The sequence below is a fragment of the Phycomyces blakesleeanus genome (assembly GCF_001638985.1).
Source record: "Phycomyces blakesleeanus NRRL 1555(-) unplaced genomic scaffold PHYBLscaffold_18, whole genome shotgun sequence".
In the NCBI taxonomy this organism is placed as follows: domain Eukaryota; kingdom Fungi; phylum Mucoromycota; class Mucoromycetes; order Mucorales; family Phycomycetaceae; genus Phycomyces; species Phycomyces blakesleeanus.
Window position 1 is genome coordinate 52,155 of NW_017265151.1, and position 137,387 is coordinate 189,541.

Here is a 137,387-nt window from a genome sequence, read left to right on the forward strand (position 1 = left end):
ATTTTTTAAGCTGTTATATATAATATATATTTATATAGTGAGAGCTAATTATTATACTAAGAATTTCAATAGTAATATATAAAAAATTATTATTTTATTTTTTTAATATTAGTATACTTGTGGTGGTTCAAACACTGAGTGTAAAGAACATCCAATTGGTCTCAGTTATTGGGCCAATCAGAATCCCTTCCAATCATATTGTTATTAGATCAATCAAATCATTGCATCCATTTTCTTAGAGAGAATACTCATAGCACCAATCACATAATTATCTCTTGCAATTAGCAGACATAAATATTTGTATAAATTCTTGTAGAGCTTGATCATAGAAAGATCAAGTGAACAACTTCTTTAATAAAACAATCTATTTATATTTCTTTTTCTGTTTTCTCTATTCTTATCTCTGTCTAGATTGGTTTCTGATACTCAGATGTTGGATTTATCACATATAAAAACATATTCATATTGAGATAGCATAGTAGCTATTATCTTGTCAGTATATAAAATATATATAACCTATTATATAATTGGGCCAATAATTATTATAGTTAGTACTGTAAATAATATCTTAAAGATTGTTAAGATAATTATATTATACTGCTAGGTAAACTGTATCAGAGCAATATAAAGCTAATTTAGTAGGAAGTCCTAAAGCTCTAGTATAAAAGAGAAAAGAATAGCTAAGAGCTAAAGAAGTACGATTTATGACTTGAGGTTATAAGTGTAACACTAAAACTAGTTAAGCAGTAAATATACTCTAATAACCAAATATAGTAAAGGAAGAAATTCTTAAGAAACTAAGATGTAATGACAAGAGCAGATTATGTTTTCTTATAAAAAAGAACACTTGTTATTTATGAATAAAGGACAACTTAAATATAGTCTCTGTTGTGGTGGTTGAAGTTGAAGAAGTTTTTAAGAGGAAGAATTGAAGATTTGAGATTAGGAATGAAGATTTGTGAGAACTTGTGTAGGTTTTGTTTATTGAGAAAGGATTTTATATCAAAGTTTGACCAGGTTCCTACATTGAACTACTACTGCTATTTATATTGTTTTGGATTGAGAAAATTATATGACTGGGGTCAGGTAATCGATCCTATCTGAGTCTTAATCAGAGCAACATAATCTTGGGATAATTAATGTATGATTAATTATATAAATGTGTATAGTCCCAATGAAGTATTAACATCGAAAGTAAATGTGTTTATGAGTTATAATTATGCTTATAATAATCCACTGCTGTATCTCATATTATGATGATATCATCATATGAAATATAATCACTATCATGCATGCTAAACCTGTGTGTTAAATAATAAAGTAATCGGTAGACACCTTTGACTGGAATAGCTGAGACCTTATATTATTTCCTTCAGACTTATTCTCAATTACAGCAGTAGTCAATACTCATTTACAACAGTCTCAAAGTATTTCTATACATCTCTATTATCAAATTTATTATTTTTCTATTGTTTTATATCTGAAATACTACAATACTAAATCAATATTAATTTTATATATCTTACTAATTTTATTATAAAATACAACTAGTTTTGGTTTCTAAAACTTTTAAAAACATTACTAAAAAAAATTCTTTATATTCTTTTTAATTTTTATTTATTTTTTATTATGATTTCATATTCTTTTTTTCTGTTATAAAATTATAATATTTTTTCTTTATATTTTATATCTCTTTAATATAATTATAAATTATATTAAGAAAAACAATTATATCAAAGTTAATATATTAGGAGTTTTTAATAGTTTTTTAAGTCTTTAATCTCAAGCTTTAAGTTTTAAAATAGTAGTAATAGTATATAAAAATTACTTAGTATTTTTGATTACTTTAAATGTTTCTTTCAGTTTAATTATATATAATAATATTATTATAAAGTTTAAAGTAATAGTTAAAAAGATAAAAATATATATATCAAAGTTTTTTTAGCTATAATTAATTTTTATCAATTAAATTTTACAATTTGAGCTCAAAGCTAAGATTCGAAAGCTTAAAAAACTGCTGTAACCCCCTATTATATTTAAAATTAAGATTCTAAAATCTGGTCTTTTGTAATATCTAAGTATAAAGCGTACTTTTATGTATTTTACATTGGTATGTAATTTTTAAATTGTTAACCAATCAAAGTAAATGCGTTAATAGTTCAATGGTAGAATTTCAGCCTTCCAAGCTGAAGGTCGGGGTTCGATTCCCCGTTGACGCATACATTTTTAGTTCTATAGACCTTTTTTAAGGAAATGTCGTGGCCGAAATATTGTCAATTAATCAGGGCGACGACTATATATAATTCTCTTTTAAGAACGTGGACCAAAGTGGTTTCTTTTTGCTCACAAGAAAATACTATGTAATATTTATTCTGATTAATTGACAATATTTCAAAGACAAAAATTTCTGCTCTTGGTTAGTCTTATTTTTACTGCCAAAGTTTAGCATCCAAATTGTTATTCCTTTAAGATAAGCTTTCAATGATACATATGTGTATATATTGAGCTTAATCTTCGTTAAGCAATACATATTACATTAATTTCTATTAAATATAAACCCTTTAGTATTTGTATTTGTATGTATTAAAATTTAATGTATAAATAAAAGTTATTAATTTTAAACTACATGTATTTGTAGATATTGGTTGGCAAAGGTAAAAAGTAATGAAGGTGATATAAAAAAAAGTTTAAAGAACATTTCTAATTGGACATTTAGTTTCATAAGCTCTCAATATATATGCTTTTTGTTACATATATGAAACTAATTTAGCTTTATTAAAGCGTGCTTAGAGCATCCACAGCAGTATGTGGGAATTAAAAAAATAAGGGAATTTGACAAATTATTTAGATTTTTTCATCCACAGTGGTTTTGCTATATGATGTGTGAAACTAAAATTTTTGTGAGAAATGTTTAGCGAATGTGGATGTTTCGAACTTTACTAAAACCTTTGGCAATAAAAATTGAAGTCATATTTTAATAAAAATTGGAGACATTCTTTGATAAAAATTGAAGGCAGATTTTGATACGAATTTTGAGTATTATTTTCTTTATACCTAGCTTTACTCTTTGAAATGAACAGCAATATTTTCCAATCCTCTACTGACAATGTCTCTTCGAGTGAATCTGTTTCCACATCTACCAGTAGCCGTAATGCCAATTGGAACTACTTGGAGGACATTCAGCTTTGTAAGTCGTGACTGGCTATTTCTCAAGACCCAATAACAGGAAAAGATCAAAGAGGTACTACCATGTGAGAAAGAATTGGATTGAACTATCTTGAAAACATCTATCTGAGCTGTATGTTCTGCTCTACTAGTTCTTTGACATCCTGCTGGAATCATATACAAAGTAAAGTAGTAAAGTTTTGTGGCTGTGTGACTCAAGTTGAGCGACGTAATCAAAGTGGGGCCAATGTTCTAGATATGGTAATATCCTAGTTAAAAATTTGGTTAATTTATTATTGATGTCTAATCTTTATATATATAAAAACTAGATTTCTGAAGCAAGAATTCTGTTCAAGATCCAAAACAACAACAAGACATTTAACTTGAATCATTGCTACTCCGTTCTTTCTCTTGCTCCCAAGTGGATGAACCGCTTAAAAGGTTCAACAAGAGGACAAGGAAACAGAAATCAGATTGTTGTGTCAATCACTCCGTCCGGTGGGAATGTTCAGGGGAACAATGAGATGTCTTCTCAACAAGGGGTTGTCCGTCAAATAGGTTGCAAACAAAGCAAGGCCAGATCCCAGGGAAAGAGAAAGGTCCAGGAGGCTCTTTTTGATCTGGTGAATGATCAAAGAAAAGTTCAGCGTTCTGGTAGCGGAAAGGACAAAAATTTCAGAGAGATGCTGGACATAAAGTATATCATGATGGATGCAGACACTATCAGCAATCCAGTAAGACGCTGCTGTGTTCTCTTGAAGCAAAAGCAAGCTCTGCGCCGAGCAGAAGAAGTAGAAAGGGGTTTTGAGGATGAGGATGAGAGTAGTGATGATGAAGAAGAAGAAGAAGTTGAAGAGCTTCAAAGTGGTGAAGAATATAATTTCTCTGATGAATAAAATGTTTTTTTTTTTGCACTTTTTTAATGTAAAACTTTATTACACTATTTATTCATTCATTATTTCCTGCCATACTCCTCAAGTTATTCACAAGGCTTTTTACTAACTTGGCATGGTTGATTCGGCTTGTAACTTCACCATATCTTGTGACAAATTCAGAAAAGCTTCCTCTGGTAACGTCTTTACTAGTCGCTCTTCTACTAGCTCTGTCTGATAATGTCATTGCTGCCAAGCTTTGTTCATAGACCATGTCCAGGCCATCTACGCCACGTTCGTATTCTACTATCATGTTATATAATATGATACATTCTTTCATTATCATATTTAAGTCTATAATTCTCCACAACTTTGCAGGAAGCTTTACAATGTTGAATCTAGCCTGCAGTACTCCAAAAGCCCGTTCAACATCTTTTCTTGTGGCCTCTTGTTTTTAAGCAAACAGCTAGATTATAAAATTTGAAGTAGCAAATTTTAGTAAAGATAAGAATAAATATAAGAATACACAAGTATATGTTACCTTTTCCTTTGCTAGTACGGGATTTGATATGGTTTTTATCAATCTTGTATAGCTTGGGTAAATTCCATCGGCGAGATAGTACCCCATGTCATATGTTTTGCTTCCAATGTTGTAATGCACAACAGAAGCTGTCCCTTCAGTGATTTCTTGAAAGACGTCAGATCGATCAAGAACGTTAATATCATTAAGGCTGCCAGGGAGCCCAAAGTACGAATGCCACAGCCAGAGGTCTTGAGAAGCAATGGCCTCAAGAATCAAAGTTGGCTCATGTTTACAGCCAGTGTACTGGCCATGCCAAGCCGCCGGACAGTTTTTCCAGGCCCAATGCATGCAGTCTATGGATCCTAGCATCCCTGGGAACCCTCTTTCGGCACCAGCTGCCAGTAGCCGATCCGTATCTGCTTGATTAGGCCTTCTAAGATACTCATCTCCAAATACAGCTGTCAATGTCTTGCAAAAGAGTTTCATACTTTTTAAGACAACAGTCTCGCTCATTCTCAGATATTCGTCAAGTGAATCGGTAGACGCTCCATAGCAGAGCATACGCAGTGCAGCGGTAACCTTTTGGAACGTTGCGTATCCAAGTACCCCAGAAGCATCTCTTTTCTGGACAAAATAGGAGTCTTGGTTCTTTACTCTTTCACAGACCCAAAAGAAAAGACCATGTCTCATTCTAAACCTTCTTCGAAAGATTTTCTCGTTGTAGACAGGATCTGCAGCAAAATAGTTGGAATACAATCTTTCATTGCCTTCAATGCGTCTTCTGTTTATACTCGTCCGAGTTGAAGGCATAATGGCATCCAAATTGTTCAACAAAAATACGTTGCTTGCTGCCCGTCTTGCGTCCCCTTCTTTATCATCATACAAGTAATCAAATAATCCAAAATCTACATCTGGATTGTTGAGAAAGTACTTGTATTCTTCGACATCAGAGTCTTCGTTCAGGTTGATTGTATTTCGATAAGCACTCATGGTGTATAAGATTTTATTGTATTTTGATAATATTAAGAAAGAAACATTTGATTTAAGATTGATATTTGAAATGTTTATATGTTGCTGATAGAAATATTTCAATCCTAACGTTAAAAAAGTCATGAAATATTTAGTTTGGCAAAACCGATGTGGTTGAATTGAAATTTCTATATTAAATTTGTTTTTTTATTCCAAAATACACATTTATTTTCCACATACCACTGTGGATGCTCTTACAACAATTAATAAAACAGTAAATTTAATATTACCATATTTAATTTTTTAGCGGTTTGTCATAGAATAGCTAGGTGTACCAATAAAAAGAAAAATATACTAAAAGGTTTTGGAATATCTAAAAACCTCTAACGATTTTATATGTCAAAGACACAACTGAGCTTATCATTCTGGTATATTTAGAGCTAATTTCTAAATGAGTAAATCCAAAGTTTGCCTTTATGGACTAAAATATCGTGGGGTTTGATAAATGGGGTTTTCTTTTAGGAAATTTCACAAAGGGAAGCACATTGTTACAATAGAAGGTAATTGTAGTATGTCTAAATTTGGTGAATTAGATTAAAAAGAAAGGATGAATATGATTATCTTGGATTCTTAGGCGATCTGGTCAATGCCAGATCTAAACCAAATAAGAATCATACAAGAAATACTATGAGGGTGGGTTTTGAAACAATAATAAGAAAATACAACAGTGGACAAATAAATATAGAATATATATATAAAAAATAGATTACGGTTTATGGGAGATAGAGCATTGTTTATGTGACACACCAGATCTCAATCTTTTCAACGCCAAAGTCACCATGCTTCTGCCGGCTTGTTTGCCGTACCAAGTGCAAATCATCGTCATCAATCATCAAAACCATCTCCTCTTCCTCATCCTTGTATTGGAGACGTGTTGATGGGGGTGCTCCAAATTTCTCTCGTACACGGCCCAAAAGTTCATTAAACGTGATTGTGTGCGGAACGAGTAAAATGCGGGTGTCTGTGTAGTGTACCTTGACTCTAATCTTAGTATTAATTGATCCCTCTTTCAATGTAGGCGTTGATACTGATGCAGTGGGTTGAGGAGGGTGAGCACGTATATTCGAATAATCGTTGTTATTGATTTGGTCATTTCCGCGCCTATCATCTTCTAACGGTGCTGTATTATTACTGTTAAGCCGAGGTCTAACACGATCTTGTTTGTTGTCCTGTGTGTCTATTGTCGGTAGAGATCCATACATCTCGTCCAAATCAAAATTGCCATAATTTGCAGAAGTGTCGCCATATTCGTAGCTTGCATTATGTGGAATTGGTGGTACAGGAGGGGGTGAATATCGATTAGCTTTGTGACTTTTTGTTGAACTGCGCCCAGAAGATGAGGAGTATCTTTCTTCGTGTGTAGATTCAAATCCACTGTCTACCCTACGGCCATCTGCACGCTGACGAAGACTGGAACTAAAAGACGAAGTAGATGATATAGATGGATGAGGAGAGTCAGCCCATTCTTCAGTTGAGAATGATCCAGCGTTCGAGTCGTTTCGCTGTCTCTCAATGGGACTATACTGTCGTGTGTTTTGTTTTCTGGGATAATGGGAGGATACTGAAGAGACTGGAGTAGGTGGTGGTAATTGATCAGTGTAGATATGTGTTGCCATCTTAGGCCGGCTGCTTTCTCGAGCTATTGCTCTCATTCCATGTTCTGCAAGAGATGATATCACTGGAGGTTGCTGAACTTGTCTTGGCGCAGCCTGGGCACCAGGAACTCGTTTCTGGAAACGTGCGTCTGGTAAGAGGATGGAGTTGTTGCGTTGTATGGAGGTGAGAGCTGTTTTAAAATTTTTGTTGGGAAGAGATAGTTTGTCCACAGCCGCAAACATATTAGCATTTTGAAGCTGGCGCATTCGCGCTTCTGATGGTCTATAGAGTACACCCGGAGGAATTGAGAAAACTGAGTATCCACGGCCACGGTCACGAACTGCTTGATCGATAACATCGTGTTCCTCCGTCATTTTTGCTTTTTGTGCGTGATACAAGTCGGTCAATCCAGCGTCGATCTTTCCGAGGTAGAGCTGACAGACACCACGATTAAAGAGAACTTCACAGGCGTAGAGACGAAAAGCTAAGCCGAGCTGAGTATAATTGATCATCTCATTACCGCGCAATCTCTGAAATATTTATGAGAATCTACAGTGGTGAAAGCAGATATTGTACTCTATACAGCTAGAAATACCACACACACACACACACACATATATATATATATACATACCTGGTAAGCATTGTCGAAATCATGCATTGCAGCCTCCATATTATTCATAACAAACTGAGATACACCCTTTTGGAAATAAGCTACTGCAAAGTATGCATCCATACTGATTGCTCTACTATATGCTGCCAGCTAAATTCATTATTCGTAATAAAGGAGTGAGGACTTGAGCCATTGTGAGAGTGAACGGGTAATATAGTGTACAACACTGTACTCCAAATTGGTGGACGTATCACATTGTTATGTACCCAAACACAACTTACCGCACGTTGATGATCATCCTCAATAGCAAAAATTAATCCTATATTAAAATGCATTTTCGCATTATCGGCCATACTCTAATATATTGGGTATGATTATATATAAGTACTCGTAGGCCCTGTATGGTTTATATCCTTTGTATTTATGAATGTTTGTTTCAGAAAGTATACTCACGAGAAAACTTTGTACAGCAGTCTCATAATCCTTGCTATCAAATGCAGCACATGCATTCAGCCATTGATCGAGTTCGAGCTGATGAGTGTAGGGTTGGCAATTAGTACTTTCATTCGCATGATTAGAAACTATAGAACTTGCCTTGAACTCCATTTCGAGAGGCTGGACAAAGTTGAGAGGCTGAACAAAGGGGAAGGGGTAAAGAGAGGGGAAAAAAGGCGAGTCCTTTCTATTTACTTTTTAAGGAGTTATACATGTGACTGACGAAGAATCCATCGCAACCCTCTGTCTTTTTAGCATATATTTTTCTCTAGTTTTACACTGTAGCTTTACCTCAATTTTTTCTTGGCAGATATAAACCCAATAAAAATATAAGATAAATCCAAGATAAAATATATTTATTATTATTAAAATATCCTCATTATCATTATCTGTAGTGTATCTCTGATATAATATGGAAGTATAATATGTTTCTATAGATTTATTGTTTTTTTTTGAAATGTTTGGATTTAAATCTTCGTAATGAACATCAAAATAACATGTCATTTATTTTTTTAGCCGCTGTTATTATATCCTATGAACAGTAATGGTTGCCTACGTGAAAATAGAGCAGACAGCACTAGAACTCTATATGTATGACTGACTTGGCTGAAGTTATATTGATCCTAAGAATGAGTATCACTTTCATAGCGTATAATACAATTGCAGGTGTGGCGCAAATTGCAAATCACCGAAAACAATTGCGTATAAGGCGTATGTCATTAGAGAGGCCATGCTTGAGATAAAACCTTATCGGACGCATTCTGAGGGTCTCTTTCCTTTTTAGTCGGAGACTATGAAGTAGGAATCAAACATCAATTAAGTTTAAGAGTTCAATTGCTTATCTTTACTGTTTATTTGATCAACTCTATTAAATCAATGATATTTTTCAGAAAGCCAGTCAATAAAGATATCGTTGAATTTTTCAAAAACATAAATTTTGAGTGCAGATACTGTATAGAACATTAGGAAATTGTATTTTTTTGCATTGATATAAACATTTGGAAACCCAGCACTGGCCAAGTGGAGGAAATTACTGCCAAGAATTACCACATGTTAGGGAATTAGGGTAATATATTGACTACTATGTGTAAGAGCACAACCACTGTCAAAACACAATATAGATCCAATGAAGTTTCTTTGACTATTTGTTCCTTTTGAAATGCTTATTTAAGCAGTCTGTACGATATTTAATCTTATAGTTCTAATATGTTCCCAGAGACGGAATTGGTTTATTTAATACTTTACAATATGTGATTTCAGTGTTCTCCGAGCTACTCGAATCAATATTCAAAACTCTTCACAGAAAGTAGCACATGTTTAAGCAAGGGACTCACAGGATTTATTAAGCCCTACGTAGAACAATTCACTGTATTAAGTAGCTACTTGCTGATCATTGACAGCTCATCCCAGGTAATCAATTCAATAATACTTGGTAAACGGACTGCTTACAAGTTGACTATTATAGAATATATGTAGCTAAAATATATTTAAGGTGTGATATTGAAATTCGAGTTGACATTTACCAACCATTAAGAATTAGTGCAAAAACTACACTAGTATAAGCTACAAAGACAATTATCCTGCGTTGACAGACGTAAAAAAGAAGATAATTAAATACTAATATCTTACCTGCCTTATCTGACCCATTTATAAAGACTGATTTTGGCGAAGTCGAAACCGCATTTAATGCAAGTGAGATCATATTATATACCAATGCTTTATCAATATTAAATGACAAAGGCTCAGATAATGGAATTAAAACAGCCTTTAGGCAAAGATCCTTTTGTTTGCTTACCAAATTTTGTAGTTTATATATACACTTTGGTTTAACACGTTAGGTACTTGTGGCAGAATAGGCCCATTGAAAGATGCTAAAGACAAGTAGTTGGTATTTAGGTCTCTTTAAACACCCAACAAACATCTGTCATATGTTTCCTTTCCAAGCTCCAAGGAAGGGTTGTTATCTTGAAGTATCTCAGTATTTAAACAATCCTTTACTACATTTCTTTTATAAGCAATACAAAGAGTAAATTTATTATAGTCCATAAAAAAACAAAATAATTCCAAAAATTTAACCTAATTCGGATGGGAGAGGATAAAATTCTGTTTCTTCCGAGTAAATGCCTACACGCTATTTCACAGCGGGTACTGCCCATAGACAAAGGTATCAATATTGCGTATCGCCTGTTTTTGATAGTATTACTGGCTGGCAGGGTTTCGGAAATAAGTTTATAGGCAGTTTTCAAGATGCATTTTCAGACATTGATATATTTAATGGCCTTGGTGTAGTATAAATAAGAGTATTCTCCGGTAAGTCTCTGGAGGACGAAGTCCGTAACATTACAACTTCTGATCTTGGTAAATAAGCTTCTTAAAACTGGCGTCTTAATATTCCAGATGGTATTAATCTGAATTTACGAAAAATACAGCTCTTTATTACATTATATATTGAAGCTCTATTATATAGGCAAGATTAATTTCTTAACATATGAGCTAACTATGTGAAGTATTAAATATACTTGCTACTTACAGTTTATTCCTAATTAACTGTCACCACAGAAACATTAGAAGCTAAATAAATTTTTGCTTCTGTATGTATTATTGATTATTGGCCAGTCTAACTTGTTTTCTCAAATCGGAAGCAACTTAAAAATATATTAGAACAAGCAAAGTTACTCCTTTTACTGGTAATTCATATGTTACTGTGCTTCCATTCTCAATTTACCAGATGTTTGAAAATACTAACCATCTTTTTGAATGGTGTTGGACATTTGTGTGAGGTTAAATTACCCAAAGAAATCAGACCGAGTTGACCAAATTCTTGAAAACAACTTGCCCAGCTTTTTCAGAATAAATTGTCCACTTTTAAGAAAATAGTTTGGCCAATTATTAAAACGACTACAAAGGTTCTTTATTCAAGAATCTAGTAAATACATCGAGTGAGTGCTGGATGGAATTTTGTATGCGTTCAACAGAAAAATTTATCCTCTCTGCCTTAAATAACTTGCGAGTGTTTCTGCATCTGTCAATTCACCTCTTCTGATGCGGTCCTTCAACACTTTCCAAAAACAACTCGATAGGAATGGATTCAGACGAATAAGGAGGAACGTATAAGGCTATAGCTCTTCTTTAAGATGGCGTGGTAAAAAACATCAAAGAAATGGATCGGGACATTATCCACAGACGTAGCGATCTCTTATTAAGAACCAAAATATCAGAGTCTATGAATCACAGTTGCACTCTCGACATTCAGTTTACTGTCATGAAGATGGCAGGTTAACACCAAGAGACCATCAACATCAGAGACATTTATGCCTGATCCATATCGGCAAGAAATTACAAATCAGTAAATATATTTATGCGAGACAATAAAAGAAATAGCCACAGCAGTATCACTATTTTATTTGAAATAATCACCTCCACCACATTTTTACCTTTCACACATAAATGTCTTAAATTTGTATTATATTGAAATTTATGATTTGCGTTTGAAGATAGGTTGTATAAGCAGTTATTTAGATTATGTCTAGAGTAAAATACACAGCTGTAACTGACCAAAAAGAATAGATGTACACTTGGTAAACAAGTGTTAATAACTAAAAAAATTAGTGGACGCCGTATCAGTCAAATACCATGAGTTTTGATGCACTGTTTGTGTGTTTTATATCTGAGATCTGTTCGTATAGCAAGTCAATACTACCCGTCACACATAGCAAGTAAGTAGAGCACTTTTACTCCACGAAGTCTAAATAGGGAACAGTCCCCTTAACGAGCAACTATCAAAAAATAAAAGCGGCAAGGAAGCCATTGTTTACTCGTCCAACCAACACTAACCACATAGAGACCATATAACTTTGCAGTACCTCCACAACACATGGAACGCTGTTACAGGGATAGAGTTCATAAAGCAAAAATAAACTCTGATTAGCTAGGATATTTAAAACAAGCTTTGATTAGTTCACGCAGTGTCACCTCTAACAGCGCTTGAGGAATAACGGGGGGTAGTATCCCCACCTATCTAAACAAGCAACCACTTCACCCATTAGTCGCTGTTTCCCACTTTCTTACCGAGTAAAAGCTATCACTAATAGCAATGCAACACAGACAAGACCCGGTAATACAGCTACTATTTGGTTTTGCAAAAGATATTTTTGGTACTGATATCCAAGAATACGAAAATTTCTTTGTGGTATTAAAACAAATCTGTAATCAAGCAAACTCTCAGTTTTCCAAGGTAAGCAAGAGATTGTTAGAAGATGTTAAGGACCCTGGATCAAGTTAAAGGACGGTCATATGCTTGGATGATGGTATCCTTTATGTGAATGAAATATGTCGTAAGCACCATATTATAGCTGAACCTTTGACCACTTCATTGGACTCATCGTCAGTAGGCTCCTCATCGTCTTCCACATCTTGTCACTACTTTATCTCTGCTCCCGAACACAAAAATCTCAATTGAGTCTTTATTGATTCGGTTAGAAAGCATCTTCAGGATAAAATGAAGTGGGATTTTTCTTACAAATTAGAAAAGATATTGGTCTCTTTAGCAGTTACAGCAGTTCAAAAAGTGCAAAGTATGTATACTTTTGTGAAAAGTCCAGCGAGGAATAAATCATATTTTTTTATTACCAAAATATTCTATATAATATATCTCATATGAATAAAACAATTTATCACATTCATCGTACAGTATCAAAGTTTATTTTACCAGATAAGTCAAGTGGGGCAGTTTGTTTAGGTGAATCAATGTTAATCCTAAGCAGCAACACTTGAGGGGTGAAGATTGATGTTGTATACACTTATAAGCTTACATAATAATAGAGATAAGTTAATTATATATCAACGATCTGACAGCCTGAGGGTATACTTTAAAAAAATGATACCCATACTTTTACTTTAGCGGTATTAAATAAAATAAAGATGTTACCTCTCAAGCGCTGTTAGAGGTGACACTGCGTGAACTAATCAAAGCTTGTTTTAAATATCCTAGCTAATCAGAGTTTATTTTTGCTTTATAAACTCTATCCCTGTAACAGCGTTCCATGTGTTGTGGAGGTACTGCAAAGTTATATGGTCTCTATGTGGTTAGTGTTGGTTGAAAGAGTAAAAAATGGCTTCCTTACCGCTTTTACGCTTTTTTTCTTGTATGAGACAAAGTTTTATTATTAAATTGCCCAAAAACAGGTCGTACTTCCTAAAGAAGGAGAGGTAGATGCCTGGGGAGAGATTTATGAACACACAAAATGTGGGGACTATGTAGTAGTAAACGATAAAATTACAGAGAAGAGGGAAACAAAATTAACAGAAGAAAAAGAATGAAGAGAAGAAATAATACAGGAGAAAGTAGAAAGTAGATGGAGCACAAGAGTGAGAGACCTAGTCTAGGAGATGGGAAGACTGAAAGAAAAATTAAAGCGATTTGTTTACAGAAACAACTACATTGGCAGGAACAAAAGGCACATCGTCAAAAATTGTGCGCCAGTACACTTTCCACACTGCGGCAAGAACACCATCCAAAACATGATATGAGTCAATATGAGGAGGGGAGGGAGGGAGGGCGAAAGCATAAAAGGCACGAAGGATTGTGGACGGTCGGGCTTGCCAGTGTGGTATCCACCTATTCATAGTCATATTCCAAACTTGCCAAACGAAAGGACACTCAACAAGGAAATGTTCAGGAGTCTGGTTAGAGTGACCACATAGACGGCACTTTCCAGGACACATCATTTTGCCCTGAAGGATTAGAGAAAGACACCGTGAACCGGACAGGGAGTCACAATTGATTAGTCCGGTTAGATAGAAACGTCGTGCCCCATCAAGGAACGTCGTGCCCGTAAGATTCCAGACTTGAGTTTTTGGATACTTTGTTCGGCTAGTTAGGTCAAAATAATCATTCCGGTACATTTTTTCTTTCAAAACACTAAGGCTTACCAAAACCACTTGTCGTTGATGCCTATACTATTTAGACGCCTCTTTAACCAAGTTGAAGACTAAAGAAGCATATTTCTCTTTCGAAATATTGTATTTCGTATCACCATGGGTGATTATGTTGAAGATACTGAACATAAGTAATACCGTTGGTACCGAATATACTTTTATACTATTCACATAGAACAGTAAGAACCCATTATCAAGATATATTAAAGAATTCTTAAGAACACACTCGTTTTTATTAATTATATATAACGTGACTTGATATTTAACACGTCCAAAAGTCACCTTTCAAGGCGAAAAAAAAAGTGCTGATAGATTACTTACTCATCACATTACAACCAATCCTAATGTCTACAAGCAAACCTTCTCCTACAGAAACCCCAGCATCCACAAATGGAAAAAAACAACCCCCGGTCATTCTTTGCATCGGAATGGCAGGTTCAGGCAAAACAACGTTTATGCAGGTGCGTAGCTTGATAATCATTGCTTGAATGGATCGCATTATCTAAAACCATTACACTTATGTTTTTTAGCGTATAAATGCTCATTTGCATGCCAAGAAGACCCCGCCTTACGTGGTGAACCTTGATCCTGCAGTTGGTAACCTACCATTCACAGCGAACATTGACGTCCGCGATACCGTAAACTATAAGGAAGTTATGAAGCAGTAAGTATATTATTACTTTAATTTGTTGTGTATTGACATTTCCCCCAAAAAAAGGTACAACCTCGGACCAAACGGTGGAATTCTTACAAGTTTAAACTTGTTCACCACCAAATTTGATCAAGTATTGGATTTAATCGCCAAGAGAGCTGACAGCGTTAGGTAAACATAAACATAAACGTAAAGAAAATGAAAAAAGCTCTTACTGACTAATCTACGATCTTAGCCATATCCTGGTAGATACACCTGGACAGATTGAAATCTTTACCTGGTCAGCATCTGGCTCTATTATCACTGATACTCTTGCTTCAACCTATCCTACTGTTATTGCTTATATTATTGATACACCCCGTACTACTGCGCCTGCAACATTTATGAGCAACATGCTGTATGCATGTAGTATTCTTTATAAGACCAAACTGCCATTTATTCTAGTATTCAACAAGACTGATGTAGTCTCCCATGAATTTGCTGTCGAATGGATGACTGACTTTGAAAAATTCCAAGAGGCCTTGAGTCATGATACTACATACATGAGTAGCTTGATGAATTCAATGAGTTTGGTCCTCGACGAGTTTTACAGTCACCTGAAGGTGGTAGGTGTATCTGCAGTGACCGGTAATGGCGTAGAAGATTTCTTTGCTGCTGTAGACGAGGCAGCAGTTGAATATGAAAGGTAAACTGGTTTGAATGATAAATATATCCTTGCTATACAAACAGACACAAATATACCTAAAATTTATCTTTTTGATATATACACGTATATTCAGGGATTATAAGCCTGAAATTGAAAGAATGATCAAAGAAAAGGTATATAACAGTTAAAAATAACAATAATCTTTCACTTGTGTATTGTTATTTAACGCTTTCATTTATTTGTGTAGTTGGAAAAAGAAGAAAAGGAAAGACAAAAACAATTGGATAAGTTGATGGGAGATATGAAGATGACCTCTGGAACTGAAGTTCCTCTGGAAAAAACAGGTACATGATACAAAAGAGGGGGCACACAAAAATAATGAGGAGAATCTAACGTATATCATTGGTATAGATGAAAAATGGGAAGAGGACATGGAGGACGAGGACGAGGACGATTATGACGAGGAAGAAGATGGTAAGTTGAAAGAACAAATAGGACAACTTGGAAAAAAGGCTTACTAACATGTCCTAACCTTTAAACAGAAAATCCCTTGCCTGCTGCATCAAAGTATCCCCCCTCAATTTCGCAACAAAATGAGCAGAAATTCAAGTCTTGGTTATCTCAAGCAAACAATACCGACGCATAATAAAAAAAACAAACAAACAAACACTGGGTTAGATGAAGAACAAATATATAAAACCTTATAAACACCAGTCTTGTACAACCAGCAATTGTAATTAGGGGAGAATATAATGACAAAATAAAAGCCATAGAAGCTTTTATAATAAGTAAAAAATAAAGCATAAAGAATAATAGTAAAGAAGGGGGAGAACCCTATTATAACGATTAAAGGCAAAGGTAACACTATACTTCACATATATTCCTGGCTTAATAATATAATTTATTAGATCTCTCTATTCTGGAGACAATTGACATAACGTGTTTATATAGTGCAGATTGCATAGTCGATTAGCAGGAAGTATCTTGTAACTATTAGTTACAGTAACCTTTTGGTATCTTTTGCTTGTTTGTTTGTTTGTTTGTTTGTTTGTTTTAAAGGGAATGTTAAGTACAGGAAATGCGTACGGATATATATATATAAATGATAATGATAATGAGTGAGTGGGCGAGTGAGTGAGTTTGAAAGCAAGTATGCCGATTATGTGGATTTCAAGTATAGTTGGATTATAGCTTAGGAGATGTCGGAACTGAAGGAACTGCGCGTGGTGGAAACGAATGTTGACGATTCAAGAACCGTGCTTGGGCCAGCGACTGATATATCAGGACGTATCTGGCCTGGTACTGGACAATGAGGACGTGTATAAGGTGATGCAGAATGAATTCTAGTGGACAGCCGGTCGAGGAATCTAGTTCCTTTACCAAGACTGTATTCGCTTGAATCACGTACTAAATTATTGATTGGATTAGATGGTCTTGAAGAAACCAAGTTCATTGATGATTTTGAATAAATAGAAGCCAGATCCCGGATAGAACTTTCGGGTGATCGAGTATAGGTGGCAGGATTAATATTGTAAGAAGGATTACTAGAATTAGGACCGAACGATTCAATAGTACTTGATGTGGTTTGTCGTTTCTTGATTGTTCTGACTCTCTCCTGATCTTCATAGTTACTGGATTGATCGTACGAAGGTCCACTGGTATAATGTGTATCTATTGGATTAGGTGGAGCGACAGAAAGAGCTGCACTATGTCGCTTGCGCATGTAGGAGTTGGAAGAAGTGTGTTTCAGAAGCTTCTGCTTCCGAGGAATTATCTCTGAATTAGACAAGAGAGAGGGTATTGTGTCGGTGTGCCTGATAATGTCACCCGCAGAAAATGAGAGGAAGGAGGAGGATGAGGAGAGTCTCTCCCTTCCAAGACGTTGATTTTGATTATTCAACCGCAAAGATCGGAGAAGGGTTCGAGAAGGCTGCTGGCTTATCCAAGAATCATTTCTTTCGGGTAAATCTTGGTCAGTATCTGTATAATTCGACAGACCGGAAGGGGAGTGTGGAATAGAGTCAAATAAAGGGTCGTAGCCGAAGCTTTCAAACGGATCTCCAGCTGGGTTTTCTTCTGAGCCACCAAACGATGCTTCTGACACAATGCTAATACGAGGTGACATACTGACAAACATATCATCAAAATTGGCCAAATCAGTCTCGGACTTGAGAGCAGGGACATAGTCTGGTTGAAGTTTCTGCTGGATTACATCTTCCCAATCCAACGGATCGAAATAAGAGTGTTCCTTAATCCGGTCAGCACCATCAATACCCCACCCGAGACGCTTGTGAACATCGCGTGTTAGGAGCTAAGGAACACAAGTCTGGTTATTCATCGTTTCTCATCAACATTCCAAGGAAGCTTACCCCAGAAATAAAATCGCGTGTGACTGAATCAAAGTGAGATGGAAACTCGAGCGAGTCCTTTATTACACGATCATACATCTCCGCATGTGTCTCTGCCCAAAACGGAGTCTGTTGGGGGGTTTGAGTATGTCATTAGCCTTTCGTATATCCCCTTGGTACTTGTATTCCAATAGACTTACAATACCGGCAAGCATTTCATAAAGTAGGGTGCCAAGACTCCAGAAGTCAGCAGCATAGGAGTATGGCTCTCCAACAAGAACCTCTGGAGCAATATACTCAGCTGTACCGCAGAATGTTTGAGTAGATGGTACTCCACTCTCTTCATCAACTGGATCATCTGAACTGAATATTTTTGATAAACCAAAGTCTGCCAGGACAATGTGACCATCCAATGCAATCAATATATTTTCAGGCTTAAGATCTCTAATATATTAAAGTACATTATTTTCATTCATTCATTCGTTCATTCATTCATTCATTAATTTATTCATTCATTTGATACTGTGGTCATTATTTGATACATTACCTGTAAACTATCCCATGACCATGGAGAATAGAAAGTCCATGCAGAATTTCTGCAACATATAGTCTAGCACGCTCTTTGGAAAAAATAGTGCACAGAGACATTTGGGTCGCAATGTCGCCACCTCCATAATAATCTAATACAAGATACAGCTGGGATGGCGTCTGGAAGGCATGGTGAAGAGTAGCTAGAAAAGGCTGACCCCGTAAACGAACCAAGATATCACGCTCTGCCAGAGTGTGAGTTACTTCCTTCTGTTGAACAACCCGTTCTTTCTGAATTGCTTTCAGTGCATAGAGCCGAGAATTACGATAGGAGCGCACGAGAAGAACCTATATATATGGAAAGTTAGCTCAAGCGCTTTAGGGAAAGGAGGAGAGGGGAGATATAATAATAATATTTTTTGAATTCATTTCAGTACCTTGCCCATGCAACCCTTTCCTAGAACCTTAAGAAGGTCAAAATCATCAAGAGAAACTCTTGTTGGCGATAAAGGAGATTGAATCGAATCGGACCGAATCGAAGGTGCGTATGCGTCAGTGGACTGACTGGTGTAACTTTGAGAGTGATCGGTGTACTGAGTAGACGGGCTAATCTCACCTGAAGGTGCCGTTTGTAGCACAACCATACTATCTTCCTCCCTTTGAACACTAATAAAATCACGCAGGATAGATGAAATAGAAACAATAGAATGTTGAAAGCAACAATTAAGATAATTCTCTATTTTATCTGCGTTGGATTTCTTGTTAAACGAAAGTAAATTTCGAATTGATCGACGTTTGACAAAGCAAAGTGTTGTACTAGGGTTACTTAAGGCAGGAAAGGGAATTTTGGATTTTGGGTAATGGAGTCTTATCTATGTATCCTATTGTTAAATGAAAGTAATTTTATTTTTCTCAAATACAAACAAACAGTATAAGTTACCTTTTTGTGGAACTCTATAAAATCAAATTGATACCGAATAAGAGACACAGTATAAGTAGGCATTCGAATAACGATATTAAAGACCTATTTAAAATAAAAGCACAGTAAGTAATAATGTATTAGCCAGTGATAATATAGACCCCTAACCGATAAAAGATCATTTTCGACTTGTAGTGTCGTCTCGAACGCAAAGACTGATGGCTTCGCTAACGAGCTCGGCATAACAAAGGTGTAAAAGATATATATAGAGAAAAAGAAAAGAAAAAGAAAAGAAAAAGAAAAAAAGGTAAAAAAAGAAAAGAAAAAGGAGAGGAAAGAGAGGTTGAAATAGTTTATTGTCAAAGGTAAAATAAATTATATTCAGTAAATATAATCAAATCGGTTGCTGTACTTTAACCAGACGCTTCCTCCTGGTGCTCCTTCCATGTCAGCTCCTTGCAATAGCCTCCTCATGAATGCCTGTTCTGTTCGAGACCTGAGAGTAAAATCCCACGTCTTGACTACGCCATCGCACGTTGTTGCCATCATTATTTCCTCCGAACGACTCACTTGAACCTCATGAAGATTACCTTCCACGTTTAATGACCCCAAAAGACTGCCTTTCCAATCCCAGATATTGAGTTTATTATTCAGTCGAGAGCTTGTAATGATTGTCTCGGAAAGAAGAATAATTGTACTCGAGTGACTCTGATGAAGTTCTTGCTCGTATGTCTTGTGCTCTGTACTGGTAAGCCTTTCTTCGAGTAAGATCATTTTTTGAGTTTCGATATTCATAACATAAAATGGCCCAAACACAGATCCAATGCCAATCGAACCATGACGGAGAGATACAGTTAAGACCCCCAGGTTGCGATCCTGCTTAATGGGTTATGAAAAGGCAAAACAAAGATACACAAGAAATAAACAAAATAGTACAAGTTATGCATTACATGTGGGGTAAGTGTTCGAAAAGATATTTTTTTCTGTGCCTCCTGAGCAATCTCACAGAGAAAGCATCATAGAGGATCTGCATTCCCCTCTACCTTTCTATCTGCTTTTAACAAGCCAATTACCTCATAGAAATGTCTAAATATCCCCTCTTGTTCCCCTGTTCTTAGATTCCATTTTCGTACAGTGTCATCAGAGCCGCCACTCACTAGAAAATAATCTTCGATAGTAATGGCTAAGCACACACAAATGAATTAGAGGATGCACATAGATATTAATGAAAATTAAGTAAGATAAGACTTACAATTTACCCAGCCAGCATGACCTCGTAATGTATGTTTAAGCACAAGAGGACTATCGGTGTCTTCATATACATCCCAAACCTTGATTGTCGAATCGAGTGAAGCAGTTACAACGACTTTATCGTCAGTAGCAATGATACATGATATCATGTTTTGATGACCAGCAAATGTTTTGATAAGCATATATCCGTTCAACATACGCTCCATAACCCATATTTGGCCTTTAACTCGATCCAGTCGATGACACCCAACAAGAAGTCTCGTCCCTGAGACTGCTACAGAATGCGTATATGGTACAGTTCCACAGCTCATAGCATCAGGTCCAAAAGGAGCCACGCATTTCTGCATGCAAGCTGTTGATGTATTTAACGTGGTAGAAACATACTGCATATATTCGCTCATGTGGCTATCAAGAAGTCGAGTGTGGGCTAGGTCGTGCTTTTGTAGAATTGGTGCTTTTTGGTCTGCTGTAAGTTGCGGATGATGAGAGTGAGACTGGTGTGTATGTTGAGCATCTTCAGAAAGAGACCTTGGAGATAAAGAGTACTCATTGGCACATAGATGTCTCCAATGCCTTTTGGTCCAGTAGGTTGCACGCGGATCTTGAGCTGATGGCTCAGTTCTGTAGCACTTATATGCAGTATCAAGTGCTGTACGCCACAACATTTTAGAGTTGGATTGGTCTAGAGTGATGTATATTTGTTTGTTGAGCTGTCCAAATACGCCCAGGGACTGTGGTGAAATGAGGGCTATCCAATGGCCAATACAAAGGATGAGTTCTGCAGGAAGGGTCTGGTAATACGGATTTAAAATAATAAGTGGCTCATGTATGCATACAAATAGATGCTATTGTACCTTACCGTTAATCTATCTTTCTTTGATCGCATTATCGCTTGATATCTTCCAAGAATGGTTTGATATATCGAATTGTTCTGTATATAGCCACCACGGTATTCTGCCAGCTGAACCAACATCTTATTAAGAAATACAGCCTCCTCTTCATGGTTAATTATGGTCATTGTAAATTGTATGCTTTAAAGATAAGAAAATAATTAAAACATATGAAAGCAAAAATAATAAAAAAAATAAAGGTCTTATTTAAGTGTTATACACTTGTAAAGTAACACCCCCAAAAATTTCTGTTTTTAATTCCGAATGAGGTTATTCCTTAGCTTTTCTTTTTAAAAGTAAATTTACCGCAGAAATTTTTCCATTTATTTAATTTCGGCTAAAACACACTCCAACTTCTTTATACTGTAGATTCCAAGAAAGACTACTAATTATTTAAGCTTAAAAATGATTAAATACATATGTACAGGATATATATATATTAAAAGGCCCTATTCTATATTTACTTGAAATCGAAATCAACGTTAACAACTAATATGTAATTTATCTTCCCGAGGCTTAATTATAACATTACTTTAAGCACACTTGTCACATTACTATATATAATGTCTGGACCAAATAATTCGCAATCCTAAAGAATAAACACTTTCTCAAAAAGAGAATTAGCCTCAAGAACACCATAATCGTATTAGATCCGGACGAGATCAAGACTAAACAATGGTCCCTAGTTAAAGCGATTGTTATTTAATGTTATTTTCGCACCATCGCATATAATCCAGTACGGTGGTTAGCATTATACTCTTTCAATACAAACGCGGTGTGCTTGCCCCGGGTTAGAAAGTATATAAGTATCTGTAAATGGCCAGATCTGTAGCCCACGAAAATCCCCGTTAAGTGTACAACATTTTCTTCGTGCTTCTCTAATTCTATCAAATAGCATTATGCTTGCCATCGTCGTTCACTACAAATATTGGTTTATTTTATCGCACAGACCTAATCCAATCTACAATAATAACTAAGTGCTTACTTAACTCTAGCTAAAATCAAACTTTTATTCATATATTTATATACCAGTTTTGAGTTATTAGACAAGATGTAAAAAAAAAATTACCTGAACTATCGATCACTTTTTACAGGTAATTCCGGTCAATAACATTCAATTATTTCTTGACCGCCCCCAAAAAGCCTTTTGAAAGGATTGCATCTAATATTCCAATATAGAGTTTCTAGCAGTACTAAATCTAATTGACTTTCCAAGCCTTGTCTTCTAAATATTTTCAATTGTCTTTTTTTTTCGACAGTACTGCTTTTCTCCAATGATGTTCATGTAGTTTATAATATCAGATGTAGTATGTTTGGAATTAAAGAGCCAAGACATACTTAATCAAAATCTAAGAATCTGGTGGCTAAAATATCAACTTTTAGCTGTTTTATTAATTAATGGCAAAAAAAAAGAATCCTGGGAGGCAAAACAAAAAGGTCTATTTTTGGCTGTAGCAATAGCCAATTCTCTCGCTATCTATTTTATTATAGTGTGTGGTTCCTGTATAACCTGCAGGGTACTCAAAATTAAAGTAGCAGAAATTATTGTGGCGAATCAAGATTGAGACTGTGAGACTGCTAACGACAGGAGTTCAACCAAACATCAAGGAAAATCAAGAAATATCGGACATGTGAGCCTATCACTTTGAAGTTCTTCAACATGCCTAAACCTAACACTCTTTATACATTCCTGGCTCTATGTGGCGGTATGGCTGCTGGAAGTACAGTCGTCCACAAGGTAATAGACACAATTATATAATTCTCATCCTCTAACTGTAATTTAATTGCTAGATCATGAAGCCTGATTTGGTAATGCCTCATGTTGATTGATTGTTTTGTGCTGTTACTTATCCTTGTTATTGTTTATTTTCTCTCTCTCTCTCTCTCTCTCTTCGTCTTCTTCTTGTCTTAACAAACAGTCTATTCCAGTACCTCAGCGACCTAAAAAAATCTAACAGAGCGCGTTGATTTGGATAAAAGAAAACGAATTGACTAGTTTAAGGAGATTGATATACATCAGATATTTGATATATTAGATTTATTCAACTCGATTAAAGAAAAAGTAAAATATCATGGTTTAAACGCGAACCCCTTATATTATTTTATATTTTTTTTATATTTGTCCCAGTTAAGGGCCATTGTAAGTTTGCCAATCATACCCCTCGAAAAAGGCACATCTTTTAAAGATATATATCTCTCTCTCATGCAAACAAAATAAGTACTCTAAGCAAAATAGCAACAATTTTCTTGGATTTCCACAGCCCCCATTTCATTTCGCCTACAATTAAAGTGCTTTCTCAAAATAATAGTAATAATACGCATAAAGTATTTCGCATGATATTGTATTTCTTCATCTTGCTCTTCGATCAAAGCCACGAAAGCGACTGACATTTCATTTATTAAACACAGGGATGAATTGTCATCTTTACTTTTTTTTAATAGCCAGAAAGGCAAGTTTACTCGTCGTCAACAACAGTGGTCTCGAGACCTATCATAAAAATAATAAATATAAATAAAATAAGTTCAAATTTAACCATATTTCCTTCCTTTGACGATTTCACAATTTCTCCAACTTACCCTTGAAGCTGGCAACGGGAACGTAGGTGACGTAGGAGTAAAGCTTATCCTTGGCATCCTCCTCATCGTTACGCTTGCGGGCAATTCTGAGGCGGATACGGTGCTCGATGTGCTTAACACCACGAGCCCAGAGAGCCTTGTTGAGTGCGGGGTCGATGCGGACATCCTTGGTGCCCATAGCCTTCTCGGCGAAAGCCTTGATGGCCTTGACAGCATGAGGAGTGCGCTTTCTCAAGGATCTGCCAAAGACATGCTTGTGCATGTGGATGGTGTACTCGCGGGTAACAACGTCAGCGAGGGTGGAACGCTTGGTGGTCTTCTGGTCCTTGGCCATCTGAATAACGTCGAATGAGCATCGGTTGGTTCATCCATCCATGTACTGCTATTTGTCGCTTTTAATCCCAATCCAATTACTTACGGCTCTGGATAGATAAGATGAAAGAAGGAGCTTCTTTGGGCGAGTGTCTCCAGGCTTCTTTGCTTCGAGCAGCTGGCAAGTCCCGGCTTATTCGGACTATTTTACATACAGACACCGGGGGATAATTCGATGTTACAACCGGACAGAGTTTTGTAAGAAGCCGGACTGTGTTTAATCCGCGGACCGAAACAAACCCAATCCGGAAGTCAAACCACAATTGCCTTCTTCACCAATTCTCAAATTACCTTGATCTCACCAATTCTTGATATAATTTCAATACAGTCTCTCTCTCTATATATATATTAATGGGTGCATAAAAAGAATATTCATAATCTGCGGCCTTTTTTTTCAATTAAAAAAATCAAGCTATTTTGAAATCTTTATTAATATTGATATAAGGAGATCTTTGATAGCATTACTTTACTAGTCTTATGTAAAGTTTTTTTCTTTAGTGGAGTTAGAGGGATACATATGGTTTCAACTGTATATATACATTATTTTAAAGTTCAATATTAAAACAACCCTTAAATCTCCAAAAAGCTCGCCAAAATATCCTATGAAGCCTCTCTCTTTTTCATCAGTGTGATCAACTATTTTAGAATGTAGCTTTAAATATTATATCTAGAAAGCTCTCTTATCAATACTGTAACGTATGATTCGATTTAATCTCTATATTCGGTTAATTAAGTTGTGTTTCCAATGTTTAATGGCCTTATAAATGTGTGCTGTATAATAATAATAATAATAATAATATTTGATAAAAAAAATACCAACAACTGTAAAGTAAAGCCTGTTTGCCTGACATTTAGATTACAATCTTCTACAGTACTTTAAGCTTAGATTAATACTTTTCTTAATTTAAGATATAGGGCGTTACTTAGCTATACGGCGATCCCAATTTTTTTTTGTTGAATGTTCAACCCACGCTTTACAGTCTTCCATTGAGGATGCTGCTTTTTATATGACTTGATTTTAAACCATCCTTCTTCTAGTGTGATCAAGAAGGGTGACTATGGTGGAATTAACAGCGGCTTAGAGCCTCTGCTACTGCTGGTTAACCAACTTTTGACCATCCACAGCTTCTTGTTTGATAGCTGTTAAAATTACGTATTCTTATGCTCTTTTTTTCTCTTCATAAAAAATCGTGATTTTCATCAGTCGCAACCACATATTTTGTACCTACCACCAAAGTTCAACTAAAAAATTGCAAAGCTCTAGAAAAATTTCATCCATTAAGCGATGAACATGAAGTGTGCTACTTAAATGTCCCCACAATTCCTGTAGTTGCATCTAAAGTTCAAATTTCATAATACACTGTACTTTCCGACATGATATTTTTGCTACCTCTTTTTGCTCTCAATTTAGATTTTATCACATACTCGTCAAATCTACGATCAAAATAATTCCCTTCTTGTATTTACTATGGGCTCTCATCTTTAATTATATCCCCTTTGCCGCTAACCAAATTGCAGCTATTGCCATCTTAAACATTCGACAACTCGAGCTAGAAGGCTTTAAACAGAGCACACCTTAATATCTTAAATACTTAGCCTTTGGACATATAATTTCCTCAATAAGCAATACAAAAAAAAACTATGGGCTCTCTCTCTCTCAGATTTTTACTCTAATAAACGAGAACAAGAGACTGACTTCTATGTTTGTTTTATTTACTTATCTATTGTATAGTTAAATCTCACGGCAAGAAGAAAAAATATAGTTTATGATATCATAAAAAAGAGGCCAAAGACTCAAGGTGTTTATCAAATATTTACAAAAACCTTTGTACTAGTCTCCTTCTACAATCGAATTTGTTTATAGCGTCTTGGTCAAGAAGTGGCGGTTCTCTCTCAAAAACCTCCATTTCAGCTTTGATAAGAAACCTATAAACTATAATTTTCTTGGCATTTTTGTGGTTTGTAAAATGTATATTGATAATATATCGCCTAGTTTAATACTTATTTACTGTTTACCTTAAAAAATCCTTTAGATCCTCAACACTTGTTGAGAGATCAGCTTAATGCAAAGCAACTAGAATTACTTAAATTTCAGAAAAGTTTAGAAGCCCCAGAAGATCTAAAAAACAGGACATCATATTTATTCAAATTCGTCTTTAACATTCATGGTGTATTACCTCTTGTGGAGCCATCTGGCTTCTCAAAGTCATCGTCATTGATATCTCGTTTATCAAAAGTCTTATTAGTCAAGGACAATCGTGAGGCGAAAACATTGCCTATTAAGGATCGACTCCTCAACTTGTTAATCATCCTTCTTAACAACCTCGCTCTCTCTTTTTTTTTATCTTTAATATGCGATAATTTTCGAACGTATCTTACAATATTGACGACATTATTCTTTTGTCTTTTAATGAATTCTTTAAACTTGTCACCGTACTGAACAATACTTTGTACAAAATTGTCTACAAATTAACTGTCAATAAGGATGTCGCTTTTTTTGGGGGGAGGGATCATACTTTGATATTTGTTGAATGTTTCAAAAAAAAGCTAATCCTAGGCAGACACCGTCTCCTGGTGGGGAACGCAATTTTCTGCTAGCAAACAACATTTTTATTCTCTCGGACCACAAGTTATACTCATCGTGATACGATCTTTGCCTGAGACGGCATGGTATGAGTCAATACCTTTGGAGGAAAGGGTAAACATTTTTACTTCTAATTTTTCAATGCCAAACCTTGGGCCACTTTCTGGTAATATATAGGTAAAAGAAAGAGAAAGGAACGATACGCATAAGGTGGTCAATGAGTAGTAAAATATCCAACAATATTGCGTCACACTCTAATGACAACAACTCCTTATAGCCTTCTGCATAACTGGCTATTGATATAATGCATCTGTGACTAATTATTATTCATTTATTGTCAAGTCTAAACGTAGGGCGCAAAAAGCTATTAATTGAATATATTTGGTGTGGACAGATTAAGAGTTGAAAAAAAAGTCCAATATAAATTCAATTCAATGCATACAAAATTTTACTAAAGCTTTTTTTTTGGGTAAATCAAGAGAAACAAATCATTCTATGAAAATCAAACCATGAGGTAGATCAAATTTTATATAATAGAACTTTCAAGTTATTCATTTACACTTGACTGTAAAACTTCTATTGATGTTAATTGTGCCACTTGATATAAAGCTTGAGATACTAAAGATCAACCAACTTAATATATGATTTATATTCAACAACAAGTTTATGGATAAAATAATTTTTATTTCAATGGTGATATGTATTTTTTTGTAATTATTTATATATTATTTACAAAAGGGAAAGATATATTAATTAAATGGAAGGATTAAATGATATGAACTAGATGAAAGAGGTAGATAAACGACTCATTAGGCTCGCAAAACGCTGAGCAAGATATAAGAAAAGTGTCGTTTTTTTTAAAAAAGGGTGGGATGAAGGATAAGGTTAGCAAAAGAAATATTCTTAAGCCTTGGAAGTAGGGGTGGCTTCGTTTTGGATAGAAGTTTGATCAGAGACAGCTACCAAACCAGGTGAGACATAGTCTTCTTCAAACTCATCAAGATCCTTGCCCATGGACTCAGGAACCCAAAGGACTGTGACGACAAGACCCAAGAACATGACAGCAGCAAAGATACCAAGAGTCTCGGGCAAGAAAGCATGCTCTCCAGGAGCACCGTTGACATCGACCAAGACGTTGAAAGCAAAGGCAGCAATAATGGCACCGGCCTTACCAGAAGCAGCAGAGATACCATGAGCAGATGAGCGGACCTTTGTAGGGAAGACTTCACCGGGGATAATGAAAGTAGTACTGTTGGCACCAAAGTTCTGGAAAAGCTGAGCAAGAGTGAAAAGGAAAATGAATGCGGGAGTGGAGTTGTCACGGAGAGGATAATAAGCAGCAGCAAGAATGGTAAACAGAACGGTTGTAACAGCAAAGCCCATCATCTGGATAGTACGCCGACCCCAACGTTCGATGAAAATGACAGTAAGATAGTAACCAGGGACGGAGCCAAGACAGGTAATGATGATTTGACCAACAGTGTTTGCCCAGAGAGTCTCAAAAGCAGTGGGTTTTCTTGAGTAGCCAATTGCAGCGAGAACATAAGAGTTGTTGAGACCAAGACCGTAGAAAGCAATATCGAGCAAGAACCAGGAGAGAGATGTACCAAGGAGGACCTTGAAGTGGCGCCACTGACCAAAGTAAGCAGTGAACTCGGCCCAATGGTTGCGCTTTTCTTCAACCTTGGTGTATTGCTTAGCAAGTTCTGCTGAAACCTGTTGACCCTTGGCCATGGCAGCAGCTTCGACATCGTGGTTTACATTGAGAGAGTATCTAGGAGACTCGGGCATGGTGAAACGAAGGTAGATGGTGGCAACAGCAGGAACGGCACCAAGACCAATACAAAGGCGCCAGACGTAATCGAGATTGTCGACATCGGCGTTAATGGCATTCTTGAAAATAGCGAGGAGGATAAGAGTGACGATTGCGGCGGCAAGATTGCCAATACCCTGCATGGAGAAAATCAGGGCCATCATCATACCACGACGACCTGCGGAAGACCACTCAGAAGTAATAGTAGCAGACATAGGGTAATCACCGCCAACACCGATACCAAGAAGCAAACGCCAGCAGCCAAGGAAACCAATAGCAGAAACACCACGAACGGCAGATCCAGAAGTAGCACAATTGATAGTTCCGAGAATAATAATCATGAGCTCGAGACCGTAGATCTTGCGGCCAAAGATATCACTCAAGAAACCAAAGGTAAGTTGGCCGATTAAGGTACCGACGGAAGCCATGCCCTTGATAATGCCTTCGATATCTGTGGGCATTTTGCTGTTGTTGTCTTTGTAGTATACGTAGCCAAGCATAGGAGTGACCAAGTTAATGATGAATACATCGTAAGAATCAGTAAAGAAACCGGCACCGGAAGTCAGGATTGTGCGCATGGTGAACCAGTTGAAGCCACCGGCACCTCCATCATCGAGTTTTTCGAGACTCTTGAGCTTCTGTTCAGCAGTAGCAAAGTTCTGCTGCTCGTGGATTGAGGAGACAGAAGACATGATGATAAAGTAAAGAAGTTGTTTATGGATCTGTCAAGGTTGCTGATCGTTTGCTTTTATAGTCTTTTTGGTTGAGCGAAAGTTGTCTCACCTCAAGTGAGGTCGTGTGTGTTTTGTGATTGGTCAGGCGTGATTTGCTTTTTCCTGAATGGGTGTGTTCCATTGTTTCTTACTCTCGGTAAAGCCAATCATCGACGGCCCTTCACACGCGTGGTCTCAGATTGTTTCTTTTGCTGTCTTATACTGGCGGCACATGGTGTCTATACGTTGGCTGTTCAAAATGGTCCGTCCCTCCTTCCTTCCTTGAACATTTTACTAAAATCTAACACCCGCCGGTTTTGGATCTTCTTGACCAACCAACCCGACAAGGTTTACAGGCACAAACCCGAGCAAACGTGGATTGCTCCACAATTCCTATTGGCCATACATCTCACATCTCTTGCTTCCTTCACTTCTACTCTCTCTCAAGTTCAGAAACCTTTTCTGATCTACTTTTCATTCGTCCTTGTTGGTTTGAGCTTTGTTTTTTTTACTACTTTGATTACTTTGACTAGTCAGCTATTCAGATTGCTAAGCAAAAGGCCTGAATGTTAAACTGAACTAATGAATTTTTTTTTAATTATGGCCTCATAATTTAACACCGGTTAGAATCACTAATGGCCAATGCTATTAAACATGCTCCATCTCTTTAAAACCGTATTCTCGGATTGACCCTTTTCTCCCCCTTAGCAACAAAGATCAAGGTCTGATATTTTTTTTTAAAACACAGAAATACTTTAGACAACCAATCAAATTCTTTTAATTGACAACGCTTAGCCAACGGTAGGTTCACTGTGTTTTATTACTGTCCCATGTGCCCTCTCGTGATCCAACATGTCTCTAAAGTAATATGTTCCACTACAGACAAGGTGTATAAGTCTGACACCGAAATAAAGCTTATTATACGTACAAGAGCTTCAAAAGCAACCTAAGGCTATATCAAAAACATAAAATAAAAACGAATTAAGTCGTACGATGCTGATCCAAATGTAAATACTGCTCTTTCAATCAATTCAAAGGAAATCCTTGCAGATATCACTTAAGTATCAAACTCTGATGAAACGAATTGATGTGAATATACAAAGCGTATTCTTTATCTGTTTCAAAGATCATTTTTTTTTCTGTTCTTCTTCTTCTTTCGCTTCTATCGACTGACTTGTGCGTTACGTGAAAATTCTTTTTTTTTATCTAATTATTCACTTATTGATAATAATAAAGCTTAATACACACACACACATAAAAACCAGCCAACTAACAATAAAATGACTTTAAACAAAATCGTATATACAAACCATCTTATTTATATTGTTTATTTTATCTTTATAAAGAAAAGAAAAGTCGTACTTATAGTAGTTATTAAATACCACACAAAAAATATATTAAGACATAAAAGTACACTATTAACTTTGATCTAGATAATAATTCTAACATAACTAAACATTAAACCTCTTGGTCCAAGAAATACACAGATTTTCTTTCATTAATATCACTTAACTTATCATAGCAACGTGGGCAAAAAAAAAGAGTAACAAGATTATGTCCAGAAAAGGAAATATTTCGTTGTCCTTGTCTCTATCTTTGACTTGATCTTTCAAAGCCAACAGCACCAACCCCTCCCTCATCCAACTTAATTTGACCTTGCAGGCTTTTATCAAACAAGCAGATTCAATGACTATTGTCGTGGCTACCCCAGTTCAAACATTTGCTAGTCCCAAAAAAGTGCTTATCTCAGCACCAGGAAAGGTCATCTTGTTTGGTGAACATGCTGTTGTCTACCAAAAGGTATTTTATCTTTCTTTCTTTCTCTTGTTTAATTAACTCATTCATTTAATACATTGTAACATGCGCTTAAAATTATAGACAGCCGTAGCTGCTTCATTGGGACTTAGATCATATCTTTACCTTGAGCAGCGTCAAGATGGACAATGCCATTTGTTGTTACCTGATGTTGGTATTAACAAAACTTGGGCAATCAAAGACATTCCCATGGGTCAGGCTCACATTGACATTGGTTTGTTTTGTTTTGTTTTGTTTTGTTTTGTTTTGTTTTATTGTTGTGTATAATATTTATATATTTATTCCTTTATTCGTTAGATGAGACACATCCAATGTCAATGCCTGAGGAACTTAAATCTCGTTTAGTTACCCTGATGGGATCCGTAACTAATGCATCACAAGAGAGTGCTATAATGGCATTCCTGTACCTCTTGGTCATCCTCGGCCCTACCCAAACTACTGGATTCACCTTGTGCATGCGCTCGTTTGTGCCTGTAGGAGCAGGACTCGGAAGCTCAGCCAGTTACTCGGTTGTACTTGCAACTTCGCTTTTGATTTTATTTGGTCACCTACCATATGATTTTGCAACTTCGACAAACAAAGAAGTTTATTTAAATAAGATTAACGAGTATGCATTTAAAGCCGAACAAGTTATTCACGGTAATCCAAGTGGTGTGGATAATGCAGTAGCTACATTTGGTAAGTAAATGCCACACGAGAAATATCTTTGTGCTTATGGCACTTGTGCCTTTTTTGTTGTTGCAATTATTAAGTGTATCATATCGTATCATATTGTACCAAAACTAGGTGGAGCAAAATCTTTTATAAAGGGGAAAGGATTCTCCACACTTGAAGGTTTTACCTCCCTCCGTCTTTTGCTCACCAACACCCGAGTCCCTCGTTCTACCAGTGCATTAGTAGCCGGTGTAGGTGCCAAGAGAGCACGTTATCCTGAAGTGATTGATCCGATCCTGGACTCTATTGACAAAGTGTCATTACGCTGCAGAGATGCACTGAAAAAATGTGAAAATCAAGAATTGACACGGGGTCAATTAGTCGAAGAATTGGAGGTATTTTATTATATATATATATATATTGCTCCTATTTTCTTGTATAATATTAATCCAAAGGTCTACTTTTTTTTAAATTTTTTTTATCTAGGATCTTATGGATATTAACCATTGCTTATTACATGCTCTTGGCGTGAGCCACACTAGTCTTGAGACAGTTAGAAGCATAACCGCTAAACATGGACTCAAGACAAAACTGACAGGTGCCGGAGGAGGAGGATGTGCAGTAACAGTACTCAGAGAGGGTAAATAAGCAACAATGGCAATATTTCTTTGGTTACCGAATACTAAATTCATGTAATTATAAAATAGATACCCAGCAAAGTACTATTGACACTGTAGTGAAGAGTTTGGGAACCCAGGGATATGACTGTTACCAAACATTGGTTGGTGGTGTAGGCGCCGTGGCAATCGAGCTGAAGACTGAGGACCATTCATGGCTGTTGAATGCTTCTAGAGATACCCTAGAGAGTTACGTTTAATTGGTTCTATTGTTATATTCATTTATTTTTAATAACAATAACAGTAACGATAATAATAATAATAATAAAAATAAAGCTGGTGTGGACAGACTAAAAGTTCAAAAGAGGGCAAAAAAAGGGCAAAATTCTTAATCGACTCTAATTAGCTAGTTTTCTTCCATTGTCACTAGGATTGAGAAGAGAAATATTTTTTTATGGAGAAAATGTGCCATATAATGAGAGGTCTAGAAAAACACGCAATAAAAGGGTTTCACTTAAGGACAGAGAGGGGATTATAAGCACAACTTTATCTAATATGCATTTTTGAACTAATTTTGAACTTTTTTTAAAAAAAGGTGTGGACAGTCATATTTTAAGATGGTTGGCTAAGTTCAAGATGGACTTGTTTTACCCTTTTTTGCCCCCTTTTTTGAACTTTTAGTCTGTCCACACCAATTGTATGATGATAATAGACAAGGCGGTGGTTGTAAAATAAGCATGTAAACTATTCCTCCCCCAAGATAAATGTGAACCCGAAAATTTTTCTGATACAGTCGCATCACTTATACAATTTAAGGTTAATTAGATAAAACCTACTAATATTTTATCATGTTCCTGGAGTAGATATGGTTGCTTTAATATTTAATAGTTTAGGCTCATTATGTTGACATGACTAAGAAATTAAAGGTCAAGATTTTCAAACATAAATCTTTTCAGTGATGAGCATTATGCTTTGTAAATGGCTATTAAGTTGCGACTTTGATATAGTAAAATCTTCAAATCGCTCAGTCAAGCTATTTATTATGTCATCTGAATATAACTGGGGGTAATTATCAAGCAGCTCTTTTATATACTCGATATGCTCGGTTGTAAATGAACTTTTCGGACCACTGTTTTCTTCAAACTTTTTTTATATACAACCTCTTCTGTCCCTTTGTAATACTTCCACCATATTAACGCAGTGCGATAATTAATATTTAAGTATCTTGCAACCTTGGCCACTAGTCTACGCTCTTGAGGACTTTCGAAGATACGTTCTATAAATGCGCCTCTGGTGAATTTTCTGTAATTTTTGTATAACTTCACTGATGGCTTCGAATTATTAGGCTTCGACTACTTTCTAACTGAGGATTCTTCAAACAATTTCTTTTCGGGGGTGCTTAACGCTCAAGTAGGTTTGTCGACTAATTATTGTTTCAAGAACTATGTCGGGACCATCGACATATGTTAAAACATCTTTCATGAGATCGTAAACTTTTTCTCCATCTTCATAAAAATAAAGTATTCAGCATTATGCTAGATTTCTATTAGGAAGAGAGGGACAAAAACAGGAGATATGCGACAATTCGCAATCTTCCCGCCACTTTTAGTTCGCTAATTAAAACAATTTAAACTATAGACATTCCTTTTGTACTTCCGACATTTCTTCTTTACTCCCGACATTTTCCTTTCTAATCCCGACATTTATTTTTGAGAAAGCGCCAAATTCCATAGGTTTGACTGTACACAATGGATACGACTTTCTTGTCTTGCAGGTACGACCGAGTTAGTCTGTGGTACTCATTTGATTGGCCCACAAAACTACGACTTGTAGCTGATTCGCTAACCGCACATTGACTTCTGCTATTCTCTTTTCACTTTCATTCACCATGGCAGACACGTTAAAAGACATTCCTGAATTCTTCGAGTCTGAACTTGGAGAGTCCATTATCGCTAGAACTGACGCCTTGGGTAAGAAATACACGAGCAGCCTCACCAAAAAATATCGAGCTGTTCCTGGGTGACATGCCAAGAAATAAAGAGGGGAAAAGCATGACTACATAGATGCCAGTAGCCATGAAAGTCTTCCAACCTACATTACTATTTCCAAGGCCCTCTTCTGAACACACTGTACTTTTAGGCGCATTTCGTGAACTAGGCCCTCCCGACCTGTGCCACATCATCAAAGCTAATGCTAAACCTGGTGTTAGAGAAGTATGCTTAGAGGGAGAGAGAGAGAACTTTTTTAAAAAAAACAATATTTAGATAAAACTTTATACGTTTATATATTTATATTTTTCTGCTTGTTTTAACGCGTCTCGGGTTATACATAAATTCTTATTGATAATTTAATTAGATTGGAAGCTATCATTATGTATCTGGTGTTGATGCATCATCGTCTGCTACTTTAGCAGCTTACTTGAATTCTTTGACGTACTCCATGGTAAATAATTGCTGCCAAGAAATTTCTAGTTATATTTTCGAGTGAGACGGGAAAAAAGAACATCATAAGAGTAATATAGATATTTTATAATACATAGGATGAATCTCAATCATGGTTTACAAAATCCAATGCATGGAGAATTAGATCTGGGATCTACTGGTAAAGTATAAATATATCAATATATATATATATACAGAGAAAGAGAAAGAGAGATAGAGATAGAGAAGAAAGCAAGCTAAGAAAAATACAATAGCTCATTTATAATGGGATTTTAGCTGTTTTAACGCATTCTCTCGTGTGGATGTCCGTGTTGAAGTGAAGATTCCAGGAGGTGTTGAAAGTTACTATGTAGATGTGCGTGGCGAGAGGTATGCATAATATGTTATTTATGCATATGTCAATATTTGTTGACTGTCTGTGTGTGCTTTTGTAGACACGAGGCCACTGCTTCAATCTGGCAAGAGACATACCTGTCGGCGATACTCAGAGCTGTCTTATATTCGGATGACAGTTATTATCGCCTGGCTGGTTATCGTAAAATAGATCCAATCACCAGTCTTTCCGCCGAGGCACGCTTTTTGGAAGCTGTAGAAAATTTGTTCTGGAGAGGTATGGGAAGGGTTCTACATAATGATAATATAGTAGAATAACAATAATGAATACTTTACTTAGGATGGCAATTGGGAAGCAAGCCTGAAATTCAGGTGGCCACTTCAGTACATAATCATCTGACAGCCGGTGTGATGAAGTACTTTGGGGATAGTTTCCGCTATGGACCGGCAGTGCCTTTATTTGAGAGACATATCCTTTTTATATAATTTTATTAATATGGCAGCGATTGTTATGTGTAATGAACAAGACCCATTGAGAGTCGTTATTCAGACTTTGCTATTGACAACAATGTTTTTCCTTAACCTGTTCTTTTTTTTTCTCTACTGCAAAAAAAGGATCCTGAAGTTGGCGCACTTTTAGCTCAGGCTTATATAGGCCAGAACGAGGAAATAAAGGCTGTCAAGGTTCTTCATGATGACCTCAAGCAGACTCCTATGAGTTATCCTCTCTTGCATGTTCAGGTTGATTTTCTGAGAAGCAAGGTAACGATTTCCCAGAGAACAAATGAATCGATCAAGAGCTCATTTCTTATTATTATTATTATTATTTTATTCTTAACGGAAAATGATGTGTAGGGTCAATATGATATGGCCTTGAAATTGGCCAAGTTTGCCGTTAATACCACTCCCTCCGAATTTCTTACATGGGCAAAGTTGACAGAAGGTATTGTTACTTGATCGGGATGGCCACTGTTTGAATAAGACTAAAAATAATATGATTGCAATTTTAGTGTATATTGATATTGAGGATTACAAGAACGTAAGTCGAGAGCTATATATATATATAAACCAATAAAATACAGTAGTGACCTGCACGTACTAATCTACATCTGTCTATACAGGCTCTCTTGACCTTGAATTCTTGCCCCATGTTCACCTACAGTGAGCGTGATATGCACCGTATGCCTGCTCCATCAAAGACGCATTTGCCCATTAAGCCTGATATTGTTAGCTCAGGTGTTATGGAGGAGGATTCTGCTGGAAGAGAAACCGAGGTAAATAGCGTACAATCATACACATATACTTGTAATCTTAATCGGAGATCTTATGTTAACTATTTCATAATAGGCAGATCCTAATCTCTTGCGTTTGCCGGCCCCAGCACTCCACGGAACTTTTGCCAAGGCATACACTCTCTTGACTCGCCTGGCAGCTAAGATTGGATGGGATGATTTGTTGAAGTGCAGATCGGTTGTATTCGTAATGGAAGAGGAATACAGAATTCAAAAGGCAAAGGAAGAGGAAAAAAAGACAACCCACAGCCCTACCACAGAGTATTCTCCCGTAGAAAAGCCTATCAGTGAAAAGAAGCCTATTGAAGAAGAGGCCTCTTCTGAGGATGATGAACCTCTTAAATCCAACGAGGCTGAAACAAAGTCAGATGAGTTGGTCGATAATATGGAAAATGTGAACTTGGAAGATGAGGATAAGTCTAGTTCCCCCAAGGTGGATGGACCCAATATCACTGCTCCTTCTCTTGAGCGCCCACAACAGGCTGCTGAAGATAATAAAGAGAAGGACTTGGAGAGCAAGGCACCAGATGTCAGCTTCTCATTTGGCAACAAGCGTCTTTGTGAGCGCTGGCTCGATAACCTATTTATGGTTCTTTATGAAGATCTTCGTGTGTACACCTTCTGGAGAACCGAGGCTGCTCATTACCGTGCGCAACAGATGTCTTACCGCAAGACTGGTACTGAGTGGGAGTTGATGGGTGATTTGGCCTTGAGATTGTGGCATGAGGTAAGTAAGATACAATAGTCAAAAGATATGTGTATGGACATATTATTAATGCCTGGTTTGGTTTTAGAATGAGGCAAAAGAAGCATATGAGCAATGCCTTGATCACAAATTCTCTGCAAAAGCATGGATGAAACTTCTTGAAATTTATGCCAAGGAAGGAAATGTTCAAAAGGCTCTTTTAGCTGCAGTAAAGCTGACTGTTTATCATGAGCGTTGGTACCACGAAATTGTGGTAAGTAGTCTTTTTCTTTTCTTTCTCGATCAATTTTGAATGGGCTGGCTAATTTGTTGTGTTTCAAAGTACCCCACTGAGATTGCATGCAACCTCAACAAGCTTATCAGAAAGGAAGGCTTGTCAAAGATGCAGAACATCTTGACATCGATGAACTTGCCTCGTCCTGTTGAAAAGTTGATGACACGGTACTTTGATTACGGAGAGCTATTCAAGGTGGAAGGATATGAACTTTAGAGAAAACAGAAGGATAGTTATAATTCAGTCAGCAGAAACAATAATAAATGATTTCCTAATAATAATATTTTTTCAACCATCTTATTAAATCTTTGTAAAATCAATTTGGCTTTTGTTTGCTTGTTTGTTTTGAACTAAAATTCATATTTCTTGTTTCAATTTTTGTTGTTGCTATGTAGGAAAATAGATGTAATTATCAAAGCTTAAAGTTTTTTTATTATTATATTTTCATTCAAAAAATAATGATTTTGTGGTAAAAATATGTAAATGAATTTTGCAAAGAATAGAAATATATATATATATATATATATATTATTGGTATCAGACTATTGATTATAATAAATTCCCTTTTTTTTTTCACTTTTCACTTGTTTTAAGGGTGGAAGTAGAAAGCCAAAGCAATGATAGCATATGAAGCCTATAAATATATATATGTATATATTGTAAGTATGGAGATTTATACATAAGCTAGTCATTTTCTTAATATTGATATTAGACTTACCAACAACATGATGCCTTCGAACCAGTTGGAACGACCATCCTGGATAAGGTAGTTGACGATCATGACACTGGCAAAGAGGATGATGGTCTCAAAGTTCTCAAAGAAAAGGGTCATGGGCTGACCAATGACCCATCCAATAATAACCAATACAGGGGTGACCAAAAGTCCGATCTGGAGGGAAGAAGAGATGGCGATACCGATACTGAGGTTCATCTTGTCCTTCATGGCAAAGGTAACTGAGCTAAGATGCTCGGCAGCACTATTGATATGATCGTTTGTTATTAGACTTTGTTCTTTTTTATTATTCTTATTAAAGTAAGCAACCTACTTTCCGACCAAAGGCAAAAGGATGATACCGACAAAGGTCTCGTTGATTCCCCACTGAGTGACAACTCCCTCAATTCTATGTAGCGTGTGTTAGCGAGATACAAAACGAATTCTTAAAAAGAAATAATCGTGTTTAACTTACGCCCCCACCAAGAATTCTGCGTGGAGAGAGACAAATGCAGCAATTGTGATCAAGCTACGGATATATTTATAGAATGTGTTATTTTACATGTTAGATCGAAAGAATTCTGCTGTAGCTGTAGAGCTGTAGCCGGAGCCTTTAAATTTAGAGGCAAGAAAATGATTTTATAAAACGAAAGCTTACGAAATAACGGAAAAGCTAAGGGTGGTGGTGGGAACTTCGGCCTCATCAACTTCATCTTCATACTACAAACAATTAAATGTGTAAATAAGGCTAAACAGAATTGGGTTTTAAACTCAAAGTCTAATCAATGTTTACCAGGTGGGTGTGGGTCTTGAGCTAATAAATAAATAAAGAAAAGTATACACAGAATATTGTTCATAGATTAGCTTTTAATGAGCTCATCAATTGTTAATTTATCACACTATTATTACTATACTATTCTTTACCTGGAAGATCAAAAACAAAACGTAGACAATCAACAAGATAATGGCAGTTCCGTGACTGATGTTGAGAATACCAGCCTCTCCTCCATCACTATCGTTGATGGCACTGGCGCTAAAGGCAGCAGGGACCAACAAAGAGAGGGTAGTCAAAGCAAGGAGAGAGGAAGATGTCTGGGCAGCTTTTTTTTAAATAATAATAACAGTAGTAATTAAAGTACCATGAATAAAATGTTAGTTTAAAGTGTGTGAGAATAATTTTTATATATAATCTTACCAGTAATGTTAAAAGTCTGCTCGGAACGGGGAGCTCCACCCATCAAGAAGCAGAAACCCAAGACCTAAATATAACAGTAATAATAATCTCAGATAAATACACACGTATGTTGTTATATTCATTAGCCGGAATATTTCCACTAACCAAGAGGATGTTGGACAAGATTGAACCGAGGACGGAGGCTGGTGTACAGAGTTTGAGAATGAATGCCTAAAGAGTAGTCTATCCACTCACCTTGTACGACGCGAATCAATCCTTCTTTCAATGCAATGATGCCAAGAATAAGTTCCACGGCGTTTCCAAAGGTGGCGTTGAGAAGTGCGCCCCATGTGGAACCACAGCGCAAGGCCAATTCTTCAGTGGCTGTTATATATATTAAGAAAGCAAACAAACGCGTAAATTAAGAGCCTTGATTATTTATTATAGAGAGGTTATATATTTTATTTTATATATCTATTCTTTCATTACCAAAACCAAGTAACTTGGCAAGAGGGATAATGGCAATGAAGTTAAGCGAGAAAACAACAGTATCAGCCACATCCATGGTGGATACAACGATTGCAATGGGTACAAAGATCAACAGCCAGTTGAATTTCGAGGACTTGGCTGTGGCCTTGAATGAAGACCAGAATGTCACGGGCTTATAGTCGCTTTGACTAGCTCCAAGAAGAGGTTCGTTCTCTTGGCTCATCTTTTAGATATCAATACAGAAAAGCCGAGGGAAAGAAAGAAAGGAAAAAGAAACAAATTGGATTATTAGTTAAAACTTGCCCACATTTATATATGATTATCTGCTTTTGAATGTTTATTGGAAGGTTCTTAACAGAAGGCACTTTTTTTTTATATAGTGCTAAATACAAGAGTCTGTTTTTTTTTGTTTTACTGGTGTAACAAAGGAATCGTTGCACTGTTTGGGCTGTCTTGAAATAGTTTTCGACGATGTCAAAAGATAGCTGCCAATTTCAAAGATTCATATATTCTCTACAAAGACTATTACTAAAACAGACCTCATCACCGAAATATGCATATCCCACTTTAATAGACAGCATAATGTATTATTCTTTAGAAAAATAATATGCAAAATTAATTAATTAAATAAATAAATAAATAAAAATTAAAGCAAATAGCATAAAATATTACTGTACGATTGTATAACTGTGCTTCCAAGGCATTCATATTCTTGTAATGCCAAACCCAGGCCAAGAACTTTTTGTTTGTATGGAGCGGAGCTCTGGTTTATTGGTGGGACTCTTGTCCAAAAGGCTTAAGAGGCGTCACAACTTGTTTTTGGGTTTTCTATTATCTGTATGTTTTTGAATTTTTTGTGTTTTGTAAGGTGTAGAGAAAAAGGAAAAAAAAAAGGCGAGTTGGCGAGATATCTAGATAGGATACGGGCTTTGGTCAAGGTTTTCTTCAGCGTGCAAGCGAGAGAGCAAGGAGTTGGCTGTGGTTATAGCGTCGGTAGCAATAAAAGGTGCTTGGTCAAAGACAAAGGCCCAATGGTGGCGCCATACGGCCAAGAGAGCAGATCCAAAGATGGAAGCAGGTTCTAGGGTGGGGTCAAGAGGAGGTGGGAAGGTAAACTTGTATAGTGCATTGTGAATGTCAGAGGTCTGAGGGGAAAAACCAAAATGAGTGTGCCAAAAGGTTTCCCAGAGGGGGAGCTTGAGTGGGCAGGTAAAGAGAAAATGGTCCTGAGACTCATCAGTTGTACCGCAGAGAGAGCAAGTGGCAGATGGAAACGCGGTAGGGACACGATGATGTAAGGCTGATCTACAAGAAATCTTGCGATGAAGCAACCGAAACCAGATGTTGCGAGAGGCATAAGGAAGGACAAAAGACCAGAACTGACGCCATTCGATGGCACGTATATCCTGTTGCATATCCTCGGTAGAGAAAATGGCAACTTGACAAGAGGAGCGATATCGGCGTGTGGACAGACGATTCCAAGGAAAGTTAGGAGATAGAGTAGACAAAAGTGGAGAGGGGTCAACTTCAGAGCCACTCCGAATCATCATGTCCGGGAATTGAGCCGTCAAGATACTCTGGGGAAGGCAAGCACGAATTACAAAAGTATGAAGAAAGAGGGAGTGGTCATCTAGACGAAGGAAAAAATTGCGAAGGATTCTTGGAGACCGAGGGAAGGAAGACGAGAAACGCCGAGAAAGAACTTCCAAGTTTGGGTCAATCTCATAGGCATCTCTGATCCGGAGGTGACGCCAAGAAGAAGGAAAAACAGGGAGGCCGTGTGGGACAATAGTGGCAGAAGCCAAAGGAATATCCAGACAAGTTTCCAGATTTACCACAGTAGAATCAAAGTCATGAGGTAGGAGATCGCACGCGGCAAAGAGGTTAAAGAAAGGACTGGTATACGAGCGAAGGCGACTGTGTCGGAGGTCAGGGAAGACAAAAGGGAGGAGAGGGTGAACATCAGGCAGGTGATGTCGAAGAAGGTGTATCAACCAAGGCAATACCAGACCCGAAGGAGAGGAAGGGGAGCGGAACAGAGGTCGAAGCCAACGAAGCTGAAGAGCACCTTGCTGTAACTTTGGGTTCAAAACCCCTAATCCGCCAAGTTTCGTTGGGAGACATAAGGTGTCAAGTTTAACAGGTGGGAAGGTGCGGTGCTGAAGAAAACGGCCCATGAGAGATCGAACCTTTGTAAAAAAAGTTCCAGGAACGGAGACAACACGAAGGACGTGCCAAAGCTTTGACAAGATGAAAGAGTTTAAGACAGTAGAGCGACCACGGAAGGACAAGGCCCGGGAGAGGTGGACATGTGAAGCACGTTCTATCTTAGCCAGGACTTGTGAGCAGAAGAAATTTCTTTGAGGAATAGAGGAGATAATTGGAAAGCCAAGATAGCGAAGAGGTTCAGGGGAGCGACTGTCATGCCAATCAACAATCTGCAAACTATGAAGGGTATCCATCCAGTGAGGGTGGGGTTTGCCCGACAAAGAAAATGCTTGAGTTTTGTGAAGATTGATGCGTGCATTGGAAGCAGAGGCATATGTGGCGAGGTGGTGCTGTAATCGGGACATATCTTGGATCTGTGGGAGGAAGACAAGAAGATCATCTGCGTAGGCCAGTAGCTTAATGGGCGGAGGGGAGGGTTGGTCGGGAGTACCTTGTATGTCGAATCCAGGGAAGTGTGGATCGTGTATGAGTCGGCGCAAGAGAGGCTCGAAAGCCAGGTTGAACAGAACAGGAGACAAGGGGTCACCCTGCCGGAGTCCGCGTGCTTGACTCAGAGGGCGAGAAAGGAAGCCATTGACGTTAATCTTAAGGTCGGACGAGAAGAAAAGATTAGAAACACAGGTTATAATGGAAGAAGGAAAACCGAATTTGACAAGAACTTGTTCAAGGTAGTCAGGGTGAACCCGATCGTAAGCCTTTTCCTGGTCTAAGAGAAGACCAATTCCAGAGTGACCAGTAAAATTGGCATGATCCATAACCAGCTTCGTAAGTATACCATTGTCAGCAATGAAGCGACCGCGGACAAATCCTGTTTGGTACGGGGATACGAGATCTCCAGCAGCTTCGACCATGCGCGCATTGAGAAGCCGAGTAAAAACCTTGGCATCAGCGTTGATCAGAGCGATCGGTCGCCAATTTTTCAGAGACGAAAGATCGCCTTTCTTTGGTAACAGAGAGATACACGTGGTTTGCCAAGATGAAGGGAATTTGGCACCATTGAGAGCATCATTGTACACTTGGAGCAGTAACGGGGAGCAGGAAGGGTGATTGAATACAAGTTGAAGAATCTCATAAGGAAGGCCGTCTGGTCCTGGGCTGCTTGTTCTTGGAGAGCGGGACACTCCTTCTCGTATGTCATCGATGCAAAATTTGGCAGTCAATGAGGAACACGTATCATCAGAGAGGCAGAGGTCGTGGGGAAGGTGGTTGAGTAAAGCGTCTATGGCTAATTGATCTATTGGTTCAGGTGTATACAGAACTTTGTAGAAAGCAGCGGCAGCGTCAGTCATGCCATCAGGCTCAGTGTGCAAGTGGTCAGTGATGGGATGGCGTAGATTGGTGATGTTCTTTCGGGTTTGACGTTCTGCAACTGTACGCTTGAGGTAGCCTGCAGAGATCTCTCCATTCTCCCGCCAGTGTTTTCCTGCGCGCAGAGCAAGGATTTCCACTCTCTCCAGTTGTACTAGTTGTAGTTGTCTTTCAATGATGGGCAATTGAAAGTTTTGAGCGGGTTGTAGTCTAAACTTGAAGATCAGTCTGTCACGTTTACTTTGAAGGCGAGCCTCTAAAGTAGTGAGTGTCTGGGTGCGGCGTCTAGTGAAAGACTTGATGAAGATAGTTAGATCCAGGCCAAGAACTTCCAATTTGGTCCTGCAGCACTAGCGTGACTGCTAAAACACACTTCCGAAAACTCCGAGACCTCAGGGCCATATTTCATTTTTTTATATAGATATAGATATAGATGTTTTTTATATACGATTTAAAGATATAAACAATCCATTTGCTGTCATAATGGTCAAAGATTTACCCAGCGATCCCCCAAATAATGTGAAGAGCAAAAAAGCACGAACAAAACAACTGATGAATGACATACTCCTGGGTGATTTGGAAGAATCAATGAAGTTTGGCGAACTTCAAGAAGACGAAGAAGAAGGAGACGAAGAAGACGGAGACGAAGAAGACGGAGACGAAGGGGACGAAGAATACGACGACGACGACGACGAAGAAGACTTTTTGGAAAATATTGATGCTTCAATGATGGAAGATATTGAATATGAAGACGAGGAATACTTTGATGATAATGAACTTACGCAAGTATACTTATTGATTGATTGATCTTTTATTGTTATTAAACAAGTTAACAATAAGGAAGGAAAGAAAGAAAAAATGTAACTAACTTGATATTTAAATACACAGAGAGATGATGGAGTCTACTCGAGAGGCACGTAAAAATCTCAAGACTGGTGCAGCGGACGAAATGTTAACAGAAGATATGGAAGATTTCACAGACAATCTGGTGGCAACATCCGGTGTAGGAAAGTTGAGAGGAAAGACCAGACGGCGAGTCACAGCTGGTGAAGTGCGCCTATCAGACGAAGTCAAGACATTGCTGGGAAATGCAAACGGGCTCTATATTGCTAAAGACTACGGTGCAGCTATTGCACTACTACAAGAACTGATTACAAAACACTCAAATGTCCATCAGGCATGGAATACACTTGGTCTAGTGCACGAAGAAATGGGCAATAAGGACAAATCACTTCAATTGCGTATGGTAGCTGCTCATATGTGTGGTACAGATGCAGGATTGTGGAAAGAGCTGGCTGTGAAATCAATGTAAGTATTAAATGTAATGAGTATTGATATCATGATTGAATTAACTATCAGTTAGTGAGAACGACGCAACTCAGCAAGGTCTTTACTGTCTGACAAAAGCACTTCAAATCGACCCAATGGACGTTGACGCTCTTTGGGATCGCGCATATTTACACAAACAATTGAAACAATATGATGAATCACTTGATGGCTTCAATCAGATCCTTGTTATCTTGCCTAACCATTTCAAAGTCATCAACGAACTGGCTCAGATATATCGTATCAAGGGAGAAACAAAGCAGGCCATCAAGCTTTACGAAGAAGCTATTGAAAATGTGACAAGTAATGGAAACTACTACGCTGATTATGACGAGGACGAGGATGAAGATGGTGAAGACGGATTTAGTGACCGCCTTGGGTTTGCTGAGATCAACATGCTCAGTGAGTTATATTTGATTCTAAATGACTACCGACGTGCCTTGGATTGTATTAAAACTGGTATCCGACATGTCCAACATCGTCAGGACGAAGTCTGGTGGATTGATCGTACAAAGGATGACGATGAATACTTTGGAGGAGATGAGGAAGAGAGTACGGATGATCGTTTGGATCTGCCAATTGAACTACGTGTTCGTATGGGTATTTGTCGTGTTTATTTAGGACAGCCCAAGATTGCCGGGGTAAGAGATATCTTTAGCAATAAATGGGATTATAAATGCAATATAATAAAATATATTGACATAAACATACGGATCACAATAGAAACATTTTGAGTACCTACTCAAATATCCTGCCAACACTTACCCAGATCTTCATCAAGACATTGCCTATGCTTACTTTGATAGACGTTACTATGAACAAGCTTTGAATATATTTCAGCGTTTGATCGATTCTTCTGATGCAAGTACTTTTTATATATAGATTTAGAAAACTCGCATTTCATTTACACTTATTTTCGATCTATAGCAAGTTGAGGTGGATCTCTTGATCCATACAGCAGATTGTTATCGTGAAGTAGGCGAGCTTGAAACTGCGGTTGTATTTTATACAAGTGGTAAGTTCATCTCAACCTCTACTGGGACCCCTCAATCAAATTCGCTAACCAAAACAAAACACGTAAATCAAATAGTTTTGGACGAACAACCAGACAATTACGAAGTTGTACTGTCATTAGCACAAGTGTATGAAGAACAAGGGAAAGAAGCAGAAGCTTTGGATCTTGTTCAGTTTGGTAATTATCATCAACATTATTATATGAGATATCGTGGTTTGGGGATTAAAGAAGGATATTGATTATAATTCTATAATTTTATTAATGCACTCTTTTCTCTCTATCTCTCTCTATTTCCTTTGTTATACAGTGATTACTAAAAAGAGAGAAGCCCGCGGCTTGAAAAAGATTGAAGAAGCAAAACAAAAAGGAGAACCCGTTGTGACAATGGAAGAAAACGAAGATTCAAAGGAAACTCTGGCAGATGTAATGAGTCGTTCAGCAGCTGAAGCTGAAGCCAAAATCAATGACAGAGCCAGAAAGCTTGAATTGGATAATACAAAGAAAGCTTCTATTTTCGATGAAGTTCATAAGACTACGATGGCTGATGCTGCACGACAGCGGCGCAATAGGCTTCTGAAAGAAGAAGAAGAGCGTATAAACCATGTAGCAGCTTTATTCAAGAAAATTGAGGAACTTGATAAAATTATTGGCTCCGAGGTTGTTAAAGCCAAGAAAAATTTACACAGAGATTATGTTCGAGCTGCCCAAGATCTCTGGAGAGAGTTCTCATCATCAAGAGCTTTCTATCTTTCTAATAAGGCTACGGTAAGTATATTTAACTAGCAACATGTACAAATCGACCCTAAAGAAAAAAACTAACATTGGTATTAAATAGGGAAAACTAATCCAAGGTTTCTATGTAATTCGTAAATCGGGTATTCCTGAGCCTGGGCCTAATCTGGAAGCCCACAACATGGCCAAGCGTCTATTCAACAGTATTACGAACAAGAAAAAAAATTCATCGGCCACCATTGACTCGTATCAAGAATACCAGCTGGACGAAGAAGAACAAGAGCTAAAAGATAAAGAGGACCGAGATGCAGAAATGACTGCTGCCGACAAGTTCCGCGGGTATTCATTCGATAGATGGCTCGAGATGATTATCAGAGTAAGTAAAGAAGAAGAAGAAGAAGCCTTTGTTATAGAAAAAAAAGAAAAAGCTAAATATGTTTCTGTTTAGTATGCTTATTCACTGACTTGTACCCAACGTGCTGAAACTGCATATGAGGTGTTAAAGAGAGCTTGTGAAGCTATTGTGTTTTATTCACAACCCAAAAGAAAAACAGCTCTTAAGCTAGCTTTACTGGGTAGGTGTACACACACACAGATACATAAATTGTTGCATTGGAAGCCAAAACAATATAATAATAATAATAATAATAATAATTAAAACTTATACTTAATTAATAGGGTGTGCTCTCATCAATAATGATGACTTTGAATCCAATCAAGCCATACGTTGGTTCTGCAACTTTTATCAATTCAAACATGATCCTTACAGATTGTTTACTGTATCAGCCGGTACTGACGCACATGGAGTCGCACAGTTTGTTGCAAATATCACACAGCGTTACTTTGCACGTATTATCCGGTTGATGGATGCAGTTATATCCAGTTACATGTATAGTGCCGGACAGGATCCCAAGGAAGCCAATATTGAGCACATCAAACTTTTACATTCTGCCATCTTGTCTATGGATATTGATCCAAGTTTTGCTACTGAACAAAACTATGGTAGATTTTACCATATACCTGAGAACATGCGATTACAGCTTACAAATGATGGAGGAAACCTTAAGATGGCACAAGTGGACCCTATTCTTCTCACAATGTTTGGTTCCATAATGAGTATCGGAAGAAATTATCTTTCAGCAATCAGTAAGTTTAATAATGCATTTGTATATTGCTTTGATATACTGAAAATAATTGTGCCTATGTGTGTGTCTATAGTGTTCTTATTACGTGCTTATGCACTTGCACCAAATGATACATTGATTACTTTGTTATTGAGTATCAACTTTATACAGCGCGCCATGCAAAGTAGAACGGATAACAGACATATGCAGATTCTCCAAGTAAGTGTATAAATATATTACATCTATGCTTTGGATATATTCTAATACGCCATGAAAAGGGAATGGTCTTTATGAACCAATATAGCAACGAAAGAAAATATTTACAAGAGAAAGCCTACAATATGGGACGCATCTTCCATTTCCTGGGTAAGAAATTGGTTTCTTTTACAAATATTTTACACACCTTAATATTTCTTTTCTCTCTTTAGGACTTACTCATCTGGCCATTCCTCATTATGAAGAAGCGCTTTGCCAACCTTCAGCCAAATACCAGGGTATTCGCAAAGCTCGTCCAATAGAAGATGTATATATGTGGCCTGTGGATAATATGTATAAAGATGAAGATGACGAAGATGATGAGACCGACCTCAAAAGAGAAAGCGCACACAACTTACAAAACATTTATTTAACAAGTGGAAACTTTGCTTTGGCTCAAATTCTTTTAGTGAAGTATTGTTCTGTGTAGCTTGGCTTATAGCTTATCTTAGCTTAGCTATATATATATATAAATATAAAATATAAATGTATTCAAATATAAATAATTAGCCTTTTTCTTTTTATATATATATCTTAATACATTTACTTGTATAGAAACGTTCATTTTTCCTTAATAATAATAACAGTATTTTTTTTTATTTGCTCATTTTGAATGAATGGTCTCTGCAAGAAACATCAATGAAATGAACACTCTTTGCCTCTTGTAAGCAAAAAGAAAAAAGAAAAAATGAAGGAGATGAAAATGAAAGAGAAATGCTTATATTATCATAACAGGATGTATGTATATGTAAATTGTAAAAGGTGCAAATGAAAGAGTAAAGAAATAAATTGAATAAAACAAGCCTGTTTACTGTCTATAGTTATATATATATATATATATATATATATATATATATATATAACAAACACATACACGTCTAAACCAGCCCAAATCCCTTTGCATTCTCAATAGCTGTTACTAGCCGCTCTTCTAGTTTCTCTTCAGAGCTGTATTCCGGTAAAAGAAGGCGGGAAAAGCATGTCAAGGCTGTAGGTAGACGATCACTATCTGGTCCATTTCGTTGAATAATAAATGAGAGTTCCTTAAGTCCGCCAATAGGTACTCGATCACTTGCTGTTACAAACAGTAGTAATTCTCTCTTTTGATCAGGACTCAGAGAATTATGTACTACTGACCAGAATTGTCTGCAAGAAGTTATAGAGAGAATTACATTAGCTTCAATTATTTCAAAATGAAAAATAAAAACTAATAATAATAAAGCCAATTAATAGATTTTTCTTTTTACCTAATTGTAGGATGGTCTGCATGGTATCCGTCGTCATAGTCTGTAACACTTTCAAGATCTTCCATGCAGAGATCTTGACTTCCTGGTCCTTGTCTTAATCCGCATGCAACAACTTGTATTTCTGCCGCAGTAAAAAGATCAAGAGCACGACTACCGATAACGCTCCGGACACCACGTCGTAGGGCAAGAATAGCATCCCGCTGAGCGCGATACATAAAATATGTACAATAATCTTGAACAAACGCTTCTCGATTGTTATTTGTGACTGGTATTGATTCTCCTCCAGGAATCAAGGGAACTGTAATAATGCCTTGACCAAACACCTGGATCGAGATCTCATAGTTGCGATCAAACACATCCTGAACTTCATCTGGCCATTGTAAGAGCTGTTCAAGTCCAGACGCCAGACTTGGCCAATCAGTATTAAGATCAGAAAGTGTAAAAAGCGAATGATTATCGGCTTGTGCATCGACCTCCTGTTCGGTAGGTGCTACCAACACTTTCCAAAAGATATCTGGAAAGGGTAGGTTGATCATAATACCGTTGTAAATAGCCAGTCCAATCATGACTCCTGTCATCTCGTAGTGTCGGACAGTGTCGGTATCCAGATAGGGGCGGATCCAATACAGACGACTTTCGGGATCCATCTCGAATAGCCCCAGTTCAGCAGATAAAAGTTTCTCAAAAAGGACGCCAAAGAACTCTTTCTGTACTCCGCCCTGGTCCATACCCTCTTCACCACCTTCAACAAAGCGTACCTTGAGAGGTTTCTTGATATCTGTCCATTTACGCGAAACTTGATCCCAAGCATCCTCTACAAATGAAATACGTTTGATTTCAAGTAATAAATACGGATATGTCGCAGTCCGTAGATTGGTTTCTAAGTTCCGGACCATTCGTGGCGCATCTGATAGTAGTCGCTGAGCGTGCACAACCAGAGTGTGATTCACGCAAGCATCTTCATATTCAAGCGACATTTGAGCCATGGCATCCATGTGTAATATCTTGCGTTTGACATTTGGTGGAAATAGGAAAGAGTAGTTGAACCAAGAAAAGCAGTATCCACCCCCATTGAGCGGTGAGACAGTGGTGGGTCCACTAAGAAAGAGTCGGGTGCGTCTGTGTGGGTCGGGTAGACAAAGTATATCGGTAGACAAACGTCCTTCTCCATGTAAGATAACACGCTTCCAGGTGCGATATTCTTCTTTGATATTAAGTTTTCGACAGATGGACTCATTATAGAACACATCTGGAGATAGCGGCGAAGATAGGTGCTGGCTAGCCTGATCTACAACAACAATTGTCAATAGGTGGATGAATATAGAGATTTTTTTTTACATACATAGCAGCTCAAGACATTTGACAGTTAGAATAGCAACATCACTATCCCCATGCTTGTACGGTCCAGTATGAAAGTGATTAAGAAGATAGTTCTGGAGATGGTCAACCAGGTGTTCAAGCGTAGTTGCATGCATCCTGTGATATACATATATATCAGTACACAATACATAAATATATATATATATATATATATATATATATAAACAGCATAAACAGGGATAATACCTTGAAATCATCTGTAATAATAAATGTCTAATGAGGCTTTGCTTACGAGAAGCAATAGTACCAAGAATATGAATATACTTTTGAGTGAGGACAGTGGACCATCCTCTTTGGGAAAGAATATCGTATGTTTGAGAGTAAGCTATCCAAGCGGATAGACTGGTAAGTGAGCGCGCCCATTCAAACATGACAGTGCGATGTTGAATAGTGCTCTCGTTTAATCGTCGTACTTCTGTCATTCGGTCAAGATTCATGTTCATACGATCTAGGAGTGTCTCGAATCCTTCGGCCATGTACCCCATTGTTTGTTGTTGTTGTGAATGTGGCAAATGATTGAGTTGATCAAAGAAGGTTTGGAGTTGACAAAAGTCAATTTTCTGTACAGTTTGCTCTTGCCAATCTATCCCATCTCTTGCCAGGAAGCTGTTTCCAAACCCTTCCCAGTTTTGAAACACTCCTCTACACCAACGACCCATTTCTAGTGTATCACCCAAACTCAGAAAAACTCTCAATTGATGGTCTGCACTCTTTTGATTGATAGCAATTGGACGTATAGCCAGTAACATCCCGTCTTCTGTGTCTCCATTGACTTGATCACTAAAATGATCAGTCGATCCATCACTGTCAAGAAGATAATAGCTCTCTCCTTCTTTCTCATCGTCTGTTTCTCTCTTTGCTTTATCGTCGTCATCGTCGTCATCTTCATCTTCCTCTTCAGAACGATCGTGGCGACTTTCCATGGTGTGCCAAATACCCCAAAATTCTGACAGCCAATCAGTCTGGTGTTCTGAACGTCGAGAACGTTGGGATAATCGAGCGGAGCCTTTTGTGTATTTTCCAGCATCTATAGAGAGTCTTTGACGTGGTCGAAAGCCGAAGAAGGAGATAAATGGAGATACGATGAGGGACGGAAGGCGTGATGGTGACGATATTCTAGTATCAGTAGGAATATTAGTAGCAGTAGATTGAGACGGAGAAGGAGGAGTGCAGAAGTGATGATCAGGGCGAGAAGCAAGTTGAATGGCCATCATAAGTGCTGCTTGATGGTGAAGATTCAATATACTACCTATAAGTTAACGTATATTACAATTAGATACATGTTGTATATTTTATCATTTTTATATATCCCAACAAGCGAAAATAAATAAGAAAAGCAAGAAAATATGTGTACTTATGCTTATGCCTACGTCTATGCCTATTTCTGTGATTCTGATTGTGATTATGCTTATGCTTGTATATACGTATATAATACATGTAAATATATGGATCTAGCTATCTTACCTCGGCCCGTGGAACAAAACCGATTTTGGCAGGTGGTTTGGCCACACCCTTGGGTGAGTTGTCTAAAATACTTTTCAATTCTAATTTCATATTCCTGCTTAGCTTCCTTGAGCCTCTTTATTTTCTGTGATTTTGGTCTCGGGTCAACGGGGGGTGTTGGTCGAGTCTTAGTGTGGGATGGAGTGGGTGCGAAGGGCAATGAAGAGTATTTTGGCTTGGGAGGACAGGGAAAGTGCTGACATACACTATTAGGATTACGTGTGCCATGGATAATTGTACATGGTTCTTTGGGTTGCATGAGAGCATCGGGCATCTTGACTGCGGGTTTCATTGTAGGTGGTCGTCGCTTGGTTTGGTCTGATTCTCCATGTCGCAAATCGTCTTCATGGCGGTTGGTCTGGCGTGTGTTATAGTCGAGATTCTCTTCATGAGAACCAAAAGACTCGCTTGTTTTGCTTTCCTCGTCTCGTGGATAGTGTGTGTTGGTTGGTGGCATTATTGGTGAAGGTGGTGGTGAGTAGAGAAAGGCTGAAGGCTGGGTGGGTGAGTCTCTGGCGTCAATGAAGGTCGACATGGAGTTAGTAAAAGAAGAGGCAAAAATAAAATAAAAAATAAATAAAATAAAGAGGCTTTGTTCGGGCGTTTTGCTTAAAAGTACAACAACAGACTATCAAAAATGGAATAGGTAAGTTGAGAGTACAAAAAGAAAAAGAAAAGCGGAAAACGGGGATGGAAATCGTGGGTTTCTCCTATGGTGCACGTGATCTGAGACCACCTGAGTACAAAGTTTCGAATTTTCTTGTGGTGCAATGAAAATGTGATAGTTTATTAATAGGGGAATAACCTCTGACTTTGTTAGATCTGGTAAATACTGATATAGTATGATGTGATACTATTGAATCGACGTAGATGAGATATAAAAGTAGTATTTGCATAATGTCACATCTTTGTATCATAGTACAAAATAGGGATATGCCAGTCACAAAAGACGAATTGCCAATGTATTCGTTTTAATTGGTGACTGAGATGGAATATTGAACTATCTAATTTCCAAAAATAGAGTTTGTGAATTTCTGGAAAACTTGCATGAAGTTTGAAAATACTATCCTTTATTTTACAAGACATATATATATTATGCAAAATAAGAAGAAAAAAATGAAACTTTGCCTTGGATAGTATAAAGATTAATATATTATACACGGCTGACTTATGGTAAAGTAGTGTAAGCTCGGGATAGAGAATGATCAACAAACCATTCAACATAATTGTGAATTATAAAATTACAAGCATTTTTGATTCCCAATGAAAGGTTTTTATCCCAGCAATATAATTCATATTCATTTTAGATTTTGTTACCAAAGTAATGATATTAATAACAACAATGGCTGTTCAACAAAAGACAATACGATGTAATATTAAAGAGAAAAGAGAGTTTCTCTTTGTATGTAGGTTTAATATTTGCAATTTTTAATGTACCTTTTCTTTCATTGAAGAAAATGTAATACTAATTAGTGTATTATCACAAGATACAAGCCTTTAAGAACTTATTATTGTTTCATTATATTCATCGTATCAAATAATTAGCGATAATAACGTATTGCTTCTTTTGCGAGTTTTTTTCACTAGTTTTGTGAAACTAACAACAACTGCATCAACAGAGCAGATTTCACCCAATATAGCATGATATTTGTTTCTTGTCATAGGCACATTTGTCAAAATTACTTTGGCTCAGCTACGCTCGTACTAAGAAATATCTCTTCTTTTCTTTTATTATTAGTCAAGCTCACCATGAAGTACTATATTATATTACAAGAAACCCATATCCTTCATAATACATAAGTTATTTTGAGATAATATGATTGTGTACACAAATTTTGAATACATGTCAATATTTCTCATGTATTTTTTTTTAAAAAAAAATATTCGGAAGACGAGTGCCAATTATTCCTATAAAAAAGTCGTGTCGCCTGCTTTGAAGACCATATCGCATGTTTAGAAATCAAATGTAGTACGCTCAACAAGAAAATAATAAAAATCTTTCATCCTTAAGATATATATGTATTGGTATTGTGACATTATTTCTATGTAATTTCTAGAAGCAAAAATACAGCTAGCAAGAAAATAGCTGCTTAGACCAATCATAGATCATAATATTATTCGTATTTAGGGTCCTTTTTTTGGAGGTATTTCGCTTAAAAAAAACTGTCTTAGGAATATCGAGCTCCACTAAATAATAAGCGATTGGTGAAAATATAGTCAAGTCAACCCGAAAGAGGAAGATATTTCCTCAAAAAGGTATTGGTCCGATCACAGATATTGTGTTTCTTGAAATACTTCCTTAACCTCAACCTCATTTTTTTTAATTAAAAAAAAAGATCGATGTTTTTAGCTATTTTCTTTCACAATGTAATGATCCGTTGTCTCGGGTTAGCTTTTTAAGGGTTCCTTCTATTGTGTAAAAAGGTTAGCTGAGTATTTATGTATATATAATTAGTTTGTTTCAAGATAAAAACAGAAGCCATTGCGTTTGAGGAGTTATAAAACAGTAATGAGGTAAATCCCATGAATTTATCTAAATATTTAGAGAATATAATAGTTATGGTTATAAATCTGCTTGAACAATTGAGCAGTCTTATAAAAGTAATATTGTTTTTGAAGTACTGATATGATAATAACACTAATACTAAGGCTAAAACTAATAGCTAGCAAGATATTGAAACGAAAGATTTAACAGAAAAGGTCGGATAAGTTGTAATAAAGGTTGTCGTACATTATAAATATAATTTAAAACATACTGTGTGCCATCGTGTCAAATATTTACCGTGAGTCGCTTCAAAGTATGCTTATTTTTCTATGTAGTTAAATATTTGGATATTACGTTCAATAATATTTTCTAGTTTATAAGATTTGTTCAAATGATACCCATTAATTTTACTGTCTATATACGTACCTGAAACAGACTATATGAAAAGGAGATGCTACTTAAATAGATTAATCATTAGAATCAGATCACTTGTTGTTGTTTTTGCTGTAGTCTTTCTAGGATTGTTGGACAAAATAATTATTAACGTCACTCTCTATACAAGGATTTTAAAGTTCCTTTTTTTGTCTGTGTCAATAACTCTATTAGGGATTGCTCAAAATGACTGTGCTTTTACTTTAAATAAAGAAATACCAGGTAGCTATCTGTCTGATCCCTTGTGCTCCTATTGAAATAAATCAGAAGATGAGATTATTTAACAGAGTATTGAATATAAAAAAGGGAGACTCATAGGTTGTGTAATTGTCAATATTAAATATTGCCTTTAGCGTATAACTAGTTTTTGTTTTTTTATAAAATAAATAAAATGAAAACACTTTCAACATTTTTGCTTATTTATAATAGCCCATTAAAGTGTTTACTCCCTATTGCATATCACTCAAATAGACAAAAAAGAGAGGGGATTCTTAAGAAGAAATAATCAAAGATTTTAATTTACAAAAAATCTTATTGTAAACAGCCTTGTTTAGAATAGTGTCTTGGATGTGTATTACGGACAAAGAGAAAAAAGAAAGAAAGACAAACTCCTTTTGATAGTAAACATAAATATAAAATTAAGAACAAAAATCTACGTTTCTTGGCATTTTATCATAGTTCCATAATGTTTTACTAGAGACAAGTAATTTCAAAATACTAGGGCATGTTCGGGCAAAAAAGGTCTTTTAAATAATTCTTGTTTTATTATTACTATTTTCTTTTTAAAAAAAGAGCCTGAACAAAAAAAAATAGCGACCTCAAAGCCAAGAGGTATTAGCAAGTAAACAGCAGAGTACCAGACTTTTTATTAATATTTAAAGAAAAAAGATTCTCACTATGGCAAGGGACACATTTTGATATTCTCAAAAAAAATATCTGTGCCATATACCACTGCTTTTTGAGTTTTTCTCTTTGGGTGCCTTTATTTCTCCACAAAAATTGGGCATCACTTTTTCTAAAGAAATAATTATAATAATTAATGTGAAAATTTCATACTGGAATTAGTAAAAAGGAAGGTACTTTTGTTTGATTTTGTAGCTTCCTTCTTTCTTCCCAAGAATCCTTGGGCCGGTTAAAGGCGAAACACAGAATATACACATTTGTGATGCAGACAATGGCTGCCTCTCCGTATGTATTCTGCTTCCACTTCCCATAATACCTTCTAAAGCCTTTAATTTGAGGACCTACACCGGACCCCCGATCACCAATGCAGAGTATTAAAGACTTTTTGAGGAGGGATTATCTAAAGTGATATCTATAATAATATGGAGCTTTGATTTGAAACGAATTGTCATCTGTTGGAAAAAGAGCTATTGTATTTTTTTTGCGAGTAAGTCTCTGATCTTGTTAGCCTTCATATAAGACTTATATCTAGATTCTTTATGTTATTCAATCGTCCGGTATAACTTATCCTTGTCATCTATTGTCCCCCAATTTGATTTGCATTCCTTGATTTTCTTTTGGAAGTTACTGTCTTCCAGCAGCTCTAACTCTCTTTCACGGGTATATTCAAGTGTCTTGAATTTCTTCTGTTAAGCTTTAAAGTTCAGAAAAAGGAACATCCTTTGTTTTTCATCCTTCTTGTATAATGCGTGGACTTCTTAAAATCTGTGCTTCATACGACTGTTTTTTCTCCTCCTTTACGGTGCCATCGGCTCTTATTTTTGATCCCGATAATTGTACATCTTTAATTCCTGGTAGACATACTATCCGATGTGCAAAAGGTAGACCATACGATCTACATGCTTTCTGAATTTCACCCATATCAAATACTGTTGCCAAAATGCTCTTTTGTCGGCGTATGAAACGAATATTATACTTTTTTATATTCGGGGCTTCGTCTGTCACACAAAGTCAGCCTGTTTCTCGTTATTTTCCCTTTCAATTGTTTGACAGTCCTTTTCTATCTTTCTTCTCACCCCCCTTTCTTTCTCACTTTTCAAATTCAACGCATGACGACTCCTGTTCAACGAAAGACCACCCTACCGTTTCCACCATTGCCACAAAAGGCAGATGCGCCACTCAAACCCACAAAATCACGCAAACCTGCGATGACAACTGGAGATCTTGCTAGAATGGTATTGACAGGATTAGGATGGGCCATTGTCCTATTCTTTGTAGGATCTTACCTCATCACAGAGTCATGGACTTGGGGATACAGGGGAAAGTGGACAAACATCAATAATTACCTTCCTGTAAGTCGCAATAAATCTTTAAACAATATCGCTAAAAGAAAACATTATTAGCGTAAGGAACTTGTGTTTTCAGAGGAACAGTTGTATCGTTATGATGGCAGTAATCCCAATCTACCAATCTATGTAGCCATTGAGTAAGTTTATCTATATTTTCTTTCTTTCATCAATGCACTTTTATCTTATGTATATTTGTATCAGTGGTGATGTGTATGATGTTACAACTGGCGCTGGATGGTATTCTGTGGTAAGTACCTTTGCCCAATTGCTATATATTATAGTTGGCAAAAAAGTAGACTTATGTGTTGAATAGGGCGGAAGTTATCACCATTTTGCCGGTAAAGATGCAGCCCGTGCTTATGTTACTGGCTGCTTTAAAGAACATATCACACACGATCTTCGTGGTCTCACCACCGACCAACTCAAGGTATAATTTACGCACAAAATTTATGTAATGAATCGGAGGACTTAGTATTGAATTCTTCTTTTTTTATCTTTGTTTCTTTCTCAAAAACAGGGAGTGGAGCATTGGAAGAAATTCTATCAAAACCATCGATCATATTTCCGTGTGGGGCGTGTCTTACATCCTCCCATTGACGACAGCACACCTATCCCAGAACCTTGTGAATCTGCGGTAGGACAGAAGCCAAAGGGAAAGGATAATTAAGAATTCGATATATACATACATACATACACACACATATACATATACATATATATCTTGTTTTCATTCATTTAAAGCATCTCTCAAATGAGACTAGAAAGAGACATATACACGCAGGTGTACACACACACACATACATATATATACATATATAAAAGAGAAAGTGTACTGTATTTCTTTTTCTTTTTTTTGAGTGTCTACTTGAAATCAGCAGCCTTTCCAGTCTAGAATAATTATACACAAAGTATCAGTAAATGATACACCAAGCACACACAAACACAAAACATGTCCTTACTGTCAAGAGTCCCACAATAAGACCAAAAAGACCAAGGACCGATCCAAAGATCTCAACAACCAAGACCTTAACAAACAACTGGGGATCCTGGGCATCGGCTAAAGCAGCACTCGAACCTGTAACACCGACACATACACCACACAACAAGTTGCAGACACCAACTGTCAAACCACCCCAAAAGATAGCATGACCTATACATACATAAAAAAGAAGAATATATATAATTTCATTTAAATACACCTATATTTTTTGTGATCCCAATAAATTAATATTCTTATAAAGTTACCGGTAAAGTAGTTAGAAGGGGTATAGAGCTGATCGGGAGATACATCGCTGAGCTTGGAGGAGTAGACAATAGCCATAATGACACCATAAATAGCCACGACTTCGCAGAAAATAATGGAAATCAAGTTACGGGACTGGATACGTGGTGTCTTGACAGCACCACCGAGCAGTGAAGAGCCAGTGATAAAAATACCCCTAATAATAAATTAATATATGCTAAAAAAATGGATAATTCAGTACCAAGCGGCACCAGTGACTGAGAGACCAATGCAGAGACTCATTCCGAGCAGAGCCCAGATAAAAGGTGAAGTTTCTTCGAGCAACTTTCCAACATTGAAGGCTTCACCCGTGCCAGTCAGGAGCATGTAGAGCCCGACAATAGTCACGAGAGAGAGTGTACTCCCGGCAATGGACGTGTAATAATAGCCAGGCATAGATGAAGAGAAGATGGAGGAGGGAACAAGGCACGCTTCTCGTTTCAAAGTAAGGTCGCTCGAGAACAGGTTGAGGCAGCGCTCCATGACGTCACATTGGTGTGTCCCTAGCCATGTCCGTCAAGAAAATGGACTGAAGAAAGGGATCCCACTTTGGATATCAAAGTGGCTTATTACTTCTCTTTCTTTCCACGTCTTGATTTTTTTTAAATACATTTCTCTTTTCTTCTTGCTATTTATTACTACCACTACTACCACTACTACCACTACTGCTATTACTGCTATTATTATTCGATAGGCATTTTATACCCCAAACCTTTATTGTTAAATTCAAAGTAAAATAACATAAATAAAAATGCAAAATTTTAGAAAATCTACCAAACGAATAAACTCCCAAAAACAGAAAACCAGACAAGCAAAGAAACCAAAAAGAAACAAGTGAGAGATGTATGAGAGGGTGACGTACAAAGGTAGTACGTTTTATGCACCTGTTCTATTTGAAGCTCCACGTTTCTTCCCCTTGGCTTGCATCTTTCTTTTTCTCTTTTCTTTTATAAATTTCTTGAGCGTAGGATGGAAGGGGTGGGCGACGCATTGGTGACAAAGGAGCAACCAAATCCATTGGTGTTTGGCTTGAATCCAACCGAACAACCACAAGAATATACTATGGGAGAGAAGGCAGTGATCCAATTATTGTCCAAACTAGATAAAGTAAATAAGCTCTTTTTTTTGTGTAGCTGTGACTCAACTTGTTATTTCATAGGGATTGCAGACCATTGCGAATCTGCGATCAGTACTGACATTCAAGACAGCAGAGTTAAATGAAGTACTCGGACAGCTAGAAGTTATCCAACAAGCAGTCGTGAAAGTAGAAACAAGTACATGCCAGATCGAATTAATCCTTAAAGACTTGGGTTTATCAGAATCTCAGGCACGGGAAGCCCTGCTGATGAACGCCCATGCCAGTCTTGAGGCTGCTATCCAATCCGCCTCTCGCTTGTGTGATGGATCAAATCATGTGCCTTCTATATTATTAAAAAGCACTAGCAGTGGAAGTAGTGGAAGCAGTAAAAGCAGTGGTGGTTGTAGCAATACTCGTATCATTAATTACGAGTCTACCAAAGAAAGAGTGTTTGTGTCCAGAATACGCTACAGACCCGATACCAAACATCTTTTAAGACAACTAAACGGACTGTTGAGTGAGCTCGATCTTGATGAAGCTCGATTCTTTGAGAAGATTGGCACCATAGGTGAGTACGAGAATATATATGGGTTCTATGAGAAAAGGGAAAAGAGAGGCAAAATAAGGATATATGCACTAAGAAGCAACCACCGACAGATGATGTGCAGGTGCTGCAGAAGGCCTGTGTTGACCTTGATATCTCTCGGACAATCGCTCTCTCGGCTAAGAGTAACATCAAACGAAGAGAGCTTCTTCTAAGGAGTGCACGTAGAAAAAACAATTTGGAAGAAGTGAAACTTGTACGATCTGTGTTTTTTTTAAAAGAAAAATTTTGAAATCGATACTTATCTAAACTACTTTTTTATACAGTTAGGACATAAAATAAGGGAAGGAGTGACAATGTGGAAGACCTACACCCGAGACGCTCCCATGATTGTTAATGGAAAGGACGTGCTCATGACACTCGACATGGAAGACGAACTCATGGCCAAAGATGCAAGTCTCAATATTATAGATCATGTTTAATTCCCACCCCTCATTTTTTTGCCTTCTAAATAGTTGCCCGTTCATCCTCAGCGACTCTCAATCGACGGTCAGTCTAGAAAGAGCTCGCCCACACCTTCAGCGTCTGCCACAGCACGCAACACCCGTATCTCTCTACAAACACCCCCAGACTCCTTCCCACGGACCATAAGACGTACTTCTGTTCCAATAACTCCGCCAGAACATTCTGTCCTATTTCCTGTTCCTTCTAAACGATCGACCCCTCGCCCGTCATCAAGTATCAAACCTGTGACGATAATCAAACCTTCAATGAGTATTAAGCCAACGATTAGTATTAAGCCCTCTGTGAGTGTACGACCATCTATAAGTGTTCGCCCTTCAGTAAGTATAAAGCCCACACTCTCCAAAGCAAGCACCACACGTGTATATCCCTCACCTCCCAGGGAAACCCCGGTGTCTGAACCACCATCCAAGAAGTCACTTATCAAGCCACCAACTCAACGTGGACCTGGATCCACTCTACGCTTACGTAATATGCTTGCCAAACGGCAGCAACTCCCTCCCAAGCACCCTCTCGACTCTACAGATTAATTCTCTTGCTTTGCTTTGCTTTGTTTTATTTTATCGTTATTATCTTACTTTTTACACATAAAAAAAGGGTTTCTCCTTTAGCACAGTCACAGGAACTAGCGGCATGAAATGGAGATCCAATCTTCTTTTTTCTTTTTTCTTTGGCTGTCGAATTTTTTTTTACCAGTTGTACGATCGTGAATGGTTACACAGAATCGTGCACGGTGACTCTAGGCATAGTAATCTATTCTATTACCAGTTGCTGTACCGATCCACACTCAATTAAAACATAGCCTCGAATAAGGTCTGATGACCAGCACTCCTTTTTAACACATCCATTCTCAAACCGAGTAGAATCCGGTATCTCAACACTGTCCGGAGACTCATAAAAAGACTTGATCTTGGCTGTTGCTTCTTCAGATAATTGTTGACAGCTGGTTCTTGAATAAATAATACTGCTCAGACTATAGATATGATGCCAGGCTTTATCATCTTCTCTTCCGCCTTTACGGACACATAGTAAGTTGACTCGCTTGTCTGGAGTGCATGTACTGTTTGGCAGATTAAAAAAGGTTGTCTTGTTAATCGATAGCTCTTCAAAGTTGGTATAATGCATGTCAAAAAGGCGTCTGGCAGGCTCACTGTCTGGACACTTCCCATAGACGTTGACCTCCAACAGATACATATTCTTTAGATTCAAACATCGCGCTGAAATATAATTTAATATTTTTGCCTCCATTACTGCTTTTTCAATCCGTAGCTTCTTAAGAATGTGACCCGATATCGGGGTTTCGGTTGTATTGAGAACCAAAGAGGAAGCCGTCATAGAAAGATCATCAAGATTTGGACAATTATCCAATAACATATCGATTGCCAAACAAGTATTTTCACCCAGGATTTCCACTCTAGTCAATTTATGAAAACCATGGAGACTCATCGGGATTAAATGTGTATCATCAAGGATACCCGAAATTTTTAACTGTAGACCAGTTAGACTTGCAGCAGTTGAGCGAGAGGCCGCTTGCAGGACGTCAATGACGGACAATGGATTGGAAGGGTGGATGTACACGGTGTAAAAAAGAGTTCTTAGAGCCGTCTTTGATCGCGCCAAAAGATTAAAGAAAGCTTGAAAAGGCCACGTTTTTGAATCAACACCAGTGATGTGTAGGTTCTCTAAGCACTTGAATGCCACCGGGATGTCTTCTAGGGCACTCACAATATCTGGATCGGGCCCTGAAGCTGCACCGCTGTACACATCCATATGCCATCGTAATGTTTGTATCTGAGGATGCTTGTAAGCCCAGTAAACAATCCACATTAACTGTGTTGTATAAAACCTTGTGGTTAATGACACCACCTGTGTTTTGGATACTTTCGGTAAGGCTATTATGTCTGCATTTGTAAGTGCGTCAAAGTTCCCCACCATTGTGAAGCTTTCCAAATGAGGGACGCGTTGATGTATTGCATTGACATACTCAAATGTAAAAGGCTCATGGCTGTCCCACATGTCCGATGGCAATGCCAGTGATTTGAGTTTGGGAAGGTAACTAAGCGATCGTAGAAAGTCTGTTCGCGTAATGCCGTCAAGGAACATCGTTAGGTCCTCCAAGTCTTTCCATGCCTCCCAATTCAAAGGTGATGTAAAGCATCCCCGGTCTGCCGATCCCTTTTCAAATTCAAGTTTGGAAACACCCTTGCATTCATTTTGTAAAAGTACCAATAACGGCACCGTCAACTTTGCTTGTTTATGAAATGTGAGGTCGCGTGTATACTGCCCGAAATCGAAGGCGTTATGCTCTGGATTAGTAATGGTTTCCGCGAATGAAACGAGCCATTTATGCGACCAAAAAGCTGCACGTCTCCACAGTTCTTTTTGGAAGGCTGACTGCCATCCATGGCACACACATGAACAGGTCTTAACATCAGTTTTTGAGATTCTACCCGCAATCGATTCCAGAATTTCTAAAGGCAATTCAGCTGGTGTCATAAGTGCGTGGGTGTAGGTGTAGGTGTGGGTGAATTTTTGTATTTGTTTTAAAAAAGTAATTAAACAATTAAATATGAGTGTAAAGGATTTTGTGGTTATTTGGTGTTTATGTGCGTGTGTGAAAGAGTATATTTCTCATATATTTTATATATATACCAAGTTTTGTTCGGTCAATGGTTACTCTTTTATTTTATTCGTCATCCAATGGGGGTGACGTGAGATACAGTTTTTCCACTTGAGATTGAGACTATTCTCGAAAAAAAAATTAGGCGAATGAGATATTCTTTTTTTTTCATTGGACGAATAATAATACGGCCGGGGTGGACAGACGAAAACGTTCAAAAAGACGTTTGAAACAAAAAAAAACTCAAACGACTTAGACTTTGACTTTGACTAGCTAGTTTTCTTTCATTGCCAATTAGATTGAGAAGATCATGCTCTTTATGGGAGAAAAATTCCACATGGTGCAAGTTCTAAAAAATTGAGAAACAAAATATTTTCACCTGACGGAAGAGATGATATTATGAGCACATAGTCTTTAATATGCATTTGAACTAATGAACTTTTTCAAAAAAAAAGGTGCGTAGTTATAAATTAATCTGATTGAGTAAGCTCATTTTGAACTTTTGTTTCGAACTTTTTGGTTTGTTCACACCAAATGTCAAGTGTTGCATGAATGAAATTATCGTTTCTTTATGTTTTTTTTTTGGATAATTAACATGTTTTTATCATTTTTATCTTACATTTGTTAATCTATGAATGCTTGCTAGTGAGAACAGCCCTTAGTATAATCCAATCTTGATAAGCCTGAGTTAAAGCAGAAAGCATGTATAGTGTAAAAGGTTACTCGTTTTGAAACTCTGACCGGCTTCCTTCTCTTTCTCTTCACTCCATTTAGAGCATCCACAGTGGTTTGTGTAAACTCGCCGAATATGTAAATTTATATAGAAAATTTAGATTTTTTCATCCAAAGTGATTTGCCTAAATAAATGTTTTAGCCATCTTCTTAGACAATCACGGGGTAGACCTGTTGTCTCCATTGAGACAATTTAATAAGCAATAACCATACTATTCTAAGAAAGACAAGACCGTTTGTCTAAGATTATTTAAATATTTGATACTAAAACAAATACAAACCCATACAAAAATTGAAACTTTTGGTTCAAATAAAATATCAATAATTGGACTTGTTGTTTGGTTTCTTTTACTTTATTTCATATGCTGTATACTTATCTTTTAGCATTTATGATACTACCTCTTCCTAAAGTGTCTTATGTGCTTTTTATGCTGTTATTAATTTTAAGTATTCACTACCCATTTTCACTACTAGTTTGTCTAAATTTATGAAAGCCTTTCAAATTTCTAGAACTATCTTGATAGCCAGCTGTTCTTTTGTGTAAATTCAATTGCTATATGATTTAAAATTTTATCTCTAACTTTAACTACTTCTTTACTGTTTATCTCGATTGGACAGACAATCACCATTGTATATAGTGTATGTGTGTAATAATACGTATGTGATGATGAAAAGAATATATCTGATATTATTGAATTATTTAAGATCTCTGATATCTTCGGAGACTTTAAAGCCCTTTTAGCCCCTGTAGCTCTTAAATCCATTAGGGCCTCTATAATTCTCATATCCCTCGTACTCCTCATACCCCTTCTACCCCTCATATCCCTTAAACCACCCAAAATCTTCCAAGTCTTTAAAGTCTCTTAAGCTTCCAAGGTTTTTACAGCTGCTAAATTCTTTGAATTATCTGATGCTTTTGATACAATCAAAGCTTTATTTAATAGAAAAAATAAAGTTTTCAATTTTTATTATACATTTTTCTTAGTTGATATTATTTAAGAAACAAAGAAAGTAGAGAATTAAAAAATCTTTAAATTTCTATGTTGTTAAGACAATGCCATTAGATTCTTTTCAAATGAAGAAATATTTCAGTTAGTAAACTACTTTATTCATACCTTCCAAAAAGTCATTAAGTAATCTATTTTAAATATTGAGCTAATTTAAAGAAGGTTCTTGCCACGTTACTTTTCCTTGTTGTTTATATCAATTGGAAACGCAATTACATTGTGAGTTATCTGGGCAAGAGTAATTCATGAACTTGTTTTAAAAATATAGAAGGACCAAATGTAAGCCATTTGAAAAGTATCTCCCTTCCTTTTTAAATATATAGAAGATTTAGTGGATATCTAGATTCAGTGCTTCACTAAAGCATTTGAGCAATAAAAATAGATAACTTCAGGCTTAAATAAACTTCTGTGGATGCTCTAACTGTTTTATTAAAGGAAAATGGTATTGGCAAAGCAAAAAAAAATTCAACTATGATCCCTCTAAATGACCTATCATTGCTTTTGGCACCTGCATGAAAGGCAAATATACTGTAAAATCTAAAGACCATCGTGCAGGAGTTGTAGGTGTTTTGTACCGAGCATTAAAGAAAGTATAAAAGGATGAAGACTTTGTGGCAGATATTGACGAGTGTAGAACCTCCAAGGTAAACATAGTAAACATTGTAAGCTTGGTTTATTTGTAAGGCTTGGCTGAAAATTCTTTCATTTCTTTACTATAAAAATTTCCCACCTTTGTAGCCAAAGTAACCTTGCAGTTATTTTAATTGATTTCATAAGCACTTTTGCTTTCCAGAGTTGTGGGAGGGTGTGGAATATAGATGCGAATGCCTCAAAAAATATAGGCCAAATTGCAGAATAGGCTTTAAATAACAGTCATCGACCAGCTTTGTTCTGTTGAGATGGATAGTCTATTCTCTACAACCTATATCGCACTATCGAACACAGTTTTATTTATACGGGAATTTAGATTTTTACAGATAAAATATTTTACAAAAAATGTCTGAAAAATAACTGCTGTATTTAAGATATTCTAATATTCGATATTATTATATAGTAAGTTAGACAGAAGGGTTTGTCAAAGAGGTCTATATAAATCATTATCCAATATGAAGCTCCTTTCTGAAACAAAATAGCAATATTTCTGATCCATTATAATTTGGGATTATACTAAAGAAGTACTTGAAATTATTATCACAGAGCTGTTAAGGTGACTAATATCTGGGGTAACTGGTTATATCTCAATCACTATAGAAAACATAGATAGAATAACTTTTAACAGGATAATTCAATTTACAATGAGATTTTTTAAACATAATAAAAGAGTCTTACAGTGCTTACCGTCCCAACCTTTCCTAAACACAGATATCACCAACGATGATTTGGCTTATCTTTTCTTTATTTAAAACCGAGTTCTTATTGGTCTAAAAAAAAGGAGTTCTCGGAGCCTAGCAACAAGAACCACGCCAGAAAACAAAATCAGGTTTCCCGATCCAAAGTATTCTTTCTTTTTGTTCCTTTTGTGTATAAATGTTTCACATCTATACACAGACACTTATAAAACCAAGCACTCCACAGTACGGAAAATATTTGTAAAAAAATAAATAAAAAAATAATACAAAGGCCATTTATTGATACAAAGATTCTTTGTTTTTGATTATTATTCCTTTTGCTATGTTTCATGAGTTAACAGTTAAAGCAGAATCCAAGGCATGTCTTATATATAGGCATTAGAAAGAAAGCTATAGTGGTTTCAAGAATAAATCTACATGATCTTATAGGTTCGTACTGTTAAGGGCTGTGGTATCTTCATTTTTTGAAAGTAATAGTCAATGTTTAACGGGGGTCTGCTGGTTTTTTCTTCCAGGATTAATTTGAATTCATGGATTGAGACTTTTCGCATGCTTTAAAAACACTATCTAAACTGTTTTCTTGTATTGTTATACTCCTTATTATAATTAAAACACTAATAAAATCAGATTTTTTCTAATACTTTACAATAATTAAGATTTGAATGAAAATAACAAGAGTCCAAGCTTACACACGTTAGTGTTTCCTCGTGAAAATTTATTCAAAGAAAAAAAAAGGATGAGTATTTCAATAACGGCTTTGCACAATCAACGGTGAAGTTCCGTAAGGACAGAACGATTATTCGGAATTGCTTTAGGTTCCGGAGAACTTGATGTATTTTTTTTTGAAGGTTCTTCTTGACAAGGTTAACTAAAATTCATGTACTGATAATATTTATTAAAATATCCTTCCTTGGAAGAATAGCTATAAGAAAGCTAGTGAGTTTAATTTATGGATAAGGATACTTTGTAAGCCCAAAACTAATGTCTATTTGTCAAGAAATAAATAAAAGCTTATAAATATAAATTAAATTGAATTGAATTAAATTAAATTAAATGATATAATATGCTAATCATAAACTATAAGCTACAATTTATGTAAACAATTGGATAAGATGGTTTCAAAAAATAAAACTTTGTTTTGTATAAAGGTAGGTAACTATAAATATTATTTGTATGTATATGTATGTATGTATGTATGTATGTATGTGTGGCTTGGTAGGTATATGCTGGTGTATGTATGTATGTAAGTATGTAAGTATGTAAGTATGTATATGTATATATATATGTATATGTATATGTATGTGTATGTGTGTAAGATACGTGTTTCAATCCAGGTCATCAAGACTCTTGTCCCAAAACTTGCTTTGGCTGCTTGCAGTGGGACTAATAAAATAAACACCTATGTACCCACACCTTAACTCAACATGACCACGCAATAGATTTCTTTTCCAGTCATGAGAATCTGCTGGCCCGGTATAGTTTCTTGGAGGGTTTGTTTTGCTGGGTATATTTCTATTGCGCTGAAAATTGCGGTAGTATTTATCAGCGTACTTTGATTCTTTCTTATTCAATTTCCTGGTTCCATATGAGCAGTCATCGTCGGTATCTTTTTCACATATTCTATATATCCAGGTTGACTCTGTCTTCTTTTCCATCGTGTCACTGACCACAGATGGTGCACAACTATGACCCACGGATGGCTGGGAAGCAGTAGGAGCGATAAGATTAATGAGATTAATGATATTGCTAATAATCCATATGTTGTCTGGTAAGAATATGACAGCTTCAAGAATAAGGACCTTCAGATGAGTATAAGACATGTCAAGCAGTATACGTCCGTCTCTTTGGGAAAATGAGCCCTGTATATCCACACGTGAGAGCCGCATATAGTTCAAGCTTCTACAGCGGAATGACAGGTAGTTGAGCGCAGCCGGTGTAACGAGAGCATATCGGATGTCTATTAACCGTAACCCATGTTTTGGCGAAGTTTTTGATGCATTTCTCCCAATAAGGAGCTTTCCACTTGATATCCTTAGTATTTTGAGACCGGGACATCGATAGAGAAGGACGTCGAGTACTATGGACGCAAAACATCTGTCGAGAGTAAGCTCTACCAGTCGTGGGCAATGGTAAAAAGAAGCGGTGATGTTCTGATAGTTTAGGAACGTTAGGCTGCTCTTAATAAATAGTGTTTCAAGTGTATTTGACGATGAATTTGTGTATCCCCTTATGAGCTGTTTGAGTAATTTCGGCCGATCGGGCGAGAATTTGTATTCATGTCTCAAGTTTTTAATCGGTATATTGAATGAATTCAATAGCTCGCACAGCACAGAATAAACTTTTTCTGAATACATACTTCCAAATATATCTACTGTTTTCAAATGCGGAAACGCATACGGAAGTGATGCGAACAACGATGCTGCCTCGTCTTGGTGATCGTCGGATAAGCTTCCATTCCCGTAGACCTCCCAGCGGAGAGTATGGACACTCGGGTATTTGCATGCAAAATAATATATCCACCGGTTGCTAACACTGCCGGTATCCATACTAAAATCTGTCAGATTGTAGGCCGGTGTTACGTTTGCAATACGCTCCAAGTCTTCCGTGGAAGGAACACAAAAATCCACATTGATAGATAAGCTCTTGAGGTCTGGTAGGTAGAAATGAAGCAACTCGAATATCTCCAATGTGAATACCATTCGTTTTCTCTGCGCTGTCTGAGAAATATCCAGATGTTGAAGGCGGGGTAAACAAGAAAGTATATCCAAAAGTTTTAGCTCAGCGTAAAAAATGTCTCGCTTGTCCAAATTGATTCGTAAAGTTGTCAGTGCTTCCCAGATCTTCCAGTCTGATTTGCTTCCAAAGTTGACTTTGCTTAAAGACCTAGATTCGATCCAAAGTCTTTGTACGTTCTTGAAGCTATTCTGGATGAGGTACAGTTGGTCGTCTGTGGCTTTGAGCTTCTTTGATAAAGTCAATTCTACAACATGCTTTCCGTGTCTTTGATAGGCTATTTGTCTTTTTAAAGGTCTTCCGCATATGCTCAGGAGTCTTTTCTTGTCTGAAACATAGAGTACATTCCACAGGTTTTCTTGAAAGGGCGTTTTCCATCCGCTACAGACAAATGTACAGGTATACTTGTCTTGGATAGAAAGGAGCCTGGCAATACAGGCAATTATTTCAAAAGGTAAATCAGCTGGCAACATGGTAAAGAGGAGTTACGAACCTTGTTTTTCAGAACCAAGAGCATTTCTATTTAATAGCTTTTTTGAACAAGATTCTACGAACCCATAAAAGGCAATGGCGCAGTTTCAGTAGACTTGTTGCATACAGTCAGTACAATGGATTCTGTTGGACTATATAAATATATTGCTTGGTCAAAAAACTTTATGTTGGTTTCTGGAGCACATATTCTGATGTATAAATACCCTTTTTTTAAAGAAAAATATTCAGTAAAATCATTTTATTTTTTGCTTATACTGCGGCTATTAATTGCCATAGAATAGTTATTCATTTTTACCAGAAACATCAATGGACGCAAGAGGTTCATTAATAAACTTTATATGAAGAGCAGCAACTGTTCTGTTGAATGCTGTTATGCTGTCTCTTGACCAGGATTGTAAAGATACTTCTTCGTCTTTATTATTATCATCTTCATCTTCAACATGATTTCTCTCATTCCTTCTCCCCCTCCTCCCTTTTTTTTAAAAAAAAAAAAGATTACCCGGGTTCTTTATCAGTAACTTTCAATTTTTTCTCTCTTCAAGCCAAGAAGAATCTTGGTGATTACATTAATGAACTCTATATTTAAATAAACCCATATTATGGATAGGCTTTGGTAAGTCTGTCTGAAGAAGAAAAGGAAACTTTATTTAAAAGCTTCTTTCTTGGAATTTGTTGCCATTTACTAGAGATTGTTATGATACTACTCATAATTGGCTTTTTTTTAGATGACTTTAAGCTATATATATGTATGTCCTTTCTAAGTAACTTTGCCCAGGAACAGGCTTGACGTCGAAAGCCATCGACAATATTAAAACTGCTCTGTTAAACGCCCAAAATGATTCAATAACAGAATCTAAATTAAACAAGGGCACTCACTTAAACGACAGACTAATATATATATATATATAAATCGTTGATATTGAATCTTTCTCAAAAATTCAGTCAACCGTTTAATTCATAGCAAAACCAATCAAGTACTAATTTGAGGTAGGGAACAATTTAGCTATTACTACCTAATTATATTCCTGGCCCGCCTTTGGGTATGCCATCTCCATAAAAAATATACAAAAATAAAGTAATCAAGTTCAAATTCAAGGCTTTTGGAAGACACGGGGTTAGGCCCCAATTTTCCCATCGTATGTACCAACACATTATTCGATTGTGTTTCCAAAGACCTAATAATTATCAACTTTACAACTTCTTTGTTAAACGTACAAAAAAAACAAATTAAATTAGAGAGAAGTCCGAGCGATATGATACTCACTCTTATGTCTTTCTATAATCAAAATCATTGGATATGGATTTCTCACTGATAGTAATTGAAATATAACTCTAGGCTAACGTACTTTCTATACAGCGAGCTATAAGATACAGCCTTGATGCCTTTGACAGGTTCAATGGGCACTCGTTAAGCATGGTCATATGTATAGATCTTTTGTTTAATTTTGTCTGTTAAGACACAATTCGAGGTGACCTTTTTGGGTTCTACAAATCCACTTGCCCAACCTTGTCCGGAGAAGTCGCAGCAAGCAGAGCAATTGCTGATCATTACGTCTTTGGCAACACAATCAGAAAATGTATATATATATATATATATATATATATATGCTATAAAATGCTTTGTCATTTAGGATTTCTCAGACCACAGATATAGAAGCAAGATTATTCAAAGATGATTGGTTTTTCAGCTTAAAATTTGTTAAACAATATTGTCTTGAAAAGCCGCGATTATCTATACAGCATCTAGACCTCTTTATATTTTTGGATTTTTGATCCAAGGTTTGTCAAGAGCAAAAGAAGAAGAAAAAGAAAAGAGCTATCTATAGATTTAGTGGACTATATCGTGGTTTCTCTTGTTACCTTGTAGAGCCATTACTATTTTTACAATATCAATTTGTGTGCTACTCTAGTTTGGGCTAATTTGTGTATTTTCACAAGTGTGTAGAGGTGTGCTTCAGAAGAAAAGAAAGAAAGTGCGTTAAATCTGGTACAGATATGTATATGGTCCCCCCCTTACTGCAAGTCATCTGACCACTGTATAGATATTTGAAACATTAACCTCGGAATGCATGCGGAAGGCTCCACCACCTATCCAAACACACACACACACACTCTTACACACGTATTTTAAAATAAGGCTTTAAAAGCTTTATAAACAAGACAATATAAATAAAATAAAATCTCTAAAAAGCAAGATTGGATCTGTTATACTGTATTATAAAAGATTCACAAATGTAATTCAATTAGGACTAACTTACTGAATTCACATAAGACTTCAATTGACATATGAAAAAGTACGTTTGTAAAATCCTAGGGGTCCTCAACACTATTAAACCTTCGCACGATTTGGAAAGCTTCATTAGCCAATGATACTGATTTAAATACCAACCATTCAATACCTTGATAGAAACCCAAACAAGTTTCTTTTTCTGGACTGAAAGTGACACTTAATATTTACCATGTATTTCATTGTCCTTGAAGGCTTTACATTATTTTTGTTATTATTTACTTGATAATTTTCTAATAAATCCATTCATAGCTTTGTAAGGGGTGATTGGAGCTGTGGCGTACGTAATTTTTTATCGGCTTAACCAATTGTAGAATATACATCCAAACAAACTATGAGAATAGTGGTCAGCACCTAGTACAGCCTTACGAGATACTATCTAGATTTGATAAATCATACAGGTCTCCTGCAATTGTCTGGCGAGCTGACGAATACACTTCTTCCTTTTACCATGGCATCAACATTACCATTCGAGATCATTTCCAACATTGCAGACTTACTTCCTAAAGAAGACCTAATTCATTGTATTCGGGTTTGCAGAGCATGGGTTACACCAGTTCAAGAGGTGCTATGGCACACAATAAAGATCAATAGCCCTACGAAACTTAACGCGATTTGTTACATACTCGCTAGCAAGAATAATACGAGTGGAATCAATCATTATACACGAAAGTTATTATTGGTGGATGGCCTTGAAACGAGCGATACTCAGCTTCATCTTATTCAGTGTCATTTTCAGAATCTACAGCACCTCTTCATAGAAAGAAAGTGTCTAAGCGATCATGAGTTTGGAAAAATGGCTGATTGGAATATGTGGAAATTACTTGAAGAGCTGGATATCGACTTGGATGGATTGGACTCAGTTAATGCAAAGGACGAGTTTCTCAAGATTCTATCCTGTTTACCTAGCCTTGTAAGCTTGAATCTTACTCAATTCTGGCAAAAGAGAAACTTGGCATTTGAGTTGGGCGACTTTGAAGAGATTCATACCCATTTACCACGCTTAAAAAATATGTCTCTTTCAATCGATATACATGTCTTGTCTGATGAAGACTGGCCTTGCATTCTTGCCGCAGAGCCAGCTCTGGACCTTACCCACTTTAAGCTTAAATTCGGTTGCATGAGCTATCGATGGTTATTCTATTTCGCACGCAAGTACCCAAACATATGCAATCTTGAATCAGAATTTTTTGAACACTACGCGCGCTCAAAGGAGGGTGAAGATGAGGCTATCATGATGTTCTCAAACGCTCCATCACTATTCTCTCACTTGAACACTGTTGACCTTAACACCGCGGGATATTTTGAGCGAATACACACTCTATTTTGGAAGATTTCTCAAGCGATTGACATGCCAATTAAAAATCTTAGCCATGCATTGGTTATATCTCCAAAGAAGGCTTATCTGGTTGAAGAGTCAGTTAATAAATACACGCATTCATTTTCTTCTACTCTTGAGACGCTTTCGATGAGATCCACTGTCCCTTCCAGTCATCTACGGCCCATTACACCAGAGTTCGAATACTGCCCCCGTCTAGTTGAATTAAATCTCGACAAATGTTTTTCGTCAATAGATTTGGATTTTATCTTGAGTCGTTGCAAGGCATTAAAGATGCTGAAGATGAAAACGAACCTGGTTACAATCACCGTAGATGCACATTATACACCCGAAAGGCACAGTCTACAAGAGATTCATATATCTGGTGCAAGTATTGGTTCGCATGTCTTGAGCTATCTATCATTCCGTTGCAGACAGCTCAATTCTATGTATCTTGACAACGTAAAAATATTGGGCAATCTCTGTCCAGAATCAAAAAATATCAGGATCAAAATGCCTTACACTAGCCTAAAGGTTCTCTATTGCGACTATCTTTCATTTCATCCAGCCGAAGATCCCAGGATAAATGACAACATGATTTCTATTCTACTCATTAATCAGACAGGAAATTCCCAATTTCCGGATGAAGATTTTATAATAGAAGATATTGTTGCTCACAATCCCCCGTATTCTGCCAAGCTTGGTTGGTATCTCATATCCCGACATCCTGTGCCTACAGACAGCAAGCGTTTTGAAATGCGAAGGCTTCAAAAAGAAGAAACTGAACGTGCAACCGAGTGCTTTATTAAGTCTCAGAAAAGGCTCGATTTATCTAGTAATACAGATATCCAACACCCCGGTATAAAACACAGATTTGAGTATGAGTTTGATAAACGTCTTACTAATGGATATGCGACGATAATATTTAAGGATATTGCCGATATATATGTAAAACCAAATGTAGCCAAAGTTACTTGGGCTAAAATAAAATAAAGCTCTAGTGGCTTCCATTGCTTTATATATTACAAAATATATGCAGTTAATTGTCGCCTTTACTATTATACTGGGGTTAATAGACCCACAGTCTTGGTTTGACTTTTATAAAACATAGACAAGTTAATACATGCTTGTAAGAAATATTTAAATAAAAAATATAAAGTCATAAAGAAGAATGAAGTGTTAAGAATTTTAAAGAGCTCAATACTTTTTTTATAAGCGAAAGCAACGCAATATGAGGTATAATAGACTTCCTATGAACCTAAATGCACCAATGGCGGCTACAGCCCAGAGGATAAACCCAGTGTAAGAAATCCCGACTGCTTCTTCGTATGCTTTAGCAGTATCAACATTATAAGACGGCAACAAAGATTGAAGGCTTCCGCTTGTTATTAATGCAACAAGTAATGCATTGCATCCTATCCAGGTAAGCACTAGGCGTGTTCTGAACCCTTTGTAATAATCATCTTGCTTTGTTTTTGGCGGTCGACTCTTATATAGTATAGAATTGTTAATAAGATCTTCGATAATGAGCTCTTTCTTTTACCTCTCGTATTATTTCTGGTTTCTGCTGTAAATTTATCAAGGCGTTTTCGTAGTATGCATTTACTGTATCTGGGCTGTAGGATAGCTCCATTTCTACAGCCTCGATACCTTTTTCGTTGGTCGATGTGTGAGCTACACCCAAATCCATTTGTAGCGTATTATCTCCTTTAGTTCCCCAGCTGACATCATGAGTATTACAAAATGCATAGACATTCAAGATGTTGATATATGTTGGCAGCAGTAACAAATACTGCAAGAAACTAGAAAACATATGCCACGGATCCATATATAGCAGACTAGATATTACATAGAGGCCATATGTCGATGCCAAAGACACAACCACATTACAGAAGTTGGATTGTCGCATCATGATTAAAATGTTTCCCATTGCACCTTCCTTGTTCCATTCTTCTGACTCTGTACCATGTCGAATGCTCTGGTATGACATCCAGCCACCTGCAAAGAGAATATAAGTCATTATGAGACTATATGCCATTACAGAAATAATGAACATCCATTTTGATCTATAGGTATATTAATGTACATATATATATATGTGTGTGTTAGCCTACACTTATATGTATATACAATATCCCATTACCCTTGAGGTCTGTTTCCCATTGAGCAGATGAATGCAACAACAAGTAAGAACATATAGAGTCCTCGTAAGAGTTGAAACATTATATTGCCCCATCCACCTCCAAACGGATCCATCTCCGGACTTGTAAGGGATTTAGTTACAAAGTAAAATGTAAGATAAAAGTTGGCCTGCAAATCAAACAATCATCAAATACGAGCCAATACTGCTTTAACAAAACTTACCATGCCAAGCCAACTAAAAATCAAGCTTATGAAATTAAATATGAATTCTAATGTTAATGCAAGCTTTCGGCTCATAGTATGATTTGTACTCCAGATACGTTGAAAGTGATAAAGTGAGTATACCGCAGCAAAAAAACTGCCATTCAACCAACGCCTCCTCTGGGATATGAATTCTGGTAATTGGTCTGGACAGTCAGTCTCACCAAACGCACTCTGCACATACTTTAGCACCCATTTTTGATGTTTTTTAGCCAACAGTTCAAAGCATAGGATTCGATCCTCAGCAAGGTACATATTGGCTGTAAATATATCCGAGTCTCCACTATTCTCATGCCCTTCACCAAGAAAGTATTTCTGTAACGGACCTAGAATAATTGAAACCATAAATCCAATATATATTTTTCATTTGCATTTTCATTTGCATTTTCTTAATATCACATAAAAGGAATAATTAATCTTACCGTTTCCATAAGCATCGTTTTGCAAAGCTGCATATCGATACGCCGAAAATGCGCCTGGCAATACGGAAATATATCCAAATACACTTTCAAGTGGTTTATCAAGAATATTTGACATTTTGTACTCAAAGTTCTGGGCTGCAACCAAGGGGTTTAATAGATCCAAACAAGCAGTTCCTTTCATCACACAGATTTCGCCGCATGCACCCCCGACATTTTCATTAGTAGCAAATGCCTTCCAGAGGTGATAGATTGATGTGTTCCCGGGTCTAGTTCCAACATCCAACAGAACACAAATATTGGGGTTCAAGACTGTCCCAAATGCATTGAAAAACCACCGATGAGAATTGATCTTCTTTGCGTTTTGTTCTTTGAGGCAAAAAAGGGTTTGGACCGGCACAATTCCTTTTTCAGCGCCCTTGATTTTCATGTCTGAGTCTATAGATAGCTGTGTGGTGTACTGCATTGTGTGATAAGGAGGTAGGCAAGTAGATTGGTATATAATGTGTAAGATCCGATGACACATAAACAATCATATATACATTATATGCATGTTTGTTCTTGCACTCACTTCGTACAGATGCGCTTGAACAGGCTTGTCATTAACCATATTTTTGGCCACACCTTTTTGATATATTCCCATTGTTGTCAGCACATCCAAGACACGAGGATCGCATTTCTGGCGCCCGTCTGCTACAATACACACTACTACCTTTTTCCATCCTTCTGCGTTCCATACGCGTGAACGAGAGCGAGAGCAAAGGTGGGCAATATTCTTCATCACACCATGCATTGTCCGACAGAACAAGACCTCGTCTTCCTAAAAGAAAGAAAAAAAAAGAAATCCACACACATTTTAGTTGAATTCACAAATGAAGTAATATTTGTTTTGGCAATAATTTACGTTGTACATTGTCATTACGATAAATAGCTCTGTCTGTCTTTGCATACACTGAGGACGTAGTGTGTATCCACTTGTTGCAAATGCATCTGGATCACATGTGACAGCAGTGTAGCGCATCTGGCTAAACTCTTTGTCCTTGCGTGCACTTGCTTCCAGAAGACGTGCAGGTACAGGACAGTCCAGTACCAGGTTTCCGTTGACCAATTCGACCGTCGTAGTCTTTCGCGGTAAAGATGGATTTACAAATCCACCTACCATTTGGGTCATAGGCGGTAAGCTTGACACATTAGGCCCACTACTACTCGGACCACCTGCATGATAATGGTTATGGGGGGTTGGGAACCCGGTGTACAGAATAGGCCCGTAATTATTGTTGGTTTTTGGGGTAGGTGGGCAAAAATGGGGAGCTAGAGATTCACGTAAAGGGTGTCGATCGGGAAGATAGTGCTGCATAGTGGGCGTGGGTGCGGCAGAAGTGGCTGTATTTTTTGCTGTGGTTGCATACACAGCAGCAGGATGGGACTGTACACTTGGCATGGCCAAAAAAGGGTGTAAATGTTGGTTTTTGAAACGATGTCCAGGTGTAGAGAGCGTATGTGCTTGATCAGAGGCTTCCATATTTGTTGAAACAGGGACTACTTTTGGTGATAGAGTGCGTAAGTGAGACTGAATAATATGTGGAGATTGATAATTGTGAAGATATCCGTGCTCGTCGCTGGCCATGTCAATTAGGTAAAGGTATAGATATATAAATATAAATATAAATATATATATATATGGGTATGTATATGAAAGGAGAAGAAGGTCAGGACAAGATCATCAAAATAATTTATGCTCTAGGTCTGCTTGTTTTCCTTTTCATTCCTTCAGCCTCTTTTATAGACATTTTGCTTGTATCCCAAAATAATAATAACGAAGAAAGTTCTTTTTTGACCCCTTTATAATTCCATTTTAATAATCACTTCTATATATATATATATACATAGTGATAAAAATAATAATACTTGCTTGGAATAATTCTTATTTTACTGCAACTGATAATGATTAAAGGTTGGTCTACTGCTAATATTACCAATAAAGTACAATTATATATTATATGTTGAATTCTTATTCAAGTCAAACATTCTCAATCCGTTCATACTATGACTTTAACAGAGGCGCATATTATCTCAATGTCTAGATTACAAACCAGACCAGATCCGTCGCCTGCCAAAGATCATGTCATACATTTTCAACCCTCTCTATCTCTCTTACACCCCCTCTTTTTTTTTGAACAGTAACAAAAGATAATTAAGATAATAATATGAGGTACACAAACGTAAAGAGATCGTACGACCTCGTTTATCTCTTAAATCAAATTGTCCAATTTTCGGGTTCAATTCTTCCACTCAATAACACTTCATTAATTAAATAAAGGTGCGATACGATGCGACATAAAGCGATAGAGAAACTGTATTTCTTTGTCATTTGTTATTTCTTTTTATTGTACTGAAATTGATTCTGACAGTCGAGCTCGATAGATAAAGAATAATTTCGTAATTTATTTCTCCTGCAAAAGAAAAAGAAAAATATAGAAAAAAATTGGTATTAGATAAATGGTAAAACATACAACAAAAATCTTCGTATGAAACTAAACACAGAAAAATTAACTTACGGGGATCTCGACTTCACCAGCATCAATAGCGTCGCACAAGTCCTTGGGGCTCTGACCATCAACGGTGCAACCAACAGAGTTGGCGGTACCGAGGATCTCCTTGACAGTACCCTTAAGCTCACGAGCAAGGGACTTGAAGCGCATGGTGCGGGCAACATCGATAATAGCCTCGAGGGAGACGTTACCGCTGTGCTTGATGTTCTTCTCCTTCTTGCGATCTCTTGGGGGCTCGTTCAAAGCCTTGATGACAAGGGAAGAGGCGGAGGGAACAACGGAGACCTGGGCCTGGCGGTTCTGGATGGTCAACTGAACGGTGACACGGAGACCCTTCCATTCCTTGGTACCCTTGGCGATATCTTCTCCGACCTTCTTGGGAGACAAACCGAGGGGACCGATCTTGGGAGCGAGAGCAGAAGAAGCACCGACCTCACCACCTTTATTTTTGTTAATGTATTTGAAATGGATGTAAAGATAATTAGTTTTTTATGCTCAAATGACATTCTCGACATTTGGACCACCAAGTCCAAAAGGAAAGACAAAAAAAATTAGATAAATAATAGGCAAAAAACTTACCAGTGGCGCGAAGGTAGATGATCTTAACCTCAGAAGGATCAAACTTGGGAGGCATCTAGTGTGGTGATGTAAGAGAGGTTCATGGCAATATTGAATAAGTATCGGACAGATGGATGCATTGATTTTCACACTGCTTTTACCTTGATAGTTTGAAAAGGAAGGTGCAATAACTTCACAGCCTAGCATTCATTACATGAGTAATATTTAATCCCCGATAGGGAGATGCGGGCCGGACTGCCATTCGCATTTTGCTTATGAATATAAAAAAATATAAAAAAAATGTATATATATTTATATAAAAATTGGGCCTCCATTTTCTATGGTTCTGACACTTTACTTTTATGGTATCGAGTAACTGGATTTTCCAAAAGAAATAATAAAAAAAAATTATCGCATTTTTGAAAAGATTTGTAACAAGATTCTATAGCTTCTCTCTTATTCTTTATCTATTTATCTATTTCAACTTTTGAATCGTTTTTAAATCTGCTCACATATATCGGCAAAGAAACACTGTAGATTAGCACAATGGCTATATTTACTTCCATACAAGAGCTAGATAATAGTAATATATTAAGGATTAATAAAGACAGACAATTGAAACGAGCTTTAACATTTACTGCATTATATAATATTATGAAAACCAATCGCAGTTTCTTTAGCAAATAAAACACTATTCTGTGGGGAGCAATATAATAAGGAGATATTGGATCAAGAGAAGAAATTTGTAAAGACTTTGAGCCCAACTATGTAAAAGAGTTAATCCAAACAACATTCATCTTATATCAGTAATACTCAATAAGCGGTATAACAAGGGAATAACTGGCGATAATCGTATTTTGAATATATATATACACGCCTTTGGTTAATAATCATGCCATTTGACAGTAAACATTCCGTTGCAATATTTAATCCTTTGATTATATGATTCATACGATATTTAATCCTGAGGTTTTGTAAAGCTCATTCAGTGTATATCAAATATTTAAGTAATTGCTTAAACAATGCTTAAATTATATCCATGATTAAATTTTCTATTTTCCATGCACTTTGTAATTCTAGTATTGAATACATGTAAGCTGGGAGCAAATAGCACAATGTATAGATGTTATATATATATATCAGTAGCTATGTTACTAAACCATGTCCTCTTGCACTCAATATACTTAATAACGATTAAAATCTCGTTATAGTAATAAAAATATCGGATTGATCTCCCAAGTCTCTGCGCATTTTTTCTCTTGATCCAATATGTCTTATTATATTATTTTTTTTTTTGCTGGAGTAGCTGTAATCGGTTTTCACAGTATTATACAATGCAAGAAATGCTACAGCTCGTTTCAAGGTTTTGTATTGATTACTCTTGTTATTAATGTTCTCCAGTTCTTGTAGGAAAGTAAATAGAGTCATTGTGTTAATCTACAATGTTTTATTGCCGAGATGTGTGTCCAACTTTAAAAACGATTCAAAAGTCTTTTATTTAAAAAAAAACAGCAAGAGAGAAGCTATAGGATCTTGTTACAATACTTTTTACAAAAAGAAGTCTGTATGCGTTTACAACAATATAGACGTCACTTTATTTGGGTAAAGCAACCGTGAGGTGCGCACAGAGATTCCGAATCCTTTTCCGGGCTGGAACCGGCTGGGTCCGTTTTCTTTCCAGACAGACAGACAGACAGAGTAGCTGCTCCTTTTTAATATTCCTTTTTTTACTTTTTATGCACCATGAGTGACGGATTGCTTAGAAGGCATGCCCACATGAATTCAGGTAAAAGAAGATTATCAATAAAAAAATAGAGTAGAATAACCACGTATATAAGTATATATCAAAATAGTTGTACCTTTTCATTCTTTATCATGTTGAGGTCTATCAATTTGCCTAAACTTGGTTTACATAAATAATAATAATAACAATAATCATTGCATAATACAGGTGTCATCCCAGCATCTGTTGAAGAACTTGCTCAAAAGCATGATGTACTTTTTCAGAAATATTCTCAGTAATGTCACTCTTGAGATGATAATGATCGTTCATCTCTAAACTACTTTTACTTGTTCTTGTACAACAAATACAGACTTAAGGCTCGGCATGTCGTATTGAAAAACGCCGTCATCAAGGCATGCTTATTATTATTATATATACATATAAATATATATATATATACTTATACATACATACAAACATATGTATTAAGGTACATAAGAGTCATGTGTACTGCGGGTCTAACTCTGCTAGTTTAGGAAAAATCTAATAATGCTGTCCTTCACGGAAACGTCAAAGAAAAAGAGAAAGAACTGAGAAAGGTTGGAGACTTTTATGTGTACAATACTTGTACGATTAAATAACTAAAAAAAAGAAATTATGTGTATGTTAGCTACAAGAGCAGCTTGACCTTTTAGCATTTCACAACGAAAGGCTCACCAAGCGTATCGATGCCTTCCAAGAGGGAGATACTGTAAGAAATTCTTTTTTTTTGGAAACATTGACTTGTTAATGGCTTTTATAAATAAATGATAATCGAGTTGGTATACTAAAGCTTCTTTTTTTCTTTTACTCAAATTATAATAATTATATAGAAAGGATCTCATTTTTCTCTTCTTGGTGGACCCGTAAAAAAAGAACTCGAAAAAAGTACACAGGCATTGGATGCTGCGAATCAAGATCTTGCAAAGAAAATTGAAGATAATGGTAAAAAAAAACGATAGAAATGAAGAATATTTTGGAATGGGACAAATTTGCAAACATATGAACAAATATTATCAAATAGAACGTCTTCATGAAGAGCTGTCAGAGGTCAATCATATCTATACAGAACATGCCAACAGACTACATGCTCAAATTTCAGAATATGAGAGAAAAATCGAGGAAATGCAAATGGAAACGTCTACTTTACAGAGTGAACGAAGAAATCAGGCTGTTGCTCTAAAGAACGATAAGGCTACTCTACGAAACGAACTAGAACGGCTTCAAGCTGAACTTCAAGAGTAAGTAAACCTTGATTCAATTTACTCGACTTGCTAAAAAAAATATCTGTACCTTTAGAAAAAATCGAATTCTTGGGGAAAATGAAAACCACATGCGACAGGGGGATGTGCATTTGGTAGAAGAAATTAACAGTCTTCGTGGCATACTACTTGCAAAGGCAGGGGATGTAGAAGGAAGAGATACAGATGAGTTGTTTGAAAACGTAAGTTTGCTACTATAGTGTGTGTAGAGATATTCAATAACAAGATTGGATTTTGACGGATTTTTATATGCAGAAAAAACTAGATCAAATAATTCCTGCCTGTGATGCCCTGCGAATCTTGGAAGAGCAAGCTAAAAATTACATTTACGCTCTTCGTGAACAGGTAAAAAAGTGGTAACTTTGTTTTTTTTAGAAAGAGTAAAGTTGAATTGAAAATTGACTAAAAGAAAAAAAAATCTCCCTTTTATACTCCATTTTTTGAATGTTGAACTTACAGACAACCCTCAAAGGTTTACCGCATGAAATTGCTGAGAAGCTAAGAATTTCCAGTGAGACCTGGTCAGAAGAAGTCCAGAAATTAGCACAGGCATTAGAAGAATCTGAAAGTAAGTTTTAATATTATATATTATCATTAAATGAAATTTTTATTTATTTATATGTTTGTTCTCTTTCGTTTCCTCCAGCCAAAGCAAAATCTTTGTCGGAAAATTCTACCAAAAACAGTCAAAAAATCGAACAACAGACTGCAGAATATATTTCAAAAATTGCAGACCTTGAAAAGACTATGAACGAACTTCAAGCAAAACTACACGACCAGGAGCAACTGGAGAGAGTAAAGCAATTGGAAATCAAGAACGGTGAACTCGAGAGTCGTATAAAACAGCAGGAGCATGAGCTAGAAAAAACACTCCAAGAACTAGAAAATATCCGATCCATCCCACTTCCTGTAAAAGAAGACGTAATACCCAAAGAAACAAAGGATCAAGAGGTCCAGGTTAATATCGAACTTCCTGTTCCTTCTCCTGTTGCCGAGGAAGTAACTCAAACAGAAGAAAAAGAAAAGGAAGACGAAAAGGAAGAACCATATGTATATCCTCAGGCAGTAATTGAATCTAAAGAATCCATAAAATCAGAGACAAGCTCTTCAGAAGATGAAGACGTTTTTGTATACCGCGGCAAAGACTCTTTGCCGGAGCCAGAGAATAAGGCGAGAGACGAGAAACTGGTGGTTGAATCTCTTCCTATTCCCGTTAAAGTACAACCAATATCTCAAGGAGATGATGAGATAGATACCCAAAAGTCTGAAGAAACAGAATCTGTAAATGCAGATTCAGAAAAAGATTACGTGACACCTGAAAGTGTTGCTGCAAGAGAGGCTACTCTTAAAAATTATTATGAAATGCAAATACGACAATTGACAGAAAAGGTCAGTAGAAATGTGCATCTAATTTTGTTTTTTTGAGCATTTCTTAAAGAATACAAGCTAATATATATTTATAGTTGCAAATGGCTGACAGCAAGGCAGTACGATTCTGCAAGACTGCCAATATACTAAAAGAGAGGCTGGTAGAAAGCGAAAAAGAAGCAGAGAAAGAGAGTGAGAGATACAAACAACATGCTCAAGAAAAAATAAAGAAACTCCAGAATGATATTAATATATTAAAGGTAACGGAAGAATCCATGAATTTAATTATATAGGATATAGTATATATGTACTCCAAAGATGAACATTTTATGCTTATTATTGATTATGGTTTTTTAGGAGGAAATGGTAACAAAGGAAACAGGTTTTAATAGCCAAATTAATATGATGACCGAATATATTTCTCAACTAAATCAAAACCATTAAAGCTGTCTATTCTATGCTCTCAATAATAATAATAATAATAATAATAATAATAATAATAGTAATAATAATAATGTACACTGTAAATTCAATAAACCCCTCATATATTTACCAAACATGGTTGGATCCCCAGTCTTGTTGTCCAACTCTAATTCGATTAAGTATCGTGTATTTATTACGTTGATTTACTCGAATGACTTGCACTATTTTTTAATATTTAATATCATATATTCTGTATTAGAAAATATGTATAAATCGAGAAAATACCCTGATAATTAATATATCATATTCTATATATTTAAAAAGGAAGGGAGATACTTTTCAAATGGCTTACATTTGGTCCTTCTATATTTTTAAAACAAGTTCATGAATTACTCTTGCCCAGATAACTCACAATGTAATTGCGTTTCCAATTGATATAAACAACAAGGAAAAGTAACGTGGCAAGAACCTTCTTTAAATTAGCTCAATATTTAAAATAGATTACTTAATGACTTTTTGGAAGGTATGAATAAAGTAGTTTACTAACTGAAATATTTCTTCATTTGAAAAGAATCTAATGGCATTGTCTTAACAACATAGAAATTTAAAGATTTTTTAATTCTCTACTTTCTTTGTTTCTTAAATAATATCAACTAAGAAAAATGTATAATAAAAATTGAAAACTTTATTTTTTCTATTAAATAAAGCTTTGATTGTATCAAAAGCATCAGATAATTCAAAGGATTTAGCAGCTGTAAAAACCTTGGAAGCTTAAGAGACTTTAAAGACTTGGAAGATTTTGGGTGGTTTAAGGGATATGAGGGGTAGGAGGGATATGAGGAGTACGAGGAATATGAGAATTATAGAGGCCCTAATGGATTTAAGAGCTACAGGGGCTAAAAGGGCTTTAAAGTCTCCGAAGATATCAGAGATCTTAAATAATTCAATAATATCAGATATATTCTTTTCATCATCACATACGTATTATTACACACATACACTATATACAATGGTGATTGTCTGTCCAATCGAGATAAACAGTAAAGAAGTAGTTAAAGTTAGAGATAAAATTTTAAATCATATAGCAATTGAATTTACACAAAAGAACAGCTGGCTATCAAGATAGTTCTAGAAATTTGAAAGGCTTTCATAAATTTAGACAAACTAGTAGTGAAAATGGGTAGTGAATACTTAAAATTAATAACAGCATAAAAAGCACATAAGACACTTTAGGAAGAAGTAGTATCATAAATGCTAAAAGATAAGTATACAGCATATGAAATAAAGTAAAAGAAACCAAACAACAAGTCCAATTATTGATATTTTATTTGAACCAAAAGTTTCAATTTTTGTATGGGTTTGTATTTGTTTTAGTATCAAATATTTAAATAATCTTAGACAAACGGTCTTGTCTTTCTTAGAATAGTATGGTTATTTCTTATTAGATTGTCTCAATGGAGACAACAGGTCTACCTAGTATATATATATATATAATGGTTAGATCAAGTTTAATTATCCTTGGGTTTAGTTGATTTATATGCATAGGACAAATATTATCCAAGTAAAAAACACACACACACACAATAAAGTAAATGGCTAATAAATCTCACTTTGAAGAATACAACAATCTTCTATTGCTCCCTCCTAACGTTTCAAATCATAGAACCATTGTTTACAAGTAATAAGCATACTATTTTTTGGATTAATGCACTCGTAAATAACTTAAGAAATATATTCCCGCATGTATCCACTTGTCAAATTAGTTATCGTAAATTCTATTCTCTTTGGAAATAGTTCATAATATTTAAGAATTTGGCTATTTTAGCGACTTAACAACAGAAATAGAAACATCCAAGTGTAATCCTGTATATCTATACATCAAAAACAATCTATTGGATCTCAAAGTTAAGTATTACAGCGAGTTTTTTTTTTAGTCAAGGAAAAGGTGTGGTAGGTTTGGCTTTGAGATTTAATTATATCCCTCATCAGATTTTCAAAAAAATTATCAAAGGTGTACACGAGCCTTTGATTGCTAGAAGAAAAGAAAAGAAAATACGCTAATTACCCAATAATAAACTCTCAGAATAATTCTGTTAAGGCATGGGCCGGTGAACCTAATCGATTCCATAACCTTGGGTGCACTTTCAATGTAATATGAAAACTAGCCTTGGTTTGTTTGTTTTTTCTTTTGACGTGTGGTTTGAGTTAACCCCTCATCAGAATAGACTCAGAATCTACCTTCAATTAAAGCGAAATTATAAAGTGTATATCAAGTCTGATTTATTTGAACTGGTAGAATATCATAGTGTGATTTGTATTAAAAAAAAAGTCTCGATTCTACAGCACAATAAATCGTGTAAAACAAAATATCACCTTTACTATATTGTTTTTTTTATTGATCTCACATTTATTACTTTTGGGGATATTCACTAAGATGGTATTATTATTACTCTCAATTGTGTCTGTGTGCCTTCAAATATTTTAAGGTCACTACAATATCAACCTGTGTAGTACAATCAATGCTCTCATAAATTGCCTCTTCTAGATATATCCTCTATAGTCTCTGAGGGAACACAGGATATATAGAAAGAGGGAAAAGGAGACATGCGTTATCTTTAGAGATTTTGTAACAATAACTGACCCAGTGAGCCACTTGTCTTTTACATACATCACAAGTTATGGATCCTACGTCAATTGGATCTACAGTTTCAACTGAAAAAGCAATTGACTGTATTCACAAAAGCTTATAACAATATTTATTGTTTAATCTTGGCTAAATGTATTCTTATGAATAAAAAAAAACAAATGACCAGTAATACTTTTCATATTGCATTTATTTATACATATAAAAAATCAAAACTAAAGAGATCAACGTAAATATAGTATTTTCTATGAGACATTTGCCAGCTTGAGTTCAAATGCGTGAATACAAGGTAACACAATGGTATGTAAGTGAGAGTGCAGTAAGCATTCAAAGTAACAAAGCAGTTCTTCATCCGAAACTCGCTGCTAGCACTCTTGTCCTTTTTTTATTCTTCTTCTTTCTTTAATTCATAAATACACCAGTAAATAAGAGTATAGCTGTTACACTTGTTACACTGCAAAATATGTCAATTTCCTCTTCAGGTAGAAAGGTAGGACATAGAAATAGAAAATCGCTCATGTTGAGTCAATTTCTGGATGAGAGGATAACTTCAAATGGTCTCTCAACTGGCCACTGTACCAACGTATCGATGTATTTCTAGCCAAAACTAGATGAAAAGTTATGAAAACTCAATCTTGTGAACACAACAAGACTATTAAAAATCACTTATCATTTCCCTCCTTTTTGTGTAAAATCAAAACTGAATGAAAATGATCTCTAGTAACAATAATATATAAGAAGTGTACATATGATAAAAAAAAAATTTTTTTTGATACATGAATTCCAGTAAAAAAGTTATATTGTCGCTGTCTTGGCAAACATACAAGTATTATTATTGATAAAAAACACCCGTAGTCAGTAAGCGTATGGACACATGGGTGTGTTTTTTGCTGATCTATATTTGAGAGTAAATCGCGCTTCGTTTGGACTACAATCTTGTCCAAAATTGGTTGAGCGATTAAAAATCATATAGAAACTTTCTTTTTTTTTATGCTTCAAGCTATCACTAAGTAAACTTGAGTTAATAACGCTATAGACTGATCATTAAGAGGCATTTTGCAAATATGCTTTCCTTTTCAGCAACATTATAATAACTAAAACAAATCAAGATTTCCAAAAAGGACAGTCCACTTACTTATCATAATTATTATGGTGAACAGAAAAATGACATATTTTTCAATCTCAATATATATATATATATACCCCTCATTTGATCCCCATTATCATATTCCCTTAGTATATCCAGACCATTTCTTGTAATATCTTCATAATACTCAAACAAGTCTTCTTCAATTGAACCGATCGAAAAAGGACTCTACTAATGAGCAGTAACAAGAAAGACATCGAAGAAGGCGTTGAACACACCCGTGTCATTCATTTCGAAGACGCAGAAATCAAGCGTGATGGTGCCAACCTTTCTCATATCCCTCTCCATGGTCGAACCGGTACTCATGAATCGGCTGGGCAAGTGATTATTGCCTACCGTACTCTCTCTATTACTGTATCCGAGAACCAGACCAAAGGAAAAACAAAGGCCAAAAAGAACGACTTGAGTGAAGGTAAAGAAAAAAAAATACGATGACTAATTGTTTGATTTTTAATTTTACTAATTTAATCGTTTTAGATCTTACAAATGTCAACTACCACAACCTTTCTATTCTTGAGCTCTCTCAGCAGTACAGTACTAGCATAGAAAGAGGTCTTGACAAGGAACAGGCCACAAAACGTAGCGCTCAGTACGGCAAGAATGCAATCTCTCCTCCTCCTAGTAACTGGGGAAAGAAGCTATTCAATTATTTCTTTGGTGGTTTTTGCAGTCTCTTGTGGTTCGCTAGTATTATTTGCTGGTGAGTAGCCTTGAAAGCAACTTTTCTATATAAAAAGAAGCACACTAATTCATTCAATCATTTTAGGATTTCATGGAAACCTCTTGGAAACCCAAACCCAGCCCCTCTCAACTTGGCTCTGGCTGTTATTCTTATGTTCGTCGTCTTTTTGCAAGCCTTTTTTAATGCTTGGCAAGATTGGTCTACCAACCGTGTAATGCACTCTATCAACAACATGCTTCCCACCCAAACACTGGTACAAAGAGAGAACAATGTGATTACTATCGATGCTGTTGGTCTTGTCCCTGGTGATATTGTCCATGTCAAGATGGGAAACAAGATCCCTGCAGATCTACGCCTTATTGAAGTTTCTGACGATCTCAAGTTCGATCGTTCTGTTCTCACTGGTGAATCCGAAGCCATTCCTGGTACTGTTGATGCTACAGATTCCAACGTTCTCGAGAGTCACAACGTGGCTATGATGGGTACCCACTGCTTGAATGGATCTGCTGTTGGTGTAGTAGTGGCTATTGGTGACAACACATTGATGGGTCGTATTGCCCGTCTTTCTCTGGCTGATAATGGAGCCCGTACACTTTTGCAAATTGAAATTTTACGCTTTGTTATCATTATTGCTGTTCTTTCTATCACTGTTGGTGCTGCTTGTATTATAACCTGGGCCGCATGGCTTCGTGTCTCTTATCCTGACTTCTTGACTGTTTCTAATGCTTTGATTGCTGTTATCAGTGTTATCGTTGCTTTCGTCCCAGAGGGTAAGTTTTATATATTTGTGTGTGTATGCAAGGTTTGGAATATGTTACTCAATTTTTTTTAAAAAACTTTGTTTAGGTATGCCTGTTGCTGTTACACTTTGCCTTACACTTATTGCCAACCGTATGAAGAGAAACAATGTTCTCTGCAAGGTTCTTACCACAGTCGAAACTCTTGGAAGTGTCAATGTCCTTTGTTCTGACAAAACCGGTACTCTCACCGAAAACAAAATGTTTGTGTCTGATGCTTGTATCTACAACGAATATTTGGCCTCCCATGTATGCCGTGATGTTTTGGTTCAAAGAGATATCGAGGTAGTCAACAAGTATGCCCTCTCCCACCAGGTTGGCCATCTCCAGGCCGTTTCTGCCCTTTGTAACGGATCACGCTTTGACCCTGAAACCATGCATGAACAAGTACGCTTGAGAAAAACTTTTGGTGATGCCACAGATTCTGCTATCCTTCGCTTTGCTGAGCAGACCAACCCTTCGTCCACTGTCGCCGACTGCCGTGAAAAATCAGAAAAGATTTTCGAGATTCCTTTCAACTCCAAGAACAAATGGATGCTTACTATTCACCGCCCCTTCCACCCTGACATGGCCAACGCTCTCTCCTCCAACACAACGCACGTATCCACTGACGATTGGGTTCTGATCTGTAAGGGTGCCCCTGATGTTTTGATGAACCGCTGCACACATGTTATCTTGCCAGATGGTGTTGAGGAGCCATTGACTGATAAGCGCCGTGAATTGTTGGAAGAGGTTCAGACTCGCTGGGCTAATGACGGAAAGCGTGTTTTGTTATTGGCTCGTCGTGTAATTAAAGCTAGCGATACCCCCAATAATATCCAGGCCGGAACATCAAGCTTTGGTGCCTGGGCTACACAGATGAACCAGAACTTGGTTGTAATTGGACTTTTGGCTATTGTTGATCCTCCTCGTGCTGACAGTGCAGAGACTGTAAAGATTTGTCGTCGTGCTGGTATTCGTTTCTACATGGTTACTGGTGGTAAGTTTTAGCTCTTCTTCTTTTTTTTGTTAAAAAAATTGTATATAATGATTTGTTTTATTGACCATCTTGTTCAATAGATTTCCCTACTACTGCTGCTGCAATTGCTCGTCAAATTGGTATCTTTACCACCGCCCATCCCAAGACTATCAAAGACCTTGATCCTTCTAGACCTATAGACCAGATCCCACGATATATCCAAACTGAATTCAACAATTCTTCCAGCATTGAGCTCACTCAGAAGGGTTCCTCTGAGACCACTCTTGAGGATTCCACTTCCCTTCTGTTATCCGGAACCGATCTTATTACTCTGAACGATAACCAGTGGGAGCAGGTGTGCCAGTTTGAAGAGATCGTATTTGCTCGTACTTCTCCCGATCAAAAGCTCAGAATCATCAAAGAGTTCCAAAAGCGTGATAATGTGGTTGCCATGACAGGTGACGGTGTTAACGACGCTCCTTCTCTCAAGGCTGCTGATGTTGGTGTAGCTATGGGCGGTGGAAGTGACGTGGCCATTGAGGCTGCTGACATGGTTCTCTTGGACCAATTCTCAAGTATTATTGCTGCTATCGAAAACGGTCGTTTGGTGTTTGATAATCTCAAGAAGGTTATTCTTTACTTGCTCCCGGCTGGTTCCTGGTCTGAGTTGTGGCCTGTGGTTGTCAACATCTTCTTTGGATCTCCTCAAACCCTGTCCTCTTTCCAGATGATTGTTATCTGTGTTTTGACTGATCTGATGCCCTCCATGGCTTTGATGATGGAGAAGCCAGAAGCTGGTCTTCTTACACGCTTACCCCGTCGACCCAAGCAAGACCGCCTTGTGAATGCTCGGTTATTGATGCAGGCTTATGGTTTTATTGGTATTATGGAGATGGCCTCTTCTATGTTTATGTTCTATCTCTACCTTGGAATGAATGGCTTGCCCCCAAACAAGGTCTTCTTCTCTTTCTCAAACTTCAACAGTCCTGATGGCTATATGGGTTACACTGCCAGCGAAATCAGCAGCCTCCTTTACACCGCCCAGTCAATTTACTTTGTTAACCTGGTCATCTGCCAATGGGGTAATGTCCTCTCTACACGTACTCGCCGCCTCTCTCTCTTCCAAACAAATCCTCTGTGGGGACCCAGCCAGAACTTGTATCTCTTTGCTGCCATGATTGGCTCGCTTATTATTGCGCTGATTATTCTTTATGTACCCGTATTCAACACATACCTCCAGACTTCACCTATTCCCGTCAAGTTCTGGTTCATTCCCTTTGGATGGGCTGGTATGATTATGGCTGCTGATGAAACGCGCAAATTCCTTGCCCGAACATACCCCAAGGGATTCTTTGGAAAACTTGCTTGGTAAAAGCAAAAAAAAAATTGTATACATATTTATATAGTTTTTACTTTATTTTATTTTTTTGACCAACTTGTGTCTGTCTACCCCTTACATCCATCACCTGTGTATCATTTTATTTTTCTATTTACCCAGTTACCCAGTTACTCTAGTATTTGCTTTATCGTCATCATATATCCAATAATAAATATTAATAAATAATCATTAGAAATACATATATAAAACAACATTAATAATAATAGCAATTGTATGTATCAAATGCTTGAATCTGTTTGTCTAAATATAAAGACTTTCTTGTTTCTTTTGGAGAGGAGGAGGGCGATGAAATGACTGTATAGATTTGAGAATCAGAATCAGAATACGAATACGAATAAATACATTAACATTAATCATGGAAGAATTCATTGGTTGGCTGTTTTTTTTTATTATTATTTCTTGTAAATTTTGAGGTTGAGAGCTCTAGACCTGACACGCTTAATTAATCGTAATATCTTGGGCTCTTTGGTTTTCATCGATTAATATCCAACTTTAACCCGAATTATTAAAACCAAGACAAGATATTGTCGGTAGTTCTTTATTTTATTTCTACACTTGAATTTGTTAGGCTATTTAAAGATTTATGAATATAAGGCATGCATGTATGCGTAAATGCGTGCATACATACGTATTATATGTACTATTTTGTTTTTTTTTCTTTACTTGGTAGAAAGCGAACATAATTCAATTCTTGTTTAAAGACGCCTATTGCCTTTTTTTTTTCTTTTATAACCCTTTTCTCCTATTAAAAGTAGTGTGCTTTTATATCAAAGAAATATCATTATCAGAAGAAAAGTCACAGTAAGGTCTGAAATCTGTATAAAGCAGAAAATGTAAAAAATAAAGATTTTTCTGTTTAAAATGAACTCAATGACGTCCAGAATTTGTTAATATAATTATATTAATGCTTTCTATTATTTGCCCTTTATTTTTGTAGTGGAAGAATCGATAACCGATATCACTAGTCCTATCACTAAAACCTCTCTGATCCTACAAAGATAATAGTAATAATAATATTATTATTATTATTATTCATTTATAAAATATATACAATATATATATATATATATATGTGTGTGTATCGGAATATGCCGGTAATCGGCGGATGCTCAACAAGTGTCAGCATTACAAAATTTTATAGTCTCTAAAATAGAACCCAATGCAAGGCCTTGTATAAAAACCCAAAGAAAATATATCCAAGTTTACGTGTATTAAATGATGTACGATCCCAATCCAACTGTCTTACTATTACTTTTTGATTGATTCATTCATGGGCCTTCTTGAAATCAAGCTAGAAAACCAGACATTGGTCCTCAGAGGCAACCAAGAAGAGTCACCGGGATGTGTTTTACGCGGGAACCTCTCCTTACACCTTGTGGAGAAAACTCGCCTAAAGTCACTCTGGCTTCGGTTACTCGGACAGGTCAAAGTTGAATGGGATGATGGTAAGTTTCTGGTGTAATCAACATCTCAAGGACTTGTGTACTCAGTACTATCTGTAGACAACATCCGCCGGTGGTCCTCAAAGGTACACTCAATCAAGTCGGTAAAATCTCAAAAGACAGAAAACACCTTTCTGGAACACGAGTGGATGTTCCTAGCCCCTTCAAAACATCCCCATACTTTCATGCCAGGTGTATACACTTATCAATTTGAGTTGATTTTACCTGGTACTCTTGCCGAAACCTTGGATTTGCCGAGCACTACAATTCACTACAAACTCAAAGCTATGGCAGAGCGCCCGGGCTTTACAACAAATCTAGTGGCAAAACAGAAAATGGGGGTTGTTCGACATTTACCTCCTAGTATACATATGCACTATCCGATACGGGCTGTCGAATCGTGGGCTGGCAGACTACAGATTGAAGTGATCTTGCCGAGGCGACACTATGAACGAGGAGAAGGAATTGATATTGAACTTTCGGTACATATTTTACCAGAAGAGCTACGTATCCGTAATCTGTCCTGTGCCCTCAAAGAATACCTCACGATTTTCACCAGCTCCAAGAAAAAGACCAAGACACGACTTACTGGTTTTGTTCGTGACGACAATTTTCCTGCAGATGAATATGTCACCAAGCTTGAACATTTCTGTATTCCACAACACACTCAATGGGATACAAACAACGCATTATTCCATATTCGGCATAAAATTCAATTCATCATTTCCCTTATCGATCGTTACGGTCATGTAGCGGAGATGCGAACATCTTTGCCTATTGTGATAGTCCCGCCAGTAGAAGAAGTGAATGATCTGCCGACGTATGAAGATTCTTGGAGGTCAGAAGCCGTCTGCCCAGCTGCATACACGATACCTATGGATAGCGAATGTGTAGAATACAATACATGTGGAATATATAACTATGACGACGTTGACTCTAATTTGTATCGCCTTCCATCGTACAAAAGTACGGCCTAAAAGAAATCTTGACAGATTTTTCTCACTGTAAATATAATATAATTAATTAAGAAATAAATAAATAAAAAATAAATAAAAAAGCCTCTTTGTACAGTAAACCCAACCACCACGAATACCAGATAGATAGTTGATTTACTATAGATTTCTCAATAATAATAATAAAAATAATTATAATTATACATTGAATACATGACAAAACAAAATCAATCCAACATATAAAGATGTATGTATGTCTGATGAGAAAAAGAGTATATGTATATTATATATATACATATATGTATATATATTGGTTGATTGATTGAGTGAATTATTAAGGGTGTGCTAGTAAACACATACTAATGAATGAAGGGAAAATAATTAAAGGGTGTATAATTTAAAATACGTAAGGAATTAAGATGTATGGTACTCTCTCGCAATATCTCTCCCAGTCCTTTCCATACTTCTTCTCACAACGCTCCATATCACGCTTAGTGCGGTGAGTGAGGACAACAACAAAGAAACAGAAATAGAAGTAAGGCAAGAATGAACCAGCGCCAGTAATAAGACCCCAGCACAAAGACATTGTCAAATCTGCAGTATAATGGGGCTTGCGGACAACACCCCACCATCCTGAAGTGAGGAGAAGGTTGCCATGCTCGGTTTTGATGTAAGTAGGGTTCTTGATGTGGCCGTAGGGAAGCTGGGGGAAGGCATTACGGGCAAAGAAAGATCCATTTTGCTCCATGCGGAAACGGTTCTTTTGGGAATTACCAGTATCGAAGAAGTAATAGGCCAAGAGGAGGACGACGAAAAGAGTGGCAGTGTAGGGCAAAGAGTGGGTAATAGCTTTGCCAGTTGTGAGCTGGTACTTCATCAGGTAGATTGAGGCGTAACAGTAGGTGAATGGGACACCGGCCATGTTCCAGAAAATCAACATGAAACCTACAGTCAAGCCCTTATTAAACCCTGTCTCTATCCCAGTATATATATATATATATTATTTACTTACCATCCTTTTCGTAAAAGATATCCCAAGAAGTGGGAATGCACTCCTCACCCTTCTGGCAAGCATTGACGTAAAGGAAGTGAGCAAGGACCATAAAGCAAGCAGGTCCAGTGACGACACCGGTGAGTTCGTACTGCTTAATCAAGCATGAAACAGACAAAAAGAACAGAATAGGCCAAGGGACACGAATTTCAGCCCACATCTTGAGATCGACATGACCAATACGTGGGTTAAGAGGATAGCCCATGAAGAAATCGTAAAAGAAGTTTCCTGACAGACGATGGGAATTTCCCTTAATTATGCTATCGATTTGAACCAATGCAGTCAAAGTGAACCCCCAGATGATTGCTACAGACATGATTCTACCAAAGTTATCGATGATCTCAGTCAAACGGAACACTCCGGTAAGGTGGAGAACAGCGGCCAAGACAAGAGTAAGATACCAAGACGACAAACCGTTACAAAGGTACTTGAGCTAAATAAAGTGCACCCAGTAACTGTCAGACAAACAACCTTTTTCCACAAAATAATAATAGTAATACTAATGTTTCACCAAAAATCAACAACAAGAAAGACCTTTGGACTTACTCTTTTACCCTTGAGGGAAGGAATGGGGAGACCCTCGACAATAGGTCCAGGCATAATGTAGGCAAGGATGAATGAGTAGACAATGTATCCCATATAAATCTTGGTTGCAGTCCAGTTGGGGGCAGCGTCAGCCACGACTTTCTCGACGATTTCGTGGAGGATGAAGCTGCGGATACCTTCGAAAGTGAATGTCTGAGGGTAGTAAATCTTTCCTTGGTGATATTCGAGCGAGACCCAGAAATAGTACATAAGACAAGGGAACCCGATCATCATTGCAGTGACGCCAAAGGGACCACCAAACTCGTAGACGATCTCGTTGTCAAGCGCTTCATCGCGTTTGGTGATTCCGGCTTTGTGGAGAGGAACACCATTCTTGTTCGTCTCTTCCTTTTTGTCTGTAACAACAGACTCTTTGGACATTTCGAAAAAAAATTAGGAAAGAAAGAGAAAGAAGAAGAAGAAGTGAAAAAAAAATTTAAAAAAAAAAAAAAAAAAACTTATTGACGGTTATATAAATACCCCCTCGATCATGCCCCGGTTGAATTCAACCCTGAAACGTCGAAGAATATTCATAATCCGGATCAATTGTACGCCGGAATATCATCTACTATTTGTACAACCAATATGCCTCTTATGGTTGGGTCCCCTTCTATTGCTTGTTTTGGAACGAATTTAACGACAGGGCCGTGCCTACCTTCCATACCTGTCCCCGCAAAGAAAGCTTGACAAGAACTCTTCAATTCTGTAAATTCTCTTTTTTTTTAGTGGTAAAGCGGGGGAATGAAGGAAACTATAAACCTAATAAGATGTCACAGTATTTACCAGTGTCTACCAATATTTACCCTTTCAATTAACTTTCATATGACTTTATGTGGAGTACACAGTGTTTTTATTAAAGAGTAAATCAAGAGCAGTATAGCCTCTTTAGTTTTCTCAAGTAAATATTTGTATTTGTATGTATTTGTATGTATTTGTATGTGTGTATGTATGGATAGTATTTATTTTCATCTTGTCCGTAAATAATCAACAAACAACATCTGTGGCACCTTCCAGTCTACTTCAATTGAGCACTCTTCTCCAGTGGTAACACTGGCCAGATGAGCCTTGTGGCAAATATACGTTATCCGGCGACCTGAGCTAATGGTTTCGCCTAAAGTAATAGAGAAATAAAGTCATTTGAATTAGTTTAAAGTTCTTCACGTTATTATTATAATTATGTAAAAAAAAAGAAACAAAAGGATTATAATAAATCATAAATAAAATACTAATATAATGCGGACTTACTAAAGGACTCGAGGTTGTAGTAATCACACATCGCATGCACGAACCAGCGTACGAATCGATCACTGATTTCCCAGACTAAACACAGATCTTGGGCATCTACCTCTCCAGGAGGTCTTCTTTGTTGAGTAGCAATAAAGCGCATGAGCTGATCCTCGTAAGATGACACAAGGCCCAAGGGAAGATGTGCTCGTTTTAAGTCTTTACGAACACTACGGGATAGTGGAACAATACTGCGGATTGGAACGTGTTGATTTTCTTCTTCCACTGACTCAGGTTCTTCTTCATTTATTGCAATATTGTTCCATTGGAATATATTTTTTGAACGACTATATCCAGGTGGTCTAAGATCCTCACTATAAAGAACAGCAACAGGATTCTCGGAAAAATTGTCTGGGACATATGAATGATAAGGTTCGAATGATGTTCGATCGATGCTTACTGTTATCCCATCGCTGTCGTCTTCTGCTTCCTTCTTTACCGATCGCTAGATTAGATCGTCGGGAAAGAGTGTCTTTTTCGACAGGTCGTTTCTTTGTCTTTTTAGGTTTAAGAGCATCATCAGCTAAGGAATGTAGCCGAGATGGGGCTACAACTTCAGAAGCTGCGATTGCGGCTGATACATTGGCAAAAGTGTTTTGCTGACCAGTTGGTTGGATCCACTGACCGCCTGGCTGGACAAAGAATACAGTCGAGTCACCGATAGCCATTCGTTCAAACCTACACTACTAAAAAAAACAAAGGTGCCAAAAAAAAAGAGCCTACAAAGAATGTCCGGCTCTTCACAAAAGCACCGGCTCTCCGCCCCATACACACAGACACAGACACATACACAGACACATCCACGCACATGTACTAGCCCGCCCGCCCTGGTAATGACGTAAGCTTCACAGTAAGGACTGTCGCAATAGGCAGCCAATACAAATGGAGAATTGATCCACTTCCTAAAATTCATACGAAAGTTGTTTTTATCTTATACAGGCTGTAGAAAGCCTCGGTTTTTTCTGCTATTGTTTCATTGTAGTGCTATATGGACCTGTTGTATTTGAATATTTACAAACATATGTCGTTGTACAGTATAACGGACCAAACTACAGAAGCCACTCGTTGTGGATCACCGCAAATCCTTTGGCATCGGGGTTATTAAATTCTCATTTGTACACCTCGTGAAGGTAGAAAATCAGCACCCTATTTTGGTGTCTGACATATGCATACTATTCACACAACTATGTATATTGCAAGTGACTTCAAAAATAAAAGCAAAAAAAAAGGAGGAAGACGAAACAACTTCTTGCATAAAGGGCACTCAAACCAAACAAATATTATTGAACGAAACATGTAGTAAGTGGACTTGGTAAAAGAAGTGCTAATTACAAGAAAAAGCAAAAAAAAGAAACAGTTGTCACTGCAACAGTCATACAAAAAGGAGAATCCGCCGAGTGATGAAAAAGAAAATTAGGCTCTTGAGATTTTTCTTCATGGATCGTGTTACATATAGGTACACAACTGTAAATATTGGTATATATATACATATACTTTCTTTTAAAAAGAAAAAAGAATAGATCCATAATGATTATTGTGTAGCTTGATTGTAACATAATATAAATGAAATTTGGTCTCATATTGAGTGATACATAACATAACTTCACTACTAGACAAGAATCCTAGGATAAACTCTGCTTCGATCAGGGTGGATTAGTAAGGTTTGTTTTTTATACACATTACTGCAGCGTATATCCTACCAATTCAAATGCTACCAAAATCTGAACTTTATATAGACAGCTAGTGGTTTTGGATTTGTATATGATTAATATGTCTTGGTGGTTTACTGTTTTATCTTGTTTTTATTTTCAATAATGGGCTACTTAAATAATAGAGTAATATCATTAATAAGCAACCTCTTTAGACGATTTTCTTTATTTATAAAGCATTATGTTTAACGACGCATTAATAATCAATAAAGAAACTCTGACAAATCCAATTTTTTGTAAACTTAAAACATGTATACCAAAATCTTTATAATATTTGGAATGATACTTTTATAATACATAACATCCGTAAATTAGTCTTGGTATGGGCCCTTGTTCACTACCTGCAAAGAACTTCAAAAGCTGTGTTATAAAGCAATAAGAGCATATTTATTACATATAAAAAAAAGCTTAAAATAGGTAGTGTATGAGATGTTGTTTAGTATAAAGATTGCCATTGTACCTAAAACTGCCTCGATACTTTCTATACATATAATACAGGACTTATAGTTATCACAAGCTATTGAGATCTAGAGGCCAGCCATAGGCTTTTTAGGCTATTTTGCTCCGAGTACTATCACACCAGCGCTTTTGTTTTTGACAGATTTGCCATTGAAATACGAAATTTAAACGCATATTATTATTTGAGTATAACATTTTTCTTTCTGTATCTCTAATTTATATAGTATAAGGCTCACCTTTGGCTTTGGCGGAAACTCGCCTGTCTTTGCACCTTTGGAAGCAAATTATGGTACATAATGACGAAGAGATAGGGAGAGAAACAGAAATGAGTTAAGATTATTTGGTAAAAAAAAAAGAGCGTGTATTACACGAAAAATAAAATATTCTCATGGAATATAGCATAGCACACATAGTACTCTTTTGTACATCTTTGTACATATTTGGGTGTATTTAAAGGAATTATTTTATTTTCATCTTTTTTTTTAAAAAAAAAAAACAGGCATGAATTGTAAATTTGTAGCTTGGCCAGGACTGAATTACCTGGCTCCCAAGATTCCTTTGCTTTGAGTTTTGACGTTAAGTTCAGTTGAGTTGTAGAAGTGAAACGTGTCAACACCCCCCCCCCCCTTTTTTTTTTTTTATTTATTTATTTTGCTTATACTTGACGTGTTTGTGATGACAATCTTCTCTTAATAGAGCTTTCTAATACTTACGTACACTATCAATAAAATTTGAGTTTTTATAGAGTTTTTTAGAGAACTGGATCAAACAACTGTCCTAACAAACGTATCAACGATTCATAAACTTATGATTCTGTGTTCTTGTTTTGAATGAATGAATGAATTGATTGATTTTCTGTAGTATATAGCAAATTAGCAATTACCTTAATCAAATGCAAGCCTTCTTTTTTTTTAAAAAAAAAAAGAAAGACTAATTATAATAGTGATAATTGAATTATGGTTATTCTGGTATAAAATGCAGATGCACACAGTGTGTAACTGTTCCTGAAGCGTTATCAACCAAAGACACGGCCAAAATCCAATTGTAGAGTTTGTGTTTCAATCAATTCTGACCTGTATACCACACATCTCACCTTCTCTCCCAGCTCTCAATGACATGACTATGCGTTGTGTTTATCCATCAACATGACGTAGAAAATCTAGAATTCTTTTGCGATGTATGTGAGTATGCAGTGCAATATAGGCACACAAAATATTTAGTCATGTAATCTCTCTGTAACTCATGTGGTCATTGAAAGTACTAGTTTTTTTAAGATACTGTACACAAACTATGAATACACAATACACTTGGTACACTAATTATATATTAACGTATATGTACTCTTCTGTAGTTATGAATGGCTTTCTCTACCAGAATTGATAACAGCTTACTATACATACTATTAGCTACTAAACCAATCTCTTCTTTTATAAGTTATCTTGGGCATAATTTATTTATATAGCCTAGTCTACTACATTATTGTTACTGCTAGACAATGGTTCTTTAATATTGGGCCCTTGTCTCATATCAAGTGCCTTAGTAACTTTGGTGTATCACCTGCTAAAAAAGCTAGTGTTATCTGAACTGCCTGGTGTTTCTGTGGTTATGGTATCCCGTTATGGAAAATATCTGCCAGCCACCTTTATCCTAGGGACAATTGGTTTTTTTTTGTGATGATGCATTCTTGCGTAGTTTTACTTGAAATAACAATGACCAAGTGTAATGTAATATTAAGCATAAAGAGAATGAGAAAAAAAACCATCTTTTTTTACATAGATACAACAAGATTAACATATACATATATCATACAATATACTCGAAATACAACCAGTTTTTCTTGTATTAAATACAAAATTGACTTTGCACGCATACCCTATAAATAAATAAATAAAATACGCTCAAATTATATGTATTTTATAAGGTTTAGAGCTATCAACGGCTCTTTTGTATTATTTGGTAACTATTTCCTGTTTAGAATATCATACTTGGAGTAATAAGCTTTACATATACTATCATCAAAATATTCAATGAATAAGTATCGGATAGATGACCGTTAACTCTAAATTAGATTTTATTTACGCGTTTCCAACATCATCTACAAGACTTAATCTGAACATTTCAAGAGGGCGGGAGGACTGTTAAAATGAAGAAGAAAGAGAAAAACAGCTTTAAAGATAGATATGTGCTACTGTATTGATTGTATACAATTTTTACGTTTTGTTATTTTAAAAAACAAAAGTGATATGAACCTCTTTATATTTAAGCTCTGTAAAGGTCTAAAAGATGTATTACCAGAATTCAAGGAAATCCGAAAAATAGAAAGTTGAGCACCTAATTAACTTTTTTTTTTGCATATTAACCATAGCTAGGCTACCAAATATGAATGTCATCTTTTCTTTCTTTCATTCTACAGATAAAATAGTATAGGCCTACTTATAGCAATATACTTGTAAAATAATAGTAATGTACACTGATATTTTCTCTTAGTAATCTATTATGGAAATAGCTTAAAAATGAATTTAAACGCATTTATCAAGGAGTAGTATGTCCATTAAAGATTGTAAAGTTGTTAGAATTAACGATAACACTAATCGTGTCTTTTCAGCATTTTTTTTTTACCTAAAAATAAGTATGTACGTTGACAATATATATATAATTAAGACACACCTTTTGTCTATAAACATGCTTTTAAAAACCTAGTCTAAATACACACTCACACATACACTATCACTAATCCTTAAAGAGTATTATTGAAAAGTACCTATTTATCTTCTTTTAATATATCAGGGTAATCAGTAAACACGCAGATTTGATTTGTGTGTGCTGTAGATGTTAAGCACCTTCCCAACAACCAAAACCGTCTTTCACCTTCTTCCCCTTTCGAAAACCAGAAAAGATGGTTTTGTAATTATTTTTAGAAAGAGCATTTGGCAGCCGTTGGAAGGAGAGTATTTCATTAATAGCTCGACCTTTGTTTCGATGAAGTGGATCTAAATATAAAAGGGGGGATAAATATTAATGACTCCCATCTCCCCCTTCCAGCACTTGGGGTCTGTTCTATATATACATATATAAAACACCTCCTTTCTGTCTAAAGTATAGCCGAGAAACTAATGAAAGTAGGAAAAAATGATAATAATAATAATAATAATATGGCATAATCGAATAAACTTGACAGATTCTCTTACAAATGTTAGGTGACTGTTGTGGATATTTAGAATGATCTTTCCATTGTTAATACATAGTAATATGTATATGCATTCTAAAATAGAGTAGTTGTCAGATACTCAACATATTCTGTTTTAAGCAAAATTCACATTCTTTCCAAAAAAAATATTAATAATAGTAATAATATTTCTTGTACTTTTTTTCATTTTCAGTTTTCAAAGAATCTGCACTAATAAGATGAATTCATTCAGTCCAAAGTAGAGTATAAAGAAATAGAACAGCAACTAAAAGGATTGTATACATTTAATTCGACCATGCTCTAAAGTCAGTTGTCTTAGTTTGCTCAAAAGCAGCTGGTTTTCATTAAATCTAAGAAAAGAACTTTATACATATGTTTTCTAATTGTGCAAAATACAAGCTTTAAAAGGCTTGTTACAAAGCCTAGACAATATTGGACAAGGTGTTACACGACAAGAGAATGTAGGCAATCCTTTCATTATCTTTTTATGTAGATAATATATCAATGACAGCCATCCAAGTAGTGGACCTCATTTTCAGTATGTAAAAGTGAATATTTTGCTCATATAATGAATAAGCCGGAATCAAGTTTCCCAATAATCAAAATCCCAAAAAAAAAATAGAGCATAATAATCCCATCTTTTAAGCACGGTCTTGATTCTTGGGCGCAAGGAAGAAAGAAAGAAATATTGAAAAAGAAAATCATCTAAAGAAAACCAGGATTTCAATTACAACAGTGAATATTGCCAATGTTGACAAGTGACGTATCTTAACAATTTCAAAGTGCGTTGTGGTGCGAATAGCCATGGATTTGTTAAGAGGTTCAAGATCATCCATGGCTTCATTCAATTGACAATGGAGACTCCTGACTTTGAGGTAAACATTCCCACAACAATATCCCCTACCCCTTCCTTGGTCCTCCATTCTTTATCGTCATCGTCTTTTTTTTTCCTGCTGTTCTTGGGCGTGGATCATCTTTGCGGGATTCCCAAAGTCACGCTCATTGAGAATGAAGAGGAATAAGAAAAATACAAAAAAAAAGCTTGAACAAGTTTATTTTTTGATCGATCTGTCAATAATTATCATTACTTTTTCCCTTAATTCTTCTTATTATTTTGGCTCTCACTCTAGATTGCTTCTCCCCCCACCGATGGCATCTCTGCTCTCGCGTTTTCTTCGCAAGCCGATTATTTAGCAGCATCTTCATGGGACAATCAGGTATGACTAAATAAAAACTTGCCATTATTATTAGCCAGTCATTCTTTCAATACGCGTCGAGTCCTTATTCTTATTATAGGTCAGGATATACGAAATTCAACCCAGTGGAAATACAGCGCCTGTTGCATCTTATGCTCATGAGGCTCCTTCATTATGTGTTACCTGGAGTAAGGTAAATCAAACCACATATTATACGTCTATCTACACACGCGAAAAGAAAAAAAAAAGAAAAGAGAGAATGACTACAAAATATATTACTTTCAACAATACAAAAAAATCTACAAAGAAAGAAAGAAAAAGAAAGAAAAAGAAAGAAAAAGGAACGGAAAGACTGAGACTATGAGACACATTAGGATGGTACAAAAATACTTTCGGGTGGAGCAGACAAGGCGGCTCGCATGTACGATGTTACTACAGGACAATCAACCCAAGTAGCTGAACATGCTGATGCAGTCAAGTGTGTCAAGTTCCTCGACCAAGGACAACAGATCTTAGCTACTGGTAGTTGGGACAGAACCATTAAATACTGGGATCTGCGTTCACCACAACCTATTGGCTCTGTTCAATTACCAGAGCGTTGTTACTCAATGGACTCTGTCGGTAACCTTCTTGTGGCTGCTACTGCGGAACGACACATTTTGTTATTCGATCTGAGCAACCCTACCACAATTTTCAAGGTAATACACACACATAATATATATATATATATATACAAAAACCAGAGGAATTTGGACAACACAATTTAGGTGGAAATGTTAATCACAGAAAAGAGCAGCAAACCATCTCGCCTCTCAAATGGCAAACTCGTACAGTGGCCTGTTTTATAGATGGCAAGGGTTATGCAGTTGGTAGTATCGAAGGCCGCGTGGGCATTCAATACATCGATGAAAAAGAGCAGAGGTAAAAAAAAAGTTTAACTCGATTTGAATGCATTTTGTAAAAATAAGAAGAATGGCAAGCTAATATAATCGAATTCAATCGAATTGAATTGAATTTGTGAACATAGCAAGAGCTTTTCGTTCAAGTGTCATCGAGACGACCAAAAAAACGTGTATTCAGTAAACGCTATCTCATTCCACCCTACTTATGGTACATTTTCTACGGCTGGTGCCGATGGCACCATCAACTTTTGGGACAAGGACTCGAAGCAGAAGCTCAAATTGCTTCCTAATGTCAATGGTACTGTTGCTTGCACAGCATTTAACCGAACCGGAAACATATTTGCATATGCTGTCAGTTATGACTGGACAAAGGTAAATTAAACGTCTTTTCTTTCTTTTCTTTTGGCTTTGTTGGAATTTTAAAATTAATAATGGTAATGGTAATTACAATAATAATCTCGTGCAATATATATATATATATATGTATACTCTTTCTACAGGGATACAAGTTCGCAGGACAAAACCCAACCAATAAAATAATGCTTCACGCAGTCAGAGACGAGGAAGTCAAGCCGCGTCCGTCTACAAGACGATAACTTTTAACAAACAAACAAACAAACAAACAAACAAGCAAACAAACCAACTCCAAATTCGTCGTTTTTTTTTATCCCTTTTCCTTCTACTCAAACTTCACACTTCGTACTTTACACTTCTTTATCTCTCTCTAGCCGCCTCTATCCATCTCTTTCTCATCCTCTTCTTATCTCTTTTGAAAAAAAAGGTTTGCCGATCAATGGGACCTTTTCTTGATTTTATTTTTATTCTAAAGAGATATTAAAGAATAAAAAAAAAGACAAAAAAATAGGAAAGCGTACCAAAAGAACGAAAGATAAAAAAGACAAGGAATATATGAATTGGATTGTCAAGGCAAAAGCTTATTTGATAGAAGCTGTGTCCTGAATTCTCTTTTCCCACACTCCTTTGATAGGTTTGAACCCAAAGGTACGGTTGCGGATTGGCTTGGGACGGGTCGAAGAATCGAGAGAACTGACACTTTGGCCTCTTGGGCGTACACCACTGGTGGTACTGGTTGTGGGTGTAGAAGCACTTGCCTTTAACTCGCCCTTTTCTATGAGCCGTACAACGTGTTCAACACGCGATGGTCTACGACGAGCCAATATGGGAATAACGCTATCGATAGATGCACTTGAGATGCTAGAGCACACCGACATTGAAGGTGATAATGATGGTGGGGATAAGGGACCAAAGAAATCAAGTTCAAGAGGTTCAAGCGGCGGAAGCTGTCGCTGGCGGCGGCGATTACCTAGGCTAACTGGAGTTGATCTCGAATGGGTTGGAGTGGGAGAGAAGGAAGAAAAGTCAGGTAGTGGGCAAAGGTTGTCCTGACAACCCTCGACTGTGTTTGCAACAGGGGTATCGTCCCAAGGTGCTCTACAGTCCATTGACTCTGGCTCATCCGTTATGAAATTCTTGCTTATAGTAGTGCTAAAAGGACTACTGCTGGTAAAGGACAAAGGAGAAAGAGTAGGTGAGGAGGAATTGGAGTTATTGGCGATGGTATTGGTAAAGGGGTGGGTAGAAGGGGTAGAGTTATTATTGTCATTATTATTATTGTCATTATTATTATCCTCCAGACCGAGAAAAATTTCGAGGGGAGTATCCTTGAGACACTCGGTGTCACCAAGAGCAGAAACAGCAATATCAGCAGCATCAGGGCCTGCGATTAATTTGCGGTTAGTAGGTTCGATTGACTGGGGTCCATGGATTTTGTAGATTGTGGAGAGAATTGCATCGAGAACAAAGAGGATTGGAAAGGTAAAGATTGAATCGGGATTGAGTAGTTTTCGAGGGACTACAAATAATTATAATTATACATTTAAGCGTATTTAATTATAGATTGTATTGTATTGTATTATTTTTTATTGTTAGACTCGAGTTTGAAAATAGAGTAAAATATAACAGGCGCTTGTTACCATCAGCCAAAAGAAAGACAAGGAGAGGAAGGACAGAGGTGAGTGGAATGCGTGCCATGTAAGGTAATGACCGTAATTGGGGGAATAAGTAAAAAAATAAAATAATAACCAGAAGAAGAGAAATAAATGTACAAAATAAAACAAAAGAGAGAGAGAGAGAGAGAGAGAGAAAGGAACGAGGTTTGAACAAAGTAAGACAACACGTACAACCATAAAATAGAGCAAACGGTTATTGAACGATCCAAACGACCGTCACAGGATGGACATCTTCATTTTTTGGCTTTAAAGCCTTTTTCAAGGCATTGGCTCTCCTTAACGTCAATCTTGGTGTGTTCAGGGAGTCGATATGTAGCCAATATAAGGGAAGATCGATTAGTCAATTAATTTCCTATAAAGAAAGAGAAAGAGAAAGAGAGAGAGAGAGAGAAAAGAAGTATTGATGACGTTATTTTTTTTATTTATACCTTTTCTTTTTTTTTATTACATCTTTTGAAAGTGTCTGGGTAACACCAAGAATACAATAACTTGCCATTTTTGTACATTTTGATCTTGTCACTAAAAAAATATATATGTATGTATGTATATAAAATCAGGTGAAATATAGGTAATTTTTTTATATATATATTTTATATTTCACTTATTGGTTGCATAATACACTCCACGTTGGCTAGCAATTTTAATACGCAGAGAAGGCGGAAACATAAAAATAATAATAATAAAAGTAAAAATAAAAATAAAATATACATGTGTGTTTGTGTGTGTGTGTGTGTTTAGAATAACTACAACTTTCTCTTTACTAAATATCCAAGTCTATTTTATACCCTTATACTCATCATGGTTCATCCGATGCATCTAGTGCAGGGATCTGACTTTGCCATCAATGTGGAATCGCCTGAAATAGTACTCCATGGCTCTATTGAGGAATCTGCAGGAGTCATCTTACGGGGATCAGTTGTACTCAACTGTACAGAGACTACAAAGATTAGGTCTATTTCACTCAAATTCCAAGGAAAAGCCAAAGTTCATTGGTCAGAAGGTGAGTCAAGAGTACAAAATTAAGATAGTTAATAAACCTGCTAGCTATAGGTATAGGGTCCCACCAACACCACTACAAAGAAGAAAAAGTAATCATTGAACACGACTGGCATTTTTTGCAACCAACTCGCAAGTCCTATCATTTGTCAGAAGGGCACTACAAATGGTAAATATATATATATATATAAGTATATAAGATGGACCCACAGAGAGAGAGAGAGTGTGTGTGTGTGTGTGTGTGTGCGTGTCTGTGCGTTTATTGAATCTAAAATAAAAATAAAAATCTGCAGGGACTTTGAGTTACCTCTGCCTGGAGATTTACCAGAGACCGTTGACCACCAGATGGGTTCGGTTTACTACACACTAAAAGCAGTTGCAGAACGCCCAACATTCTCTTTAAACTACACCGATAAGAAGAAGCTCACAGTAACTCGTGTACTGTTACCTTCGTCGCTAGAATTGACTCAGTCGGTGGCTATTTCAAACGTGTGGACGGACAAGCTGAGCTATGATATTAGCCTGCCTGGTAAAGTATTTTCCACAGGTGCAACCATTCCCATCACATTTGAATTTGTGCCTATCGCAGAAGATCTCAAGGTTCGGTCCATCACATGTTCATTGAAAGAATACACCACACTTTCTTCTGAAGATCACAAAAGGACCGAGGGAAAAGTTCTTCGAACTATCAAGGACAACCTGTCTGTCTCGCTAGATGGCCTGTGGACAAAGACCGAAAATCTAGTATTGGACCACGGATCGCCTCATATCTTGACTGATTCACACAGTGAACTGATTCGAATTAAACACAAGTTAAAGTTTACTGTTGCTCTTGTCAATGCTGATGGTCACATATCTGGTAAGTGTTGGGACACAAGTGCAACAAAAGAAAAAGATAGAAAAAAAACGAGCCAAAGGAAATAGACATATTTTTGCATGTGTTCTGGGCAAATTGGTGTAGTAGTACCATACCAAACTAAAAGGCAAAAAGAAAAGACGTATAATAGAGGGGAGAAAGATAAAGAAATAATAATGATAATGGTGTGTGTGTGTGTGCAGAATATTACATATAATTTTTTAATATTAAAAATCTATTAATATTAATATTATTAATTTTGGTTTATAAAATTACTTCTATTTTCGTTCTTGTACTTAAACTTTATATGCTTGTGTATGTGTATTTTTTTATAAAGAACTAAGGGCTGCTGTGGCTATTATTTTGGCCCCAATAAGTCCAGATGAAGATATAAATTGGTTACCTGCTTATGAAGATGCTTGGAAATCAGCTCCATATGATCCAAGTACTCTTGAAGAAATGGTGGATAGAGGACAGCTACCTCCATCTGTCGCTTACACCCTGCCAAATGCTGCTGCAAGTCAAGCCCACACCTCTATTGCATCTGAGGATTCTGAAGAATTAGGAGACTTGCCCTCTCTCCCGTGGCAGGGAATAGATCTCTCTCGTGTACCGTCCTACACGACGGCCATTCATTCTAGACGGCTCTATAGTTTTTCGGGTTCATTACCGACCTATGACTCTGTGTCTGTACCAGGCAGTAGATCCTAAAAGAGGCTGAATCCCCTATTTGTACATTACTGTATTCAACCTTTTAGCACATAAGAAAAAAAAATTCAATAGAACACACGTTACACACCTGTGCGAGTACCATTAAAAGTGCACTGTAGTGTAGTCGTCAAACATTTTTCTTATAAATTATTAGACACTTTTTTTTGGAATTTTATAATAAATAACATACATGCTTATACTAACTAAATGTTTAGATAATATATTAGCACATATTGTTTTTTTTTGTGGTGCTTCTGCTGCTGTTGGTCACTATATCTACAATATTAAAGAAAGAAAGAAAGAAAAAATATGGCAAAAATTATAGGTAAATTTAATTGTTAATGTTTGATTGACCTTGGTTGAGAAGGTACACCAATATCACCCATACTGGAATAGGATTCTTTTTTTTTTGAAGTACCGAGTGTTGCTCATCAGTAGTCTGGATCAATATCAAGGTCGAGCACAAAAAAAACTACCTGGTAGGGTATCACCATAGATTATGTCCGAGTTATACCATTATTCGAATTATTTTATGTATGTATTTTTTTTTATATCGCTAAAATAACTTGTCGGTAACTGTATTTTGTTCAAGGTTCTTTTCTTTCTTTTCTTTTTCATATTATAACTTGAAAGAAGTGGCTGCGTAGTTATTGTGATTTAGTACGCCCTGATTTGTAATAATAATATTTTCTTGAGAAATATAAGGCAGACTAGATCTTGAGGGAGATTCTTTATTGAACAACACTACTAGAGCATTAATCTAATATAATGCTCCCAGTTTTAATACCCAATAAGACCATATATATATATGTAAAACAGGGTTTATAAAGAAAAGTTAATAAAGTCCCCAAGAAGATAAATGTCCTTTGTTCAGGATCATATTCTAGATTTTATTATTCAATAAATAATTATAGCAATATAAATAAGTTTATTGTATCTAATATATATTACATAGTATCTGTAGGATTCTCAAGCTCTTGATACAGACCTTTTTACTCAACAAATGACGGGTCCAAGCTAACTTCTTCCAAAAACAAATTGGGAGCTATCTTTGATGTTTGATTGCCCTTTAAACAGTTTTGCAATATCTTTGTTGGTTATTTAAATCCATAGACTTAATGGAATATGACTTTTACAGCATTTTCGATTGTATCTTGGCCGTTTTCGACGGTACCACTTCAAAGCCATAATACTCCTTAGACCTTTTTCTTTTTTTTTCTTTTTTTTTCTTTAATTTCAAGACTTATATTTCGAAATCTCCTCCATAATGTTGAGACAATGCACGTACACATCTGGCATATTATAAATAAGAATTCAAATGCCCGCATATTTAGAGGGCAAAAGAAAAGGCGAATATATAAAGGTAAAAAGCACATGCACTCTAAAAAGGATTTAGATTTTGAATAAAAAAGGTTTCAAGTCTCGAAAATACTGCCTCTAAGGAGCAACAGAAAGAAGGTAAATGTAATGATAATCGCGCTTTTTGATAACTTTCGTATATGTATATAAACTAATGGTTTCTCAGCTTGGAAAACACATACATGTCATATAAAATGCAGTTGATAAAAGCTATAATATTGTTAGTAGCCAAGTTTCTTTTTCTTTAGCTGATATTTTCCCCCGCTCGCTAGACTTATTTTTTTAAAAAAAAAAAAAGTGGTGTAAGCTGTCTTTAATCAATCTTAATTACACTTATACCATATATAGCACATGGAATCAAAATTGAAGTGGGTTTTGCGGCTAGTACTTATACTTTAACCGGTTTTCCTGTGAGTACTTGGTCTTGTCGTCTCTTCAGACTTGTATAAAATCTTGTTTAATTAATAAAATTACTATTAAGCATATAAAAAGCACCTAAGCTTTTTAAGAAGAAGAAATTATACTCTACTGTTTTCTTGTATGTTTTAACCCTTTCATATGTCTGTATGTGCGTGTATATATTTTTATGCAAGTTCGAGCTAATTTTTCTTCAAACTGAAATATTCACAAAAAATAATCATATAACGATATGAGTCTGGGAATTTATTATAGCATATTAATCAATCAAGTCAATATTTCTTCATTGATAGTTAACTGAGCTATTTTTTTTTCATACCAAAGCGTGCCAAAAAATCGCGGAAAATAATTGATAAAATCTTAAAATATTATTTGTTTTGATCAATTAAAATGCTATCTTCCATTTCGCATCAATAAAGTATACTGACTAAAGTATAGATATTACAAATCGAATAAAATTCTGGGGATGATTTTCCATTAGCTTTACTCACATGAGTCGAGAAGGTGCAGTGTGTATTCAGTTGGTGAAACCAAGTGCAATCTGAACTACATAAGTGATGCTGACCAACTTGAGAGGTGCTGTAGTAATATTGTGCAGCCAAAAGATTGATTCAACGAAGAAGGGTTGAATGATTCATTTGAGGCTTTTGGTTTCAACGGCATCATTTTTTCGTCATTAGACAGCTTAATTATGTTAATATTGTTTAATTTTTCAAAAATAGGATAGTAGTTAAATATATACATACATAGTCGATTTGATGAAATAAACTACTCGAGTTATTTTCACAGTGATGAATAATTCAGTTTTGGTTTTGACCCTATTTTTCTGATCATGACTACCTCAACTACAATACATTCAATATCGCGAGTTGCTCGAGTCAATGCTCTTAAAATGAAGTTATTATTTGCTAATGTCTTTCATGGATATTTACAAAGCTGATAGTATTACCAGTGGCTAGTTTGCCTTATTCTATTTTTTTCTCCTTCTTTTTCTTCTCCTCATTCTCCACCTTCCCCTTCTTTTTCTCTGTCTCAATTTTGTACATTTTCAATAGCTGTATACTATGTGCGACGGCCATACTGTAGATTTTGATGATTGAATGTCTTTAGTGGTAGCATTCGATGTAGGTAGCAAGCACTTCCAAAGAGGGTTGGAAAGCGTACAGCCGGGATATGAAACTTAGTAACAAAGGATGTGGGAGTAATATACACAACAAAAAATCCAGATAATAGCTAATATAGGGGTCTTTAACTCAATTCAAACTAATGACAACGACCAGAATGACCTATGTTGTCTGCGATGATGCTAGACAATACAAGGAAAGAAAATAATGTGTTTATATTGCCAAGACCAAGGTACTAAACCCTCTACCTCACAGCCTGTTCAACATCATGTATTACATCTTTTTTTTTTCAAGTACTACTGGTGACACCTTCACATAATGCCGAACTGTCTGCTGGTCCGAAAGGAACACCATCACAATCCCAATAAAATAACAATAATAATAGTAATAATAAAGCGGTACTTTAATAACCTATCCAAGTAGTAGTTTCATTCCATGATAGCAGTGGTTGATACTCTGGAAATCAACTGTGGATATAGCATACAATTGGACGATGATATAAATATTACCCAAAAATTCTCTTCTTCAAAACAAACACCATCTTTTTCGTTTCTCTCCCAAAAATTCTTATTCTTTATTCTCAAAGGTTCTTTTTTAGCCAATCAACAGGCCCTGTTGTCTGAGATTAATCAAGCTTATTTTAGTGAAACCATTCCCATCACATTTGAGCCTGTGCCTATCGCAGAAGATCTCAAGGTTCGGTCCATCACATGTTCATTAAAAGAATACACCACTATTTATTCAAAGTTTTTTTTACTATTATTATTAAAAGACATTAATAAGATTTGTTTTTTTGACATATCAAAAGAGATCTCAAGTGTCTCATTAGAGTGCTTGTGAAAGAAGTCTGAAAATCTTGTAATGGACCAAGGATCGTCTCATATCTTGACTAATTCTCAGTATCATTCGAATTAAAAATAAATAAATAAAAAACAAGTTAAAGTTCACTGTTTCCTTTGTCAATGCTGACGGATACATATCTGGTAAGTATTGGGACACAAGTACAAACAAACAGACCAAGCCAAAAAGAATAGACATTTTCGTGCGTTGTATGTGTGTTGTGTGTGTGTGTGTTCTTGGTCAATTGGTGTAGCAGTACCACATTAAATTAAAAGGCAAAATAAGAAAATAAGAAAAAAAAAGACAGCCACATAAAGATAGGAAAGAGCTAGAAAGAGAGAATGATTTTTGTGTGAGTGTGAAAAAAAAATTAAAGAATTTTTAATATTAAAAATCTATTATTGTTATTTGCTATTTTACTATTAATATTAATATTATTAATTTGGCCTATAAAATACTTCTGTTTTCATTTTTGTACTTAAACTCTATATATATACATGTATAATTTTTTAATACAGAACTAAGGACCGCTGTGGCTGTTATCCTGGACCCAAAAAGCCCGGATAAAGATGTGAACTGGTAACCTACTTATAAAGATGCTTGGAAACCAGCTCCATATGATCCCAAGTGTTCTTGGAGTAGTGGTAAACATATTAAAACTGCTTCAATTCATGACTTATGTTCTATAAAATTCTGCTGGAAGTCAAACACACCTAATTTGAAACCAAAGATTTTGAAGAATTAGATAACTTGCCCTCTTTCCCGTGGTAGGGAATAGATCTCTCTCGTGTACCGTCCTACACGACGGCCATTAATTCTAGACGGCTCTATAGTTTTTCGGGTTCATTACCGACCTACGACTCCGTGTCTGTACCAGGCATTAGATCCTAAAAGAGGCACAATCCCTTACTTGTATATTACCGTATTCATCCTTTACCACATAAATAATTCAATAGAACACACGTCACACAACCGTGCACCTCGTTTTGTATTTTTTTTTTATATATATTTTTATTTATTCTTTTCATAAAACCATTAAGGTTCTTGGTTGGTTGACTGGTTGGCTGGTTAGCTGTAATTTTTATTCCTATTATATTTTTAGTGTTGTCTGACAATAGCTTTTACTGAAAAGCAAATACAGATATCCCAAAAGAAGAATATAATCTACCCAGATTAAAGAATTGTGTATCTTGTTAAGAGAGTTAAAGAAGTAAGTATATATATATATATATATATAAAAAGGTAAAGAACCACATGTGTTCAAAGAATGATTTAGGTTTGAATAAAGAAGGGTTCGAGTCTCAAAAAGACCACCTTTAAGGAGCAAAGAGGTAAGGAAGGAAAAGAAGATATAAATATATAAATAAAAACTCAATCAATAAAAGCAAAGACAAAGCTAAAACCAAGACCAAGACCAAGACAAAGGAAAGGGAAAGGGAAGACAAGGAAGTATAGTACAAACTTGTATCAATTTTTATGTTATAAATATATATATATATTTAAATGTATATTTATACTCGAACTTATTTTTGGGAATAATACAAGCGCAACCTCAAAATATCCTAGAATTCCTTCTCTTTCACTTCTCCCACGCAATTCCCCTTCTTTTTTTTTCTTTCTTTCTTTCTTTTTTCTTCTTCTTCTTCTTTATACGCCCAATCTCTTCTCCCTTCCTTGATCATTTTTCATACCCTAATTTTCGTCTATTAGCCATGCCTTTACAGGCACTCGCCAAACTCAACACACAATTGTCGAGTCCATTCTATCCTTACGGCAAACAATGTGCATCCCGAACTACATCAATCATCCTCATCTCTCTTTCTATCGTCTGTTTCCTATGCTATCCAATCATTCTTACATTCTACGACAATCTTGGTCATCTTAAAACAACACCTACAATCGACCAATTAGACGCGCAATTCTGGCAATTCTCTCCTCATCTCCAACCAGACAATCAATCTCTCGGCTCATCGACATTTTTAATAGCCCAACAGATCCGAATCACAAACCCAGAACGTCAAATAACTCACGATTTATTAAAAGGAGCTCTTTCAATACAGAATGCCCTTACAACTAGTTTTGCCCATGTTGATGGTAAACCCGCCTCCCTGGCTACCATCTGTTTTGGTCATCGTGGATTTTGCGTTGTCCATTCACCCCTTGAATACTGGCATTCTCGTGAATCTATAATCGATCTCGACCAAGACATCGTCCAAACCATCAATCGACAACGTCATTCCATTTCAGATGCCACCGGTCTCTCTCTACATCCTCTCTCTGTCTTTGGAAATGTCACCCTGGATACCAAAGGCAGATTTGTCTCGGCAGACTCTATTGTTTTAACTGTCTTGCTGCACCAGACACCCTATGTAAACGCAAATAAGATATGGGATACCCTTTGGCGCGATATCACTGCAGAACTTGACATTCCTCGCCTTGATATGCGTTACACTACCTCAGATCATGCGGTAGCCTGGCAAAGACATCTCAGTCCTGTCACAAATGAAACACTACAGTACATGGTAAGGTAATACTGTGTTTACACAGGAACCAAAATAAAATAAAATAAAAATAAAGATAAATTGATTTACTGTATTATTATTATTATTATTATTATTATTATTATAATAATAATAATAGCTATCATCATCTCTTTTATATATTTATATTTATTTCTTTACTTGCCTATTTACACAATTAACCTTTATTTTTTTTTTAATTTTTTTTTTTCATTAGTTCAAACTATTTCCTTTCGAAGTTCCTATTCAATTTTTTTTTACTGCACTTTCCTATCTTGCTCTTTTTATTATTGTTTCTTGCACGTTTGGAAAAGCCCAATTGGTGAGGTCCCATTTTGGTCTCGGATTTGCGGCTGTATTTACGGCCATTGCGTGCCACATGTCTACCATTGGAATCTTGAGTCGCTTTGGGTGCGAACTCCAGCTAGTCCACACCTCGCTTTTTTCATTAATAACGATCGTTTCTACCCTTGAAAACGTGTTCTTGCTGACAAATGCCGTCCTCATTGCAGGCTGTGATATGCAAGTCAAAGAAAAGATTGGTCGAGGTAAAGTTACACAGTATCAAACGCCATTTTTCGATTTTATTATTTATTTATTTTATATTTTATATTTTATATTTTATATTTTATATATGCATGTTCGATCTAAACATTCTCTCTCTTTTTTTTTTGATAAATTTGTGTCACCTTAGGTCTTCAAAGTGTCGGTGTTCCCATGACAGCCACACTACTTGCAGAGCTGTCAATTCTATTGATTGGATACACTACCCGTATTGCAGTTGTCAAAGAATTCTGTATCTTTAGTGCAGTAGCTCTCATAATTGAGAATACCTTACAAATGACTTTTTTTGTTGCTGTATTAGCCATTGACGTCAAACGTGCCGAGGTATGAAGAAAATACATATAAAATTTGTTCGTACGAGAATTTTTTTAAGCTATATATATATTTTTGACTCAAAAATATCACCGATATTTGCCATGTATATATAAGTGTATATATATTAATTTCTAATTCTTTCTATATTTTTTTATTCAATTTTAGTTGGCCGATCTCGAAGATAGACAAGTATCAAAACGATTACGAGAATTAGTAAACTGCGATCCAAACATAGATCAAACAGACTATTGCCCTGTACAAGACGTCGATGCTAGTCTAGGAGAACCAAAAACGTGTGCAGAATGTAAACATTTCAAGACACATCGTGTTGTATGCGCCCTCGTTCTATGTCTCTCTATTCTAGTTCTCGCCCTTTTCCGTTCTCAATTACAACCTCCTGTTTCTGCTGTCTCACCTTCAACCGAAATACCCAACAACCACATTAATTCCGACCTAATGGCTATCTCCAGTCGTTTCTGGGACCTTGTGAATCCTCGTCATGTTCCAGAATTGCTTCAGGTCCGAGCACCGTACCTAATAATTTTGACACCCGACCCACAAGAAGCACTCGCTAGTCTTGATCACTATGAAGCCTATTATGAAGCCAAAGCACGAACATATCAATCATCACACGTCCTCAACCCTTATGATGGGAGATCATGGATAGTCGGCAACAGCCTTTATTTTTTGCACCGCTTTTTGTATTTTTGCATAGTATTTGTCAATATTCCCTCTCTGATGCTCTGTATTGTGTTGGTGGGAATCATCATGTGGATGATGCCACAGTGGAGGGAAGAAGTCCTTCTACCAATACTCAAGACCATGTTTGTAAAGACAGTCTCCTACCTCCTCTTTTCGATTGCCCCATTCTCGCCGTGGAAATCAGCGCCCCTCATTCGTCGCATTGCCCAGGAATGGAGCGAAGAGTACACTGTTGATGGTATTCATCTTGGCGCCATTTCAGCTCAGGAACAATTCGACAAGGAACGCAAGACCAACATCCGGCATGTTACAGTCAGCACTCTTTCCGGAAAACATGTTGCAGATGTTGGCCGCCTTGATTCAAACGCAAAACACTCCTCCCTTGTTTCGTGTGGGCAGGACGGTCGGATCATTGTCTGGGATACCCGAGGAAACGATTGGATTCTCCGCCTTGATTCCCTTCGACAATCTCAATTTGGACTCACTAGTGAAATGAACCCCACCTACCAACCAAAGACGCCAGCCAACACCAATTCTACCATTACATCACGCCCAAAGTTCACAAAACAATTAAGTTCGGCCCGCTGTGTAAAACTCGATCAGGGAAACAAGTGGGTGGCTGCTGGATTTGAGGACGGCGCCGTTCGGGTGTGGAACCGGACAAGCGGCCAACTAGTTCGTGATTTCCCCCTGTCTACAGAAGTACCAGTCATGATGGAAGAAAGTTCTGGCGCAGAAGTGCGGCGAACAGTTCGTAAGCGACCAAATGGCCAACCCACTCCAGTCAAACCATTTGAACCTCGTATGAAACAGCCCTCGCTGCACCGTGTCAACGACCGTGTGTTAGCAATTGAGTTTCTCGGCACTGTGAGCGACTATTGCCACCCACTTATTGCCCAGGTTGTCGCCAAAACAAATACTCATGAATTCGAAGGTGTCTCTCAAAACCAAATCGTGTCTGTTCACAAGAGCGGTGTGTTGCGCGAGTGGGATATTCTGTCGGGAGAATGCTTCCATACTATTCCTACAGGCCACAAACGTGACATCACTATCTTGCACGTCGTCAGTTCAAAGACCCCACATCGCAAACTCGGACTGACCTGGGTATTCACAGCCTCAAAAGATGGTCTTATCAAATGCTGGCAAAGAAAGATGACCAAGAGCCAGTGTGACGGGTTTGATTCATCCATGTCCACCACATGGAACTGTGTCTACACTATTGACGAACATGCTGGTCAACCTATCACAGCCATGGCAAGTGAACTACTCGCCAACAATGTCAGTGTATTGGTGACAGGAACCAATGATGGTGCAGTAAAGGTCTGGAACCTCGAGACCGGCGATGCTCTTTGTACCCTTTCTACAGGTGGTGTGAAGCGCAAGGATCCTGAGGTTCAGATCGGTGGCCCTTTACTCAAGTTCAGCAAACTTGATACTTCTTTGCCGGATGATCCACAGTTCGCCCAGTATCACCAATTAGATATTAATCCGTCGCATATTCAAGCGGATCATCGCGGTCCTATTACACAGGTCGTCATTACACAAACTTGCAGCACCCAGGTCGTTCCTGATGCCTGCAAAGGTTGTGACACATGTTTCAGCAGCGGGTTTGCTGTTGCTTCTTGTTCCATTGACGATACAGTTCATGTCTGGCGGTTGGAGCGGCAAGAGCGCCAGCCTGCAAAACAGGCATCCATACAACACGACAATAACCATTCCCTTTGTGCTAATGACTATCACCAGAAAGTCTATCGCCGCCCCACAAGAAATACCCCAACTAATACAAGCCCGATTGACCTGGTGTCCCCTTCTATATCCCCTTCTCCTTCTTCACCTGAAATTGACTTTGATAGCCAACGGACGCGGCGCAGAGACGCAGGGGCTGGTCCAAGACGTATCAAACGACACACCCGGCTCCCAGCTCGACCGTCAGTCCCAAGCCTTGGTCTGAGTTTAGATGATATCGAGACAGTTCCGGACATTGAACAGCTCGGTGGAGAAAGTGATGTTCGACTGGTACCTGTATTTTTGGGCAAAATCAATCAAGTTGCAGGCCGGGGGCTTGTGTTTTGCAATAATATGGTCCTGGCTGGTGTACGCCAGAAGAAGGAAGGTGATAGATTGTCGTGGGAGGCCTGGTTTGCTTCTCTTCAGACATTTAAGCCTTCTGATACTGTACCGGGGAGCGACGGCTCGATGTTGGTACCTGTCGAGACTTTTGATCTTGATGATGAAAAGTTGCAATCTATAAATACTACCACTATGACTACTACAAATACAACAACTTCACATACAACTATGCATACATCATCAAATCATTTACTCCCAGCAGACCCTTCAATCACCCGGCGGTTTACTCGCCTGTTTGGCGATATCGCAGACCCGATTCCTCACCAAAAGAAATCATCTCGGAGACGCAACGCACGAAATATCACATCAACCGAAAGTTCTGACGAAGATCTTATTGATCAAGCCGATGAAGAGGACGCGAGAGAGTTGCTGCCATTTTCTGCTATTAGATATCTGGTCCCATTTGATGGCCAGGGATTTAGTTGCGACTTTGGTAATTTTATCAAGATTGTTCGATTTGAAGAACGGACTAGTAGTCTCAATAGAACTGGCCAAGTTGATATCCCTCCTCTTCGTACTGTGATTCCAAAGCCCAAGGTGTCATTTCCTCAAAAAACTTCTTATTCTGCGTGCAAGAGCAGCGATTGCACTTCTTGCAGTTCAGGTGTAGATGGAAAATGCCCTCTAAAGAACTCAAGTTAGATAATTTTATTCGATATGTTTATTACATATATATATACTTTTTTTTTTAAAAAAAAAAGAAAACTATCTCTTACTCTATTATTGCTTGACCAAATCTATATATCAATACTCTATATATCTCTACGATGTACATACATGCATTATACATATTTGACACTAAAGACTCCTTATTTTTCTCTCTCTTAACACTTTCTTTTATATATAAATGGCTTATATATTAATATCATCATTAATGTTTTAGGTGTTGCTTCTGTTAAATTATTTTATATATTGAATATGTTGGTATAAAGATGTTACAAATATATATATGATAATGATTTGAAGTAGATGAGAAAAATAATAGTTATTAATTAATTAGTTAATTGAACTCCAAGGTAATTCAACTAGGTCCAAATTGATCAGGACAACAAGCGTTTTCTGAACATGAAGCGTCGATACATTTCAATAGACATGTTTGATCGTACGAGCCCTATAATTGTGTGAATCTCTCTCTCTCTTTTTTTATTTTCTTTTTAGGCTGTTTTTATTTGTATTCTCTGATAATTATAAAGTATGGCTTGTTCTCTTACCTCGGAAGAATGCATGGCTCGTTCCTGATTAGACCGTATATCTGGCTCACCAATATTGCCTTCAAGGCTCCAATCTCCAGAATCGGATTCAGTATTTTCCCCATTCTCGGGAAGTTTAGGATCTTTAATCAACAGTACGCTTATTTCTCTTTCCATTGAAGCTTTGGGTCTTGTGTCAGTAAATTCTGGTTGAATTGTGGCTGAATGTACACCATGTCCATGCAGTATTTTGCGCATGTGTGCTGCAGTTTCCATGTAATTAGATCTTGATGCAAGCAAAACGTGAACAGAAGCAATCAATTTTGTATCCGATAGTTGCCAAATATGCAGCTCATGTACAGATAAAATCCCATCAATCTACATCAATTTGATTTGTATATATGATTGATTTAATTGACCAACAATAAAAATAAATCAATTAAGAATTTGCATAGTGTTTCTTGTGATGAACACCTTTTTCTTTATTTCTTTCTTTCTTTTTTATATCCTACCTGTAATAATTCAAGGCGTACATCGTCTAGACGCACGGTACTCGGGACACCTTGTAGCAAAATGGCTGAAGTTTGACGTACTGCACAAAAATAAGAATAGGAATACACATTGTAAATACAAGAAATAAAAAGGTGTAAGAATCATAAAATCATCTTTCTTTACCTAATGGTACGGCTGAAATAAAGATGATGATTGAAATGATCAGACTGGTAATTTATAAACAAAAAGCAAATGAATTTTGTAGCGATTATACTTTGACTTTTGTGCGTTTGTTCTCTTTATATATATATGTGTGTTTTTTTAAATGCATTTTTTTTGGGGGGTGATCTGTACCTCACAATAGGATCAAGGTAAAAACGCCACTCAAATGGGGTTAGCCAAATAAAGAGAGCTGTGATAATAACACCAACGTTGCCTAGTGCATCCCCCAAGACATGTAAGAAGATCTAAAGATGTGCGTATGCGTATACATATTCAAGAATTGGCTTTACTTTCTTATGACCTTTGTAAATTAAGATGACTTACTCCTTTCATATTAAGATGTCCTCCATGCTCATGGTTATGGTGATGCTGCAGGGAATCGTTCGGATTTGCTTCTAAGCTACTTTCATGTTTTGGATTTTCATGGCTGTGTTTGTGCTGAGTATTTTCAAGGGTGTATTGTGCATCTTCTTGACCATGGTTGTGGCTGTTGCTGTGGCCGTGGTCGTGGTTGTGGCCATGATTATGCCCATGACTATGACTATGACTATGCCCATGACCATGACCATGCTCTAAATTAGATTTGGTGAATATCTTAATTCCTCTAGTTTTTTGACTCTTTCAATTGCTTCTTTTTAATTGTGATCCCCTTGTACATCCCCTTTTAATATTTTTCTTTTCGGAAAAAAAAACTTCTAAAGAAATATATATTAATATGTGCATAACATACCATGGAATAGAAAGAGACCCAAGAGATTGCCGGCCAATCCTGCACATCCTGTGATTAATACCATGACTGGATTTGTTACTGGCTCAGGGTGTACAAAACGTTCAATGGCATCAATCACAATAGTAAAGCAAAGAGCTATCAAAAAGACACCGTTGATGAGTGCACCGAGGATCTCAGCTCGCTGCCATCCGTAAGAGTATTTAGAATCCCACTGGGTTTTTAAGGCTATCTATTTTTACAATATAAGAAAAAAAGAATAATCAGACAATAATATTAAAATGCTTGATGCACGCTATGATATATATATATATACATATATACATGAAAGCTATAATCAAGTATTATGTGTATGTGTACAGATATGCTTATATTCATGTTCTTGTTCTTGTTCTTGTTCTTACTTTGACTGCCCACAAAGCAACTCCCATAGCCAGCATATCGTTCAACATATGAAATGAATCAGCTACCTAATAATCATAATGTTAACAATTGTCAGAGAAATATTATCCATTAAGGATTTTGTGTGACAAACCAATGCAAGTGATTTGACATAATATCCAATGACGATCTCGACTAGAAAGAAGCCAGTTGTAATAAATAGCATCAGAGTGATGCGAGTTTGTCTACTCAGACCCATTGAAATTTACGTATAAAGATATAAGAAATATATATATATATATATGTGTGTGTGTGTGTGTGTGTGTGTGTGTGTGTGTGTGTGCAAATAAGGTACAATAATAAGAGAGACAAAAAGATAAGGGAAAAAGAGAGGAAAAGAGAGGAAAAGAAAAGAAATAAAATAGAAAATTTCCAATTAAAATATATATACATGTATTCAATGCTATAATTCTTATTCTTATTATTTTGGGACATGTTTATATTTATTTTACTAGACTCGTAAAATATAGTGTATGCGTGCATTTATGTATTTATACGGAGCCAGTGAACAAGTTTAGTGAAAGGGGTATAAGGGGGAGTATGCTTATACAAGGCTTGCGGCTTGGTAACGGTTGTACACACAAATTAATGTATTAGATCAATAGCTGAAATAAAAGAAAATAGTAATATATGTATTTAAGAAAAGATGAAAAGCTGTATAAGACAGTCAGTTTGAGCAAGTTCATATGCTACCTGTACTTCTCTACTAGACCATTATCAATATTGAAAATGAAGGGAAGGACATAGAAGCTAGTGTATTATAATGAGGTTTAGCCACACTATTTATTGACCCTAGCCCTACCAAATTTATCTTGTTTGGATTATGTATGTATATATATAAATGATAATATTTGTATTATTCAAAGCCTTTGATTTCACAAAAGCCAAGGCAAATGAAACATTTGATGTATAAAAATAATATATACATATATGTTCTAAAGATACAACAGTAGAATTATGCCATCATATTGTCCATCAAAGCACAACTTCTTTACGACACGATCGTACATACAGACATAAAGAATTCTAAAAATTGCAGTTAAATACAATCTCATGTACAAATATGGAAATGTGACAATAGAAATATTTCCAGTTGAATTTTTATAAATAGTTGGATGTGTTTGTTTGAATTCCAGACATCAGGTACCAAAAAAAAAGAAGCTCATCTTTTCTCATGTCCCTATAAACATCTTTTGAATTAAAGACACTGTTCCCTTATTAAATAGAGCAAAGTGTAGACTTTAATTCAAGGGCTTATCTAAATGCGCAGAAAATATTATCTATTAAATAAATATTTAACTTGTATATCTGTAAACCCAACGAATAAAAGCATTAAAATATCCAATAGACACCTCAGTAGATATCATTAACCTTTGAGATATTCTACTTTAACCAGTCACTTTTTTTTTTAGAAAAAAAAAACTGACAGGGAGAAGATCAGTGAGAATCAGATAACTAATACCGAAGATCCCCGCATAAAGTCACCATTCATTTTTGCAACCACATTCTATTTGTATTGAAGAATTAGAAATACTTGTCAACGATATCAGATCCTTGTACTCACAATAGCCTTACCCCGGGTAATCAGATGCGTTTGCACCTCCTCAGCCTCTCTATTTACACCTTCTATATCTTACCTACTTGATCTTATTGTTCCTGACTTGCTATTTATTGACTCACATATACTACCGCCACTTGCCTTCCTGACATTCTATTATTTATTTATTTTCTTAAAAAAGAAATGTCTACCATTATTTACTATTACTACCAATAATTTAGTATGATTTATTTATGTAGAAAGTAACAATGATAGCAAAAAGCAAAAAAGAATCCGTCTTCGCCGAACTATACAGTGGACCAGGACATCTATACGCCATTATGTCTCTGGCTTGATAATCTGATATAAACTTTGTACTACTTGATTCTTAAATAAAATAAAAATAAAAGTCCTTCACTGGGAGAAATCTGGGAATTTATAAAGTAATCTGTCCGACATTTTTTTTTTCCAAATAATTATAAAAAGAAAAGGATCAGATAAGAAGAGCCGATTTTTTTTTAAAAATATTTAATACGGTCTTTCTTCACCTCTTTACTTTTATACATACACCTTTTTTTTTATACTTATTCACCCATAATTCTCGCATCTACTATTATCAAAATGGTTGCTGAAACTATCACAAAGAAGAATATCGTTATTATTGGAGGTTCATGCGCAGGTAATAATTTTTTTTTAAAAAAAAATTGTAATACATCTTTTGTTAATATATTTGGGGAATCAAGCTATTGGTGGTGCATTGGCATGGAAAGTCAACCCTTCTCCTACACATCGTCTGGTTATCATCGAAACAAAATCTCACTTCAACCATGTCTTTGGCTTCCCTCGTGCGTCTGTCATTGGTGGCTTTGAGCGTGAATTGTTTGTGCCCTATGCCAATCTGTTTGGTGGAGATGATAGCATAGGAAAGGTCATCAATGCCAAGGCTGTAAAGATCAATGCTAATTCAGTTGAACTTGACCGAGAAGTTACTGGGTTTGGAAAAGAAATTGAATTTGACTATATGATCTATGGTGCTGGTACAACCATTCCATCTCCTGGTCGATTGACCTGTGACACCAAGAAGGAAGGCATTAGTATTCTTAAGAACTACCAGAAAATCATCAAGGATTCTAAGCGTCCCATCATTATTGGTGCTGGTGCAGTTGGACTAGGTAAGTTTAACCATTGGTACCGTATTAAATATATACATAATTTTGGTTTTGATGATATTTTTTTTGGCTTATTTGAAATATTCATTTTCTTTTATGTTGTAAAGAATTGGCTGCTGAGATCAAGGAACATTATCCTGAGAAGGAAGTGACTTTGTTGCATTCCCGTGACAGATATCTTCCTCGTTACAAGATCAGCTTGCACGACATTACCTACAATATTCTCAGAAAGCATGGTGTCCGCCAGATTATAGGTGACCGTGTTATTCTTCCGGCAGGTGGCTTTCCTCTACAGGTCAAACCCATTACAGTCAAAACCAAGGGCGGAAAAGAGATTGAGGGTGATTTGGCTGTAAGTATAATAAGCTAATTTTTTTAAAGAAATATATATTCAAATATGATAGTAACATTGCCAATTCTCTGTAGATTATGTGCATTGGTATGACTCCTAACAGTAATTTGATTGCCGAGCTTTCACCCAAGTCCATCAACCATGAGAATGGTTTTATCAAAGTCAAGAACACCATGCAGCTTGAAGATAGTGCTTATCCTCACATATTCGCGGCAGGGGATGTAATTGATCACAAAGATGTCAAGACAGGTCATTTTGCGTGGATGCAAGGCATGGCAGCCTACGACAACATCCGTAAACTTACAGAAGGAATGCCTTATGAGAAGTTAGAGCCTTATGTCAGCAAGGATGTTGCATTAATCAAGTTGATTCTTGGAGATGTAAGTTACTTTGACAAATCCTTGCTTATATATACATACACATATATTGATCCTAATCACTAATAATATTCATACACACATGTTTTTTTTTGGAATATACAGAAAGAGGCGTCAATGCAGACAAATGTATTTGGACCCTTGATTACTGTGGGCTCATGGATCGCAGGTCGCTCCATTCCTCGCAATGTATATGCCTCTGCAGCCTGGGGCTGGGTCGATACTCCTTTGGATGATGAACATTCTGACCAATGATTACTTTGTTCATAGCCTTTATATTTCTTATTCTTTTATCTGCCTACTTTTCCTATATTCCCTCTAGCCATTCTTGTTAATCTTGTTTTCTTCTTATTTGCTCTTTTCTTTATATATACTACGATATTTAAAATAAACTAAAGGACATATATATATATAAAATGAATATGATTCTTATATTGCACTTTATGTAATATGTACATTTTAGCTTTATTAATGCTTGATTGGGAGCTCTATAAAACTTACTTTATTTAGCATATTAAAGACCCTAATAAATACAAATGAACGTATTTCTAAACAAAGTTTAGTAGCCACTCCAGCTTACTATCACTGTTACGATTACAATTACCAACATCATTACCATTACCATTACCATTACCATTATCATGGATGATATGTGGGTCTCTAGTCCAAGCCTTTTAGACCAGTACATAAGCCTAGAAGTCATACCAATTTCAACTTAATAACTGGGTATCAAATCAAATGGCCTCTATCTCTTTATTTCTTGACCTATTAGGTTAGGAGTTACATATTTGGTGTCGGATGCAACTTCGGATGCTTAGGCTTTACATAGATACATATTTATCTATTTTCTTTGTGTGTGTCTGTGTGTATATGTTTGTATTTTTCTATATCCGAAAGGGGAAACATGGCCTATCATTTACAAAGCCTAGAGATATTTTGATTATTATTTTTAAAAAAAAATAGTAAAATACAGGGCTTATTTATTCCTTTTTTGAACAAAATAAAGAAGCCCCAGCTTACCATTGTCCACATGGATGATCGATTGGTTTTTTTTTTTTTTGTTTTTATCTTTAAGAGGCTTAAATATGAATTGATATGGAAATAAACCTTTCAAAATCAGGTGCTTGTTATTTATGTCTTTAATTTTAAAAGACAAACAAAAAAAAGGAAGGGCAGAGAAGGGGGTCGATCACTTAGTTTTTTTTTTGAAGTGCTGACAATCAACATGTTTAAAGGGCCTGTTTGTCATTTCTACATCATTGTTTTTTTTATTTTATTAATATTTATATTTATATCTTTATTTATTCGAGATCTTTCCTAAGTTTGGAACAAATAAAGATCGCCATGGTTACTAATACATATTACTAAAATAAATAAATAAATTCTACTTCTTTTATATGTGTATGTATGTATTTCATCATATACAATATATTAACAGCAATGAAAAATCTTGCCGCCATATCATAATTTTCTTGGGTGCTATACCAGACAGAAAGCTCCTTTGTATTAGCTAAAAAGCCACATGACGTTGAGACAATATCCTAACCTTGCTTGGACTCCACAGCTCGTCGTGGGAAATGGGCTTAGGGAGGTTGATTGAGATACACATACTGCTTATACATGCAATCTTTTGTCTATAGAATTGACAAGCTATTATCTTGTTACATCTATAAATTCTTCTTTGCAAATAAAAAAGTGTATACTACTTATAGTTACAGTAGTATATACAATGATATATATGTATATATATATGTATGTATATATTGGTACCAAACAACGTTAATAGAATATAAAAGTCTCATGATAATGTAGCTATGTATCTATCGGTGTGTGTGTGTATATGGAATATGAATATAAAAATACAATTGATGAAGGTAGAGGCGTTTGGTGACATTTAGAGGCTTGTTTAGGATGCCGCCTTTATTTTTAGACTATATGGTGCTTCGGTTAGAAAAATGGCAAATGACAGGAATAAGCCGTAAATTGTGGTGAGAGGTACGATAATTTCTACAATCTTATTTCAAGGTCACGTACACTTTAAACAAGGTTGCCAAGCAACAAAGCTGAAACTTGAGCGGAGAGAACATGACGAAAATAATACAAAAAAATAACCAAAATAATACAAAATACAAAAAAAACTTGTGTTTTTGATTTTTAATTTTTTTTTAGTATAAAAGAACCTTTTGTTACCGCTTCTTTCTTTTCATTATTCACTCAAACTATCAACAACACCAACACAATAATAATCATGTTCAAGTTTATTGTCGTCGCCCTCTTCTCTCTTCTCTCTCTTGCTTCGGCAATCGTTTGGAATGCCCCAATGTATGGCTTATTGCTTGGTCAATTATTCAGTACCTAATCTTTGTGTCTGTTTGTCATTAGCACCTCTCCTTCCTCTGGAACAAAATGGAGAGCCGGAGGAACCTACACAGTCAAATGGTAAATAGAGAGAAATAACAAACAAAACAAAAAAAGACACACGACATTTAACAATTGCCCCTTTAGGAAACCCACTGTCGCAGGAATGCAAATCCCAGAAGGTGTCACGTAAGTCACAAACAAAAGGCACACAAAGAGATATATCATCAGGACCACTTGTACGAGTTGATAGCTTATCATACACACATACATATTTATAGTGGTTCTATCATGCTTGGATATCTCATCGGCAATGACTACAACGAGCACTTGAGTAAGTTATTGTCTGTGTTTGTGAATAATCATCATATATACTCATTCGACATCAATAGACTGGAATCTTGGCTCTGGATTCGCTCTCAACAAGGGTGCATATACCATCACTCTTCCCTCTAACCTTGAACCCAGAACAACATACATTATCGTACTTATGGGTGACTCTGGAAATGCTTCCAAGAAGTTTACCATTCAATCTTCCAAGAGCTAAGAAAGCTGATCTAGGAATATCGTTTTAAATCTACAAACTTTCTTTATCCCAGGATCCAAAAAAAAAAACTCCTTTGTACACTTTATATCTCATATACATATACTTATACATATCTACTATCTTAATTTTACTTTTACCTTTACTTCTATTTCTACTTGTCTTTTTTTTCCTGATCATTTTTAATGGGATGTGTATTAAATAAATAAAAAATTAAATCAAAATAAAAAAAATCAAAGCCAAATATACTATTGCTCTTTACTTCTTCTTCTTATATATCGAATCATCTTGTTTACTCGTATTTCATACCATGACGAACTTCCTTTCCATGCTGAACAAGTTTGTTCATCGAAGCAACCCCAAATATAAAGGAACTGGCAGTCCACTTGGCAATGTTGATTGGGCTGTACCATTTACGTCGAATACAAGTCACCATAGTAGCAAAACTCTCAAATACGTGAACTAGTACCGTAGTGCGCCAAATGTTATCAATCATTTTTGGGCCAAGGTAGTTTCGGAACTGTATGAGGGCTTGAGGAAAATGCTGGCGAATATAGGTATCGGGAGCATAACGATACAAGAACAATAAACCCAGACCGGCTGCAATCATCATTTGCCAAAAAGGATCTGCATTATAAAATACATCCAACGGAGCGGCGGGTTCTTCAGGTGTGTACATGTTTGTAGCCTGAGCATACATAGCTTTGGCAATAGCATTTAAAGGTGGAGGACCTGATAATGAACTAGGCTATAATGTAAAGAAAAGAAGGGGAAAATTCAAATGGGTTTGATTCATGTCAATACAACCCAAAAAAAAACTAAATTTAATTCTCATTTATGCTTATTTCTCTATAACAGTAGGAATATTTACCAAGCCTAATGCTGACTCAGCTTCTTTGGCCATAGATTCCAACACAGGGCGAATCTCTTCTCGGCGTGTCAAGAGATGAGGAAAGGGAATGACAGACTCTCCCCTTGTTCCATCACCCAGAATGTATTCAACAGTGAATGTACGGGAGTTAAGACTCTTGAATGTGGCCGACACGGCACTGTCCTGTCTACCAAAATAACGCACATAAGCCAGGTTGGTGGCTAGCATGTAAAGCAAAACAGTTGAGTAATATTTCGACTTTAAATATATACGTATATATATATACATTACCTGAATGAACGCTCATGTAAGCTGAGATGGGTGCACTGTGAGGAGCAATGAGATCAGGCGCCATGATGAAGTGTATTGAGGATAAAACAGAAAAGTGTATAGAATAAGTTTGTGCTTCATATCATTCTTTTTTTAAAAAAAACGAGAGTGACCAACTGAGTCTTAACCAGTCTTATCCGAATACACCTTTGATAGCTCTTTTTGCTTTTTTTTTTGTATTGAAGCACTCAAATTTTTGCCGCTTCGAGTTTTGGCCTATCAGACTCCCAGAAACATAGTTACTCTGTACGACTCTCTCTTTCTCTCTCTTTGAATTTTCTCTATATCTTTATGTGAATAATCAGGCAGAATAAGGATGATAAAGAAGAAGACGCTTAATATATAGCATAGTTGGTGGCCAAACAAAAAATAATGAAAGTAAAATACAATATATTTAAACTTTATTTAAAATATATACATAGTAGATACTTTATCTATGCATGTACATCTATATTCAATTACGGCTCAAATCAAGATCTCTTACTAACCTTGCAGATAAAGATTATTTTTTTCTTTTTCGAAAAAAAATACTACCTCCTTATTTACACTGTGGTGCAAATAAACATCGAGTAACACAACTTCGACTTTGTACCCTTAATACACTCTCTTATATTCAATTATAGTGGTCAAGCTTGGATACCACCAGGACACACACACTTTCCCCGCATATCCTTTGAATTTTACTTATTCCATTACTTGGACGTGAGAAATATTCTTTATCTTGAAGTACTCTATCGCAGCAAATCACTTTCTTGTGATCTTTATAATACACAGCCAATACCGTAAATAATTATTTGAACAAAAGTATTCATAGAAACAGTTGCTGTGTATATGCCTAGTTCACACAATATCATTGTTGAGAATGAATGAGTAACTATTACATATATCTAAATCCTCTTCTTTAATTTTAATTTACTTTACAAAAGTCAACAAAGCTTAATAGTAACCATATTTGATCAAATAAAAGTAATACGTTTCCTTTAACTGTATCTAATAGAGCATAATACAAGTTTAGGGGCTCATATAGAGACTTGACCCTAAACAAAAGTAGTTTGGCTGATATTTAGGCTACATAGTAACTCCTGAATTCCATTTGTACTGACTATAATGTAGTGAGATATAGAATGCATTAAATTATTTTGAACTGTATTTTCTTTTCTCTCTTCTTGACACAATATGTATCTTAAAGATCTTGTGCTTTTATATTTTTGCTACATTTACAGTACCATCATGCAAATTGCTTTCGTCTAGAGAAAAAAAGGTTAAGAATTGTCTAGATTTCTTTCAAAAAGTGTCTAAATATTAAATATAATTAATCTCAATCTCAAGTAAAAGACACTATTAAAAAAAACTGTAGACCAATACCCTAATGTTCTTGCTGCCAAATAAGCTATATCCTAGACTTCAAGTCGAATAAACAATATTTTCAACTAATTCTTTCTTTTTTTTTTTCGTTTCATACTTTGGTTAAATCGACAGGCTTCTTAATCTTCGTTTTCTTTTATGCAAACACTACAAGTCAGACCAATAATCAAATTTTATCACGCAAACTTCACCTCTTCTCGTATATCAATCGATTGAAAACCAACGAAAGCCTAGAAAAGTAACTTTTGCCTCGACTCTGGTCCATAGCGTAGTCTTGGTAATGAAAAAAACAAGTTTGTATTTTACGGCTGATATTATGAACCAATGAAGGATACAGTAATGATATTTCTATTTCATAAACATGAATTCAACGTGTGTTTGACCAATGAATTTGGCATGTTCGAACACTATCCTTTTTGCTAAGCCCTCTCCCTCTCAAAAACGTTCAAGTAAGCCCCAGACTCTTTACTCATATCGCCACTCTTGAGCGCTAAATGTAACAATGGTATGGTCTTCCAAAGCAATATTGCGACCAGCCTTCATTGTTCTATTATCAATATTATAATAAAGTATTCTAAATATCCCAACCCATTTTTTTTGTAGGACATGGTATCATTACAGTCTGAGCACCATTTGTTAAGTACTATAATGGTGTCCTCATTCTTGAACTACAATAGCTATAAAAAAAAGAGGAAAAGTAATACTTAATAAAACTTCAACCCTTAAAACAACCCTTAAAAACCCCAAGATAAAGTTTGAATTTTTTTTAAATTAAAGTCTCTGATTTTCAGCATAATATATGGATCAAGTCTTTACATTTTAACATGGCATTTGAATAATAATAATAATAATAATAATAATAATAATAAATATGAAGCATGATTGACACAATTCTGGTATATAATACCAATGAAACGGATTTTCGCATTTTCAGTAAGCCATGAATTGGTGCACCCGGTATTTAATAATGTACAACTTACAGTGCAGGTGATTTTTTTTTTCAAATTTTGTGTTCGGATATTCCCAGTAGACTTTACACTTGGTGTACTGATTTCTGTAGCTATAATTTTATTATTATTATTATTATTATTATTATTATTATTATTATTACTATCATTCAATATACTTTAGGTCTATTCCTCTTAATAAATCATATATATGGTACTAGTATTTCAAAAGTCAAAAATAAAAGAAGAAGAAGAAAAAGAATACATAACCACGATTTTAAATAGATACAAGAAGTGCACTGTATCTTTCTTTTCTTTTAATAATAATGCATACGATTCTCCACATAATTTACAGTATGGTGACTACATTTTTTTTTTACTTTTTTACCAATGTGAATATTTTTATAATAAGTAGCTTTGTGTTCATGGGTTTTTATTGGACAACAGGCCAGGTTTAATAATCGACAAATTTCATTCTTTTTTTTTAAGCGTAATAAATAAATGAACTGAAAAGCATTGTTCTGAGAATGATATGCCAGAGTTGTTATGGGTGTTAAGAGACAGAATTTTGTTCAAGATTCTAAGCTAGCCGATCAATTTTTTATATGCGTGTGTGGATGTTGTGCGGTAATATGAATGAGCGTTGTACTATATAGATATGTATGTATATTTATATAAAAGTGGGGTAGTACGGATCATAGCCACATCACCAGAATGTACACTTCTCCATGCTTTTGTCCCATGTAATCTAAAATACTCTAATCAGATTATATATCCCTTTTTCTTTTTCTTTTTTACAACCGTCATCACTAAGCACTACTAAGCACTAATACCATCCTCATTTGAAGATTTAAAGAGAGGCGAATGTCACATGGTAAGCAAAATTATCGATATACTTTGCATTTGGATAATCTGCCCAAATAGAAAAGAAATATTCCCATCCTTGAATATTCAACGACATGCGTCTATTATTATATTTTGTGTATGATATAGATACTTTGTATTTGGTAAGGAAGAGAAACTATAAGGACTTTAAAGAGTAAAGGGAAAAGGAAGAAAATAAAGAAAGGTAAAATATCATAGTATGCCATATATATATATATATATGTTTTTTGTTGTTGTTGTTGTTGTTGTTGTTGTTGTTGTTGTTGTTGCTGTTGCTGTTGCTGTTGCTGTTGTTACTGTTGCTGTTGCTGTTGTATCAAGACTCATCAGTATAGGTTTCTTTTGAAAGTGAATACTTGGATAACTGGGGCGGCCGGGAAGCGGAAGAAAAAAAGAGGGGGTTTGAACTTGACTAAGCAGTAGTATCACTATTGCTGCTACTCTTGTTTGTCTATAGAATCATAAGCACATTGTTGTTAGCTCTTTATCGTCTTCAAGGCCTTATTTCTTATTTTACCTGTGTACCAACAATAGAACCTATGTAGATAAAGGGTTTAATTTATTTATGTATTGAATTATTAGCATTTTCTTCTTTTTTTTCTTTTTTTTTTTTTGGTTCAATCACTTGATTTATTTTATTTTATATATATATATATTCATAATATAAATAGTAAACTTACCGATAATGATGCCAAGGATAACGAGGATGGTTACAGCAATAATAATCTTCCATTTCAAATCCTTCCACCACATACGCTTACGTACTTGGTTTGCGCCTCTGCGGAAGTGTCCGGCTGTTGACTGAAGGTCCTCTACAAACGCAAAAATAATAATAATCAGTATTAAATATTCAAACGGAATTTATTCTTCTTCTTTTTCTTTTTTTTTCTTTCATATAATGATATTGGTTACACAGCAAAAAGGCAAAAATAATAAAAAATAATAATAAAAATAATAAAGCGGTAGTAGTCGAACCTGTTTTTCCTCGAAGGTCGTCCAATCTTTCACCACGCTGCATGACTTTATCGATGTTCTCTTGCATAATATTAACAACCTCGTCTACTTGTGCTTGTACACGAGTCGTCTTTTGGTTGCCTCCTGCGCCGGCATTCTGCTGACCAGCACGCGGGGTGTTTGGAATATAGGGGTCGTATGGCTCAGACCTATTTATTGTTGTTGTTATTATTATTATTTGTGTAAGATGTGTGTGAGATGACCAAGGCAATCAAGTTATTCCAGAGAATCTTGACAACTTACATTAGATAATTACAAAGAAAAGTATGGACAATAAAAAAAGAAAGAAATAGAGAAAAGAGAAAAGAGATGAAAAGGTTACAGAGGGAGAGGGAGAAAAACTGTTGGGTTTGAAGACCAAGTCCGAGACGGAAAACCTCAAGTGATGTCATGAATAGAAGTGGTGATTATAGCAGGACATATATATATATATATATATACAATCTGAATTGAGCAAATCATTGCTGCGCTCGATCATTAACCACGGCACTGTATATGCTGTTGAGACTCAGAATTCTAATTCTTTGGCTTAAGCTTCTCTGCCTTGAAATGAGGATAGTAGTTCGCTAAATGATTTAGTATATGCTTACACATTTGTTCACCTCTAAAGGTGACATGAGATCTAGACTCCCATACCTGGTTTTCTTATTTTGATCAATACAATTATACTATTAAACTGTCAGACTTAATCCCTTTCTTCATTTATTACCCTTGTGTCTATTTATAATATCCCTTTAATTACTTAAAGCAAATGGTTGGCGCAGAAGAGGGATATACTTAAAATGATAATAATGAATTAAAGGTCTACATTTTATAAAAACCTAAAAATAAGATTGTGTGTTGATTACAAGACAAGGTCTTGGAATCAAGAAAGCCTTCAAGTCTACAAAACACACATCTCATACTCAAGAGTCTTTTGGGAATTATTGTCCCAAGGATTCTACATTTTGATGTATAGCAAATTATTTCAAGTATATTTAAACTTTCTCTCCTTTAATTCAAGTACTCTAGTAGACCCACACACGCACAAAATATATATAAATTTACTCGAGACAACTCCTTTGACAAAGAATACAACCGATTTCCCAATAACATTTAAACTAGGTTTGGCTGGTTATATAAAGGCACATCGATTGTATTATATATTGATTTGTTTTTACTTTAAACAATAATCTCATACATCTTTTTGTAGTATAAGTTGAAAGATCTCATCAACATAAGAAACCAAAATGCTTGGAAACACCGACACTAGACTTTTTCTTTTATTCATTGTACTCTCAATTAATTTTGAATTGAGACTCTTAAAGATAATGTCCAACACAATGGTTAAAGGTGTTTAGGAAGATAAAGAAGCTTAAAGACATTAAAGATGAATATGTAAAGTATATATCTTTTTTTCATTTTTTTTTTAAAAAAAAGGTATTAATCACTATCCAATTTTGTAGCTTCAAATTTAGTTCACTTTTATTTATGTTGGTCAAGAATGCCAAGTAAGTGAGTACTAATATAGTAAGTATTGTAATAATCTTTTAAAAGAACAGTCAAGAGTAATGATCCATATTGACGATTATTAGACGTCGTTAAAATATATTCAAAGCCTAGCCGTTTTGCGTTATACCAAACTAATTATTACCGCTGTATGTAACAGTTAAAAGGAGATAGGAATATATATGACTCTAATTATGCTTCCTAGTGATGATTTTGCCAAAGAAAAGAATATGGAATGCAAAAACTCATATTTGATACATTGACAATCCAGTCAATGCATAAAAAAAAGCGTACTTGACAGTGCAATATATATATATATATATAAATGTGTGTGTAGAATCCCTGGGCCAATTTTCAAGGAAATCACCCTATCTAATATGAATTAAAGGTAATCACGACATCTCCAAAACGGTAAGCTTCTAAAAAAACAAAATAAAGTAAAATCATCCAAAATTAACTATAGTCATTCTGCTGCCTTCCTTCAGTACAGTGCAAAACGTACTTCATTTTCCCACACAAAACATATACATGTAATATAATTGATCCAAAGACACACTAGAATGTTGAATTTCGTTCTCCTTCCCTTTCATCAACAATAATATATTCAAACGGATCATAACTATAGCTCATAGCCAAGGGGAATGGAAATTAGATAATAAGACCATATTTGACTATTTAAAGAAAAAAAAAGGTAATATAATTAACGATTGGTCTATCCACTCTGCATAATGATGTGACGCAACTGTTCGGTCAATTCAAGAAGAACAATATAAACGTGTAACCCTTGAGATGGCCATTTATCCCTTCGGTTTATTAATACTCATTCAACCCCCAATCCCTCATTTCATCCTTATTGAGGTGTTTATTGTTATAAACATACGTTTTTCTGGTTGATCGATCTTTTATATAGATTGATATCATTGGTGTATACTGATAGAAAGGAAATCATCTATCATGAAGCAATATTATTGACTGCTGATGGTTTTTAAATAGTATGTACATTTATAATTGAAGTGTTCTTTACTGTACCAATAGCCATAATCGTTGTATTTGCTCTTTGTTTTATTTATCATATATTAGTGAATAAAGCACAAATTAGCCAACAACTACAGTAGTAGTAACAATTCATCAAAACAATTTGGAATCATGCAATGATTTACGTAAAATAATTAATATTATCCAATCATCATTGACTTTTAGCATTATATACCAACCTTTTATTTTATATGCGTCTTTATCGCAACTTCTTGCTTTACTTTCATCTGTGTCACAAAAAAAAACCTTCTTTTTAAAGTATGTCACGTGCCTTACTTATATTTTTGACGTCATCATCCAACCGAGTCCTAAAGGCTTTTTCTTTTATTAACTTTTTTTTTTAAAAAAGAAAAATTCTATTTATTATTTGACAGCAAGCCATGTCTGACCGTAAAGCCGAATTGTCCCAACTCATCGAAGCTCAGGGCAACAAAGTGCGCTCTCTCAAGTCCCAAAAGGCCGAAAAGGCTGCAATCGATGCTGAAGTTGCTGTCCTCAAAGGCCTTAAGCAAGAATTAGCTATCCTTGAAGGTGTTGCTGGTGGCGACAAGGCTAAGAAAGTTGCCAAGAGTGCATTCACTCTCAAGACTGCCAAGGTACCTTTCTTAAAGCTGTAGAATATAATATATACATAATACTTTCACTAGCCAGTCAGCCATTCAGTTAATTAATTAATTAAAATATTTTACCCCCCTTTTTTTTAAAAAAAAAAAGGCTTTAAAACAAATGTATAAGATAATATACTTTGTGAGGGAGATAAATTCTAATAATTGACTTAAAAATGCACCTTTTTTTTAGGGTACTAAAGATTACAATGACAAAGACATGGCAATTCGCGAAAAAGTGTTCTCGACCATTACCTCTGTATTCAAAAAGCACGGTGCTGTCACAATTGATACACCCGTGTTCGAACTCAAGGTACCTTACTCAGAAGACGGACAGCTGCAATAATAATATTTCACAGCTTATTATTATTATTATTATTATTATTATTATTATTATTTCTGATCTGCTGCGAACAATTTGGAAGGTGTAATATTGACTCATACTCTCTGG

The 137,387-nt window shown here is 36.2% G+C and overlaps 39 protein-coding genes and 1 non-coding gene across 40 annotated transcripts in view; 19 read left to right on the top strand and 21 right to left on the bottom strand.

Moving 5' to 3' along the window:
- Positions 1-948: 948 nt before the first annotated feature.
- Positions 949-4,061, top strand: PHYBLDRAFT_171158 (hypothetical protein; the record flags this gene model as incomplete). The annotated part of the gene is made up of 6 exons (XM_018436531.1): positions 949-1,086; positions 1,895-1,900; positions 2,398-2,416; positions 2,639-2,654; positions 2,791-2,803; positions 3,495-4,061. 6 exons carry the CDS (start codon positions 949-951, stop codon positions 4,059-4,061), a joined length of 759 nt encoding a protein of 252 aa, XP_018288445.1.
- PHYBLDRAFT_t189 lies at positions 2,149-2,219 on the top strand. Its single transcript has one exon. It is a non-coding gene; the product is annotated as a tRNA-Gly (tRNA).
- Positions 4,062-5,982: 1,921 nt separating the features above from the next.
- Positions 5,983-8,442, bottom strand: PHYBLDRAFT_79899 (hypothetical protein). The gene is made up of 5 exons (XM_018443523.1): positions 8,393-8,442; positions 8,252-8,329; positions 8,080-8,154; positions 7,820-7,948; positions 5,983-7,715 (listed from the first exon to the last, which is right to left on the bottom strand). Exons 1-5 carry the CDS (start codon positions 8,402-8,404, stop codon positions 6,324-6,326), a joined length of 1,686 nt encoding a protein of 561 aa, XP_018288446.1. The 5' UTR covers positions 8,405-8,442; the 3' UTR covers positions 5,983-6,323.
- A 3,944-nt stretch (positions 8,443-12,386) lies between these two features.
- PHYBLDRAFT_70674 (hypothetical protein) lies at positions 12,387-13,066 on the top strand (the record flags this gene model as incomplete). The annotated part of the gene is made up of 3 exons (XM_018442314.1): positions 12,387-12,527; positions 12,777-12,867; positions 12,984-13,066. 3 exons carry the CDS (start codon positions 12,387-12,389, stop codon positions 13,064-13,066), a joined length of 315 nt encoding a protein of 104 aa, XP_018288447.1.
- A 636-nt stretch (positions 13,067-13,702) lies between these two features.
- Positions 13,703-14,197, bottom strand: PHYBLDRAFT_171161 (hypothetical protein; the record flags this gene model as incomplete). Its single annotated transcript, XM_018436532.1, has 1 exon — positions 13,703-14,197. The coding sequence occupies one exon, from the start codon at positions 14,195-14,197 to the stop codon at positions 13,703-13,705; it is 495 nt and encodes a 164-aa protein (XP_018288448.1).
- A 366-nt stretch (positions 14,198-14,563) lies between these two features.
- On the top strand, positions 14,564-15,716 carry PHYBLDRAFT_135099 (hypothetical protein; the record flags this gene model as incomplete). Its single annotated transcript, XM_018429695.1, has 5 exons — positions 14,564-14,691; positions 14,761-14,894; positions 14,949-15,053; positions 15,118-15,567; positions 15,662-15,716. Exons 1-5 carry the CDS (start codon positions 14,575-14,577, stop codon positions 15,714-15,716), a joined length of 861 nt encoding a protein of 286 aa, XP_018288449.1. The 5' UTR covers positions 14,564-14,574.
- Positions 15,717-17,620: 1,904 nt separating this feature from the next.
- On the bottom strand, positions 17,621-19,048 carry PKB1 (serine/threonine protein kinase AGC family; the record flags this gene model as incomplete). Its single annotated transcript, XM_018439861.1, has 5 exons — positions 17,621-17,839; positions 17,898-18,005; positions 18,077-18,320; positions 18,424-18,752; positions 18,842-19,048. Coding segments are annotated over 5 exons (1,107 nt in total), but the record flags the coding sequence as incomplete, so codon positions are not given.
- Positions 19,049-19,653: 605 nt separating this feature from the next.
- Positions 19,654-21,592, bottom strand: PHYBLDRAFT_182374 (hypothetical protein; the record flags this gene model as incomplete). The annotated part of the gene is made up of 4 exons (XM_018438608.1): positions 19,654-20,202; positions 20,397-20,506; positions 20,576-21,365; positions 21,434-21,592. The coding sequence occupies 4 exons, from the start codon at positions 21,590-21,592 to the stop codon at positions 19,705-19,707; spliced, it is 1,557 nt and encodes a 518-aa protein (XP_018288451.1). The 3' UTR covers positions 19,654-19,704.
- Positions 21,593-23,791: 2,199 nt separating this feature from the next.
- Positions 23,792-24,375, bottom strand: PHYBLDRAFT_135106 (hypothetical protein; the record flags this gene model as incomplete). The annotated part of the gene is made up of 2 exons (XM_018429696.1): positions 23,792-23,952; positions 24,042-24,375. The coding sequence occupies 2 exons, from the start codon at positions 24,373-24,375 to the stop codon at positions 23,921-23,923; spliced, it is 366 nt and encodes a 121-aa protein (XP_018288452.1). The 3' UTR covers positions 23,792-23,920.
- Positions 24,376-27,663: 3,288 nt separating this feature from the next.
- PHYBLDRAFT_126337 (hypothetical protein) lies at positions 27,664-29,495 on the bottom strand. The gene has a single exon (XM_018429097.1). The coding sequence runs from the start codon at positions 29,386-29,388 to the stop codon at positions 27,901-27,903; it is 1,488 nt and encodes a 495-aa protein (XP_018288453.1). The 5' UTR covers positions 29,389-29,495; the 3' UTR covers positions 27,664-27,900.
- Positions 29,496-31,272: 1,777 nt separating this feature from the next.
- Positions 31,273-32,791, top strand: PHYBLDRAFT_89956 (hypothetical protein; the record flags this gene model as incomplete). Its single annotated transcript, XM_018443740.1, has 6 exons — positions 31,273-31,323; positions 31,402-31,566; positions 31,641-32,016; positions 32,125-32,387; positions 32,479-32,632; positions 32,700-32,791. Coding segments are annotated over 6 exons (1,101 nt in total), but the record flags the coding sequence as incomplete, so codon positions are not given.
- Positions 32,792-34,470: 1,679 nt separating this feature from the next.
- Positions 34,471-37,954, top strand: PHYBLDRAFT_126342 (hypothetical protein). Its single transcript, XM_018429098.1, has 14 exons — positions 34,471-34,579; positions 34,749-34,822; positions 34,965-35,051; positions 35,149-35,210; positions 35,327-35,419; positions 35,485-35,660; positions 35,724-35,833; positions 35,999-36,145; positions 36,239-36,326; positions 36,394-36,422; positions 36,505-36,657; positions 36,731-37,402; positions 37,470-37,634; positions 37,704-37,954. The coding sequence occupies exons 1-14, from the start codon at positions 34,498-34,500 to the stop codon at positions 37,869-37,871; spliced, it is 2,106 nt and encodes a 701-aa protein (XP_018288455.1). The 5' UTR covers positions 34,471-34,497; the 3' UTR covers positions 37,872-37,954.
- Positions 37,955-38,060: 106 nt separating this feature from the next.
- On the bottom strand, positions 38,061-40,280 carry PHYBLDRAFT_79892 (hypothetical protein). Its single transcript, XM_018443522.1, has 11 exons — positions 40,031-40,280; positions 39,797-39,925; positions 39,707-39,744; positions 39,563-39,626; positions 39,292-39,467; positions 39,161-39,181; positions 39,026-39,087; positions 38,843-38,896; positions 38,702-38,776; positions 38,374-38,632; positions 38,061-38,289 (listed from the first exon to the last, which is right to left on the bottom strand). Exons 1-11 carry the CDS (start codon positions 40,251-40,253, stop codon positions 38,245-38,247), a joined length of 1,146 nt encoding a protein of 381 aa, XP_018288456.1. The 5' UTR covers positions 40,254-40,280; the 3' UTR covers positions 38,061-38,244.
- Positions 40,281-40,941: 661 nt separating this feature from the next.
- PHYBLDRAFT_171169 (hypothetical protein) lies at positions 40,942-43,976 on the bottom strand (the record flags this gene model as incomplete). The annotated part of the gene is made up of 2 exons (XM_018436533.1): positions 40,942-42,270; positions 43,941-43,976. The coding sequence occupies 2 exons, from the start codon at positions 43,974-43,976 to the stop codon at positions 40,942-40,944; spliced, it is 1,365 nt and encodes a 454-aa protein (XP_018288457.1).
- A 648-nt stretch (positions 43,977-44,624) lies between these two features.
- Positions 44,625-45,129, top strand: PHYBLDRAFT_102956 (hypothetical protein; the record flags this gene model as incomplete). Its single annotated transcript, XM_018427747.1, has 2 exons — positions 44,625-44,875; positions 44,931-45,129. Coding segments are annotated over 2 exons (450 nt in total), but the record flags the coding sequence as incomplete, so codon positions are not given.
- A 2,788-nt stretch (positions 45,130-47,917) lies between these two features.
- PHYBLDRAFT_159516 (hypothetical protein) lies at positions 47,918-48,617 on the top strand. Its single transcript, XM_018434003.1, has 3 exons — positions 47,918-47,983; positions 48,043-48,130; positions 48,193-48,617. Exons 1-3 carry the CDS (start codon positions 47,942-47,944, stop codon positions 48,447-48,449), a joined length of 387 nt encoding a protein of 128 aa, XP_018288459.1. The 5' UTR covers positions 47,918-47,941; the 3' UTR covers positions 48,450-48,617.
- Positions 48,618-48,897: 280 nt separating this feature from the next.
- On the bottom strand, positions 48,898-50,318 carry PHYBLDRAFT_115407 (hypothetical protein; the record flags this gene model as incomplete). The annotated part of the gene is made up of 2 exons (XM_018428460.1): positions 48,898-49,165; positions 49,267-50,318. Coding segments are annotated over 2 exons (1,320 nt in total), but the record flags the coding sequence as incomplete, so codon positions are not given.
- A 6,883-nt stretch (positions 50,319-57,201) lies between these two features.
- On the top strand, positions 57,202-57,985 carry PHYBLDRAFT_115181 (hypothetical protein; the record flags this gene model as incomplete). The annotated part of the gene is made up of 5 exons (XM_018428442.1): positions 57,202-57,321; positions 57,373-57,455; positions 57,520-57,565; positions 57,632-57,745; positions 57,836-57,985. 5 exons carry the CDS (start codon positions 57,202-57,204, stop codon positions 57,983-57,985), a joined length of 513 nt encoding a protein of 170 aa, XP_018288461.1.
- A 37-nt stretch (positions 57,986-58,022) lies between these two features.
- On the bottom strand, positions 58,023-58,999 carry PHYBLDRAFT_135119 (hypothetical protein; the record flags this gene model as incomplete). The annotated part of the gene is made up of 4 exons (XM_018429697.1): positions 58,023-58,206; positions 58,278-58,468; positions 58,564-58,757; positions 58,803-58,999. 4 exons carry the CDS (start codon positions 58,994-58,996, stop codon positions 58,180-58,182), a joined length of 606 nt encoding a protein of 201 aa, XP_018288462.1. The 3' UTR covers positions 58,023-58,179.
- A 1,675-nt stretch (positions 59,000-60,674) lies between these two features.
- Positions 60,675-61,960, bottom strand: PHYBLDRAFT_159518 (hypothetical protein; the record flags this gene model as incomplete). Its single annotated transcript, XM_018434004.1, has 3 exons — positions 61,323-61,960; positions 61,120-61,254; positions 60,675-61,044 (listed from the first exon to the last, which is right to left on the bottom strand). A coding segment is annotated over exon 1 (436 nt), but the record flags the coding sequence as incomplete, so codon positions are not given.
- Positions 61,961-67,777: 5,817 nt separating this feature from the next.
- Positions 67,778-69,658, bottom strand: PHYBLDRAFT_148340 (hypothetical protein; the record flags this gene model as incomplete). Its single annotated transcript, XM_018432070.1, has 1 exon — positions 67,778-69,658. One exon carries the CDS (start codon positions 69,656-69,658, stop codon positions 67,778-67,780), a length of 1,881 nt encoding a protein of 626 aa, XP_018288464.1.
- A 74-nt stretch (positions 69,659-69,732) lies between these two features.
- Positions 69,733-71,099, bottom strand: PHYBLDRAFT_171177 (hypothetical protein; the record flags this gene model as incomplete). The annotated part of the gene is made up of 4 exons (XM_018436534.1): positions 69,733-69,881; positions 69,973-70,149; positions 70,554-70,565; positions 71,024-71,099. 4 exons carry the CDS (start codon positions 71,097-71,099, stop codon positions 69,733-69,735), a joined length of 414 nt encoding a protein of 137 aa, XP_018288465.1.
- Positions 71,100-72,415: 1,316 nt separating this feature from the next.
- On the top strand, positions 72,416-74,275 carry PHYBLDRAFT_70655 (hypothetical protein; the record flags this gene model as incomplete). Its single annotated transcript, XM_018442313.1, has 1 exon — positions 72,416-74,275. The coding sequence occupies one exon, from the start codon at positions 72,416-72,418 to the stop codon at positions 74,273-74,275; it is 1,860 nt and encodes a 619-aa protein (XP_018288466.1).
- A 216-nt stretch (positions 74,276-74,491) lies between these two features.
- On the bottom strand, positions 74,492-77,266 carry PHYBLDRAFT_115148 (glycosyltransferase family 2 protein; the record flags this gene model as incomplete). The annotated part of the gene is made up of 7 exons (XM_018428439.1): positions 74,492-74,770; positions 74,826-75,348; positions 75,426-75,592; positions 75,647-76,011; positions 76,108-76,564; positions 76,676-76,924; positions 77,009-77,266. The coding sequence occupies 7 exons, from the start codon at positions 77,264-77,266 to the stop codon at positions 74,492-74,494; spliced, it is 2,298 nt and encodes a 765-aa protein (XP_018288467.1).
- A 1,154-nt stretch (positions 77,267-78,420) lies between these two features.
- Positions 78,421-79,385, bottom strand: PHYBLDRAFT_135122 (hypothetical protein). The gene is made up of 4 exons (XM_018429698.1): positions 79,376-79,385; positions 79,236-79,290; positions 78,663-79,096; positions 78,421-78,557 (listed from the first exon to the last, which is right to left on the bottom strand). Exons 2-4 carry the CDS (start codon positions 79,288-79,290, stop codon positions 78,549-78,551), a joined length of 498 nt encoding a protein of 165 aa, XP_018288468.1. The 5' UTR covers positions 79,376-79,385; the 3' UTR covers positions 78,421-78,548.
- Positions 79,386-88,251: 8,866 nt separating this feature from the next.
- PHYBLDRAFT_115367 (hypothetical protein) lies at positions 88,252-91,629 on the top strand (the record flags this gene model as incomplete). Its single annotated transcript, XM_018428456.1, has 4 exons — positions 88,252-88,520; positions 88,587-89,272; positions 89,349-90,278; positions 90,359-91,629. 4 exons carry the CDS (start codon positions 88,252-88,254, stop codon positions 91,627-91,629), a joined length of 3,156 nt encoding a protein of 1,051 aa, XP_018288469.1.
- Positions 91,630-92,926: 1,297 nt separating this feature from the next.
- On the top strand, positions 92,927-94,075 carry PHYBLDRAFT_171183 (hypothetical protein; the record flags this gene model as incomplete). The annotated part of the gene is made up of 2 exons (XM_018436535.1): positions 92,927-93,101; positions 93,159-94,075. The coding sequence occupies 2 exons, from the start codon at positions 92,927-92,929 to the stop codon at positions 94,073-94,075; spliced, it is 1,092 nt and encodes a 363-aa protein (XP_018288470.1).
- A 134-nt stretch (positions 94,076-94,209) lies between these two features.
- PHYBLDRAFT_182384 (hypothetical protein) lies at positions 94,210-96,122 on the bottom strand. Its single transcript, XM_018438609.1, has 3 exons — positions 95,649-96,122; positions 95,064-95,535; positions 94,210-94,996 (listed from the first exon to the last, which is right to left on the bottom strand). Exons 1-3 carry the CDS (start codon positions 96,066-96,068, stop codon positions 94,449-94,451), a joined length of 1,440 nt encoding a protein of 479 aa, XP_018288471.1. The 5' UTR covers positions 96,069-96,122; the 3' UTR covers positions 94,210-94,448.
- A 530-nt stretch (positions 96,123-96,652) lies between these two features.
- Positions 96,653-97,639, bottom strand: PHYBLDRAFT_148348 (hypothetical protein; the record flags this gene model as incomplete). The annotated part of the gene is made up of 3 exons (XM_018432071.1): positions 96,653-96,798; positions 96,933-97,322; positions 97,372-97,639. The coding sequence occupies 3 exons, from the start codon at positions 97,637-97,639 to the stop codon at positions 96,653-96,655; spliced, it is 804 nt and encodes a 267-aa protein (XP_018288472.1).
- Positions 97,640-103,168: 5,529 nt separating this feature from the next.
- Positions 103,169-105,309, top strand: PHYBLDRAFT_135131 (hypothetical protein). The gene is made up of 7 exons (XM_018429699.1): positions 103,169-103,201; positions 103,457-103,543; positions 103,623-103,715; positions 103,897-104,220; positions 104,319-104,443; positions 104,550-104,796; positions 104,925-105,309. The coding sequence occupies exons 1-7, from the start codon at positions 103,181-103,183 to the stop codon at positions 105,018-105,020; spliced, it is 993 nt and encodes a 330-aa protein (XP_018288473.1). The 5' UTR covers positions 103,169-103,180; the 3' UTR covers positions 105,021-105,309.
- A 50-nt stretch (positions 105,310-105,359) lies between these two features.
- On the bottom strand, positions 105,360-106,476 carry PHYBLDRAFT_171187 (hypothetical protein; the record flags this gene model as incomplete). Its single annotated transcript, XM_018436536.1, has 2 exons — positions 105,360-106,297; positions 106,419-106,476. 2 exons carry the CDS (start codon positions 106,474-106,476, stop codon positions 105,360-105,362), a joined length of 996 nt encoding a protein of 331 aa, XP_018288474.1.
- Positions 106,477-107,252: 776 nt separating this feature from the next.
- On the top strand, positions 107,253-109,017 carry PHYBLDRAFT_148351 (hypothetical protein; the record flags this gene model as incomplete). The annotated part of the gene is made up of 4 exons (XM_018432072.1): positions 107,253-107,454; positions 107,511-107,619; positions 107,744-108,309; positions 108,644-109,017. The coding sequence occupies 4 exons, from the start codon at positions 107,253-107,255 to the stop codon at positions 109,015-109,017; spliced, it is 1,251 nt and encodes a 416-aa protein (XP_018288475.1).
- A 3,335-nt stretch (positions 109,018-112,352) lies between these two features.
- On the top strand, positions 112,353-113,648 carry PHYBLDRAFT_148352 (hypothetical protein; the record flags this gene model as incomplete). The annotated part of the gene is made up of 3 exons (XM_018432073.1): positions 112,353-112,613; positions 113,354-113,401; positions 113,529-113,648. 3 exons carry the CDS (start codon positions 112,353-112,355, stop codon positions 113,646-113,648), a joined length of 429 nt encoding a protein of 142 aa, XP_018288476.1.
- An 821-nt stretch (positions 113,649-114,469) lies between these two features.
- Positions 114,470-119,753, top strand: PHYBLDRAFT_79884 (hypothetical protein; the record flags this gene model as incomplete). The annotated part of the gene is made up of 4 exons (XM_018443521.1): positions 114,470-115,279; positions 115,494-115,824; positions 115,971-116,164; positions 116,321-119,753. The coding sequence occupies 4 exons, from the start codon at positions 114,470-114,472 to the stop codon at positions 119,627-119,629; spliced, it is 4,644 nt and encodes a 1,547-aa protein (XP_018288477.1). The 3' UTR covers positions 119,630-119,753.
- A 625-nt stretch (positions 119,754-120,378) lies between these two features.
- PHYBLDRAFT_2405 (hypothetical protein) lies at positions 120,379-122,258 on the bottom strand (the record flags this gene model as incomplete). The annotated part of the gene is made up of 8 exons (XM_018439829.1): positions 120,379-120,555; positions 120,690-120,769; positions 120,853-120,896; positions 121,024-121,136; positions 121,216-121,463; positions 121,622-121,850; positions 122,023-122,088; positions 122,154-122,258. Coding segments are annotated over 8 exons (1,062 nt in total), but the record flags the coding sequence as incomplete, so codon positions are not given.
- Positions 122,259-124,217: 1,959 nt separating this feature from the next.
- PHYBLDRAFT_171191 (hypothetical protein) lies at positions 124,218-125,749 on the top strand (the record flags this gene model as incomplete). Its single annotated transcript, XM_018436537.1, has 5 exons — positions 124,218-124,275; positions 124,340-124,768; positions 124,873-125,117; positions 125,192-125,497; positions 125,600-125,749. The coding sequence occupies 5 exons, from the start codon at positions 124,218-124,220 to the stop codon at positions 125,747-125,749; spliced, it is 1,188 nt and encodes a 395-aa protein (XP_018288479.1).
- Positions 125,750-127,710: 1,961 nt separating this feature from the next.
- Positions 127,711-128,656, top strand: PHYBLDRAFT_79883 (hypothetical protein). The gene is made up of 5 exons (XM_018443520.1): positions 127,711-127,816; positions 127,877-127,933; positions 128,000-128,041; positions 128,134-128,186; positions 128,245-128,656. The coding sequence occupies exons 1-5, from the start codon at positions 127,743-127,745 to the stop codon at positions 128,397-128,399; spliced, it is 381 nt and encodes a 126-aa protein (XP_018288480.1). The 5' UTR covers positions 127,711-127,742; the 3' UTR covers positions 128,400-128,656.
- Positions 128,657-128,688: 32 nt separating this feature from the next.
- PHYBLDRAFT_148357 (hypothetical protein) lies at positions 128,689-129,622 on the bottom strand (the record flags this gene model as incomplete). The annotated part of the gene is made up of 3 exons (XM_018432074.1): positions 128,689-129,144; positions 129,268-129,488; positions 129,559-129,622. The coding sequence occupies 3 exons, from the start codon at positions 129,620-129,622 to the stop codon at positions 128,689-128,691; spliced, it is 741 nt and encodes a 246-aa protein (XP_018288481.1).
- A 3,853-nt stretch (positions 129,623-133,475) lies between these two features.
- On the bottom strand, positions 133,476-133,956 carry PHYBLDRAFT_94977 (hypothetical protein; the record flags this gene model as incomplete). The annotated part of the gene is made up of 2 exons (XM_018443874.1): positions 133,476-133,606; positions 133,770-133,956. Coding segments are annotated over 2 exons (318 nt in total), but the record flags the coding sequence as incomplete, so codon positions are not given.
- Positions 133,957-136,708: 2,752 nt separating this feature from the next.
- The window catches only part of PHYBLDRAFT_135135 (hypothetical protein), a gene marked incomplete at its 5' end in the record, with an annotated part of 2,621 nt that continues 1,942 nt past the window's right edge, over positions 136,709-137,387 (top strand). Inside the window, 2 exons of the mRNA XM_018429700.1 lie at positions 136,709-136,927; positions 137,130-137,249. Of these exons, the coding sequence (XP_018288483.1) occupies positions 136,712-136,927; positions 137,130-137,249 (336 nt within the window). The remainder of the gene's footprint in view (positions 136,928-137,129; positions 137,250-137,387) is intronic.

Excerpts from the sequence above, each read along its gene's own strand:
- PHYBLDRAFT_159516 (XM_018434003.1), top strand. The coding sequence starts at position 47,942 with ATGCAAAGTAGAACGGATAACAGACATATGCAGATTCTCCAA. Across the intron at positions 47,984-48,042 it reads GACATATGCAGATTCTCCAA|GGAATGGTCTTTATGAACCA; the intron begins GTAAGTGTATAA and ends CGCCATGAAAAG. Across the intron at positions 48,131-48,192 it reads ACGCATCTTCCATTTCCTGG|GACTTACTCATCTGGCCATT; the intron begins GTAAGAAATTGG and ends TTCTCTCTTTAG.
- PHYBLDRAFT_79892 (XM_018443522.1), bottom strand. The coding sequence starts at position 40,253 with ATGAGCCAAGAGAACGAACCTCTTCTTGGAGCTAGTCAAAGCGACTAT. Across the intron at positions 39,926-40,030 it reads TGCCAAGTTACTTGGTTTTG|CCACTGAAGAATTGGCCTTG; the intron begins GTAATGAAAGAA and ends TATATATAACAG. Across the intron at positions 39,468-39,562 it reads GCAGACTTTTAACATTACTG|CTGCCCAGACATCTTCCTCT; the intron begins GTAAGATTATAT and ends TTTAAAAAAAAG.
- PHYBLDRAFT_126337 (XM_018429097.1), bottom strand. The coding sequence starts at position 29,388 with ATGCGCACAATCCTGACTTCCGGTGCCGGTTTCTTTACTGATTCTTAC.
- PHYBLDRAFT_135131 (XM_018429699.1), top strand. The coding sequence starts at position 103,181 with ATGGAGACTCCTGACTTTGAG. Across the intron at positions 103,544-103,622 it reads CATCTTCATGGGACAATCAG|GTCAGGATATACGAAATTCA; the intron begins GTATGACTAAAT and ends TTCTTATTATAG. Across the intron at positions 104,444-104,549 it reads ATCGATGAAAAAGAGCAGAG|CAAGAGCTTTTCGTTCAAGT; the intron begins GTAAAAAAAAAG and ends TTGTGAACATAG.
- PHYBLDRAFT_79883 (XM_018443520.1), top strand. The coding sequence starts at position 127,743 with ATGTTCAAGTTTATTGTCGTCGCCCTCTTCTCTCTTCTCTCTCTTGCT. Across the intron at positions 127,817-127,876 it reads ATCGTTTGGAATGCCCCAAT|CACCTCTCCTTCCTCTGGAA; the intron begins GTATGGCTTATT and ends GTTTGTCATTAG. Across the intron at positions 128,042-128,133 it reads CAAATCCCAGAAGGTGTCAC|TGGTTCTATCATGCTTGGAT; the intron begins GTAAGTCACAAA and ends ACATATTTATAG.
- PHYBLDRAFT_135122 (XM_018429698.1), bottom strand. The coding sequence starts at position 79,290 with ATGCCTCCCAAGTTTGATCCTTCTGAGGTTAAGATCATCTACCTTCGC. Across the intron at positions 79,097-79,235 it reads CATCTACCTTCGCGCCACTG|GTGGTGAGGTCGGTGCTTCT; the intron begins GTAAGTTTTTTG and ends ACAAAAATAAAG.
- PHYBLDRAFT_182384 (XM_018438609.1), bottom strand. The coding sequence starts at position 96,068 with ATGTCCAAAGAGTCTGTTGTTACAGACAAAAAGGAAGAGACGAACAAG. Across the intron at positions 95,536-95,648 it reads CTTCCCTCAAGGGTAAAAGA|CTCAAGTACCTTTGTAACGG; the intron begins GTAAGTCCAAAG and ends CACTTTATTTAG. Across the intron at positions 94,997-95,063 it reads TATCTTTTACGAAAAGGATG|GTTTCATGTTGATTTTCTGG; the intron begins GTAAGTAAATAA and ends GCTTGACTGTAG.
- PHYBLDRAFT_126342 (XM_018429098.1), top strand. The coding sequence starts at position 34,498 with ATGGCAGACACGTTAAAAGACATTCCTGAATTCTTCGAGTCTGAACTT. Across the intron at positions 34,580-34,748 it reads CGCTAGAACTGACGCCTTGG|GCGCATTTCGTGAACTAGGC; the intron begins GTAAGAAATACA and ends CTGTACTTTTAG. Across the intron at positions 34,823-34,964 it reads CTAAACCTGGTGTTAGAGAA|ATTGGAAGCTATCATTATGT; the intron begins GTATGCTTAGAG and ends TAATTTAATTAG.
- PHYBLDRAFT_79899 (XM_018443523.1), bottom strand. Across the intron at positions 7,949-8,079 it reads AGGATGATCATCAACGTGCG|CTGGCAGCATATAGTAGAGC; the intron begins GTAAGTTGTGTT and ends TAATGAATTTAG. Across the intron at positions 7,716-7,819 it reads ATTTCGACAATGCTTACCAG|AGATTGCGCGGTAATGAGAT; the intron begins GTATGTATATAT and ends TAAATATTTCAG.